At 43.1% G+C, this 115,283-nt stretch overlaps 2 protein-coding genes across 10 annotated transcripts; one reads left to right on the top strand and one right to left on the bottom strand.

The window, feature by feature from the left end:
* The first annotated feature begins 12,748 nt into the window (after positions 1-12,748).
* On the top strand, positions 12,749-33,601 carry POLR1E (RNA polymerase I subunit E). 2 transcript variants are annotated; one of them, XM_068552080.1, is made up of 12 exons: positions 12,749-12,918; positions 13,486-13,589; positions 14,770-14,846; positions 16,896-16,981; positions 20,558-20,616; positions 21,402-21,546; positions 23,582-23,689; positions 24,321-24,417; positions 25,939-26,072; positions 31,115-31,196; positions 31,995-32,106; positions 33,260-33,601. In XM_068552080.1, exons 1-11 carry the CDS (start codon positions 12,843-12,845, stop codon positions 32,062-32,064), a joined length of 1,038 nt encoding a protein of 345 aa, XP_068408181.1. In that variant the 5' UTR covers positions 12,749-12,842; the 3' UTR covers positions 32,065-32,106; positions 33,260-33,601. The 2 variants fall into 2 exon arrangements, with proteins under 2 accessions (XP_068408181.1, XP_068408180.1); XM_068552079.1 differs by having other exon boundaries at positions 31,975-32,106.
* A 1,036-nt stretch (positions 33,602-34,637) lies between these two features.
* On the bottom strand, positions 34,638-107,168 carry FBXO10 (F-box protein 10). Of its 8 annotated transcripts, XR_011075104.1 has the most exons (15): positions 107,080-107,152; positions 103,932-104,024; positions 96,947-97,098; positions 91,068-91,194; positions 73,070-73,660; positions 69,179-70,000; positions 64,506-64,655; positions 61,848-61,984; positions 57,091-57,161; positions 55,278-55,430; positions 53,825-54,094; positions 51,773-52,083; positions 50,468-50,649; positions 47,906-48,290; positions 34,638-35,132 (listed from the first exon to the last, which is right to left on the bottom strand). XR_011075104.1 is itself a non-coding variant. In XM_068552070.1 (14 exons), exons 5-14 carry the CDS (start codon positions 73,652-73,654, stop codon positions 48,116-48,118), a joined length of 2,856 nt encoding a protein of 951 aa, XP_068408171.1. In that variant the 5' UTR covers positions 73,655-73,660; positions 91,068-91,194; positions 96,947-97,098; positions 103,932-104,024; positions 107,080-107,152; the 3' UTR covers positions 46,222-48,115. The 8 variants fall into 8 exon arrangements, 7 of the variants coding, with proteins under 7 accessions (XP_068408171.1, XP_068408172.1, XP_068408176.1 ...); XM_068552070.1 differs by lacking the exon at positions 34,638-35,132 and having other exon boundaries at positions 46,222-48,290; XM_068552071.1 differs by lacking the exons at positions 34,638-35,132; positions 103,932-104,024 and having other exon boundaries at positions 46,222-48,290; positions 107,080-107,117.
* Between the last annotated feature and the right edge of the window lie 8,115 nt (positions 107,169-115,283).

Raw genomic sequence — 115,283 nt, 5'->3', positions numbered from 1 at the left:
TAGATGTTATCTCATATATACAGAGTGGCAAAAATTAAAAAGATTTGTACGTTCAGTACTTAGTAGAGTGTGTGAAAAAAGTCCCATCCTATATCGTTGTTGAGAGTATCACTGCTGTTCTCTGAGGATAACTTGGTATCTTCAAATTTTTAAATTATGCGTTCATTACCTTCTCGCTGGCAATTCCTTTCTAGAAATTCTACTTAAACAAATGTGGAAAAGTATGCACGAGACTTTGATCAAGCTTTATTAGTGGAAGAAAAAAAGAAACAATGTGAATGTGCATCCAAAGAGGATTACAATACATTGATATACACTGTGTATGTATTATGGCTCCTTTATTACTAATGATCCCATATACATTCAAAACAAAACCAGTAAAACCCTGCGTGTGGATGTACACATAAAAGCTTGTAAATGTATGGCTAAGTATGAAAGGATACTATCAAACTGTTTGTAAAAATTGCCTCAGTGAAGGGAAGTTGGGAGGGGGTGATGATAAGGAAATATTTTAAGAGGGTCTTCTTAATTTTTAGCCTTTACATACCTCTGTATTAGTTTAATTTTTATAATGACCTATACTATTTTTGTAGTATATATGAAAACCAGGATTTTTAGGTTGAGTTTTCAACTCATTGACAAAATTATTCCTAAATTAAGCTATAAATTTCCCAATAACAGTATCACTAAGGTACTTTTGGCTTGCACTGTTGGTGGGAATGTAAATTGATACAGCCACTATGGAGAACAGTATGGAGGTTCCTTAAAAAACTAAAAATAGAACAACCATATGACCCAGCAATCCCACTACTGGGCCTATACCCTGAGAAAACCATAATTCAAAAAGAGTCATGTGTCACAATGTTCATTGAAGCTCTGTTTACAATAGCCAGGACATGGAAGCAACCTAAGTGTCCATAGACAGATGAATGGATAAAGAAGATGTGGTACATATATACAATGGAATATTACTCAGCCATAAAGAGAAACGAAATTGAGTTATTTGTAGTGAGGTGGATGGACCTAGAGTCTGTCATACAGAGTGAAGTAAGTCAGAAAGAGAAAAACAAATACCGTATGCTAACACATATATATGGAATCTAAAAAAAAAAAAAAAAAAAGGTTCTGAAGAGCCTAGGGGCAGGACAGGAATAAAGACACAGACATAGAGAATGGACTTGAGGACACGGGGAGGGGGAAGGGTAAGCTGGGATGAAGTGAGAGAGTGGCATGGACTTATATATACTACTAAATGTAAAATAGATAGCTAATGGGAAGCAGCCACATAGCACAGGGAGATCAGCTCAGTACTTTGTGACCACCTAGAGGGGTGGGATAGGGAGGGTGGGAGGGAAACGCAAGAGGGAGGAGATATGGGGATATATGTATATGTATAGCTGATTCACTTTGTTATAAAGCAGAAACTAACACACCATTGTAAAGCAATTATACTCCAATAAAGATGGTAAAAAAAAAAAATAGAAACTAACATACAAACCTAATAGTCAAAAACCAGAATGAATAGAACCATCTCACTTCTCTTAAGCATAATCTTTCCCTAATTTGAGGGGAAATGACAAATAAAGATCACCCTATAGCTAATACAAAATCAAAGCAACAACAACAACAACAACAAAAAAAGATACTTTTGGGGGCTTCCCTGGTGGCGCAGTGGTTGAGAGTCCGCCTGCCAATGCAGGGGACACGGGTTCGAGCCCTGGTCTGGGAAGATCCCACATGCCGCAGAGCAACTGGGCCCGTGAGCCACAACTGCTGAGCCTGTGCGTCTGGAGCCTGTGCTCCGCAGCAGGAGAGGCTGCGACAGTGAGAGGCCCGCGCACCGCGATGAAGAGTGGCCCCCACTTGCCGCAACTAGAGAAAGCCCTCGCACAGAAACGAAGACCCAGCACAGCCAAAAATAAAATAAACAAATAAAATTAAAAATTAAAAAAAAAAAGCTGGAGGAGTAAAAAAGGACTTGTTCTTTAAAAAAAAAAAAAGATACTTTTGGAAACTAGACACTGATTCTAAATTCATAAAAGAGGATAATATTGCAAGAATAGCCAGGAAAAATCTGGGAAAAATTAGCGAGGCAGCCACAGCCCTCACCATTACAAATATATTTCATAATGTTTTATTATGTTAAAAAAAAATGACGGGGTGGGGGAGGAATTTTGGGAAGATGGGAGAGTAGGAAGCACCAAGAGTCTGTTTTCCCACCCAGACAATAATTTCACTGGCAGAATCTGTTTGATGTAACTATTTCAGAACTCTGGACTCTACTGAAGGCTTGTAACTTCCAGGGGAAGGCTTGGATGGTAAATTGCAGTTGATTTGGGTCAAGTCAGCTCTTAGCTCAGTAAGAGCTACCCATCCCCTACCTCTCAGTCACGTGGTAGGCAGCTGTGCACAGGTTCCTGAAGAACCTTGCACCAGCTTGTGGGACCCAAGGTGGGCAAAAAGGACCCCATCCTCCAAATATTGGGGCTCGCTGATTGCAGCTTTTGATCATAGAGGTGCAGATGAAGAGGTAGGCAGCCATTGTTATTGTACCTCACCCACCATTGCTGCAAACTCCCCCAATCACCACCACCTGAGGTGACTTCCAGGGATTTTTGAAGCAAGAACTAACGGAATTGAAGAGAGAGAGAGAGAGTTCTACAATAATAGTTGGAGATTTCATTATCCCATTCTCAATAATGGATAGAACAACCAGACAGAGCTAAGTAAGGAAATAGAGGACTTAACACAATTAACCAACTAGAGCTAATAGACGTATACAAAACACTCTACCCAACAAAAACAGCGTACACATTCTTCTTAAGTGCACCTGGGACATTTTCAAGGATAGACCACATGTTAGGCCACAAATTAAATCTCAATAGATTTTAAAAGATATAACACAAAGTATTTTCTCAATAGATTTACAAAGATATCGTACAAAGTTAGAAATCAGGAAGAGAAGTAAAACTGGAAAATTCACAAATTTGTGGAAATTAAACAACAGACTCTTAAATGACCAATGGCTCAGATTAGAAGTTACAAAGGAAATCAGAAAATACTTAGAGATTATTGGAAATGAAAACACAGCAGACCAAAACTTAAGGGACACAGCAAAACAGTGCTAAGGGGGAAATTTATAGCTATAAATTTTTACATTAAAAACCAAGAAAGATCTCAAATCAACAAACTAATTTTACAATTTAAAAACTGGAAAAAAAAAGAATAAACTAGACTCAAAGATGCAGAAGGAAAAAAATAGTAAAGGTTAGAGCAAATATAAGTAAAATAGAGAATAGAAAAACAATAGAGGGCTTCCCTGGTGGCACAGTGGTTAAGAATTCGCCTGCCAATGCAGGGGAAACGGGTTTGAGCCCTGGTCTGGGAAGATCCCACATGCCGTGGAGCAACAGAGCCCATGCGCCACAACTACTGAGCCTGTGCTCTAGAGCCCACGAGCCACAACTACTGAGCCTGTGTGCCACAACTACTGAAGCCTGCGCCCTAGAGCCCGTGCTCTGCAACAAGAGAAGCCACTGCAATGAGAAGCCCGCGCACCGCAACGAAGAGTAGCCCCCACTCGCTGCAACTAGAGAGAGCCCGCGTGCAGCAACAAAGACCCAACGAGGCCAAAAATAAATAAATAAATAAATAAATTTAAAAAGAAAAACAATAGAGATACTTAATGAAACTGAAAAGTGGTTCTTTGAAAAGATCAACAAAATTGACAAACCATCAGCTAGATGGACTAAGAAAAAAGGAGAGAAGATGCAAATTATTAAAATCAGAAATGAAAATGAGGATATTATTACCAATTCTGTAGAAATAAAAATAATTATAAGAGAGTATTCTGGACAATTATATGTCAACAAATTGGATAACCTAGATGAAATGGACAAATCCCTAGAAACACAAAACCAATCAAGACCAAATCACAAAGAAATAGAAAATCTGACTTTGACTAGTTATAAAAAATAGAGTTGTAACTAGTAAGGAGATTGAATCTGTAATCAAAAAATCTCCTGATGATAAAAGCCCTGGACCTGATGTTTTCACTGGTGAATTCTACCAAACACTTAAAGAATGAATATTAATCTGTCTCAAACTTTTCCAAAAGATTGCAGAGGAGGGAACACTTCCTAACTTATCCTATGAAGCCAGTATTACCCTGATATGAAAGCCAGACAATGACACTACAAGAAAACTACAGATCCATATCCCTTATGAACATTAATGCAAAAATTCACAATAAAATATTATCAAACTAAATTTAGCAGCATATCAAAAGGGTTATACACCATGGCCAAGTCGGATTTACTCCTGGAATGCAAGGATAGTTCAATATGTGAAAATTGATCAGTGTAATACATCACATGATCATCTCAAATGATGCACACAAAGCATTCAACAGAATTCAACATCCTTTTAAAAACACTCAACAAACTAGGGATAGAAGGAAACTACTTCAGCATAATAAAAACCATATATGATAACCCACAGCAAACATACACATTGGTGAAAGACTTGAAGCCTTTCATCTAAGATCAGGAACAAGACACAGATGCCTACTTTCACAACTTCTATTCAACATAATGCTAGAATGTCCAGATAGAGCAATTAGGCAGAAAAAGAAACAAAAGGCATCCAACTTGGAAAGGAAGAGGTAATATTATCTCTGCACATGATATATTCTTATGTGTAGAGAATCCTAAAGATTACACACACACACACACACACACACACACACACACACACAAACTGTTAGAGCTAATAAATTAATTAAGCAAAGTACCAAGATATAAAGTCAACACACAAAAATTAGTTGCATTTCTATACACTAACAATGAACAATCTCAAAAGGAAATTATGAAAATGACATTTACAGTAGCATCTAAAAGAATAAAATACTTAGGAATTAACCAAAAGTAAAAGACTGGTACAAAGAAAATTACAAAATGTTACTGAGGGCTTCCCTGGTGGCGCAGTGGTTGAGAATCTGCCTGCCAATGCAGGGGGCACAGGTTCGAGCCCTGATCTGGGAAGATCCCACATGCCGCGGAGCAACTAGGCCCGCGAGCCACAACTACTGAGCCTGCGCGTCTGGAGCTTGTGCTCCGCAACAAGAGAGGCTGCGATAGTGAGAGGCCCGCACACCGCGATGAAGAGTGGCCCCTGCTTGCCGCAACTACAGAAAGCCCTCGCACAGAAACGAAGACCCAACACAGCCATAAATAAATAAATAAATAAAGGAGTTCCTTTAAAAAAAAAAATGTTACTGAAAGAAGAATTAATGGAAACACATTCCATATTCATAGATTGGAAGATTTAATATTATTAGGATGTCAATGCTACCCAAAGCAATCTATAGATTCAATGCAATCTCTATAAAAACTCTCAATGATGTTTTGCCAAAATAGAAAAACCCATACTAAAATTTATATGAAATCTCAAGGGATCCCAAATAGACGAAACTATCTTGAAAAAGAAGAACAAAGATGGAGGACTCACATTTCCTGATTTCAAAACTTACTAGAAAGCCACAGTAATCAAAACTGTGGTACTATCATAAAGACTAATGTATAGACTAATGGAATGAAACAGGGAGCCCAGAAATAAACCGTTGCATATACATATGGTCAAATGATTTTTGAAAAGGATGCCAAGACAATTTAATGGGGAAAGTTCAGTCTATTCAACAAGTGGTGCTGGGAAAACTGAATATCCACAAGTAAAATAATGAAATTGGACCGTTGCTTAACACCACATACAAAAATTAACTCAAAATGGATCAAAGACCTGAATGTGAGACCCAAAACTATAAAACTCTTAGAAAAAAACATAGGATAAAAGCTTCATGACATTGGATTTGGCAATAATTTCTTGGCTATGTCACTAAAGGCAGAGATAGCAAAAGAAAAACTAGTCAAACTGGACTTTCATGCAAATTTTAAAATATTGTGCATCAAAAGACAAAATCAACTGAGTAAAAAGGCAGCCCATAGAATGGGAGAAAATATTTGCAAATCATATATCTGATAAAGGATTAATATCCAAAATATATAGAGAAGTAAAACTCAACAACCAAAAAAACCAAAAGACATAACTCAAAAATGGGCAAAGGAGTTGAATGTATATCCCTCCAAAGAAGATATACAAATGGCCAATAAGCACATGAAAAGATGCTCAACATCTCTGATCATTAGGGAAATGCAAATCAAAACTACGAAACACCACCTCATACCCATTAGGATGGCTACTATCAAAAAAATTAAAAATAACAAGTGTTGGCAAGAATGTGGAGAAATTGGAATCCTTGTGCACTGTTGGTAGTAATTTAACATTGTACAGCTGCTATGGAAAAAAGTAAGGTGGTTCCTCAAAAAATTAAAAATGGAATTACCATATGATCCAGCAAGTCCACATCTGGATATATACCAAAAATCCTTGAAAGCAGCGTCTCAAAGAGATATTTGTACACCCATGTTCATAGCAGCATTGTTCATAATATCTAAAACATGAGAGCGGCCCACATGTCTATCAATGGATGAGTGGATAAGTAAAATGTGGTTATATTCATACAGTGAAGTATTACTAATATCAGCTAAAGTGGACTTCAGGACAAGGTCTATTATAAGAGATAGAGGAGAATTCTAATGATAAAAGTGTTAATCCATCAAGAAGAGATGGCAAGCCTGAATGACCACCATCCTAATAACAAAGGTTCAAAACAAATAAAGGCAATAAAACTGACAGAACTGAAAAGAGAAGTTGTAGAGACTTAACAGTATCTACCCTCGAGCGTGCTTTTTTCCATTTTTGTGTTCCTCCTAGGAAGTTAATTCCTGAGGGCAGGGATAGTGTATTTTCATTCTTGTATCTTCCAAAGTGCCTTGGATAGCGTTAGAATCAGGATTTTTAAAAGATCCGAAAATATTCTGGAGAAAAATTTGGCAGGGTGTGTTAAGAATCTTTTTTTAAATGTTCATGCTCTTTGATTCATTAATGCAAGTCTTAGGACTCTATCCAAAGGAATCCATCCAAAAAAGCAGTTTTATGCTTTAAAAATTCACTGAAATGTTCCACATAACAGTGAAAAAATTGGGAACAGCTTAAGTGTTCTACTAGAGGATTGGATACATAAACTCTGTGACAACATTCAATGTACTATCATGTGAGATTTGAGAAAATGCTTACAAGATAATGTTAAATTTCTAAAAGGAGGAAACAAAATTGAATACAATATTATACCAGTTATATAAATATACATATGCTCAGAGAAAATGTAGAAAATAATAAAACCATGTTAACAATGTTTGCCTTCAGGTGGGGAAGGGATCATGGGTCAGTATAATTGCATTCTTTTTATTTTTCTGTGTTTTCCTCAATATTGGACAGTAAATATGTATTGGTTTGATAATTTTTTAAAATTCATAAATGTTATTGGGGAAAATTAAAATATCTGAACAGGCTGAATCTAACACAATTAAATTTAACAGGCCTTCATTTAAGGTCTGAATCTTTGTTTTTAAAAAATTCCAGGGATGATGTGACTTAGCAGAAGCGAAGTCAAGAATTTTTGTTTATTGTTAACCCTAAGTAAGTTAACCAAACAGTATAGATGTTTAGAATAAAAGCACTTATTGGTTTCATCAGGAGAGGCATGGCAAGTAGCACAAGGGAGGTGATGGATCCTTTCTGTTCTGTGTTACCCAGTCCAGAGCTAATGTATTGATCTGTGTGGGGTCCCACAGTGTGAGAAGGATACAGAGATATTGTGTGTGTCCAGCAGTAGTAACCAGGATGAGGAGAGACCTAGAAACTTTGGTGTGGGAAATAGCCAAGGGGCTGGGAGGAGTTGCTGAGAAGGAGAGGGGCAGATAAGTGGAAAGCGTGATCAGAGTATTCAGACTTTTGAAGGATTCAGGGCGGAGGAGTTGGTCATGCTCTGTGTGGTCGTAGAGAGCAGAACTGGAACTACAGGGGAAGCTACAAAAGGCAGATTCAGCTTTGTGTAAGGAAAAATCTGTCCAAGGTGAAAAGTCTGCTTTATAAGGAATAAGTCATCCATGTCTATAGGTATGCAAGCAGAGTCTGCATCAGGAATATAAAGGAAGAGGAAGGGGAAGAGAAGGAAGAACAGGAGAGGGAGACAAACACAGAAAAAGAGACAAAGGAATAAAAAAGAGAGGCAGAGAGGCAGAAGATACAGTTTTGAGAGCTCTATGTGAGTTAACAGCAAATGACCTGACCTGCCTTCATGTCTTTGCTAGTGATATCCGGAGACGCCAGCAGATGGAGATATTACCCCAGGAAAGGCGGACTCTGCCTGACCCCACCTGAACTCTCCAATTCCTTACTTTCAAAAAATCGTTTTCCTCCTCTGAAAAATAATGCTAAGAGAGAATTCCAGAAGTCTCCAAATTTCCAAACTAAATTTATAAACAAACATTTTGTGGTAAATCCTGCCTGTGATTACCCCTGACTCTAATTTAGAAGAGATCACTATAGCTTTTGGCATTTTGGTCACTGCCTGAGTAGGGCTCCCTCCATCTTGCCCCATCCCAGTTATGTATGCATGTATGTATATGTATATGGTGTCTGTGTATTTAGAATCATTGTTAAATAGTTAAACAATATAGGGGTATACTACAGTCCACTTCCCAATCACCTTGCCATTAATACTTTCCTTCTCCTGACAGAGTGTCTGTCACTTTGAGTTCTTGCCTGTGGTAATTCTGGGAGCCTTTGCTCTCAAACCATGTGTCATAGTCTTCACTCTTCCACTCAGCTGTAAAGCAGCAAATTCTGAGGGCTTTCACAGACTTTGACTGGTAAAGATGTGCCTTAAAAGGGAAACGTTCTTGTACAACAGTGCTCCACAAACTTGAAGGGTGCATTAGTTATCTAGGGATCTTGTTAAAGTGCAGATTCTGATTCAGAAGATTTGATAGGGCAGGAGATTCTGCAGAGCTAACGAGTTCCCAGGTGATGTTGATGCTCTTGGCCCAAAGATCATACACTTTGAGTAGCAAGGGACATATAATATGTCCCTATATCAGGAGGGGCCAGGACACTTCTCTCAAGAACTATAATTGACTCTTTGTATCCACTTCTGTCTTCTTTGTCACTCGTTAGCTTTTTTAAAAAATATTTTTTTAAATTATTTTTTTAGGCTGCGCTGGGTCTTAGTTGCAGCATGCATGCGGGAATAGTTCAGCCACCAGGGATCGAACCTGGGCCCCCTGCACTGAGAGTGCAGAGTCTTACCCACTGGACCACCAAGGAAGTCCCCTGTCACTTGTTAACTTTGATTTAACTGTTCATGTTTTCATTCAACCAACCAACGTTTACAGAGAATCTGCTATTTGTAAGCTCAATGCTAGTTAAATTTAAGCAACTTTAGTGTCTTTGAGCTCCAGTCCCTATACTAGGCTCCTAGGATTTGTGATGATTCAGACTCATTCCTTGCCTTGTCACTCATTCATTCAACATTTATTGAGGGTCTACTATGTGCCAGGCACTGCTCCAGGAGCTGAGGATATGGCAGTGAACAAAACAAACAAATCTGTTTATTGTTTAACCCCAAATGAGTCTCTCTCCAATGGGGGAGACAGGCAAATAGTTAGACAATTAAGATTTTTTTTTTTCCTTCTTCCTTTTCCCTTCCTGAGCAATTCAATCTGAAAGCCATTTGGTGGGTAGTCTTCCACTCAGAGGGGAAGGGGAGCCTGCAGTGGCCTAGAGCAAGAGTACTGGAGTCCAAGCAGGATGAGAAGTTTATCCATGTGGAAAGGGTGGCCTGATACAGTGTCTGAGCCTAAGCTAGGTGAGACGGGCATCTGGGCAGGGGGCAACCTTGTGAGGGTTGTCAGAGCCTGATCAGACTAAGGAGGGCATCTGGGATGGTTAATTTTTTGTGTCAACTTGATGGGCTCAGTAGTTGTGGCTCACGGGCCCAGTTGCTCTGCGGCATGTGGGATCTTCCCAGACCAGGGCTCGAACCCATGTCCCCTGCATTGGCAGGCAGATTCTCAACCACTGTGCCACCAGGGAAGCCCTAAGGTTAGGATTTTAATCAGTGGATTCAGTAAAGTAGATTGTCCTCCCCAAAGTGGGTGGGCATCATCCAATCTGTTGAGGGCCTTAATAGAACAAAAGGTGGAGGGAAAAGGAATTTGCCCATGTTTTTCTTTCCTCATCTGTGAGCTGGGACATCTCATCTTATCTTCTCTGGCCCTCAGGTCTTGGAGTTACACTGTCAGCATCCCTGGTTCTCAGGCCTTCAGACTACACCACCAGCTTTCCTGCCAGTTTACAGATGGCAGACTGTAGAAACTTTCGGCCTCCATAATCCTGTGAGCCAATTCCTCATAATAATCAGTCTCTCTCTGTGTGTCTCTCTCTGTATCTCTCTCTCTCTCTCTCTCTCTCATTGTTTCTCTGGAGAACCCTAACTAATACAGCATCCATGTAGGGGCTTGGGCTTGGTTCAAGGTGGGAGCCTGAATGGGATAAGAAGAGCCTTCATGTTGGGTGATGGTGATGGGAGATGTGTAACTTACAGGGGAACTGATCAAATAAGTAAATATATTAAAGCTAATTGGAACCAGGTTTCCCACTGTCAGAGAAAGAAGTTATAAATATGGGGGGGAAGAAAACCAGAATGAACTTTGTGGTGATGGACTGGAATTAGAGTTGAACTTATGGTTTCCAATATATATAGATTTAGAAATAAATCACTTTTAGTTGTAAAATTGTGTCTACATATATTCCCTAATTTGGTTAATGCAGGCCTGGGAGGAGTGACATACCAAAAGCAGACCATACCAAACACGTAGATCTTGGTCTCTAAATACCATTCCCTACCAAAAGAAACCAGAACTTGGAGAAATGGGTGATTTCAGGGCTGAGGCAGGGAAAGTACAGGGTCACCTGAAATATCTTGTGCCAGAAAGCAAAGATGTTCAAAAAAACGATATGAAAATGTTAAAAGAAACCAGCTTATGGGGTTCCCACTGGCCCAATCTGGGAAAATTTGAACTTAAAACTAAATGATGATAGTAGCAGATTCTATTCTATTGAGTAAAATAGGAATCCACAAGTCCATACTGATATAAATAAATAAATAAGTAGGAAGCGTGATGAACAGGATACTTTCTAAGTCTATATGTACCTGCCCACAAAATGCTTATTAATTACAAAGGGAAAAGAATAAACTTTACAGTGGAGAAGCCTGGTTAATACCACTTTAATAAAGTGATCAAAGTTACTATAGCCAGTAATGGGACAAATCGAAATTGTCTACCACCTGACATGATACAATGAGAACAGCGTCATATCTGTAATATTCCTGCCAAAGATGCATAAACTGAGACTAATCACTTGAAAACATTAGATAAACCCAGATTGAGGGACATTCTACAAAATAACTGGCCTATAAACTTTAAAATTAAAAATTCAAAGTCAGTGAAGAACTGTTCTGGGTTGAAGAAGACTACAGAGCTATGACAGCTAAATGCAACATGTGATTCTGGACAAGATCTTTTGCTATAAAAACATCACTGGGACAGTCGGTAAACTTAAATGGGGCATGATGATTATATGGTAGTAATGCAGCAATGTTAATTTCCTGATTTTGATGGCTGTATTGTAGCTATTTAGGGATGTTCCTGTCTGTAGGAAATACTATACATGATCTTCAGGGGTGATGGGGCATCAGGTTGGTAACTCATTCAAAAAAGTTCAGGGCAAAAAAAGTTCTTTGCACTGTACTTGCAATGTTTTTGTAAGTTTGAGATTGAGTAATTAGAAAAGAGTGATGTGCTCAGGCAAAGGGGAGCTCAGGTGTTAAGGTTATTCGGATCGTGTTGGAGGTATGTGTCGGGGGAGAGGATGAGTCTCGAAAGAAGGCAATTTGGAGAACAGAGATTAGTCAACTCGGTTCTTTCCCTTCAACAGTATTTGCCTTTGACTGGGCAAAAGGGGCCCTGGCTTGGGTCCATGCTCAAAGGCCCTGCAGGCCCTGCTTTGACCCTCCTTTTGTTCTAATAACTCCCCATGTAGGAGGGAGGGTTGAATCCACAGGGATGAAGGGACATGCCCATCAGATTAGGTTTCCCTTCTAGTTCACCCCAGAATCCTTGAGCCTGCTGGGCCTCTCCCCCTGGTCCATCCTCGGAGGGTTGATTGAGCCACAGTATGCACGTCTAGACCCGAGAACTGATCATGGCGCTGTTTACAGGACTGTGGACCAAGTTTTGGGGCCTAAGGACTGATGTCCAGGTGTGTGGAATGAGGTCCTGGAGAACTGTTGTTCTCCGCGAGTCGCCACATTTAGCTGGAGCTCAAGGATTGCCTATCAGAGAATTCTAAATTTGAACTCGGACTTTCAGATCTTAGTAAGACATATTTACACCGTAGTTGAGATAGACCATACCCTACCTAGACAGTGCTGAGGAAGAAACCCCGCACAACGTTTAGGCAAGACTTTTATGCGCTACTCACCCTAGAGATACCCAGCCTGAAATGCGCAGGCCGAATGCTGGGCCAATCAGGTGCTGCGCCTTGGAGAGGCCGGCGGAGGAGGGAGCGGGACAGGGTGAGGATGGAGACCACGCCTCTCCGCGCGGAGGGGCGGGGCGAAGAGTGGGCGGGGATGGCGCTCCTCCGAGCTCAGGGAAAGAGCGGGGCGGTGCCTGCTGGGGGCGGAGTCTCTATGCGTGCAGGGCGGTGCTCGGCGAGGCCACGCCTCTTCCGGCCCGGAGCGTTGCCTCCGCGTGTGCTTAAACGCGTTACTGGCCCCGGCTGTTTTAGTTACTGGGCTTGGCGTCTGGAGAGGCGAGATGGCGGCGGAGGTGTTGCCGAGTGCCAGGTGGCTGTACTGTGGAGAGCCCGACGAGAGCCAGAGAGCTCTACTGGGTAAAGACTGCGAAGCTGGAGCAGAGTTCCCCGTAACTTCCTCCCCTTCCGCCTCGGTACCGCTACAGCCCTCCACTTCCCACATCCGTCGGGTGCCCGTTCCCAGCTGGGCCAAGATCCCTTATAGTCTCCCCCACTACTTGGCGCTCCGCCAGGGCTCCTCTGTCATCGCACCGTCTTTCTGGTACCACCTCCCACCTGGATGAGGAAATCCCAGTTACCCCCTCTCCAGGGCCGTATGTACCCAGGAGCCCGTCATCTCCTCACCCACCAGGTCTCACACCTGCTCTATTTCCTTCTCTCTACTGGCCAGGAATTCCCTCTGTCTTTCTAGATTTGGCCGAGGTGTTCTCAGTCAGCCCCATTCCCCTAGTTATTCCCTCCTGTCAGAGCCCCTCCCCAGCCCCTCTTGCCACCTGGACCAGGACCTCCTTCAGTCCCCCTTTGGGTCAGGACCTGGGTTCCTTGCCATACCCATTCCTCCAGTCACTCCCTCCCGTTGACAGTCCATTTCCTCCCCACCATACTCTTGTGCTCTCATCTCATTCTTGGGCTGCAATCTTACAGTCCAGTTCTCCAACGGGAAGCTACAGAATCCAGGCAACATGCGCTTTACCTTGTACAAGAGCAATGACTCCACAAACCCCAGAAAGAGGAGTCAGCGGATCCTGGTAAGTGCTGCCGTGGCCCGTTGCCTCCACTCTTCAGGCCTCAGGAGGCCTCCTGGGTGTGGGTGGAGGTAGGAGGGAGTGAGTGGAGAAAAGGGGGGATAGCAACTTTGAGCCCCAGCAGGCTGGGGTATGGGGACAGGTTCCACTGAGTTTCACACTTGTGGTGAAGTGCTAGCCTTTTATTCATTTGTTCATTCAACAAGCATTTATTGAGCCCCACTGTGGCCCTGGGCTGTAAGCTGCTAGGGAAAGAGCTAAGTGAGAGCTGGCACCACTTTGAGGGAGCTCGTACTCCAGAGCAGCGTTTCTCAGCCTCAGCACTATTGACATTTTGACCCAGATAATTCTTTGATGTGGAGGCTCTCCTGTGCAGCACTGGATGTTTAGCAGCTTTCCGGGCCTCTACCCATTAGCTACCAGGAGCACCTCCCAGTTGTGGCAAACAGACTGTCAGACATGCCTAGATATCCCCAGAGGGGTAATTCCCTGGGTTGAGAAGCACTGCTCTAGAGAGGTGAGAACTGGATGTGAGGGACACTCATACAGAAATAGATAAAGCTCAGGGTCCCTGGGAGAGAGAGTACAGAGCAGGGCAGAGTGAGCTCAGTCAGTGAAGTCTCTGCTTGCTAGAATGTCTTCCTGGGGGAGGGTGCATGGGAGCTGAACCCTGAAGGATGGAGGAGGGTTTAACAGCTGAAGTTAGTACTCCAGGTGAAGAGGATAGCCAGGACAAACATGGGGAAGCAGGAAAGCTTGGCTCTGATTGAGGAGTGAATTAACCATTTCCACGGTCCTGAGAGCATATAAGGAGCAGTCATGATAGAGGAGAGCAAAGAGGTTCAAGAAGGGCTTGGACTTTGGGGTTGTCTGCAGAATCATTTTGTTGCATGCCTCTAAGTGCTGAGAGCCCCGGGCCCATCTTCCAAGTCCCCCAAGAACTTCTCAGACCAGCTAGAAGCCAGCACTACCTGGGACTTTTCAAAGGTCCTCTTGCCTTTCCCCCAGGGATACCCCAGATTCACTTAGAGATAGTGGAGCTGGATCATCTCAAAGAGGCTCTCGTTCTAATCCACCTGTGGTTTGGATTCTAAAGCTTCTGCAAACGTGGAAAAGGGAGTCAAGATATTTACTATCTTTCAACATTGGCTGTAATGGAGCTTTCCCCGCCTCTACATTTTAGGCAGCTGAAACAGACAGACTTTCCTATGTGGGAAACAATTTTGGGACTGGAGCCCTGAAATGCAACACTCTCTGCAGGTAGGGACAGGGGAAAGGGATTGTGGGAAGCCGGGGGGGGGGGGGTGGTGGCACTGGCACTGCTCTTCTCTGTCTTTATTTTAGGGGCAGTGGGGGAAATCTAGAGAGATTTACCAAGTTCCTGTGTTCCCAGACCCCGGGGCCCTCACACCAGCATGTAGACATTCCTGAAATTGAAAAGTGACTTACATTTGTTTAATTTCCTGAAAACCTCATTCATTTGTAATCTTAAAAAAAATTTTTTTGTAAATTAATTAATTTATTTTTGGCTGCATTGGGTCTTTTTTTTTTTTTTTTAAAGATATGGCAATTTATTATTTACTTTTTATTTATTTATGGCTGTGTTGGGTCTTCGTTTCTGTGCGAGGGCTTTCTCTAGTTGTGGCAAGCGGGGGCCACTCTTCATCGCGGTGCGCGGGCCTCTCACTATCGCGTCCTCTCTTGTTGCGGAGCACAGGCTCCAGACGCGCAGGCTCAGTAATTGTGGCTCACGGGCCCAGCTGCTCCGCGGCATGTGGGATCTTCCCAGACCAGGGCTCGAACCCGTGTCCCCTGCATTGGCAGGCAGATTCTCAACCACTGCGCCACCAGGGAAGCCCCACATCGGGTCTTTGTTGCTGCACACGAGCTTTCTCTAGTTGCGGTGAGCGGGGACTACTCTTCATTGTGGTGTGCGGACTTCTCATTGCGGTGGCTTCTCTTGTTGCAGAGCATGGGCTCTAGGCACACGGGCTTCAGTAGTTATGGCACGCAGGCTCAGTAGTTGTGGCTCACAGGCTCTAGAGCGCAGGCTCGGTAGTTTTGGCACACGGGCTTAGTTGCTCTGCATCATGTGGGATCTTCCCGGACCAGGGATCGAACCCGTGTCCCCCATTGGCAGGCAGGTTCTTAACCACTGTGCCACCAGGGAAGTCCCCAAAATTGTTTTTAATTGAGATATAATTGACATATAACATTATATTAGTTTCAGGTGTATAACATAATGATTCAATGTATGTATATATTGCAAAATGGCCACTACAGTGTCTAGTTAACATCCACACATAGTTACAAAATTTTTTTCTTGTGATGAGAACTTTTAAGACTTACTCTCTTAACTTTCAAATATACGCTACAGCATTATTTTCTATAGTCACCATGCTGTACATTACATCTCTAGGACTTACTTATTTTATAACTGGAAGTTTGTACCTTTTGACCACCTTCGTTATTTCTGACCACATCATTAACTCGCAGTATTCTTTGCTTATAAACTATCTTGTTCCCAATAGGCAGCTGTCTCCACTAATTTGGAATGTGTGATCAATAGGCCAGAGTTTACCAGAAGTCTGCCTTGGAACTAACTACAAGAAAAGGATTTGGTAGTGTCCAAGGCTCCAGAATTTCTGTCTAGCTCTGGAAAGATTACTGACTTGGGGCAATTCTGCCCTTTACTGACCCCCAGTCTACTCCTCGGTACAGTGAAGATTGTCCAGCCTGAACAGTCTTAAGTGTCAGGGGTTGGCATAATGCAGTGTCCTTGTGAAGGTAGCCATCAGTGAATCACAAACAAGCCCCTTTCAGGGTCCCCCCTGAACCACCCTGATAGAAGTCAGATTAGTGTGTATATGCTTGAAACTTTTAACTTTTATCATCCCTTTACAAAGATTTTCTAGTTTAAACTGGTCTTCTCATAATTACCGAGGTCTTACTTGTCTTTGCCTCCATAGAATTTATACGTGCAGTAAATTGTAGTGTTTAATTCCAGATTCTTATATTCCAGAAGGGTTTCCCACTACAGCAGTGAGCCCAAATGTGATCAGCTACAAGAATCACCTGGTGGCTCCCCGCCCCCCGCTGCCCTCTTCATGAACCCTTTCCTCCTTTCCCTCCCCATGCAGAGAATTGGCTGCTATAGGGGATTATTGTTACTCATGAGCAAGTGATGTCTTCCTCAGGTGTATTGGGGCAGAAAGAAGGTTGAGAACTTTAAAGTGGAAAAAAGGAGGTTGTATAAACAATACCTTTTGAATAATCCATTGTCACTGGTATTATTCCTTCTTTATTCAGGCACTTTGTGGGAATTTTGAACAAGACCTCTGGCCAAATGGAAGTATATGATGCTGAATTGTTCAATATGCAGCCGCTGTTTTCCGGTAGGTCCTAGTCATGAAGGCTCAAAGAAATGCTGAATATTTTAGGTTTGCTGGATGAGTCGGTTTGACTTTTTGATTTGTAAAATACATTTTGTAGCTATTTTTTAAAAGTTCTTTTTTTCCCATTTGAAAAAGTTTTAAAAGTGCTTTTACTCAGCAAATATTTATTGATGACCTACTATGCTCCAGGCACAAGTTAGGGGCTGTGAATATAGCAAAACAGACACAGATCTGTCCCTACAGTGTTTACAGACTTAAGATCAGGAAACTAATCTTAGTTAAAGCAAGTTGAGCACTGATCAGAGCAGAGTATTGGAGGGCATATATGATATTCTTTTCCATCGAGGGCCTTTCTTAATTTTTAGTTGTTCTAGTTGGGGGTAGAGGTTTAAAATTTTTTTTAAAAATTTATTTATTTTATTTATTTATTTTTGGCTGTGTTTGGTCTTTGTTGCTGTGTGCAGGCTTTCTCTAGTTGCGGTGAGCGGGGGCTACTCTTTGTTGAGGTGTGCAGGCTTCTCATTGCGGTGGCTTCTCTTGTTGCGGAGCATGGGCTTCAGTAGTTGTGGCACGCGGGTTCAGTAGTTGTGGCTCACGGGCTCTAGAGCGCAGGCTCAGTAGTTGTGGCACACGGGCTTAGTTGCTCAGCAGCATGTGGGATCTTCCTGGACCAGGGTTCGAACCCGTGTCCCCTGCATTGGCAGGTGGATTCTTAACCACTGCACCACCAGGGAAGCCCTGGAGTAGAGGTTTTAGAATCTCTGGTAGACGATAGAAGTTGCTTACAGGTTAGACAGTAACTTCCAGGTCGATGCAAAGTCTCTACACTTTCTAATTTGGGAAGAGATCCATTTTCTCTCTAATCCACTGGGAGAAGTTACAATACTTCTCCACTTTGGCATTTTAGAATGTTCAGGGCTAGAGTGGGATCTTCCAAAATGATAGATAAGAGGGTCAAACTCAAGGGGCTCCTGTTCCTAAATCTTAAATACTGAGAACCATGGTAGGGGAGGGAGTTAGATAAGGATCCTTAGGATCATTGTGAATCTGCTTCATACCTTCAGAGGCATTAGTTCTAATAACTTCATTTTCTCAAAGCAGTGGTCTCAGCCCTTTTGAGAATCTCATAAGGACCTGGACCTAACTCCTAGAAACATACGGAATTTACAAAAAATGTGAGATTTTGCATATAATTTTAAAGGGATCTTGCATCCCAAAGCCCAGCTGTGAATTTCCTAGGGGTCCATAGTCTCTAGGTTAAGAATTCCCTGCTTTGCAAACAAATATAACTGCACATAAGTTATCCGCCAAATGCTCTTCTATATTCTGAGGAGGCAAAGAAAATTGTTCATTAATTTGTTGATTAAACACGTTTTTGTTTTTACAAGTAAAAAATTTGTAAATATTGGTTAATTCTAACCAGCATATATCAAAATACGCACAACATTTATTGGGTCCTTACTATGCTCTGGGCACTGTTCTAAGCACTTTCAATGCACGACGTCATTTACTTCACATAACAATCCTGTGGGGTAGGTATTATATTCCTTTTGTTTAATCAATGATGAACCTCGCCCAGAGGCTAAATGACTTTGGCAGGATCGTACTGCTGGCGTATATGAGAGACCTGGGATTTAAATGTGGCACGGTCACTCCAGAGCTTGTGCTTCTGTCCACTAGATTATATTGCCCCTTACATGAATGCTCTGTGGGAGATTACAGAGCTTCATGTAAATTATACATACCTCATGTTTATGCCTGCTTTTACGTCTTAAAAAAAATTTTTTTTTTAACTTTTTAAAAAAATTGAAGTATAGTTGATTTACAGTATTTTGTTTCAGGTGTATGGCATATGATATATATATATATTTTTTTTTTTTGGCAGATTATATTCCATTATAGTTTATTACAAGCTATTGGGTACAATTCCCTGTACTGTACAGTACATCCTTGTTGCTTATCTATTTTATGTATAGTAGTTTGTATCTGTTACTTCCATACTCCTTATTTGTACCTCCCCCACACCCTTAGTAACCATAAGTTTGTTTTCTGTGTCTGTGAGTCTCTTTTTGTTTTTTTGTTTTTAATTTATTTTAATTTATTTTTGGCTGCGTTGGCTCTTTGTTGCTGCAAGCAGGGGCTACCCTTGTTGCGGTGCACGGGCTTCTCATTGTGGTGGCTTCTCTTGTTGCAGAGCACGGGCTCTAGGCGCGCAGGCTTCAGTAGTTGTGGCTCACGGGCTCAGTAGTTGTGGCTCGCAGGCTCTAGAGTGCAGGCTCAGTAGTTGTGGCGCACGAGCTTACTTGCTCCACGGCATGTGGGATCTTCCCGGACCAGGGCTGGAACCCGTGTCCCCTGCATTGGCAGGTGGATTCTTAACCACTGAGCCACCAGGGAAGCCCTGTGAGTCTGTTTCTGTTTTGTATATACATTCATTGGTATTTTTAAAAAAATGTTTTGTCTTTCTCTGTCTGACTTATTTCACTACGCGTAGTGACCTCCAGGTCCATCCATTTTGTTGCAAATGGCAAAATTTCATTCTTTTTTTATGGCTGGGTAGTATTCCATTGTGTATATATGTATAATGGCTAGAATAAACCAATATTTACAAGTTCTTTACATATAAAAACAAAAATGTGTTTAATTAAGAAATTAATGAACAATTTTACATACATACACAATGGAATGTCCTCAGGGTGTGGTGGCCGCTATTACCTTGATATGGGGTGTGGTTGGTGTTGGGGGTCTAAAGCCCAAGGAGTGTGTGAGGTGGTCCTTCCTTTCTGATCCATGGCTGTCAACACCCTGTCAGGGGCAGGGGCTGCTCCCCAGCTGCTAGACCCAGTCTCCTTCCAGGGGCTGGTTGGCCCAGATCCTGTACCAAGCTGTGGTGCGGAGTGAGCCCATGCAGACCTTCTCTTCCTTTCAGATCCCTCTCAGGGCGGGGCGGGGGGTGGGGGGGTCCCGACCCTACTACCTGGTTACGTGGAAATCTTTCTCTTTTTTTTTAAATTTAATTTATTTTTTTATACAGCAGGTTCTTATTAGTCATCCATTTTATACACATCAGCACGCTTTGGTTGTATAGGAATTCTTCTGCCGGTTTCTAGTTAGTTTTCCGTGAGAATTGTTCCACATGTAGATGTATTTTTGATGTATTTGTTGGGGGAGGTGAGCTCCAGGTCCCCCTCTTGATCTCTCCTCCTTAGGTCTTTTACAAGGAGGGCAGAACTATATACTGGGAAGAGCGGAGGACTTCGTTTCTAATCCCATCTCTGCATTGCCTGGGGCAAGTCATTTCACCTGGAGGCCTCATGTTTCCTTATTTGTGAAATGAAGGGCTTGGATCCATGACCCCTTCACTTGACTCTAATTTATTCTCCAAATCCTCTAACTGTATACTGAAGCTTCATACTAAATGTTCACAGTATACACTCATGTTAAGCTCTGGGAAGTCCTGTACTAAAGAAATCTGTTTTTCTTAGATTAACTGTTAAACAAATATTAAACACTATTACGGTCTGTAGGCCTTAACAGTTTGCTTTCTTTTCTTTGTTTTTGTTTTGTGTTTTGTAGATGAATCAGTTCAGAGTGAATCGACACTAGAGAGTCACACCAAATCTTTTAGAGAAAAGGTAAGTATGACAGAACTAAGATGTGAGACCTAAAGCGAGTTCCTTCCAGGCCTTGGGTTTCTCCATCAGTAAAATGAGCTGGTTGAACACAGGGGTCTCCCTAGCTGCTCCCAGCTCATTCAGTCTGTGGTTCTCTGGACAGTTCCTACTTGCAGAGGCCTCCTTGGCCTCACAGACTGCAGACCTCCTCTCTGGGGCAGCTATACACAGCTCTGTGCCAGTGTCTGAAACTGGTTCTCTGGGCTGTAGCATAACACTTATTTTCAGGATTTAATCCAAGTTTCAGAAAATATTGGAAGCCTGGAAACTTCACATCAAGACAAAGTAAACTTTAGGATTTTCAATGTAGAAGCTTCCTACAAAGCTCATCTCACCCCAGGATGGCAAACTGATTGAGTCTCCAGTGCTGCCTGGAGGGGAGTGAAGCTGTCTTCAGGCTCAGAGGGAGAGTGAGCGATCTATTAGTAATGTCTGTTTTCGGTGTAGGATTGGAAAACCGGTAAGCCATGTGCCCCAGATTTACCAACCCTAAGTCTAGTCTTTTTATTTTACAGGTGAAAACACTGTTGATTTATAAATAGCTCATTACAGTTTATAAAGCAAGTACTTCAAATCTCTTAATATCTTTTGGTTCTTAAAACAAGCCTATGAGGTAGTTAGGTATGAGTCAACCCAATTTACAGAAGTGGTATTAATGGCTCAGAGAGGCTGTTTACCCGTAGTCACACAGCTAGGAGTAACAGTGCTCAGCCTGTTCCCAGTGACCAAATTTGTCTTTTGCACAGATGGATTCTTGCATTGAAGCCTTTGGTACCACCAAACAGAAGCGGGCTCTGAACTCCAGGAGAATGAACAAAGTTGGCAGTGAATCTTTGAATAGTGCAGTGGCTAAAGCTGCAGAGAGTATAATTGATACAAAGGGTGTGACTGGTAAGCAGCTGGAACTTGGGGTAAGAGGCTGCTGGTAGAAACAGCTTTCCCTTCTCTTGAGATCTTTCACCTGCCCCACAGATGGAAGTGATGGGAGTTAGGGCTGGATTCCTTCCTGCTTCTCCCTGAGGGCCTTCTTAGGAACAGATTGGAAATCATAAGAAACATCTGACATGGCCTGTTCTCAGTGAGCTCACAGTCGAGTAGAGGAGACAGACGTGGGAACGGTTATGTGCCCTCTGTGTCCTTGGTGCCAGGGCTACAGCCTGCAGGGCACAGAGGAGGGAGACGGCCTCAAGTTTCTGTGAGTTACAGGGAGGTTTTAGTCAAAAAGGCTGATGTGATGATGATGAGCTAGCCTCTAGAGACACTTTGAGGTCACTGGATCTTTTTCTTTTCCTAAATTCTTCAGCAGCTTGAGTATTAAATTATATTATTTAAAATGTGTAACGTGTTTATTGTTCAAATGCATTATAAGAACATAAGAGAAAGTTATATATATATGAGAGCAGTTTTTCTATTAAAATGGAATTTTAGTAAGTTTTAGAAAATCTTTCCATACCCGATGATTATATATTTTCCTATGTTGTCTTTCAGTACTTTCACAGTTTAACTTTTTGCATTTACAATTTAATGATGATTTTTTTTTTTGGTCTATGGTATAAACCTAATTTTATATTTTCCAAATGATTAGCCAGTTGTCCCCAACTCCATCCTTTCCTTTTGTAAAAAATGATTTAAAAAATCATCTGTATCATTTTACCATTCTTTTTTTTTTTAATTAATTAATTAATTTATTTATTTATTTTTTGGCTGTGCTGGGTCTTCGTTTCTGTGCAAGGGCTTTCTCTAGTTGCGGCGAGCAGGGGCCACTCTTCATCGCGGTGCGCGGGCCTCTCACTGCCGTGGCCTCTCTTGTTGTGGAGCACAGGCTCCAGACGCGCAGGCTCAGTAGTTGTGGCTCACGGGCCCAGTTGCTACGCGGCATGTGGGATCTTCCCAGACCAAGGCTCGAACCTGTGTCCCCTGCATTGGCAGGCAGATTCTCAACCACTGCGCCACCAGGGAAGCCCCTGCCACATTCTTAATTGTGTTCTCGCTCATCATTCTGACTGGCTATTCTTGTAGCAGCATCAGGTCCTTTTGATTGTAGTAGCCTCACCTTCCAGTTTGTTGTCTGATAGGGCAAATTTATCCTCCATCTTTATTTTTCACAGATGTACTGGTTATTGTAGCATGCTGCTTTATTTATTTATTTATGGCTGTGTTGGGTCTTTGTTGCTTCACGTGGGCTTTCTCTAGTTGTGGTGAGCGGGGGCTACTCTTCCTTGCGGTGAGCGGGCTTCTCATTGCGGTGGCTTCTCTTGTTGCGGAGCACAGGCTCTAGGGCGCGCAGGCTCAGTAGTTGTGGTGCACGGGCTTAGTTGCTCCACGGCATGTGGGATTTTCCTAGACCACGGCTCAAACCCGTGTCCCCTGAATTGGCAGGTGGATTCTTAACCACTGCACCACCAGGGAAGTCCTGTAGCATGCTTTTTTTTTCCAGGTGATCTTAAGAATTATTTTGTCAAGTTCTCTCAAAATCCAATTGGGATTAATATGGGGAGAATCAGCATCTTTATAATATTATGTTTTCCCATCCAGGCACATAGAAACATGTCTCCATTTAGTCAAAGATATACTTTAATGTCTAAGTAAATTTTTCAGTTTTTTTTGTTCAGTTTACTCTCAGCTACTAAAGGACATTTAAAAAGAAAAATAATTCACCCATTTTCCCATCATTCTACAAGACCAACTATTATAATTTTCCTGTTTTCTTCTCTGTTCTTGTCTGTGTACATACTTAATTCTTACATGGTTATTCCTGTGTGATAGTTAGCTTCATAATTTGATTTTTCTTTTTCACTGACAATTTGTGAAGTTCAGATGAGGGGGTTCCAGGCGATGATGATCTTGAGTGCACGGGTTGCAGAGTGTGGGGGAACTTGAAGCCGAGCAGGGTGACACTGACACTGACTCTTCCTTTGTTGAAAAGCCCTGGTCAGTGACGCCATCCACGATGACTTGCAGGATGACTCCCTCTACCTCCCTCCCTGCCACGCTGATGCAGCCAAGCCTGAAGACGTGTATAAATTTGAAGACCGTATCCTTTTTGTGAGAGAAACGCCACCTCATTTCCCAGGTTGGGATATGCTCACAGGAGTGGCATGGCCAGGCTCTCTTGAGGGTGTCAGTGGTCCTGTGATGCTCATAGAAGCTCGCCCCAGACTCTTGCAGTTGCCCCAGCGCTATTGCTGGGAAGTCAGCGAGGCTCCCTCACTAGCTGAGGCACCTGCTGCAGCAGTGGCCTCTCCGGCCTTGGGATTCAAACCCATCCCTCAGCAAAATGCAGAATGCCCACGGTTCAGCCCTGTGGGGGTCACCTTCCGTGAAGAGTCAAAATACGACTTTTAAGTTGGCCAGTGCCCAAAGTCTAGGGCAGACTGATTTTATAAAGAAGGGTTGGAATGTAGAGTTTCCGTACTTGTGGTTCTAGTCAGATGGAAAGTCCCTGCAGTGGCTTTGTGATAAGAGAAGGCAGAAAGCCCAGGCAGGCAATGAGCTCTGGCCTGGGAGCCTGGAGAACTGAGTCCTGAAGCTCTGCCCGGACATACTGTGTGATCTTCCCCTCTCTAAGCCTCAAATTTTCCCATCTGTAAAATGTGGCCGATATAAGATGATCTAGCTAGTTGGATGTTTCCATTTTGGTCAGGTTGTTCTTGACCTACAACTAGTTCTTTCCCCTGCGGAGTATGACGCTCTTCAGAGCCCATCTGAAGCTTTCAGGAATGTCACCTCAGAAGAAATACTGAAGATGATTGAAGAGAACAGGTACCCGACTTGGGCAGATGGAATGTCTGGGGAGTGATGTTGGGATACAACAGTAATCAGACATGAAGCAGACCTTGGGTGTTAGTCAGTGAGGATATACGTCTGTTCAGCATTTGAACATGAACAAGCTAGTGTTTTCTCAAATGGTTGAGCTCCCAGGCCTGTTGTCCCAAGGCTGTGGGTGGCTTTCAAGGGAGAGAATTGGCCTGTGAGTACGTGGAACCTGTGACTGGGCAGAGGGTGGTGAGGCCTTGTAGTCTGGGGCTGGGAAGTGGAGCTGACCTGTGTCGGTCCCACCCCCCCAGCCAATGTTATGCTGTTGCCGATTGTCACTGGTGTGGCCCAAGTGCTGGCCTGGGAGTAGGTGCCAGCTGAAGTGATGGTTTATCTGTGGTGATGTCCTGAGTGAGCTTTTCTAAAGTTAAATTATGTATTTTAAATATAGTATATTTTAAATAATTCAGAGATGATTTCCTCTCCTCCCCCCACCCCCCCACCCCCACTTTTTGGCTTTTAAAACAGTTTTTTTTTTTAATGATGATGAGGTTTTTTTGCTTTTGAGTTTTTTCTTTTAATAATTTTATCTTGAGAAAATAAAAAGTTGTCAACCCTATGTTGGTTCCCCCAATTTTCGTTTGGAAATTTTACTGGTCAATGAAATCCAAAGTCTTGGAAAATACATGTTTTTCCCTCTCTCCAAAGAAGTGGTCTTTACTGGTTCTTCATTGTCTTGATGTGATTGTGGCTCAGGGGCAGGTGCAGGAATGAGTTCTGGGCTGGGAGTCTGGAGAACCGAGTCCCCATCTGCCTGATGGACTGTGTGATCTTCCCCTGTCTGAGCCTCAGTTTTCCTGTATGTAAAATGAGGCCGATAAAAGATGATCTTGAAGAGCCTTTTATCGCTGCGAGTTCATGATCCTGATAGTGGTAGAACAACAGTATGTAAAAATAATAGCCAACATTGATGGAGCTCCTACATGTGCCAAGCACTGCTTCCCTTGTCTCATTTAATCCACAAAAACCCGTAGGACAAGGGTACTATCATTGGCCTTAATTTACAGGTGAAGAAACCAAGGCAGAGATGTTCAGAAGCTTGCCCAAGCCATTGCATGGCAGAATGGGGATTCAAACCCAGATAGTTGAGAGGCTGTGCTCCAGACCACCACATAAGGATTGGGCCCACTATGGCCCGAGTGCTGAGTCTGGCCCACTGCCTGTGAATAAAGTTTTATTGTAACGTATCTTCAGTCATTTATTTATATGTTATCGATGGCTGCCTTTGCATTACAATGGCAGTGACCATGTTGCCCACAAAATGTATAATATTTGTTATCTAGACCTTTACTGTCCCTGCACTAAATCATGCTCCTCCTATTATAAGGAGCTGGTTGGATGGCCCTTCCTCAGCTGTTGACTGTGTACCAGGTGTGAAGGGTGCCTGCTGTTTTCATTGTGAAGGAGTGAATGGCTCCTGACAGAGCTGGTCTTAACACATTCCTCCTTTTCCCTCCCTTGTTTTAGTCACTGCTCCTTTGTCATAGAAGCGTTGAAGTCTTTGCCATCAAGTGAGGAGAGCCGAGACCGCCAGGCCCGGTGCATATGGTTTCTGGACACTCTCATCAGATTTCGAGCACAGAAAGTGATTAAGCGGAAAAGTAAGTCCATGCTAGACATTTTTTTTTTTAAATTGAAGTTTAGTTGATTTATATTGTTAGTTTCAGGTGTACAGCACAGTGATTCAGTTACATATGTATTTATACGTATATATGTTCTTTTTCAGATTCTGTTCCATTATAGGTTATTACAAGATACTGAATAAAGTTCCTTGTGCAAGGAACAACAACAAGGACACTAGGTCCTTGTTGTTTATTTTATATATAGTACTGTGTATCTGTTAGTCCCAAACTCCTAATTTATCCCTCCCTCCCCCCCTTCCCCTTTGGTAACCATAAGTTTGTTTTCTATGTCTGTGAGTCTATTTCTGTTTGGTAAATAAGTTCATTTGTATCATGTTTTTAGATTCCACATATAAGTGATATCATATGGTATTTGTCTTTCTCTGTCTGACTTCACTTAGTATGGGAATCTCTAGGTCCATCCATGTTGCTACAAATGGCATTATTTCATTCTATTTTATGGCTGAATAATATTCCATTGTATATATGTATACCACATCTTCTTTATCCATTCATCTGTTGATGGACACTTAGGTTGCTTCCATGTCTTGGCTATTGTAAATAGTGCTATGAACTTTGGGGTGCACATATCATGATAGACATTTTATTCTAGTTAGTTTCAGTCTGTTATTTGTCTATAATTCTTAGACTAGCTCTAGTGAGAGAGGAAATGGACATGTCTTTCCATGTCTTTATTTATAACTGTGTAACAGTGGGATTCTGATTGGTACTGCTGACATGCTGAGAGAACTTACCAAGCCCTTTCCTTGGAAAATAGGGTCGGGTTGGATTATACGATTGCTCAGAGCTAACATTCACTACTTCTGTGTTAGGCAAAGTTGAATATCCAGTCAAATCAAATGAACGTTTTAAGGGACAGTTAGACAAAAATGGGGGAAGAAAAATTGGCCTTGCTTGTGAAGGCTTGTGGCACGTTGTTGTGTCAGCTATTTCTGACTGGGACACAAGTCAGTTTCTGCTAGTAACCCATGCCACCGATCGCCAGGGCATGGGTGGCTGCCACACACTCACATCCACCCAGAGTCAGAAACCCAGAGGGAGACACCTGTGGTTTTAGGCATAAGGTGCTTGCAGTCGTGTTCCTGTGATTGGGCACCCAAGGGTCTGTACAGACACACCTCGTTCTATTGTGCTTCACTTTATCGTCCTTCATAGATATTGTGTTTTTTACAAATTGAAGGTTTGTGGCAACCCTGTGTTGAGCAAGTCTGTTGGCGCTGTTTTTCCAAGAGTATCTGTTCACTTTTGTGTCTCTCTGTCAGGTTTCAGTAATTCTCACAATATTTTAAACTTTTTCATTGTTATATTTATTATGATGGTCTGTGGTCAGTGATCTTTGATGTCACTACTATGACTCGCTGAAGGTTCAGATGATGGTTAGCATTTTTTAGCAGTAAAGTATTTTTTAATTAAGATATGGACTTTTTTTATCAGATGGTTTTTATTCTTCAATTTGTTAATGTGGTGTATCACATTGATTGATTTGCGTATATTGAAGAATCCTTGCATCCCTGGGATAAATCCCACTTGATCGTGGTGTATGATCCTTTTAATGTGTTGTTGGATTCTGTTTGCTAGTATTTTATTGAGGATTTTTGCATCTATATTCATCAGTGATATTGGTCTGTAATTTTCTTTTTTTGTAGTGTCTTTGTCTGGTTTTGGTATCAGGGTGATGGTGGCCTCATAGAATGAGTTTGGGAGTGTTCCTTCCTCTGCAATTTTTTGGAAGCGTTTGAGAAGGATGGGTGTTAGCTCTTCTCTAAATGTTTGATAGAATTCACCTGTGAAGCCATCTGGTCCTCGACTTTTGTTTGTTGGAAGATTTTTAATCACAGTTTCAATTTCATTACTTGTGATTTGTCTGTTCATATTTTCTATTTCTTCCTGGTTCAGTCTTGGAACGTTATACTTTTCTAAGAATTTGTCCATTTCTTCTAGGTTATCCATTTTATTGGCATAGAGTTGCTTATAGTAGTCTCTTAGGATGCTTTTGTATTTCTGTAGTGTCTATTGTAACTTCTCCTTTTTCATTTCTAATTTTATTGATTTGAGTCCTCTCCCTCTGTTTCTTGATGAGTTTGGCTAATGGTTTTATCAATTTTGTTTATCTTCTCAAAGAACCAGCTTTTAGTTTTATTGATCTTTGCTATTGTTTTCTTTGTTTCTATTTCATTTATTTCTTCTCTGATCTTTATGATTTCTTTCCTTCTGCTAACTTTGGGTTTTGTTTGTTCTTCTTTCTCTAGTTCCTTTAGGTGTAAGGTTAGATTGTTTGAGATTTTTCTTGTTTCTTGAGGTAGGCTTGTATTGCTATAAACTTCCCTCTTAGAACTGCTTTTGCTGCATCCCATAGGTTTTGGATCGTCGTGTTTTCACTGTCATATGTCTGTAGGTATTTTTTTTTTTTTTTTTTTTTTTTTTTGGCCACGTGGTGTGGCTTGCGGTATCTTAGTTCCCTGATGAGGGATTGAACCCGGGCCCCGGCAGTGAAAGCGCCGAGTCCTAACCACTGGACTGCCAGGGAATTCCCTGTAGGTATTTTTTGATTTCCTCTTTGATTTCTTCATGATCTCTTGGTTATTTAGTAACGTATTGTTTAGCCTCCATGTGTTTGTGTTTTTTACATTTTTTTCCCTGTAATTGATTTCTAATCTCATAGCGTGGTCAGAAAAGATGCTTGATATGATTTCAATTTTCTTAAATTTACTGAGGCTTGATTTGTGACCCAAGATGTGATCTATCCTGAAGAATGTTCCGTTGGCACTTGAGAGGAAAGTGTAATCTGCTGTTTTTGGATGGAATGTCCTATAAATATCAAATCTGTCTGGCCTATTGTGTCATTTAAAGCTTCTGTTTCCTTCGTAATTTTCTGTTTGGATGATCTGTCCATTGGTGTAAGTGAGGTGTTAAAGTCCCCCACTATTATTGTGTTACTGTTGATTTCCTCTTGTATAGCTGTTAGCAGTTGCCTTATGTATTGAGGTGCTCCTATGTTGGGTGCCTATATATTTATAATTGTTATATCTTCTTCTTGGATTGATCCCTTGATCATTATGTAGTGTCCTTCCTTGTCTCTTGTAACATTCTTTATTTTAAAGTCTATTTTATCTGATATGAGTATTGCTACTCCAGCTTTCTTTTTGTTTCCATTTGCGTAGAATATCTTTTTCCACCCCCTCACTCTCAGTCTGTATGTGTCCCTAGGTCTGAAGTGGGTCTCTAGACAGCATATATATGTATCTTGGTTTTGTATCCATTCAGCGAGCCTGTGTCTTTTGGTTGGAGCATTTAATCCATTCATGTTTAAGGTAATTATCGATATGTCTGTTCCTATTACCATTTTCTTAATTGTTTTGGGTTTGTTTTTGTAGGTCCTCTTCTTCTCTTGTGTTTCCCACTTAGAGAAGTTCCTTTAGCTGTTGTAGAGCTGGTTTGATGGTGCTGAATTCTCTTAGCTTTTGCTTGTCTGTAAAGCTTTTGATTTCTCCATCGAATCTGAATGAGATCCTTGCCGGGTAGAGTAATCTTGGTTGTAGGTTCTTCCCTTTCATCACTTTAAATATGTCATGCCACTCCCTTCTGGCTTGTAGAGTTTCTGCTGAGAAATCAGCTCTTAACCTTATAGGAGTTCCCTTGTATGTTGTCATTTTTCCCTTGCTGCTTTCAATAATTTTTGTCTTTAATTTTTGCCAATTTGATTACTATGTGTCTCAGTGTGTTTCTCCTTGGGTGTATCCTGTATGGGACTCTCTGCGCTTCCTGGACTTGGGTGGCTATTTCCTTTCCCATGTTAGGGAAGTTTTCAACTGTAATCTCTTCAAATATTTTCTCGGGTCCTTTCTCTCTTCTCCTTCTGGGACCCCTGTAATGCAAATGTTGTTGCGTTTAATGTTGTCCCAGAGTTCTCTTCGGCTTTCTTCATTTCTTTTCATTCTTTTTTCTTTATTCTGTTCTGCAGCAGTGAATTCCACCATTCTGTCTTCCAGGTCACTTATCCGTTCTTCTGCCTCAGTTATTCTGCTATTGATTCCTTCTAGTGTATGTTTCATTTCAGTTATTGTATTGTTCATCTCTGTTTGTTTGTTCTTTAATTCTTCTAGGTCTTTGTTAAACATTTCTTGTATCTTCTTGATCTTTGCCTCCATTCATTTTCTGAGGTCCTGGATCATCTTCACTATCATTAGTCTGAATTCTTTTTCTAGAAGGTTGCCTATCTCCACTTTATTTCGTTGTTTTTCTGGGGTTTTATCTTGTTCCTTCATCTGGTACATAGCCCTCTGCCTTTTCATCTTGTCTGTCTTTATGTGAAAGTGGTTTTTGTTCCACAGGCTGCAGGATTGTAGTTCTTCTTGGTTCTGCTGTCTGCCCTCTGGTGGATTAGGCTATCTAAGAGGCTTGTGCGAGTTTCCTCTGGACATTGTTTCTTAATGTTCATTTTTAATTAATTAATTATTGGACACTTTTTTTTAGACCTTATACTGTTGCATACTTAATAGACTACAGTATACTATAAACATAACTTATACGCACTGGGAAACCAAAAAGTTCACGTGACTCGCTTTATTGCGGTGGTCTGGAACCAAACCTGCATTGTCTCTGAGCTATGCCTGTATTCATGTTTTTCACTATTTGCTTAATTCTTATTTTCACATTCCAGTCTCCCTTTCTTTCCCTCTCCCTGGGCTTTCTCCACAATCTGTTTTGCTTTCTAACATCTTTTGAACTCTGTATCTTTAGGCCTCATTGGAGTCTGCTTTTCTTTCCTGTCACCACCCTGTCATGAACATCTCTTGTGCATGTATGGTCTGCAGGCTGAAGCACACTTGAGCACATGTTCATTTGAAAGTGGCTGTTCTGTTTCACAAGCCCCTTCTTCTCTTCCCACATGCCTCTGTTTATTCCAGTGGCCCAACTGTTGTCCTCTCTTCCCAGCTCGTAGGTGAGGTGTGTCCTGAGAGTTTTGAAAGAAAACGATCAGACTCTATTTTGTCTTGTAGGTGCCCTGGGACCTGGAATTCCCCACATCATTAACACCAAACTGCTGAAGCAGTTTACCTGCTTGATCTACAACAATGGCAGGTCAGGGGGCTTGATTTCTTGGCTTCTGCCTGTAAAGGAGAAAGCAGGACAGGGAGGGTGGTGAGAGTGGGGAGGGGGCTTGGATTGCAGTCTGTGTCCACAGAGACACTGTGCTGAAGAGGGCACTGCCATTTGGAGGGCTCCTGGGGTCAAGTGAGTTTAGGCAACACTGTAGTACAGACTCTATCCCTTTGGGAGAAGCTCACATTAAAGGCTCTGGGAAGTCCTGTAACAAAGACTTCACGTCACACTCTTCTTCCAAGGACCTCTGCCTAATGTCCACGGAACTACTGTTGTATAGAGAGGCAGTGTTGCAGGAAAGGGCAGGCCAGTGGGATGACTTTGAGGAAAGCACCCCAAGCAGCACACCTGGGCTTCCTTCCTGCCACTTGCTTGCAGTGTGTGTCCTGCTCTGAGTGTGCTTGGAAGTATCATCGGCAGCTGAGTTTGGGATGACTGTTTTCCCAGCAGCCCTGCTGAGCAGGCCGGGAAGATGGGGAGGGTCCTCGCCAGTGCGAGGCTCTGACTGTGCCTGGGGAAGGTGTGGCCTTCTCTGTCCCCTTGGAGGGACACTGGCATTGGCTCACTGCTCCACTGTGCATGAAGGCTTGGGCACCACAACGGGACAAGGGATGTTGCTCTAATTCCTTTTCTTCTCCCCGGGATGAGAAGACATTTTGAATGCATAAGGGAACAGGCTTGGATGTTTTTCCTTTGCTTTTGGAGAAATCATCTCGGAGTTTAATTTTGCCTCTCTTTTATTGCCACTGATTTGCAGTTTGCGGAACTTAATTTCAGACTCTATGAAGGCAAAGATCACCGCCTATGTGATCATACTGGCTTTGCACATAAACAGCTTCCAGATTGACCTGACAGTGTTACAGAGGGACTTGAAGCTCAGTGAGAAAAGGTGAGCACAAAAGAAGAAAAAGCTCCCTTAGGGCGCCTTGATGTAGTTCTGGTACTGCTGGAAAGCATGAGGCACTGTCGAGGGACCTGGGGACAGTTTTCAGATGAATGAATAATTGATTGAATGGATGGGCAATCAGACATTACCGCGTGCCTTCGCTTTGCTAGGCACAGTACCAAATCTGTCATAATATCTCAGTGATGTCGCTAAGAAACAGTGGAAGAATCTTTGGTTCAGAGAAGTCAGTGACTTTCCCAGGGTCACACAGCCAAGAAGGGGAATAGTTGGGCTTCAAACCTGAGCCTTCCACCCCTGTGTAACTGAGCAACCTCCAGTCTCCAAACTGCTCTGTCTGGGAAGAGGGACTCTGTATGGTCCCGATGGGGTAACCTAGGGGTGGAAGTTATATAAGAGAACCCCAATTTCAGCTTAGCATAAAGCACTTTTCTCAGAGTCAGATGGAAGGAGCTGCCAGGGGGTTGTCCAAGGCAAGGCAGAGCTGCAGTTTGGCAGGGATGTCACACTTGGGCTTCTCTGACCTGACTGGTAGGGTTGGCAGAGGTGGCAACCTTTAAGGCCCTTTCTAGCCCTGCTAGAAGGGATTCAGACTGAGTAGGGAGGAGAGCCTCCCAGGATGCTGAACTGTGGGGTATATTGGCCTTTGTCAGTGATTTAGGAGCATCTGACCTCCAAGGACCCTGATGGTGTTTCAGGAGAGCCTAGGAAAACACCCTTATCTGGACTCTTCTAGCAATCCAGAGAGGGATTATTCTGAGGGCTCCACAGATGGCATTCTCATGATTAGTGAGTTTGAACATACAAGAGAAACAGATACCTGAAGTCTGTAAAATTCTAGCAAGTGCTCAATCCTTGCTACAAGAAGTAAACGGTTATCAGTAGGATCTAGATAACCTGGTTTTCCATCATTTATATAGATATTTTCTAATGGCAACACATTAAAATGGGACTCTGATGGCTCTCGGGGGGATCTTGTCTGCCTCTCTGCTGGGAGCTTTGCCCCTTGTGGCTATCTTGGGAATTCTGTCTTCATGGCCTGGAGCACGAATGTGCTGCCCCCTCCTGCCAAGCCTCCCTGAGCGTTCACATTGAGGAGACTCTCCATTTGTTTTATGTGTTTGTGTTTGTTCCTTAGGATGATGGAGATAGCGAAAGCCATGAGGCTGAAGATCTCTAAAAGAAGGGTTTCTCTGGCAGTGGGCAGGGAGGAGGATCACAAACTGGGCACCCTGTCCATCCCACTGCCCCCAGCCCAGGCCTTGGACCGTCAGTCAAAGCGGAGGAAAATCACCTAGAGGTGTGCTTTCCAGACAGAGCATTTTGGCCACATCATAGCCACTCCTTGTATCCATTTGCATTTTTATTTGTAAAGAAAGAGGGATAAAGAAGCCGTGCTTTGGCACGGGTATGAAGCCAGAAGCCAGCATCTCAGTTGTGCTGGTCTCAAGCAGAAATATAAAGTGCTGGCCCTATGGGACTCCACCTCCCTCCTTTGGTGTTGCTGTGGTTGTAAATGGCAGATGGTTCGTGTGTGGGATGTGGGAGGCTGGGCCTGGGGTAGGCCGAGGCAAAAGATCTCACAGGCTGAACCTTGGACCACATCTGACGGATAAAGGTTAATAAAGAGAAATGTGAAGTGCTGTGGAAGGCCCAGTGGAGGAGTACGTGGTGAGGACAAAGCCCAGTAGGGCTGGAAGAGGAGGCTTCAGGTCACCAATGTGATGGGCTTGCCAAAACAGACTAATTTAGTTCCGGACTGCTGAAACAGAGCAGAGCCAAATCAGAGGAAATGATTAACCCACTTGCTCTGCCTGGCTCAGGCCACACAGAGGGCAGGAGTCAGCACTGAAAGCCACGTTTTTGAGGGGAGTGAATCAGTCAGAGTTCAATGCAGAAAACAAATGGTCCTAGATATTCTTGAGAAAGGAGTTTAATACATGGATATAAAGTACTATAAAATTGTTAAAGGGTTGCAGGAGCGGGAATCAGGAGGTTGCTACTGGAACTGCTGAGTTCAAGAACACAGCTGGGGTGGCCAGCCAGGCATGAAGAAGCCACTTGAATTCATGAAGCTACTTGAATTCAGCTGCTTCTTGAACTCATGAAGCTGGCAATTTGACACTGAAATTCTAGTTCAGCCACCCATGCTATCAGTACCCATGCTCTACCTCCTTGCTTGTCAGCACAAACAGCCAAAAGATTAAGAGGCTGGCTTCCATCTTGCTTCCTTCTTCTCTGAGTACATATATAGGAACTTAATTTGCAACTAGAATCCTAGCAGCAAGGGAGTCTTGGAAATAGGTTTCAGCCTCTAGTTACAGGAAGCCATACCAGAAGCCAATGGGAAGGGATGCTGACTGCCACCAACCTTATCTGCCAGGGGGAGATGGAGAAGTCAGTGTCCAGAGGGGTGCTGTGAGGAACGGGACTATGACATGGAGAGACTTAGGTATGTGGCTAATGCTCAGACTCAGCTCTATTTTTTTAAAAGAGAAGGTGACTATTTAAAAAAATTGTTTTTAAACATCTGTGTTTTTTATTTATTATTATTATTTTTTTAATTTAATTTATTTTTGGCTGCGTTGGGTCTTCGTTGCTGTGTGCGGGCTTTTTCTAGTTGCAGCAAGAGAGGCCTACTCTTCGTTGCAGTGCGTGGACTTCTCATTGCGGTGGCTTCTCTTGGTGTGGAGCACAGGCTCTAGGTGTGCGGGCTTCAGTAGTTGCAGCACGCGGGCTCAGTAGTTGTGGCTCACGGGCTCTAGAGCGCAGGCTCAGTAGTTGTGGCACACAGGCTTAGTTGCTCCGCGGCATGTGGGATCTTCCCAGACCAGGGATCGAAGCAGTGTCCCCTGCATTGGCAGGTGTATTCTTAACCACTGTGCCACCAGGGAAGTCCCCCAGACTTAGCTCTTCAAGGTTCTTCTGAGGCAGTGGGAGCAGCTGAGGTGTGTGGTGCTCGTGCTGGGGGCCAGGGGCAGTGGAGGAAGGAAGACAGAATCCAGCTCTCTCTGAAAATGAGAAAGGAGGAAGTTTACACAGCAGCTGGGACATCTGTTAGGGAATACATGGTAAAAATGGGCCTTGGATGACTCATTCAGGACAGGTGATCCTTATATTTCTTTGAGCACTGGGATGTGGTTATCAGAGCCACTTCTATGGCAAGGCCAGGCTTAAAGTGCACATTTTCCATGCTGTTGTCTGGCTTGTCCCCATTTGTATCTGATCCTGGGTAGCGGGCACTTGTAGCATACTTGATCTCCCTCCAGCAGAGATGTGAGCAGGAAATCTAAATGCCTCTTGTTTTTCTTTACCTAAGCTGTTGTGAAAATCAGTTATGTGACTCTGCATCAGAAAAAAAATAATATCCTGATCTGTCTCTGGGAAAAGAATTCCTAGTGTGCTTATGGCTTAAAATGTGTTTTCATGCATACTTTTTAGATTCTGATGGTTTTGACACCTTGAGGCCTAATTTCCAGCAGTGATTAGATCACAGCACGTGACCTGGCCTCTGAAGAGCCTCTGTCCTAGTGGGGAAGCAGCTTTCTTTAGTCACTCACAAAGAGGAGTGATATTGATGGGGAAAAGCCTAGGATGGTAAATATACAATTGATCCTTGAACAACATGAATTTGAACTGCCTGGGTCCACTTATACATGGATTTTTTTCAATAGTAAACACTAGAGTACCATGCAAGTGGTTAGTTGAACCCACAGATGTGGAACGGATATGGAGGGCTGACATAAATTATATGTGGATTTTTCAACTGCATGGAGGGTCAGTGCCCCTAACCCTTTGCATTGTTCAGGGGTCAGCTGTATACTTGTCCCGGGTGACAACAGGTATACTTCACTAATTGTAGGTGATGCAGTCCCAGAGGTTGACTGAAACGCAAGTTTCTGTTATCAAGGGGTTTGGGGTCAGAAGGCTCAAAAGAGGGTCCTTTTCAACAAGTCTCGTGAGAGGGTGCCTAACACAGTGCCTGGCATATAAGCGCCAGTGTCTGTGGAATGAATCATAGTGCATGAGCTGCACCTTCTTTCCTTGGCAGAGCTATTAGGCAGTAAACATTTGTAGAATAATGGGATCGTGCTAGGTTTTTCCTAGCTCTAAAACCCCATTTATTTACTGATATTCACAGAGGATTCCTTGATCCAACCAAGTTATTTGCCATAATGTTGCTTGATGACCTCTTTGAAGAAAAAGGGACTGTGGGCTAGATGCTTGTACCTTTAATAAGATTTGCAGTTTGTGGAGTAACTTATGGGTGTTAACAGAATGAAGTCTGTTCCCTGGAGGGAAGTTTCTGTGGCCCTGACCTGCTGGACATTTAACAGTGATGAAGTCAAAGAAGGTGTATTTAACATACCTGCAGAGGACCCAACCTGGAAATAGCTAATTAGGTAAAAATTTTTAAAGTGCCTTCCTTTAAGAAGACAGATCAACAGACTTTTTCAATGCAGAGGATTCAGTGCCACCATGGGGATAACACAGGTGGGTAGGTGGGTAGGAGAGCATGGAGGAAGGGCACATAACTAAGATTTGAAGAGATCAAGGAAAGTGTTCCATGGAATGATGATGAAGTAGGATCCTGAAGTATGGGTAGGATTTAGCCAGGGAGACAGATTTTTGGCTCAATTAAGGAAAAAATAATCAGATGGAGTAGATTCTCTTGGGTGGGTCTGGCCTGTGTGGGAGAGCAAGCCCTGCACAGTCAACCAATGCAGGCTACTCAGAGCAGTCTCCTTCCAGATGCTTCCCCAACCACGGAAGAGCTAGGGTAGGATAGGTGTTGCGTGTTCCTCCCACTTCTGCCTCCAAATGACGTGGCGGAAGATGGGCACTGTATGTGTGTATGTCCCAGCTGTTCCTATTACAGAAGCCCTAGGTAACAGCCTTACTCATACATCTTCTGTATACAAGCTCTTAACATTTGATAGGGAACTTTCAACTCCTGGCCTTGACAGGCATCACCACTCAGAACTCAGTTCCTTCTGGGGAGAGCAATCGAGATGGCGGAGTAGTAGGATGTGAAGCTCACCACCTCCTTTCACAAATACATCAAAAATACATCTAGGGCTTCCCTGGTGGCGCAGTGGTTGAGAATCTGCCTGCCAATGCAGGGGACAGGGGTTCGAGCCCTGGTCTGGGAAGATCCCACATGCCGCGGAGCAACTAGGCCCGTGAGCCACAATTACTGAGCCTGCGCGTCTGGAGCCTGTGCTCCGCAACGAGAGAGGCCGCGATAGTGAGAGGCCCGTGCACCGCGATGAAGAGTGTCCCCCACTTGCTGCAACTAGAGAAAGCCCTCGCACAGAAATGAAGACCCTACACAGCCATAAATAAATAAGTTAATTTTAAAAAATACATCTACATGTGGAAAGGTTCTCACAGAATATCCACTGAATGCTGGCAGAAGACCTCATACCTCTGAAAGACCAAGAAAATCTATGTAAGTGGGTAGGACAAAAAGGAAAAAAGTGAGAAAGGAATCAGGATGGGACCTGGGCCCCTGGGAGGGAGCTGTAAAAGAGGAAAGGTTCCTGCACCCTCGGAAGTTCCTTCGCTGGCGGAGAGATCAGCCATTATAAGAGGGAGCTTCAGAGCCTTGGAGTAGAGCACAGCAACCAGTTTGCAGCAGCTAGAATGGAGACAGACCTGCACAGACGGTCAGTGCCACTGCTTTGCACTTCCCAGCCTGAGATGCGTGTCCACTGGTGCGGGCAGGGGCTGGATGAAGAAGCTCGGGCTTTGGAGATCAGACCTGGGGAGAGGACTGGGGTGGGCTGTGCGGAAACAGCCTGAAGGGGTTGGAGTCTGGTGCAACCACACCTGAGGCTGTACGAGGAGGAAGCCTGGGCCGCCTTAGAGGCCAGGCACCATTGTGTGGGCAGTGTGCAAGGGGAGGGGCAGAACCTGCCATTACAGCCTTTTCCCCTGCACAAGCTCTCAGGCAGCGGAACACTTCCTACACTCACTGCAGGAGCCGTCTCAAGCTGCTGACTCTGCCCTTCCGGGGAGCAGAGTTGCGAGCTGCCTCTGCTCCCATGGCGTGCTCCAGGGCCATGCATGAGCTGCCACTGCCACTGAGATTCCCACAACTGGGCACCAGCCGCCACATCTGCACACCCCATTAAGGGGATAATGGCCAGCAAGTGCTGAGGAAAGAGGCGATAGGCAGCCATACTAAGAACAGCCCTCGAACCAAAAATGTTAAACCCACACAAGCTACACAAGGATGCTCCCACATATAAAGAGCCTTCTAAGACCACAGTAGATAATTGTTTCTCCTAAACTCACAGAATAAGAGAAATATAAGTAAAATGAAGAAGCAGAGGAGCCACTCCCAGTTAAAAGACCAAGAGAATGCCCCTGAAAGAACAATGAAACAGACCTCTTTAGTCTAACAAACAGACACCAATTTCAAAAAGACACTGATTTCAAAAAGGAGATAATAAAAATATTGAAGGAATTAAGAAAGGCTATCGACAAAAATGCAAGAGCACTGTAAAAAGGAACTGGAAACTATACAGAGGAACCAAGAAAAATTAGAAAACTCATTTGCTGAGACAAAAACTGAACTAAAGGCAATGAATAGAATAAATAATGCAGAACGAACAAGTAACCCGGAAGACAGAATAATGGAAATCACCCAATCAGGACAGCAGACAGGAAGCCAAATGAATAAAAAATGAAAGCAATATAAGAGACCTATGGGATAATACAAAGCATGCCAATCTAGGCATAATAGGGAATCCAGGAGGGGGAGAAAGAGTAAAGGGGATTGGAAATGTATTTGAAGAAATTATGGCTGAAAACTTGCTAAACCTAAAGAAGGAAACACATCCAGGTACAGGAAGCACAGAGGGTCCAAAACAAAGTAAACCCAAACAGACCTACACCAAGACATTTTATAATAAAAACGGCAAAAATTAAAGAGAGGATTCTAAAGGCAGCAGGAGAAAAAGAGTTAATTACAAGGGAAGCCCCATAAGGCTATCAGCTGATTTCTCTACAGAAACGTTTCAGGCCAGAAGGGAGTGGCAAGATATATTCAAAGTCCTGAAAGGGAAAAATCTGCAACCTAGGGTACTTTACCCAGCAAGATTATCATTTAGAATAGGAGAGAGAAAGAATTTCTGAGACAAGCAAAAATGAAAAGAATACAGCAATACTAAACCTATCCTAAAGAAAATATTGAAATCTTCTCTAAATAGAAAAGAATATATAGGAAAGAGAAAATCACAATTGGAGAGCAAATCACCTACAAATAAGCCAGTACACAGATTTTTAAAAAATCAAAAAATTTCTGTGAACGTGATGATACCACAATGAACAGCAAAAGGATGAACATGAAGATGTAAAAGAGGACATCAAAATCATAAACTGTGGTGGAGGAGGTCAGAAAATGTAGATTTTTTTTCCATTTCCTAGAATGTGTTTGAGCCTCTATGACTACTAGTCTAAGGCAAGGAGATAGAAGATGGGGTTAACATACTTGAAAAACAGGGTAACCACAAATCAAAAACATACGATAGATTCACAAAAACCAAAAAGAAGAGAACATAAGTATAATACAAAAGAAGATCATCAAACCACAAAAGGAAAAACAAAAAGAAAGGTACAAAGAGGAAATATAAAATCAACAGGAAACCAAGGTTAAAATGGCAATAAATACATATCTATCAATAATTATTTATTAGTGGACTAACTACTCCAATCAGAAGACACAGAGTGGCAGATTGGATTAAAAAAACAAGAGCTTACAATATGCTACCTAGAGGAGACCCACTTTAGGGCAAAGGACACACATAGATTGAAAGTGAAGAGATGGAAAAATATTTCATGCAAATGGAAATGAAAAGAAAGTGGGGGTCGCAATACTCATATCTGACAAAATATACTTTAAAACAGAAGCCGTAAAGAAAGATAAAGAAGGACACTATATAATGATAAAAGGATCAATACAAGAAGAGGATTTTACAGTCATCAACATATATGCACCTAATATAGAAGCACCCAAATACATAAATACTAACAGACATAAAGGCAGAAATTGACAATCATACAATAATAGTAGGAGACTTTAGCACCACACTCACACCAATGGACAGGTTTTCTAGACAGAAAATCAGTAAGGCAACAGAGATCCTAAATGATACAACAGAACAGTTAGACCTAATTGATATTTTCAGGACATTACACCCCCCAAAAATCAAATACACATTCTTTTCAAATGCACATGGAACATTCTCTAGGATTGACCACATATTAGGGCACAAAACTAGCCTCAACAAATTTAAGAGTATAGAAATTATCTCAAGCATCTTTGTGACCATAAGAGCATGAAACTAGAAATCAACCACAGAAAAAGAAATAAGAAACAATTACATGGAGACTAAACAACATACTACTAAAAAAAACAATGGGTCAATGATGAAATCAAAGAGGAAATTTAAAAATAACTTGAGACAAATGGCAATGAGAACACAACCATACAAAATCTATGGGATGCAGCAAAAGCAGTTCTTAGAGGGAAGTTCATAGCGATACAGGCCTTCCTCAAAAAAAAACCAAGAAAAGTCTCAAACAACCTAACCTACCACTTAAAAAGAAATTAGAAAAAGAAGAACAAACAAAACCTAAAGTCAGCAGAAGGAAGGAAACAAGATCAGAGAGGAAATAGAGAATCTCAAAAATTATATTAAAATATCAATAAAGCCAAGAGTTGGTTTTTTGAAAGGGTAAACAAGATTGACAAACTCCTGTCCAGGTTCATCAAGAAGAAAAGAGAGAGAACCCAAATAAAAATAAGAAGTGAAAAAGGAGAGATAATAACCAATACTGCAGAAATACAAAAAACCATAAGGGAATACTATGAACAATTATATGCCAACAAATTCTACAACCTAGAATAAATGGACAAGTTTCTAGAAACATACAGCCCACCAAAAATGAACCAAGAAGAAACAGATAATTTGAACAGACTGATCACCAGAGGTGAAATAGAATCTGTAATTTAAAAACTCCCTACAAACAAAAGTCCAGGACCAGATGGCTTCACAGGCGAATTCTACCAAACATGCAAAGAAGAACTTATACTGATCCTTCTCAAACTCTTCCAAAAAATTGAAGAGGAAGGAACACTCCTGAAGACATTTTATGAAGCCACCATCAGCCTGATACCAAAACCTGACAAAGACACCACCAAAAAAGAAAATTACAGGCCAATATCTTTGATGAATATAGACGCAAAAATTCTCAACAAAATATTAGCTAACAGAATCCAACAACACATTAAAAAGATCATACACCATAACCACATGGGAGTCATCCCAAGTTCACAAGAATGGTTCAACATATGCAAATCAGTCAATGTGATACACCACATAAACACAAGACAAAACCCACAATCATCTCAAAAGATGCAGAAAAAGCATTTGACAAAATTCAATATCCATTCATGATAAAAACTCTCACCAAAGTGGGTATAGAGGGAACATATCTCAGCATAATAAAACCTATTTATGACAGACCCATAGCCAATATAATACTCAACAGTGAAAAGCTGAAAGCCTTCCCACTAAAATCTGGAACAAAACAAGGATGCCTACTCTCACCACTTCTCTTCAACATAGTATTGGAAGTCCTAGCCACAGCAATCAGACAGGAAAAAGAAAAGGTATCCAAATTGGAAGAGAAGCGGTAAAACTGTCACTCTTCGCAGATGACACGATACTCTCTCTATACAAAGAACCCTAAAGTCTCCACACAAAAACTATTAGAATAAATGAATTCAGCAAGGTAGCAGGATACAAGATTAATATACAGAAATCGATTGCATTTCTTTACACTAACTATGAAATATCAGAAAGGGAATGTAAAAAAACTATACCTTTCAAAATCTCACCCCCCCAAAATAAAATACTTAGGAATAAACCTGACTAAGGAGGTGAAAGACTTATATGCTGAGGACTATAAAACATTAATTAAGTAAACTGAAGAAGATTCAAAGAAATGGAAAGATATCCAATGCTCTTAGAGGAATGAATATTGTTAAAATGGCCATACTACCCAAAGCAATCTACAGATTTAATGTGATCCCTATCAAATTACCCATGACATTTTTCACAGAACTAGAATAATCCTAAAATTTATATGGAATCATAAAAGACCCAGAATTGCCAAAGCAATGATGATGTAAAAGAACAAAGCAGGAGGCATAACCCTCCCAGAGTTCAGACAATACTACAAAGCTACAGTAATCCAAACAGCGTGGTACTGGCACAAAAACAGCCATATGGATCAATGGAACAGAGTAAAGACCCCAGGGATAAACTCACACCGCTATAGTCAATTAATCTTAGATAAAGAAGGAAAGAATATACAATGGGAAAAAGTCTTTTCAGCAAGTGGTGTTGGGAAAGTTGGACAGCCGCATGTAAATCAGTGAAGTTAGAACACACTCACCATACATAGAAATAAACTCCAAATGGCTTAAAGACTTAGACATAAGACTTGACACCATAAAATTCCTAGAAGAGAACATAGGCAAAACATTCTCTGACATAAATCGTACCAATGTTTTCTTAGGTCAGTCTCCCAAGGCAACAGAAATAAAAACAAAAATAGACAAATGGGACCTAATCAAACTTATAGGCTTTTGCACAGCACAGGAAGCCATAAACAAAATGAAAAGACAACCTACAGAATGGGAGAAAATATTTGCAAATGATGCAACCAGCAAGGGCTTAATTTCCAAAATACAAACAGCTCATACAACTCAACAACAGAAAAACAACCCAATCGAAAAATGTGCAGAAGACCTAAAGAGACATTTCTCCAAAGAAGAAATACAAATGGCCAATAGGCATGTGAAAAGATGCTCAACATCTCTAATTACTAGAGAAACGCAAATCAAAACTGCAACAAGGTACCACCTCACACTGGTCAGAATGGCCATCATTAAAAACTAGAAACAAATGCTGGAGAGGATGTGGAGAAAAGGGAACCCTCCTACACTATTGGTGGAAATGTAAGTTGGTACAGCCACTATGGAAAACAGTATTCCATTCCTCAGAAAACTAAAAATAGAATTACCATATGATCCAACAGTCCCACTCCTGGGCATATATCCAGACAAAACTCTAATCCAAAAAGATACATGCAGCCCTATGTTCATAGCAGCACTATTCACAACAGCCAAGATATGGAAACAATCTAAATGTCCATTGACAGATGAATGGATAAAGAAGATGCAGTACATATATACAATGGAGTACTACTCAGTCATAAAAGAGAACGAAATAATGGTCATTTGCAGCAACATGGATGGACCTAGAGATTATCATACTAAGTGAAGTCAGACAGAGAAAGACAAATACCATATGATATCACTTATAATGTAGAATCTAAAATATGACAAAATGAACCTATCTACAAAACAGAAACAGACTCACAGACATAGAGAACAGACTTGTGGTTGCCAAGGGGGAGGGGGCTGGGGGAGGGACAGAGCGGGAGGTTGGGGTTAGCCGGTGTAAGCTATTATATGTGGAATGGATAAACAACAACGTCCTACTGTACAGCACAGAGAACTATATGCAGTATCCTATGATAAACCATAATGGAAAAGAATATAAAAAAGAATGTATATATATATGTATAACTGAATCACTGCTGTACAGCAGAAATTAACACAACATTGTAAATCAACTATACTTTAGTTAAAAAAACAAAGAACTCAATTCCTTCTGTAAAAAAGGGGCAATAGCCTTACCAAGTCAGTGCTTAATATACTATTGATGGGATATAAGATGATTTTAGTGGCATGGGGGTGTATCAGGATACATGAGGTTATGCTGACTTGGCTAAACTGCAGTAACAAATTTCCCCCAAATGTTTGGTTTCAACAAAGGTTTAGTTGCTTGTGATACTGTGAATATTTTCATTTTAACAGTTTATTTTAGTGTTTATTAAAACCACTAGCTTTTCATTTATAGTAGTGAAGTAATGTAAACATTTCTTTTTAGTTAAGTTCCTGGATAGGGTCCTGGAATGGAAAAAGGACACTAGGTAATGACTAAGGAAATATGAATAAACTGTGGACTTTCTACTGGCTCATTAATTTTGACAAATGTACCATACTAATGTAAGGTGTTAATAACAGGGAAGCTCGGCAGGAAGGGTAGTAAGGGAACTCTCTACCGCCTATCTCCTCACTTTTTCTGTAAATCTAAAACTTCTAGACAGTCTTCAATAAGGGGTGCTGGGAAAACTGGATAGCTACATGTAAAAGAATGAAATTAGAACATTTTTTTGTGTATGGTTTTAGAAAAACTCTAATGGATTAAAGACCTAAACGTTAAGACCTGAAACCATGAAACTCCTAGAAGAAAACACAGGCAAAACACACTTTGACATAAATCGTGCAATATTTTTTGGAGCTGTCTCCTAAGGCAAAGGAAACAAAAGCAAAAATAAACAAATGGGACCCAATTAAACTTAAAAGCTTTTGCACAGCAAAGGAAACCATACACAAAACAAAAAGACAACCTACTGAATGGGAGAAAGTATTTGCAAGTGATATGACCAATAAAGGGTTAATATCCAAAATGTATAAAAAGCTCATACAACTCAACATCAAAAAAATAAACAACCTGATTAAAAAATGGTCAGAAAACCTAAAAAGACATTTTTCCAAAGAAGATACAGATAGTTAACAGGCACATGAAGAGATGCTCAACATCGCTAGTCATCAGAGAAATGCAAATCAAAACCACAATGAAATATCACCTCACACCTGTCAGAATGGCTATCATCACCACAAATAACAAATGTCGGTGAGAACATGGAGAAAAGGGAACCTTTGTGCACTGTTAGTGGGAATGTATACTGGGGCAGCCACTATGGAAGACAGTATGGTGTTTACTCAAAAGACTAAAAATAGAACTACCATATGATCCAGCAATTCTACTCCTGGGTATATATCTGAAGAAAATGAAAACGCTAATTTGAAAAGATACATGCACCCCGATGTTCGCAGCAGCATTATTCATAATAGCCAAGATATGGAAACAACCTAAGTATCCATCAACAGATGAATGGATAAAGAAGATGTGGTATATATATATACACAATGGAATACTACTCAGCCATAAAAGATAATGAAATTTTGCCATTTGCAACAAGGATGCACTTGGATGCTGATTCACTTTGTTATAAAGCAGAAACTAACACACCATTGTAAAGCAATTATACTCCAATAAAGATGTTAAAAAAAAAAAGATGCACTTGGAGGGTATTGTGCTTAGTGAAATAAGTCAGAGAAAGGCAAATGCTGTATGATATCACATGTGGAATCTAAAAAATAAACTAGTGAATATAACAGAACAACATACTCTCATATGTAGAGAACAAATTAGTGGTTACCAGTGGGAGGGGGAAGGGGAGAGGGGCAAGGTTAGGGTAGGGGACTAAGAGGTATAAACTACTATGTATAACATAAATAAGCTACAAGGATATATTGTACAGCACAGGGAATATAGCCAATATTTTATAAATGGAGTATAACCTTTAAAAATTGTGAATCACTGTGCTGTACACCTAAAACATACATTATACATCAACTATACCTGTTAATAAAAAGACTTAAGAGAAAAAATTCTAAAATATAAAGTCTTTTTAATTAAAAGAGGATTTAAAGAAAAATATTAAGTACTAGCTTTCTCCTCAAGTGACATGTGGATATGGCAAACACTGTAAGATGCTAAGTGACTGAAGCTGGGAAAAATGTGGTCATGGATCTCAGGTCATCCACACCAGGGACCTCACTGTTACTCTTCACACAGCCCAAGGGGCAGGCAGGACTGCAACTACAGTCCCTGACTGACACGTGAGGACACAGACTTTGGAACTTGGAATCAGGTGGGAACAAGCTGGATGGACAAGATGGCCCTGGTCTCCTGTCTCCCTCAGTGGAAGCAGTGGTGCCTCGGGGGGGCGGAGTGGTGAGAGGCCTACATCCAGTGCTCAGGAACCCTAGCACATACCCAGACCAAGGAAAGTACCCCGAAAAGTGCCTCCTTTAAAATACAGAACTTTATTTTGGTTGCTGAGATTTTCATAAGCACTTGGTTCACAGAAAAGTCATTCGTTACAAAATAATAAAAGGCAGCATTTTGTACAGCGACTCACACTGGGGCCATAGATAAGTGCAAAGGATAGCACTGGGGATGGGAGGGGCCCACGCTCTTGTGCCCGAAGTCCTCAGGGGGTAGCCAGTGCTCCTGGCTCCCCCTAGCCCAACCTACTCCACCCGGGAGAGCAGCACTGGGGGCCTGGCAGAACCAGCCTGGGAAGCCATCTGTGAGGTGCACGACAGTGACGCTACCAGGCTGGTGAGGCACCACATGAAGGGCCGGGTGGGCAGGGGACTGTTCAGGCTGAGCCAGGCCTGCGTCGGGCCCCCTTCCTAGAGCAGTGGGTCTGAGCCTGCCTGGCTCTGGAACCTTAACACATTCACAGTTGGGTGCAGCACAGCCCTTTGGGAGCCAGCCTTCCTCTCCTCACTCAGGCTGCTAACCCTACCCCCTGGGCTGGGGACTGGGGACACAGGTGGTGACCCTAATGGAGCTAGCTTACAGGCAGGTCAGTAGGACAGGGATGGGCCCAGGTAACTCCTAAGCAAGGCAGAATATACCCTGTGGGGGCAGAGAAAGGGCAGAGGAGGCTCAGAGAGGGCAGAGCACTGCCATCCGGGTGGCAGTGTCGAGCCTGGAAGAATGGGTGGGACCTAGGCATGTGTAGCTGGCGAGGAGGGTGCACCCAGAAGAGGGGAGAGCATGAGCCAAGGCACAGAGTGGGAAACCTTGGTAGGGTTAGTAAAGGCAGGTGGTCATCCATGAGAATGTGGACACAGACGAGGGCCCTAGGCACCTCGGTCTCCGCCAGTCTTGCGCCCAGGAGGGGCGGCTGGTTTGGGTGTGCTTGTGGGATTCGAATCCTCCCTGTGCAGCAAGCGCTGAGCCAATGTCCTCCTGAATCTGGGAGCAACTTGAAGGTAGAGCAGTCAGGTGCACCCCTGCACCACCCAGCCCAGCACGCGTCTGCACACCTAAGCCACTTGAAGGAAGCCTTCTCCACACGCCCCTTCCTGTTTTCAGCATGCCCCTGTCATCCCTGGGGCAGCCTTTCAAGAGGGGCTCCTTATCCCAAGCCCCTTCCTCCCTCACAGGTCCATGTTCAAGAGAACTGTGTCCTTACGGAAACCAAACCCAACTCCTCCAGCCTCCCCAGGCAGCAGGGTGGGTGTGGCAGTGTCCCCAGAGGGTCAAAAGTGAGGTCTAGGAAAGGGGAAAATCTGGGGCTCTTTCCATCTCACTAGAATCACTTCTCTCCCTTAGAAGTAAATCCGTTCTTCCCTGAGAAGATTCTGGGTTTGGTGTATATAAAACGCAGTTCCCTGTAACTCAAACAGAAAACCCTGACCAAGGTTTTCATTATCGATTTCCCCAACTTTTCATAATCTCTGTAAGAGCTCGAGGAACTAGAAACCCACCAACTTTGGTTCCCCTTTTCTCCTCGAAAAATAATTCCAGGGAATTCCCTGGCGGTCCAGTGGTTAGGACACTGCACTTTCACTGCTGAGGGCCTGGGTTCAATCCCTGGTCGGGGAACTAAGATCCCATAAGCCACATGGCGCAGCCAAAAAAAACAACCAACCAACAAAAAATCCAAGTTCTTTCCTGCTGAGGGTTGTGGAGCCAAAGGGTTTTGAAGGTACCTTGTTCTTAGTCCACAGAAGACTTGGGAGCTTGTTTTTCAGGGCGGTGATAAGGAGACCAGGAGCCTTCACAAGCACTAATTCTTCCATCCCAAAGGCCACAACCTCTCAGCTTGGCTGGGCAGGGCCCGAGCCTGAGAGCAGGGTATGTGCTTCCTTCTCAGAGTCTGAGGACAGCCCCCAGCTGCCCCACTCCGTGGCTCTCCATTCTTACAGGATGGTGCAGAAGATGCTGCGTTTGCTGTGGTAACCACCTTCCACATGGGCTGTGATCCTGGTTGCCATGGCTGTCACCTTCTGCCCACTGTGGGCAGCAGAGGGGCCTCGGAGAGAGTTTTCAAGGTGAGGCCGTGCTGGTGGGTTCGCCAGGCGCCACGTATCAGACCTGGAGGTGCAAAATGAGAGTGAACCCTTTGGGAGTCTAGAGCATTTGCTGAATGCCCTGCACAAACTTACTTTTGGCTTTGTTTAAATCTGGGTATAGGTTGCATCTCCCTAGTCAAGTGATAGCAAAAGGAGGTGGAACATGTGCAAAACTAATTCTAGTTCTAGCTCTACCTTCACATCTACACGTAACCTTGGATAGGTTCCCTCTTGTCCTCTATTTCCCCATCTTTAAACAAGGATCTAGATAAGACCAGTGGCTTGCTTTTCTTTCATTCCCCCAGCCCCATTTTTTTCCCCACCTGTATGACTGTAAATGTCATGCAAGCTTTATTCATAGTCACCAAAAAATTAGAAACCACCTAAATACGCTTCAGCTGATGAACAGATAAACCGTGTGGTACGTCCATACAACAGAACACCACTCAGCAACAAAAAGAATGAATGACAGATGCCACAGGTCAATCTGGGATACACTGGGCTAAGTGTTAAGAAGCCAGACTCAAAAGACTGCACACTGTGTTATTTCTTTTATATGACATTCTGGAAAGTGCAGATCTATATGGGACAGAAGTTGGTGGATTTCCAGTCCCTCGAGCTCTTGTGGAGATTACGAAGGGTTGGGGAAAATCAAATGGTAGTGATGTTTTGATTAGGGCTTTCTGTCCTAAGTTACAAGGAACCTGTCCTGAGTTACAAGGGATCGCCTCTTACACACATCAAATCCTAAGTTGCTTAAGCCAGCAACATTGGCTTTTACATATTTTTATGATAATAATATTACGAGTGGGACTGTAAAGATATGGGTAGAGTCAGAGGCTGGCTACTGTTGGGTGAGTAAAAGGCTGGGGCTATGTTCAAAGATCTGCAAGCATTTGCGTTTGGCAGCAGAGCGAGCTCCTGAGAAGAAGCGATGAAAAGAGAGGAAATTAGGAGCGGACAGTGCACAGGGGACAATGCCAGGCCAACAGGTCTGGGCTGTACCCTGGGGTCTCCAAAGCTGGAGGAGGAAGTGGACCCCAGGGAGTCTACAATATGATCTGCTGGGATTTGGGAAGACAATATTAGAATTTCTACTTATATCATACTTTATAAGTTATGACTATATAAATAAACATACTGAGGGGGTTTCCTCAAAAAATATTTGTTACTGAGAAAGTGTATAATAAAAAAACAGAGTAGAGATCATTACTATAGAAAAAGAGGCTCCATCCAGGGTTTCTGACCATGCATGTGACGTGGCCAGAGCTGATTTAGAAAGGTTACTCTGGCAGGATGCAGAGGACAGCCTGCAGGTCGGGGGTAGCCCAAGCGCAGGGGGACCAGGCAGGAAGCTGCTGCAACAGGACAGAAGGATTAACAGTGCAGGAGTGATACCAACAACAATGGTATCAATAATAATTACTAATTATTATTATTTTTGCAACCAGTATGGCAAGGTATCAACCAACCGGAACGAAGTCCATCCATAAACAACTGAAACAGCAGTAATGGGAACAGGAGCCATGGGTCAGGGTGAGGGGTGCTGACCCGAACAAGGGTGGCAGCAGTTGGGAAGAGGAGGTGCCAGGTACAAGAACACTTTAGAAGCAGAATCAAGAGAACCTGGTAGCTGACTGAACTTCAGTGTCAGGGAGAAGGAGAGGCAGAGGTTTTGCTGCTGGAACAGAATGGATGGTGATGTCATCAAAATGGGGAACAGGGAAGGACAAGGGTTTGGGGAAGGTGAGTGTGAAGCAACTGTACACTGAGGCAGAAATACCAGAAACAAGGGGCAACAGCGGCCACAGCAATGAACACTTATATGATACCTCAGATATGCTGCTAGGTCACATGATCTTATTTAAACTGGTGCTACAAAGCAGACATTATTAACTGGATTTTACTAAGGCTCAGAGATGTTGAGTAACTTGCCCAAGGTCACACAGCCAGTAACTGGCAGAGGTGAGATTTGAAACCACATACCCCTGACTATTTTAAAGCTTATTCCCTCCTAGGGAGTCAGGCTCAGGTCCTCAGCCCAGGACTGACACAAAACCCAAGCACAGGCCTTTACCTGACCAGAGCCGAAAGCTAGCAGGACTAGGGAACAAGGGCAGCTGCAGTCTCTAAGCCTGGCTTCCCCAGTGACCTCATTGTGGTTCTAGAAGATTGGTTTAGGCAACCCCATGCACTTACTTTTTCTTGAAGACCAAGAACTTGTTGTTCTGCATGATGCATTCTTGGTTGTTTGAGATCTGCTGAAAGATGGTCTTGTTGGTCTTGCCCTGGAAGACGGTGTTCTCCTGCAGCAGAGCCTTGGCACGGCCCTGCACGGCAATGCCGTAGGCCCGGAATGAATGGATCCGGTTCTTTATTACCTGGGAGAGGCAGCCAGAGCTTGTCACACCTCAGGGACTCCTAGACTGGTAGGGGAGCCAGGTAAGTGAATCACCAGTTATAAAACTGAGGGGTAAGAGCATGCTAGGTAGGTCAGCATTGAGCCATGCGAGCTCAGGGAAAGGCTATCGAGACCAGCCCAGAGAGAACCAGGAAAGGCTTTCTGGAGGAGGTGATGGGTAAGCGGTAGGAGTTCATCAGGTACAGAGCAGAGGAGAGTTGTTCCAGGAAGAAGGAACAATATGCAAAGACCTAGCAGATGGGGTGTGAGCCACTGGCAACCCAACTGAGGCAACAGCGAGCCCTCCTCCCCTCCTCTGCTCCCACAGTGCTCGGATGCAAAGCCAAGGGATTCCTTACTCCTTGCTGAAGTCACTGATTCATGGAGTCACAAAGCCGAAAAAAGGCTTTGCGACTGTAACTTCACAAGGGCAGGGATTGGGTTTGTCTGGCTCAACACTGAAACCCTAGCACCCAGCTCAGTGCTTTGCATAAAAACGGAGCTCGGAGCTCAAGGTCCTGTGGGGAAGAAAAACAGGCAAAGGAACAGACACAGAGCACTGTGGGAAGTGCCCTGTGAAGGGTGGGCATAAGCACCTCAGAAGTACAAAAAAAGGGCACCTCAAACAGCCTGGGGGGTCAGGAAGGGCTTCCAGAAGAAAGGGAGAGCCAAGCTGTAGGACTTGGTAGGTAGGAAAAGGGGAGAGAAGGCTACTCCAGGTATACAGGGAACAGTGGGTGCCAAGGCCCCGAGGCAAGACTTCTCTCCATTAACCACCTACTGCATACCAGGTCCTGTGCGAGATTATTCTGTTAGGAGAAGAGAGCTAAAATAGCCCAGATCTTGAGCTGAAGACCACGAAGATACCTCGGGTGGCACCCCCGCCCCAGCTTCCTGCCAGTACCCCCTGTTCATCCTTCAGGGCCCAGTTCCCGCGTCCCCTCCAGCGTGAAGTCCCCCTGCATCTCCCAGGCTGGGTTTTGGCAGCACCCTTGCAGAGTGCTGAGGGTTTAAGGTTCTGCTTCTCAGCAGAGAGGGCACAAGGGCTCTCCTAGGGCCATGCCCTACATAGGCACACACATCACACACACACACATACACACCTTCGTGTCGGACGTGGGCAGCAGCTGCAGCCCGCTACCCCGGTTGCCAATGATGTCGTTTTCAATGACAGTGCTGTCACCCTTGGTGATGATGCCATGGCCTCTGTTGTCATAGATACCATTGCCTCGGAACTCCACTTTGCACTGGGCCTCGACCTTGACCCCACTCTGGTGATTGCAGGAGATGCTGTTGTTGGCCACACGGGTGAGCTGGCTGCTCTGGGCCACAGTGATGCCTCTGTCCCCGTTAGCATGGATCACGTTGGTGATGACATGCAACACCTCACTACTCTGGACATAGAGTCCTGAAGCTGTGGGTAGAGGGGTTGGGAGCAGAGAAAGCACAGGGTGGTCCCAGGGTCACTGCTGACAATACCACTAGGAAAAGCCTTCCCAGAATTGTGCACCCAGGAGAGGGGGAGGGGGAGGAGAGGCAGCAACATGCAGAACCAGCCCTTGGGGATTGCATCTTCCAAGCTGAATGACAGAGCAGGAGGAAACCCAGGACCAGCAAGGAAACTCTGTTCCTTCTGCACCAAGTCCTCATTGAAGTGGCCAGGGAAACATGATGTGAGGAGATTCCTTAGGCTCAGCTGGTCACCTGGCCCAGGCTCTCGTCCTGTGCTGGCATGCCTCCTACAACAGCCTCATCCTACCGCCATCTGCACCACCTGTGACAGGAGGCCACTACCTGCTCAAGGCTGCCCATCCACCTCTAGACAGACAGATCCACCTGCTAGAAAGCTGTTGTTTGTTTTGCTTCCCATTCTGGGCTAGAATCTGCCTCCCTACTATTCTGGGAAGTTTTCTTATTTCTTAAGAAATAAGAAATTTCTTAGCGACACTATGTGTTTGTAGAAAAAAAGCACAAAACCAGCAGGCTTAGAGCCGCGTGGGGAGAGGCAGCATGGCAGGTGGACCCGGGGTGAGGAGGCGTTCTCCCCAGTGCTAAGAGGCACCGGCAGCACCGGGAGGAGGCTGTGGGAGGATGCCCACTGTGGGGTCATGCGGGAGCAGTCTGAGCTGTGAGCTTGCAAGCCCGAACCTTTTGGTGCCAACTGCCTGTTGCTTCTCCTGGCTTGGTTGAGAACAGCAAAAATAAATCAAGTATTTGTGAATTTATGTGGCTTTGCTTGTCCTACTGGACAGCATGGCCATGTAGAGGAAACCCTGAACTGGGAGGGGACAGAACTCATTTTCCGGATAAGTGGGCTGGGGCCACGGGCTACCCATCTCCCTGCCTCTGCCACTCCCAGGGGGATGAGCTTACTAGGGCCCAGGGACCTCTTTTTAACAAGGCTTCCTCCATCAGCCCCCCAGAGTAATTCTGATAATCAGCCAGGTTTGGGAGCTGTGGAGTTGGATGAACTTCACAATAATTTTTTTTCCAATTCAATAAACATCAAACACCTACTATCCTTTTTTTAATCAAGTTTAAGATAACATGGATTTTAAATACTCTTATTTTCTGTGTTCTCTAAGAAAGAAAACCACTGCCAATTAAACCATGATATGCCATCAGCTGTAAGGTGCATCTCATCAGAGATGTTAAAATGTGAAAAATGTGTCTCAGAATTGATTGGAAACGTGTCTGCCAGGTGTGGGATTGGTACTGAGGGGAGGGGGCACCAACAGGAGTGGGATTCAGTTCCTTGCCTCAAGTTCACAGCCTGTCAGAGTTGATGAAACAGCCACAGAAACAAATACAATCCCAGCCCCCCTAACAAGTGCCACTGGGGCTGGGGGAGAGGACAGGTCAAAGGAGAGAAGGACAGAGGGTGAGGGTGAATTTGCAGTGGGCTCCGAGGTCTGAGTTATTTGGGACGTGTGGATGGGAGAAAGGGAATTTCAGGCAAGAGAAACAGCAAGAGAAAGGCAGGGTGGGGTGGGTGGGAACAGAAAAGAATGGATGCACGTCAGGGGCACGTGAAGTCCAGGGCGCTGGGGTACCGGGTAAGTGGCTGAAGGAAGTGGCTGATGAGGCTGGAAGGGACTTAGGGCAGGCAGAGCACGGGAGGCCCTGGAGCAGGGGCTGTGGGGAGGGGCACTCACCTCCGTTGTGATTAACAGTGTTAGACTCGACCAGAGCTGCGGTGATGGGCCGGCGCAGCAGGTCGTCATCCTTCTCCAGCTCCGTCTCCCAGAGGGTGGCGTCCCCGTCCTCACCGAAGTTCTCCTGGGCCCCGTGGCCTCCAGGGGACTCCCCGGAGCCATCCTTCTGGCTGAACACTGCCACTCCATACAGGCCATTGTAGCTGATGTGGTTGCTGGTGACGTGGGGCAGGCTGGACGACATCATCCACACACCACAGCCCTTATTAGCTGGGACAGTGAAAGGAGCTGGTCACTGAGGCTGAGTGATGGGCGAGGCAGCACCCTGTGCCTCCCCGAGAGGGGAAGCAGGAAAGGCGCTGGCCTGGAGACAGAGTCCCTGATTTGCAAATGGCCTCGGACAAGTCACTTTAGGGCCTGGCTGCAGGCTTCTCCTTCATACAAGAGGGGTAATAACAGGTCAGTCTCACAACTGCAATCATTCCATGGGGTGTAAAAGGGCTCTGGGAACTGTCAAGGCCCCACTTCCAGATGAGAAGCACACAAGCCCATGGTGACACTGTCAAAGGGGCCCTCAGAGCTCATCCAGCCCAACTCCTCCCTGCACAGAGATGGAGGTGGCCTCAGTTTGAGTTCCAGCCCTACCACTTCCTAGCTGTGTGACACTGAGCAGGTTATTGAACCTCTCTGTGCCTCAGTTTCCTCACCTTTAAAACGGGGTTACAGGAATTCCCTGGAGGTCCAGTGGTTAGGACTCCACGCTTCCACTGCAGGGGGGCATGGGTTCAATCCCTGGTTGGGGAACTAAGATCCTGTAAGCCACGCAGTGTGGCCAAAAAATTAATTAAAAAATAAAATAAAATAAAATGGGTTTAATAACTGTACCTACCTCAGAAGGTAGTCATGAGGATTAAATGTGCTAATGCATATAAAGGGCTCAGCAAGAGTCCAGCACCTGAATGTAGGTTAGTATAATTATTATTATTATTAGAGATGCAGTCCAGAAAGATGGAAGCTTTGCCCAAAGTCACAGAATGAGTGAGAACACTTTTCCTTCTACGATTACCCTATTTCTCCCATTATATTTTTAGTTCTCTGGATCAAAAGAAAGGATAAGAGAAGTTAGATGTCTATGTGTGAGGAATTAAATGGCCCTGGCCTTACGCAAGATCTACTCCTGCCTTTTGCTGTTTTAAGTGGGGGATAAAGCCCTCTGCTTTGCTGACCCCATAGGGTCAATCTGCATTAGAAGGTGATTTATGAGAGCCTCGTGCCTTCTGTGAGGGTCTATGTGGCTGTGACCCGAGATGGATGCTATTCTTTAAGATGAGGTCTCTGAGGCCCAGGGAAAGGCGGCAACTTTCTCAGGACTCACAGGCTGGAGATGGAACCTGGGCTGCCTGCCTCCAGGCTGGGCTGGGCTCCAAACCCCTCCCCAGGAATGCGCCCTCACCGTAGATGGTGTTTCCTTCTAGCAGGCCTTTGCCTTCATCCCCGACAACAACACCATCGGAATAGCCAAAGCAGATGAGGTTGCTCCTGAGGATGGGGACCCCTCCTCGGCGGATGTCCACACCTCCCCACTGATTCTCTCGGATGACATTTTCTATGGGAAGAGGCAGAAAAGAGGGTCAAGAGTCACCTACAGTGCTGGCAACGAGGACTTGGACAGCTGATAGAAAGGCAAGTCTGGACAAGGACACCTAGGCCTTCCCGTCAGCAGTCAGCACCCCAAACCTTGTCTGGTGTTTGACTTTCTAGGGACTTGTCTACTGTCTGCTTTCCTCAAGGGCAAGGTTCGTGTCTGTCTTGTGGTCTCCTATATCCCCAGCATCCACTGTACCCAGCGGCCTGGAGGATTGATGACTAAGAACAGACTGGCTTTAGAGTCCCTGGACCAAGGCCAGGCAGGACTGTCTGTCCTGGGGGGCCGTCCTTGGGAGGGCTGAAGCAGAATCCAGCCATTCCCCCACACGCCTGGGAAGGCGCTAGCCTGTCCTTCTCAGCCTCAGCTCTGGACTGACCACAGCCTTCCTCTCCTCTCCCCTCCACCATGTCTCTGGGAGTGAGTGGGCTGAAGAGCCACAAGTTAGAAGGGGTGTCCTGGGGCACTGCTGCCCCAGCATGGTGGCAGGGCAGACTCTCAGCCTCCTGCGACAGGACTGCAATGGCGCATGAGACCCTGTGAGGCTGGCCCCTCCCTGCCTGCCTCTGGGACCCCATCTCATACTCCTTGCCCCTTGCTCACCACACTGCAGTCAAATGAGCAACCTCTGTGCTCCTCAGGCATGCAAAGTCTGTTCCCACAGGTAGCCCTGTGTGGAATCCTCGTTCTTTTCCTGGGCTCCTTCCCATCATCCAGCTTCTGGCTTACATGTCACCTTCTCAGAAAGGCCTGCCCTGACCATACAATACTAAATACCCACACAGTTCCTCTATCACCTTATTTTAATTATCTGTAAAGCACTTATCACCCTCAGATATGACTTTCCTTGGGAAAAAAAATGCTTTTGTTTTTTTCCCCTCCTAAAATGTCAGTTCCTGACGGCAGAAATCATGTTTTGTTCACTGCTGTATCCCCAGCTCCTGCATACAGCGTGTGCTCAAAAAACGTCCGATAAATGAAGGAAGGCTGGATCCAGTCAGAGGGATTCACTGGCCCAATATTTACTGAATCTCCTTAATGTCCTAGGTGTGGCTATGCTCTGTGTTGAGGCTACACTGACGTACCAGACAGACTTGATCCTTGCCTTTTAGGACACAGCAAAGGAGACGGACATTAAACAGATCACAAGAAATTAAGGAAAATGTCCTGCAGAGCAGGCCTACTGGGTAGAGTGAGTGTAGATGTATAATGGGAGGTCAGGGCAGACTTCCCCCAGGAAGTGACACTTAGGCTGAGACTCAAAGAATGAGCAGGAGTTGGCCAGGCAGAGGGGAAATGGGGATGGACTGCCAGAGCAGGCACAAGCCCGTAAAAGCCAAGAGGAGGGATTCAGACAGTTTGTGTGGCATGAATGTTTCTGACAGTGTTATGTCAGAAACAGCCATCCATTCAGATCCTGTAAGCACCAGGCCTGGCAAAGAGCAGACCCTCTCTCCCTGCCTGATAAGCATGGCCAGTGCGTGGAGCCGGCATCCCCAAGTGCTAGCCACTATCAAGGAGGCCAGTCTGTCGAGGTGAAGGACTGGGTGGGTGGGAAGCCTGGAACGTTGGCTTGGCTGTGGTCACCGGGGGCTGCGGCTCCAGGCAGTCCCACTCCTACCTGTGATGAGGCCTCTGCCATTCTCATTCACAGCTATGCCGGCTGCACTGCCCTTGAAAATGTGGTTCCGGCTAGAATGGAAGGAGAAGACAAAAGGTGAGACCAGACCAATGTCATGTATCAAAGACAAAGCCCATCCAAGGTGCCTGCCTTCTTCTGTGGGCTTCCCAGATGACTCAGGTCCACAGGGGGATGAAGCACCTCCTCAAGCCCCAGAAGCCAGGCAGTTAGCAATCTTCAGTTACCACTGACACCAAACAACCTACACCTATGCCACAGAAGCACATATCATTATATCCATGTCTCTGCAGCCTCTCTGGACTGTTATCCACATATAAACACCATTTTATTATTTTATTTTATTTTTTATTGATGTACAGTTGCTGTACCATATTATCTAAGTTGCAGGTGTACAATATAGTGATTCATGATTTTTAGAGGTTATACTCCATTTATAGATATTATAAAATATTGGCTATATTCCCTGTGTTACACAATATACCCTTGTAGCTTATTTTATACCTAATAGTTTGTACCTCTTACTCCCCCACCTCTATATTGCCCCTCCCCCCTCCCCACTGGTAACCACTAGCTTGTTCTCTACATCTGTGAGTCTGCCTCTTTTTTTGTTATATTCACTAGTTTGTTGCATTTTTTTAGAGTCCACATATAAGTGATATCATACAGTATTTGTCTTTCTCTATTTCACTTAGCATAATGCCCTCCAAGTCCATCCATGTTGCTGCAAATGCAAAATTTCATTCTTTTTTGTGGCTGAGTAGTATTCCATTGTGTTTATATACCACATCTTCTTTATCCACTCCTCTGCTGATGGACACTTAGGCTGCTTCCATATCTTGGCTATTGTGAATGATGCTACTATGAACACTGGAGTGCATGTATCTTTTTGAGTTAGTGTTTTTGTTTTTGGATATATACCTAGGAATGGAATTGCTGGGTCATACGGTAGTTCTATTTTTAGTTTTTGGAGAAACCTCTGTACTGTTTTCCACAGTGGCTGCCCCAATTTACATTCCACCAACAGTGTACAAGGGTTCCCTTTTTTCCACATTCTTGCCAATACTTGTTATTCGTATAAACGCCATTTTAAACAAATGTCATCATGGTGAACGATCACAGGTAAAGTCTTGGTAGTGTCAAGAATTTCTAGGAGGCTGTGTTAAGCTTGTTTGGGAGTGATTTATGTCCCTGAATCAGATTCTGCCTGTAACAAGCCTACCGTCTTCTGTTTGTATCCAGCAGCTACTCTAGCTTATTTTCTGTTAACTCAGTTGCCTATCCACTGAATGAAAACATAAAATAATGACATGCCTTTTAAGAAGAAAACCAGATTTTAAAAAGCGGGTTTTAAGAACATCAGACAACACATATGTGAAACCCCATGGGCTGGGCTACACACAGCCCTACTACCATGGCAAGGCCTCATAAATGAGTTCCTTAGAACCAGACACCTGAGCATGTTAAAGGACGTGCATTTCTCTCCGGTCTCTCTACCTTGGTTTCTTGCCTGTAAATACAGAGCCAGTCACACCCAGACCCTAGCAGAACTGGGTTATTCCTGGAGCATACACATTTGCTGTTTGTTACTTTTACTACCAGGAATGCTGTGTTCTCCTTCCATACTGGAGGGGCACCGGCCCCCTCTCTTAGGAGGTGCCCTCCTACTTCCTACCATGCATGCAGTGGAAGGATTTAGATCCAAATATTCACCTGGCTCTTCAGAGCCTAACACAGGGCCTGGCTCCTCACAGAACCCCAGTGATTAGTAGTTGGCTGATAAGTCTTCCCATCTCCTAGGGCAGGGTCCAAATGGTTTACTTCCTTCGGGGGAAGTCAAATGCCAACTGCATCTGCATTATGTGTTTGGAGTAGAACAAGGTTAAAAACATCCTTATGTTTTTATTAAGACAGATCTGAAGTATCTGCTTTGATGTGATTACAATTTAATCAGCTGATGGTTACTCTGGGCTTCTAGAATTCAGGGTCAGAGGCAGTCCCTGGGCAAGGCACGCCTCATCCATATTTCTGAAAGCTGTGCCATAGCAGCAAATGCATGAGTGGTATACTTTTAATACAAATCTCACTTACCTTCAGAAAGGATCCATGGCCACTTGGAGAAACATGTATGTGTGTGTACATAGGGTGGGCAGAACAAAGATAAAAGAGGTATCAGAAAACAGTAGGAAAAGGGGACAGATCATTGTTCCAAGAACCAAGGATGGGATATTAATGACAGATGAGCCAGTCTGAGTCCTGTGCTTCCTTGCAGCCAAGGCAAAAAAAGAGAAACACCATAGGTTATATAACTCACCAGCAAAAAAATATGCTGTGGTTTGCCTTATCTAGGCCACTTCAGGGATCTCGAAATTCATTCTGTACCCTCCCACAGATCCCTATCCGCCATCACAAAGAAACATAAAGGAAAAAAGCACAACCTAGTCTCTCAAAGCGACTGTTTTAAAAACCCAAGACACTGATCTGGTTGTAATATTCCTTGCTCAAAACCCTTCAACAGTTCACCAGCACCCGCAAGTTCTGGGTGTATGGCTGCTGTAACAAATTACCACAAACTTAGTGGCTTAGAAACAACACAAATTCATTATCTTCCAGTTTAGGAGGCCAGAAGTCCAAAATGGATCTGATGGGGCTAAATCAAGGTGCCAGCAGACGTGTATTCCTTCTGGAGGCTCTAGGGAAGAATCTATTTCTTGTCTTTTCCAGCTTCTAGAGGCTGCCCATATTTCCTGGCCTGTGGCCTCATCACTCTGACCTCTGCTTCTGTTGATACATTTCCTTCTCTCTGACTCTGACTCTCCTGCTTCCCTCTTCTAAGGACCCTTGTGATCACACTGGGCCCACCTGCATAACCCAGGATACTCTCCCCATCTCAACGTACTTAGTCACATCTGCAAAGTCTCTTCTGCCTTGTAAGACAGCATATGCACAGGTTCCAAGCATTAGGAAATGGATACATCTGGAGGGCCATTATTCTACCCACCACACTTGGTATTCGAGGTCCTCCATGCTCCAGCATCAACCCCACTTTGTAGGCTGATCATCTACTCAACCCCCCCCCGGGCATCACATGCCCAGACATAACACCATATTTTTTACACCATTTCCCCCGGACATACCCCAAATTTCACTGCCCCAGGCCCAGAATGCCTTTTCTATGGCCATAAAATCCACCTCATCCTTCAAGCACAACTCAAATGTCAGCGCCCCACGTGCCCTGCCCTGACTTGCTCAGCTGAAATTGTGGCTGGGCTCCTTCTGCACCTGCATGAAGACCTATAAAGCATATGCTTTGGTGAGTCTTCCCTCATGGCTCCTGTCTCCAGAATGAGACTGCATGCTCCACAGAGCAAAGACTATTTGTACACACTTTTTATACTGCTGTCCCTTTACATGGAATAAACCCTCAAATGTGTGTTAAATGAATGACATGCATACATGCAAACCCATACTCTTATCTTAAGGCAATAATGCAAAAGATGGAAAAAGAGCTCTGTGATCACTGTTTTCAGTAAGCTGTCTATAACAGTGAAAAAATAGATGCCTAGCAGTAATAGGTCCCGCAAGCCATGCGGCGTGGCCAAAAAAAAAAAAAAAAAATCCAGAGGAACAGTAATAGGACTGGTTCAAAAATGAGGGAATATCAAAACAATGGAACAGTTCTGAAACTGTCCAAAGTGATAAATACAGAGGTCCTGCAACAGCATGGAAAAGTACACATGGAATAATGCAGGGAAAAACTCTCAGAATACATTTGCTAAACATTAATGCCAGTGATTTTTGTAAACTGCAGACATAACTATGTGGGTCTTCTACTCAAAACCTTAACGTTCAAGCTGCAGTGACCAAAGGACCCAAGATTATCACGGACAGTCCCAACTTAAGATGTTTTATACTAATGTCACAACTTGTGTCAGACTTTTTCTCAAGCGCCAGTGGGCCGTGTGCTACCCCTGAATCTGCTGCACTCTGCTGCTTTACTCATGCTGCTTCCTTTACTAGGAATGTCCACTCCCCAACTCCATGAGAGTCCAAGCTCTACCCATATTTCAAAGTCTAACTCCAATGCCGCCTCCCAAATGAGGCCTCCCACAGCCCCCTAGTCAGAATGATTCCCCCTCTCTTGGTACCACTTTGATAGTATTTAACACAGTCTGCACCATATGATAGATGGGAAGGCAAATCCATGGCCCCTCCCACCTACAGCTTACACCACTGATTGATCACGGCATGCTTTCATGCTGAGGTCAGATGTAGCCTCCAGATCTTAATACAGCATCCCAGGTAGCCACAATCAACTGACCAGAGTTGTCAGGTGAGTTGAAATCTCTATGCCATTCCTATCTTAGCATTATTTCTGAGCACACATGTCCTCCAGACTAAAGTAAGCTCCTAGGGAGCGGAGTCTGCCCTTGTTTACCTTTGTTATCATTATTAGAAGTGCTCAGTTATGTTTGCTGAATAGAATGGCCCCACCTAGTTAACTGGAAGGAAACACAGACACAAAAGCACAGAACACAGATGCAATACCACAAAAGGTTGTGTGACTGAGGTGGGATTATGGGTGAAGTCTGTCTCTTCCCTGCTTGCATCTGTACAGTTGTTTCCATAAACAAAAATGGTTTCAAATGAAGCAAAGACAGAGAGTAGGGAAACACAGAGATCAGAGAGGAAAGAGGGACCATGGGTGAGCAGGATGGTCTGGGTACAGTGGCACATACCTCACGACTGGATTTCCGTGGTACAGGATGTAAATGCCAGCCTCCTTGTTTGAAAAGATTTGATTGTTCCGGATGATGCCTTTCCCATTGCCAAGGACAACAATGCCAGAGCGAAGGCCGTGGTGGATCTGGTTACACTGAAAGTGAACATGAGACACCAAAGAAGGCAGCTCAGACACGCCACTGAGAAGCAGAGTGCTCACTGCTGCCCCACAGCAGGGCCAGGATGAACCAGCAGAGAAAACTACATTGCTGGAAGATCCCTAGCACAAAACAAAGTGAATGGGCTTCCCTGGTGGCGCGGTGGTTAAGAATCCACCTGCCAACGCAGGGGACATGGGTTCGAGCCCTGGTCAGGGAAGATCCCACATGCCGCGGAGCAACTAAGCCCATGCACCACAACTACTGATCCTGTGCTCTAGAGCCCGCGAGCCACAACTACTGAGCCTGTGTGCCACAACTACTAAAGCCTGTGCACCTAGAGCCTGTGCTCCACAAGAGAGGCCACCACAGTGAGAAGCCTGTGCACCGCAATGAAGAGTAGCCCCAGCTTGTCGCAACTAGAGAAAGCCCGTGCGCAGCAACAAAGACCCAATGTAGCCAAAAAGTAAAAAAATAAAAACAAATAAATACAATTTTTTAAAAAAGAAACAACAACAACAAAACAAAGTGAATGGACGTGGCCCTGCCCTCTCTGCACAGGTGCACACATTGACACCTATGAGGGAGACTCCCAAGAGAGGAGTCTTCCCCACCCAGACTCTTGGGATGTAGTTATGCTGGCACTTACTGCTGAGGGCTCCTGCCCTTCATCTGCAATGCACACTACTGAAAATTTCTGAGCCTCCAAAGAGTCCCCAAAACACACGATCATTGGCTAGGCCATGTCACCCCAGGGCCCAGGGCGCCCACCTCTCAGGAAGGGGGCAGTGCCCCAGTACATGGGAACTCTAAGCGCAGTCCCAAGGGGCCACCCGGGGAAGGAGTGGGTCATTGGCTTCTAGTCTTCCCTTCTCATTCGGGGGGGACCTGTGGAAGGTACAGCCCCAGGGACCTTAGGTTCCCATGAGGCATGAGGTCACCAGAAGGTGTACGAGCTACAAGGACCCTTGGAGATTTTCATACCGTGCAAACAGGGAAACAGGCCCAGGGTCATATAGTATGTTTGTGGCAGGGCCGGATCTGAAACCTAGTTTTTCTGTTTCTCAGTCAGTTAGTTGCTTTTGGACAGTGATGAAAATTTTAGGTTATAATAAATTATAATAAAATTGTTTCACTCTTAATTGCTAATTTACAGCCTAAATACAATCCTATATTTAAACCAGAAAGCTAGCTGTTTCTCTTCCAAAATGATTTCACGGAAACAAAGTTCTAGTTTGCTTTAAAGTGTTTCATGCTGCAAGCTCTCCTATTCTTACTCACTTTTCAGATTTTCCCCTGAAGGATTTGGCAGACTCACCAGGGTAACCGCTGCCTACAGAAGTCCCTCACAGGGTTGAAAAGCACAAGGAGAGAGGTGTAAGCAATGGTATTTCTATCCTGCACTGTTTCACAAAGGCAGGTAATACTCCCTTCCCCCTCCACCTGCTAAACTGTCCTGTCCCCCCATCCCTGGGAAGGCAAACTCCTCTCATCTCTCTGGCAACAGTGGCAATAATTTCCTAAGCCAAGGCCATGCATCAAATATCAGTTGTATGGCAGAAAGAGTGAGAGGAAGGGGCTGGCAGAGGACACTGGCCAGGCATGTCTCTTGAAGTACAGTTAAGAACTTGCCTTTCTCTGCATTTGCAAGGGCAGTCTAGATATACTGGGTTAAGAACATCCACCCTGAGTCAGACTGCCTGGATTCAAAGGCCAGCTCTAGCACTAGACGTGTGATTTAGGGCAAGGTCCCTAGCGTCTTTGTGCCTCCGTGTCTTCACCTATGAAATGGGAATAATAATAATTCTATCTCACAGGGTTGTGTAAGAGTTAAACCATGATTAAATAAATATATACCAAGTGCTTAGAACAGTATCTGGCATATAATAAGCACTATGTATAGGATGGATATTATTTTTCCAAGCCCATAAAAAGTCCACTATGTTTCTCAATTTCTGGGAAACCTGTCTCTCAGAGAAGTCCGGAGCAAAACTATGGGGCAGGTCTTTCACGTCACTGGTCTCATATTCTAGGATTTTAAGTGGTTTTCACACTGGCTAAGATCAAACTCACTATGGCCTCACGATATCCACGAAACAAGTAATCTTCAGACTAAATATCCTATGTGTCCTTTTAATAGTAAAGAATGAACTAATTTGGTGTTTTATTTTTGATCCAAGTGTCTTTCATGGCAGACATATCTTTATTCTTACCGAACTCAAAGCCCACAAGAGCATATCAGGGCTGAGGGAGGGAAGGCCCTGTGAATTTCCCTGTCTATCCAGTCCTCCTCCTTGCTGGGGAGACTGCAGGGACGTACGTGACTTATGCAAAGTCACTCTCAATACATGGAGAAAGAGACCCAGAGTCACAAGGACACACAGAGAAAAGGGCAGGAACTACCTGCAAACAGGAAGCAACAGGAATTCAAGATGGCAACATTTGCTTAAACATCCTCAGAAAAGGTTTCTGAGCACCAAGAGCCATCCTGAAAGGGCAAGAAGATGGAGGAAGTACCAGAATGAGAGGGTTGGACTTTTTCCGGATGTCTACGCCAGCCTCTGCGTTGTCGTAAATGTTGTTGCCAGCGATCAGGCCTCCGCCCTCCAAGCGAAGAAAGATGCCTGACGCTCTGCAGTGGTGAATGTGGTTCCTGAGCATGATGATCTAAGCAGAGAAGAGAGAGCCATTCATTTTCCTGTCACAAAGGTATTTTAAAAAACTGCTTGGGGAATACCTGAGTCTTCCTTCCCGTCTGGTCCGTGCAGTTCTACCTGATACCACACCAGCCACTCTCCGCCATGTGCTCGTGAGGACTGAGCCATTTCCGTGTCCTTCCTGGCTTTGCCCTACAGGCACTGCACCAACCTCACGCCAGTTCTTTACTAAAACCTGGATGGAAGCTTGGCCCTGAGCTCCACATTCACAGCCTCTGAGCAGGATAAATAACTGGATGATGGCATGGAAAGGATGCTTAGAGAAGGTGTGATTTAGTGGTCTGCAAACTCTACATGCAGTGCAGTTACATGAAGATTTCCAGGGGTCCAAGGGCATAGCTACTTTGAATGGAATCGAGTGCCAGATCCACCACTTCCACATGTGCCTTTGCTGAACTTCACCTGCCTGAGGAAGCACCTGAGGGTAAAGTACCTCGTAGGCTGTCCTCTCCCACCTTCCCTTTTGCTTTCCACTTTTAAGACAAATACCCATTCTTGCCCGCTTTGCATCTCTCTTGCTGTATTATTATACTGGGGTGGAAAAACCAATGGAACTCCAAGCTAAGAGACAATTACAAGTGTTGGTATAAGATAAAGAAGCCTCTTTAAAACAAGGTACCATAACTCAGTAAACAGCTTATTACGGGGATGCACTGCTACTTACATTCTCTTTTTAGCAATTCTGAAAATCTAGAATACATATTGTTTTAAACAACTATGTATTAAAAATGAAATGCACTACGTTAAGGTAAATTGTGTACTAACAATAAACACTGTATTACATTAGGATAAAACTCTGGGAGGGGTAAAGTATAATGGAAGTACAATTTCAAGAAGCTTTCTGCTTAGGATGGGGAAAGTTGGAAAGAGCATTGCTCCCACACTTACAACAAGAAAATACAAAAACATAACCTTTCTTGAATCCATCAGCGAGCTGAGGTTGCAGGACAACCAACTAGCCTGGAATCTAAGGGAAACAGGCACCTTCAAGGACATGAGACGTGAGTACTTGTTTGTCTGAAAAGACACAGATGCCATACTGGCCAGTAAGAAGAGTTCAGCTAACCGTTTCCATGAATTGTTAAAGGCCAGTTGTGAACCAGTGAGAGCACAGAAGCCCCGGGAGCAGCTGCATCTATTCACTTCTCCATGGACCTCGCCAGGTGCTCATGGACAAAGACTGAGGGCAGGACGAGAGACGGGAGACAGCCTCCCTCCTGGTGGGCACTTGGGGGAAAGTACAGCCACTGTGGGAAAAGTACCACCACTGTGGGAAAAGCACTAAGCCCCTCCTGGATTTTTCTCCCCTAACTGTCCCAAAGAACAAGCCTTAAGCAGCTGGGGGAAGGGCAGCAAACCCAGTGGCTCTCAAGGGAGGGAACAGAAAAACAATAAACCCTTTACCCCTCAGGGAGGTGGGAGGAAAATATCTTGGGCCTCGATCATTAGAGCCCCCCTAGTGCTGGGGGGTGAGGCAGGACCACTGAAAAGGGCCTAGTGCCAAGGTCCTAAATCCACCGACACAGCACCTTCCTGAGACTAAGGATAAATGCCAACACGAGAGGCTCCCTACCACCCACTGTGCCACCAGGCTGCCAGCCAGAGCCATGGCAGTGGCCTGCTGCTGGGAGGGGCAAGAGCACGGAGGAGCAGATGCAAAGGGAAGACCTAAAACAGAAAAGCCCACTGGCAAACCAGCCAAAGAAATGCAGGAGGAATCGGGAGCCTGTGGTTCACTGAAGGTAATAGTAAAAACAAAATCCAAGCGTCACAGAAGAGGCATGCCCATTCCCACACATAAACACCATTTACCTCTGTCTCCACCGTCTATACAAGATACCTCACTTCCAACTAAAAATTATCAGATACCCAAAGAAGCAAGAAAAAAAAATCATGGTCAGTGATACTTTTATTCATTCCCTCTGCCAGCCTCTACCCTCTCGGGAATGTTCTGGAGGGCAGAGGTAGGGCGGCTGCCCTCTGGCCACTGGATCAAGGCCTTGCTCCTGGCCACAGGGACCAGCTGAGTAAGCCGGCACTCCTGTCCACAGCTCCCCACTTGTATTAATGCCATTTGATATATGTGTTCCCGAAGCTGCATACTCATGAGACACCATGGGTTGTTTTAGTCAAAAGCCAGCCAAAATCAGCTTTTCAGGTTCCTTTTTGGAGACTCACTAGGAGTAGTTGGCTGCACAATTCCTGCCACAAGTTCCCTGGGGGCAACAGTTCCAGAGGGCTACAACGAAAGCTGTTTAACTTTTTGTCTCTCCTTGTCCATGACTCCAATTACCACCTGCTCCCAAGTCTGCACGTCAGGGCACATCTCTCTTCAAAGCTCCAGCCCTACGTAACCAGATGGCACCTCTGCCTGATGTCACTGATGCTCCAAAGTCAAGGTGCCCAGAACCGCACTCAGCATCTTTCTCTCCACATCCTAACCTTCTCAGCTTCTCAGTTCCTGCCTTTGCCTCAGCCACTCGCACCAGAAATCTAGGCTGCATAACCTCGACCACTCCCCTCCCGAGGTTCTCCTCGCCACCTCTCTGGACTGCCCTGTTCCTCCTCTCCATGTATGGACCCTAATCATCCACTGCCCGCACTGATTGTGTCTCCAGTCTTGTTCCCCTCCACTCCACTCCACATAAAGCTGACAGAAGCTTTCCAAATGCGGATCTGACCACAATTCTCTGCTTAAAATCTTGCAGTGTGTTCCCACTGCCCTCAAGACAACTCCCATCTCTCTGACGAGACACCTGCCCCTGAGCTGACTGACTCCTGCTGACTAGCCCTCACCTCACGCTCTGGCTGTTGAGGTTACTCGCGACTCCCTGAGTGTCCTGTGTCCTCTCTATGTCTGGGCCTTCCCGCATGCCTCCTTTGCCTCACAGCTTCACCCTGCCAACTCCTAGTCTTCCTAGACAGCTTGGCCAGGCACCATTCCTCTGGGAAAGATTTTTTTTTAAAGTCTTAAAAAAAAACACCAAACACATTTATGGAGTACTTGTTATGCACGAGACACACTGCTAAGCACTTTATATATATATATGCATATATATGACCTCAGTCAATCCTCACCACACCTTGGAGCAGGTAGTATCATTAGTCCAAAGGGCATATAGCTAATAAGGGGCAGAGCCAGAATTTGACTCAGAAGCCACACTCTTAATAACTATGCAAGGAGGAAAGCCCTCCTTGAGGGCTCACCCCAGATCCTTTCATCGTGGTCCCCCTGAGAGCAAAGCTGTCACCCACCCCTTTTATTTGACCTTTACCTTTTATTCTCTGTTCATAGCACAGTTTTATATTGTGTTTTCAGGGTAACACCATGTGAAATCCTGTTTGGAAATGGGTAAAATACAATTAAGATGCAACTGCTGTTAACCATTCTAGAAGCCTTCAAAGACCTGCAAGACTCACATGTGACATCTGTACAATGCCCTTCAGTTTTCTAAGTGCTTTTGCCAATATTATGGCACTGGGTCCTCACAAACCCCCAGTCGAAGAGGTGGGGCAGTATTTCCATTTCACACGAGAGGAAGGTAACGTTCACAGTGAATTAGAGGAGAGGTGAGACTCAAACCTAGGAGCTATGTCACGCTTCCTTCTAAAAGGCCATGTCTTTCCTTTTAGAAGCCTTTCCCATCCTGAGCTGCTACTGTCCTGTGGTGCCTGAGGGGGTTGCAGGTACGAGGCGCTGATGGCATGCAGAGCAGGATGACCCATTCTTAGCATGAAGTCCATACATCTCAACGGGGCTTTCTAGGCCCTGGGCAAGGTGGATTCTGCTTACCTCCCCTGCTCATTTTCCAACGGTCCCCACCACACTGCTGAACTTGGCCTCACATCCAGGCCCCAGCACAGGATGTCTGCTGCCCGAACCCTCACTGTGCACCTCCTTTTCACCACACGCAGCCCATTTTCTTTGGTTCTCTTCTCCTCATCCTACTCAGCTTCGACATCTCCTCGTCTGGGAAGCCTTCTCAACTACCCGCACAGTTTGGATCACAGGCAGCGATCACGTCTCCCAAAATTATCTTGCATCCAGGCTAAAGAGCCCTTGTTCCTTCTACTAGGAGTTGGGTGACATATTTGAGAAGCAGCATAACATATCAGCATAGTGAAAGGAGGTGGAAGACCTGGGTTCTAGTCCCCATTCTGTTCGGCCTCTAACCTGCTATGTGATCCTGAGTGAGTCACCTTCCTCCCTAGGCCTATTTCCTCTTCTGTAAAATGGGAAGAATAGTTTCTGCCTCATCCAAATCAGATGATGGACATGAGGCAAGTGTGTGTTATAAGCTTAAAAGATGATTTTTTTAAAAAATGCATGCTAGCACCATCCAAGCCCTCCTGCGTACAGCCACTGAAGCCCTCTCACCACTCAAAAATCACGTTCCTTGTGACCCAGCGAGGCCTCATGGGTCTGTACAGTAAGTCTTATGACAGCACCTTGTTATTATGTATACATCGCACCTTGCTATTATGTATACATCGCACCGCGTAAGTCAGGTTCCGGAAGATGTTTCCTTCCATCTTGGCTCGGCCATAAGAGCAAACGAAGACGCCTCCCTTCCCATCCCGGAACAGGCACTTACGGATGAGGCAGCCCTGCACAGAGCTGGCCAGCGCCATGGCCTCCCTGTCCTTCTGCAGCTCCTGGTGTAGTGAGTTCAGCACCAGGCAGCTGGGCAGCTGGATGGATGCTCCCGGCAGTGGTGGGCCCAAAAAGGAGCCCCCCAGGACCGGCCGTGGGCCCTGCACTTGGTAGGACAGTCTGTACGTGAGCTGGTCCTCATCCTCATCCTCACCGCTGGGACTCAGGCCTCCATCGCTGCTGTCTGGGGTCCGGGCCACCCTTTCCCCATCACTGCCCACCTCTGCCTCCTGTGAGCCAGCCTTGGGGGAGCCAGTTGCTGGGCTGGTAGGACTCTGGCTACCCTCAATGACAATGCCACAGGTTCTTGGGCTCCAGGCCTGGTCCCTGCTTTCCAGGTCCAAGGACATTAAAGAGTCAGAGTCCTCTGTCGGGAGCACGCCAGGAGAGGACCTGATAAGCCCTAAGAGATGCGTGTAGGCCCAGTTGTTTTCTGAGGACGGGTGGCCCTCAACAGTCACAGAGTTGTTTTCACTGCCCACGAATTCACAGTTTTCCAGGACACACAGGGGCACATTGTGCAGAAAGACATGGGTGTTTTTGAAGGTGCAAAACTTCACTTGGCAGGTGCCCGGGCCATGGACCTGGATGTGTCCATTCTCAAAGTTGCAGTTGTCAAACTGGACGTGACCTGAAGTTGTCTGGGGAACGAAAGAGAGAAAATGGGTGTAACAGGGATAAGATCTGTTCTGCTAGTCAGAGCTCTAACTGTTCTGTAAGGGGGTGGCACCTGGAAAGGCCATCTGTCCTGCTGGTCATGTTCCCTTCCCCACAGGGCAAGGGTCTTGCTAGCCCCAGGAGGAACCAGGAGCTGCTGTGCATCAGAAGGAAGATCATTTGGAGCTGCCTGCCCTTCCCTCCTTCCAATCCCGAAGGGCAGGGGACAAGAGTGGAAACGGATAACGGCAGAAAAGTTCACTTTCTGGAGCAGGGCCTTTCCCCAAACCCTCAAATCTCAAGTAAATTCCACCAGTGCTCATGAAGCGCTTAGTGAGAATAAAGAGTTGGGGGCGGGGTGGGTAACATGGAGAAGGGGAAGATGCTGAATGCTCAGAGGGATGCTGGGTGAAATGGAATCGATACGTTAATACTGGAGATGAACCAGGAGACCGTCGCTCAAGGGAGAAACGATGGAGGAGAGCTTTGGATTCTCACAAACACAGGAACTGGCTGGGATGTGAGCCCAACTTTACCAAGCCCTCTGATGGGTGAGGGTCCCACGTGGTGTCTCAGTTACACGGAGACTGTGTCCCACCAGGCGGTGTTCCTCCGGTCTCTCCTTCCAAAGCACTATCCCTTCATTCGAATCCTCCCTCGGCCCTGCGAGCCTGCCTCCACCTGAGCCTGCAGCCCTGAGGTTCACCACATAGGCCAGCCTGGAGTGTGGACTCAGGACAGAGCTGGGCAAAGCTGGAGGGCTGACAGAGGCCAGGGTGGGCCAGGAGGGGCTGAGCTCTGCTAGGGCTGGGCCAGCAGTGGGAGGCCCAGACACAGGTGCTGGGAAAGTCTGCGTGGGAACTGGTGCTGGTGCAGAACTATGGCAGGAGACAGCAGGCCACGTCCCTAAAGAGGGGAACAAGGTGTACTGCCGTGACCAGGTGAGTGCCCTGAGCAGTGGCTAAGAGTGCAGGCTCTGGGGTCCAGCTGCAGGGCCCAGCTCCCAGCTCTGCCTCTTCCAGGTGTGTTATCTTGGATAAACACATCACTTCTCTAAGCCTCAGTTTCTCTGTCTGCAACACGGGGCTCACGAACTAACAAAGCACCAGGCACGGAGCCAGGCACAAAGTTGGCACGTGAGGAAAGCCAGCTGTTATCATCTGGGGTCAAGGGACGTGGAGAGCAGAGAGTTCTCTGGGGTGGGGGTACTGCTCGGCCCTACAGAATAGCCCACCTGAGACCCTCAGCCCTCCAGGCCTGACGGAGAAGCCCAGCCACTCCGCACTCCTGAAGAAGAACTGCTTCTGGATTCCACGCCAAGCTCCATGAGATGTACCTGAACCATAAAATGAGGTAGTAGTGTCTCATGATCCCATTTAGTAATCCTTGGACAATTTTACATTCTCTAGCAGTGACCTCCCTTGACAGCTTGTCCCAGAACTTAACTCCCCTTAACGTCTCTAGTTCTTCCCTATGGCTAACCTAACTTTTTCTTGCTGAAATTTAAGTCTATTTTCTCTTACTTGGTCCTCTCTGTAGAAAAACCCCGGCTCTCTAGAGACGCAGAGCCATCGCTAGGGTTCTCCTCAGAAGTCATAAAAAACGGCTGTGAAGTCACCCTGGCCTTTGCATTTTTCAGGCAAGGTCATCCTAGCCCCTTGTCCTGCTTTTAGTTAAAAGACAAGCATGGACTGAGCACTAATATATGCCAAGCACTAAGCCAGATGGTGGGCTGGGCTACAAAGAAGTCTACGGCCAGGACCCACCCCTTGAGGATCTGCAGCTGCACTTGTGAGGGGGAAGTGGAGGCTGAAGAATAAATGACTATGAAATGTGGAAGGTCTGGAAACGAACCGCTCTTCCAGATCTGCAGATGAGCACAGAAGGACCCCATCAGTTCTTCTGAAATGTTCTAAGTAGCAAACAGCCTTTTAAGCTTCCAGGGAATGCAGAACAATGTAATTTCAAAAGTGGTTAGACTCAAAGGCCTGGATTTGAGTTCCAACCTCACTAATTATCCACTTGAGAAAGTTACTCAGCATCTCTGAGCCTCAGTGTCCCTCATCTGCAAAATGGGGACACACCTACTCTGTCTACCACAACTGTTTGTTGTGGGGATCAAATGAGGCCACAGATGGAAAGTCATCTATCTAATGATTACAGGCTTTGGACCCTACCTCTGTCCCTTACAAAGTCTGAGACCCTTGTTGAGGCTCCATTTGCTCATCAATAAAGCCAGCTGACACTACCCATCTTAATCATGGCTGTAAAGCACGTGGCTGGCACACGGTAAGTGCATCATAAGTGATTGGTGGCATAATGATCATTACGAATGTGAGAGACAACTTGGTTGTTATTGGTAGAATAGTGGTAATATAATTTTTGTTGACTAGGTACAAAATCCATGTATCACAATCAGATTCTAGGCAATGCAGCTCCTGGCAGTCTACAGCTATTAGCTCTAGACTGCTCTGCCAGAAGCTACCAACATCCCAACACATGCTTGTCTTTGAAAACAACTGCTCTGTTCCTAGAAGGAATGTGTTTTACTGATATTTCCTGATCCTCTCTCCAGTCACCCTTGGCAAAAGCCTGACCTTCCTTGACCCTCCGCAGAGTGGGGCTAATGTGCTGAAGGTCACTGGCCTGCAGAGCCCCCCTCTTTGGCCATCTCTCTGGGAACGCTGCCTGTTCTCTGCTTCCTGTCACCATGTGGCATGTGGCATGTGGCACGCTCCCGGAGCCTGGATGCTCTACCTGTGGCCCCAGTTGGTCCAGGTTGGAAAGGAAGAAGCACAAAGCAATTTTGGCCTCCAGTGCAAGGCTCATTTTTTTAAGTACAGCTTTTTCAGGAATAAAGCAGAATGTTGATCTCTACTGATCCCTGTGCCTCTTTCTCAACTGGTGCAGAACTCAGAGGAGTGTGTTATAGGACTAATGACTGAACTCTCTCTCTTTTAATTCCAGCAAAAAAAGGGTTACAAACCCACTGAAAAGAGGCCAAGGCCCAGGGTCAGGCCGGGAGAGGCTATCCATCTGAGGTAGACACCCACCTTAAACATGAAGGGTGAGAACCAGGCTGGCATGAAGACGAGGTTGCACAGGCGTGTGGTTGAGCACTGCTGGTCAATGCTGGCTAGCAGGGCCACTTCGCCCAACTTCCCGTGGCCTACGATCTCCACGGGCACCTTCAGGATAATTTCACCTTGCTCTTCGTGCAGACCTGGGAACAGCAGGATTCGGTCAAATAGGCTGGACATGGCCAGGGCACTGCCTAGGCTGTGAAACTCATGGCCTGGCCCAACACTCAGTGTACGACGTGTCCTCCTCCGGCGAAATAGAGAAAAGCAGACAGAGGTCTCCAAGATCGCGGCATTCTTGGTCCACATCTTGGAGGCAAGGTAATGCTGCTTGAAGGCCTCCCTCCAAGACTCAGGTTCCACATCAGGCTGGTTGGGCCAGTTGGGGTGGCGGCACTCGGTGTAGCCCAGATACAGCTGCCGCCAGCGAGTCCTATCAAGACTGAGAATCAGTTCATACCAGGCCCTGCACACTAGGCTGCAACGGCCCAGGTCGGGAAGGGGCAGGTAGGCTAAGATCATGCGCCACAGCTCCAGGGGGAGGATGCCAGCCTCCATGGTCACCTGGGAGACAGACAGAACAAAAGAGGTTTTTGTCTACGCTGCTTACAGTCCCCCTTCTTAAAATATCCCCTGCCTTCTGACCCCAGGGGTGAACAGGCACCTAGGCCCAGCCAATCACAGGACTCCACCCACTGAGTCAGAATCCTTCCCTGGGATTTTTCTACCTGCAATCAGCAGGGAAAACTTTCTTTTCTCTTAAAGACACTATAAGGATATGTATGACCCTGGAACTGCTGGCAGCCACGTTCCCTACCTTATGGATAAAACCTTGCGTTACCAAAGCCAAGGAGAAACGAGGAGATGAAAGATGAAAATTGAAAAAGAGAAAGAAACATAGTGAGTATGTGTGTATGTGTCCTGGTGGTATGATTCCAGATTCCTGAAGATGCCCTGGAATCTTCAGTTTTCCTTCAAGTCTGTGAGGTACCTCAATGGCCTTCTAATAAATTCTCTTTCTGCTTAAGCTGGTTTGATTTCAATTTCTGTAACTTGTAGCTAAAAGAGTTTGGACTAATACAGAGGGAACCCACCTTTGGCTGTTACTGTCCTAGAGCTGTCTCTCCTCATCACGGATCAAATCCTCATGGGAGGGAACCTCAGGAAAACTGCTGCTGAGGTTTGGGTCCTGGCTCTGCCACTGGTTACTAATGTAACCCTAGTGTCCCAAGCATCTACTGGGCTAGCTGTCCAACCATCTGCTCCCATGATTTTTGGGGGGAAAGTATCCATCCCCCCACCAACAGTTTATACCACTTGCTTACAGAGGTAGGGCTTTCCGCAGCCGTGTGTGTGGAATAACACTACCCAGACCCCTGGCTGCAAATGACTAGACTCTGGATGGCTCCACTGGGCCACTGAGATCTTTAGGGGAATGTGAGTTGCAATTCTAGAATCAGATTGACTTCTTTCCTGAATGGAGGGGAATGAATGGCTTGTTTCCTAAGCTATAAACTCAGGAATAGTTGTTGGTGACCATTTTCTCTGGGGGCAGGGGAGGGTGGAAGCAGAAGAAGCTGGTCTGCATTGAGAGGAGGATGAATGAGAGACACAGAAAAAAGCAGAGAAAAGGGCAGAAACAAGGGGCATCCCAGTGTCACAGCTCCAGTACTGCACTGCAGGTCACACTGCAGGTCACAGCTCCAGTCTACTCTCAAAGCTCAGCTCCATCCTTGCCTTTTGAATCCCTTCAGCTACCTCTGTACTCTTCTAGTAAATTCTCCTTTTTGCCTAAGCTGGCTTCACTGCATTTCTGTTGTGTACACCTAGTTTAAGCTCTCTCATTTATCAGTGTCAGTTTCCCCACCTAAAAAACAAGGCGGCTGAATTAGATGACCTAGAGCAACTTCCAAGTCTGAACCCTGTAAGGTCTCTAGACAACTAGAAACTAAAACTGGAAACAGGGCCAACTCCATCACTGACTTTAATAATCAAGTTGTCCACCTCTCCAGGGCCTTAGTTTTCCCCTCAATTTTATAAAAATGATGATCAAACTTGTCAGCCATTATTCCCAAGAAGGCTAAAAACACAGATGTGTGATTACCTCTGATAGAAATTCTGAGCCTCCTCCAGACAGGTATGGCTTTAACTCTATAGGATTAGTATCAGAGCCCAGGTATGCAGGTTCTTCCATCATGATCACCCAGTGAGACTTTATGAAGTTCTCAGCAGCACTGGAGAAGAGCTGGCTCTGGACTGGTAAGCATGATGTAGAGAGGAAAGAAAGGCTGGGCTCCTGATACTGCAACTCCCCCAGGCGAACACAATTTTACTCATGGTGGTTTCTGTGACACCCGTGTCTCCTGTTCCTCATCCCTTCTTTAGCCACACCTTCCCAGCCTTTTAAGGAGAAGAATGTTCTTCTATCCCTTCTCTAACCATTCTCTAGCTAAGTGATCACATTCATTCCCTTGATTTCAACTACCAGTGTAAATTCAGGACCTCAAAATCTGAATTTCCAGCCCCAGCTGTCTCTTTCAAGCTCCATACATGAACACCCAATTGCTGGCCAGACATTTCTACCTGAATGTTCCACAGACACTAAAAACTCAGCATCGTATCCAAAATGGAACCTCACCTTCCAATTTAGACCATGACAGAATCCCTAGAACTGGATTCTCCCGCCTGCCACAAGCGAGGCAACAGAATACATGCTCTCAGGCACTGAATAGCAAGCCACACAGGACTGTGATCTTAGAGAGCAAGGAAACAGGAGGAGAGTGCATGACTGCTCCAGCTGTCATCTTGGGGCACCTTCTCATTGTGGGGTAGGGAGATGGAGCCCAGGCAGAGTGATAGTCTACTGAGCAGGCCAATTTGAGTTATGGGCTGAAGTGGCTGAAATCTGCGAGGCAGGGTACCTAGAGGGAGTGAGTGACACAGAGTGAGGGTGGGTTTGGTGGGCAGTTTCTTGGCTGAAAGCTGGACCACACGTGCACAGGGTGGGACTTCCACAGATCTAGTGGAAAATTGCCTTCTCTGGGGTAGGTGGTGATACTAGAGATCAGGCAGAGCTGGGAGATCATGGAATTCCACCCAGCATATGGAGCATTCATAATGAGACTCAGAAAGGATGTGCCATGGGAATAAATTCAAATCGGAAGAATAAAGTCAAGGTTCATAGGATCAAAGGGTTCTGCCAGTAACTTATGCCTGCTAGAATGAAATTTAACAGTCCTAAAAAAAAAAAAAAAAAGGACAACATAATCTAGACTCCCTCAACGTGTCAGCTACAAGATACTGTGATGTTGGCATAAGAAAACTAGAGAGTCCTAAGACCCAGTTCCATCCACCAGTGGGCAGGAACCAGTCCCTGCCACCAGGAAGCCAGCACAAGCCCTTGGACCCTCATCCACCAGGGGGCAGACACCAGAAGCAAGAGGAGCTACAATTCTGCAGCCTGACGAATGGAGGCCACAAACACAGAAAGTTAGACAAAACAAGATGGCAGAGGAATATGTCCCAGACGAAGGAACAAGATAAAACTCCAGAAGGACAACTAAGGGAAGTGGAGCTAGGCAATCTGCCTAAAAAAGAATTCAGAGTAATGATAGTAGAGGTGATCCAAGATCTCGGAAAAAGAATGGAGGCACAGATTGAGAAGATACATGAAATGTTTAACAAAGAGTTAGAAGTTTTAAAGAACAGAGATGAACAATATAATTACTGAAATGAAAAATACAGTAGAAGGAATCAATAGCAGAATAAATGAGGCAGAAGAACAAATAAGTGAGCTGGAAGACAGACTGGTGGAAATCACTGCTGCAGAACATAATAAAGAAAAAAGAATGAAAAGAAATGAGGACAGTCTGAGAGACCTCTGGGACAACATTAAATGCACCAACATTCACATTATAGGGATCCCAGAAGGAGCAGAGAGAGAGAAAGGGCCTGAGAAAATATTTGAAAAGATAATAGTTGAAAACTTCCTTAACATGAGAAAGGAAACACTCAAGTCCAGGATGCACAGAGAATCCCATAGGGGATAAACCCAAGGAGGAAAATGCCAAGATACATACTATTCAAATTGACAAAAATTAAAGACAAAGATAAAATATTAAAAGCAACAAGAGAAAAAGCAACAAATAAAATACAAGGGAATCCCCATAAGGTTATCAGCTGATTTTTCAGCAGAAACTCTGCAGGCCAGAAAGGAGTGGCACGATATATTGAAAGTGATGAAAGGGGAAAACCTACAACCAAGAATACTCTACCCAGCAAGGCTCCCATTCAGATTCTAGGGAGAAATCAAAAGCTTTACAGACAAGCAAAAGCTAAGAGAATTCAGCACCACCAGACCAGCTTTACAACAAATGCTAAAGGAACTTCTCTAGATGGAAAAGAAAAGGCCACAACTAGAACCAAGAAAATTACGAATGGGAAAGCTCACCAGTAAAGGGAAACATACAGTTAAGGTAGGTAATCATCCACACACAAATATGATACTTAAACCAATAATTGTGAGAGGAGGAGAATACAAATGCAGGATATTTAAAACACATTTGAAACTAAGAGATCAGCAACCTAAAACAATCATGCATATATATAGACTGCTATACCAAAACCATGGTAACCGCAAACCAAAAATCTACAATAGATACACACACAAAAGAAAGCAATCCAAACACAACACTAAAGATAGTCATCAAATCACAAGAGAACAAAAGAGGAAGGGAAGAAAAAAGAACCACAAAAACAAATCCCAAACAATTATCAAAATGGCAATAAGAACATACATATTGATGATTACCTTAAATGTAAATGGATTAAATGCTCCAACCAAAAGACATAGACTGGTTGAACAGATACAAAAACAAGACCTGTATATATGCTGTCTACAAGAGACCCACTTCAGATATAGGGACACATACAGACAAAGTGAGGGGATGGAAAATGGTATTCCATGCAAATGGAAATCAAAAGAAAGCTGGAGTAGCAATACTCATGTCAGACAAAATAGACTTTAAAATAAAGGCTGTTACAACAGACAAAGAAGGAGGTTACATAATGATCAAGGGATCAATCCAAGAAGATATAACAACTGTAAATATATATGCACCCAACATAGGGGGACCTCAACATATAAGGCAAATGCTAACAGCCATAAAAGGAAAAATTGACAGTAACACAATAATAGTAGGGGACTTTAACACCCCACTTACATCAATGGACAGATCATCCAGAAAGAAAATCAATAAGGAAACACAGGCCTTAAATGATACATTAGATCACATGGACTTAATTGATATTTACAGAACATTCCATCCAAAAGCAGCAGGATACACATTCTACTTAAGTGCACACAGAACATTCTCCAGGAGAGATCACATGCTGGGCCATAAAGCAAGCCTTAGTAAATTTAAGAAAATTGAAATCATATCAGACATCTTTTCCGATCACAACACTATGAGATTAGAAATCAACTACAAGAAAAAAACAGTAAAAAAAGCAAACACGTGGAGGCTAAACAATATGTTACTAAACAATCAATGGATCACTGAAGAAATCAAAGAGGAAATAAAATATACCTAGAGACATATGAAAACGAAAACACAACAATCCAAAACCTATGGGACGCAGCAAAAGCAGTTCAAATAGGGAAGGTTACAGCAATACAATCTCCCTCAGGAAACAAGAAAAATCTCAAATAAACAACCTAACCTTACACCTAAAGTAACTAGAGAAAGAATAACAAACAAAACCCAAAGTTAGTAGAAGGAAAGAAACCATAAAGATCAGAGCAGAAATAAATGAAATAGAGGTGAAGAAAACAGTAGAAAAGATCAAGCTGGTTCTTTGAAAAGATAAGCAAAATTAATAAACCTTTAGCTAGACTCATCAAGAAAAAAAGGTAGAGAGCTCAAATCAATAACATTAGAATGAAAAAGGAGACGTTACAACCGACACCACAGAAATACAAAGGATCATAAGAGACTACTACAAGCAACTATATGCCAATAAAATGGACAACCTGGAAGAAATGGACAAATTCTTAGAAAGGTACAATCTTCCAATAATGAACCAGGAAGAAATAGAAAATATGAACAGACCAATCACAAGTACTGATATTGAAACTGTGATTAAAAAACTTCCAACAAACAAAAGTCCAGGACCAGATGGTTTCACAGGTGAAGTCTATCAAACATTTAGAGAAGAGTTAACAACTATCCTTCTGCAACTATTCCAAAAAGCTGCAGAGGAAGGAACACTCCCAAACTCATTCTATGAGGCCACCATCACTCAGATACCAAAACCAGACAAATATAGCGCAAAAAAAGGCCAATATCACTGATGAACATAGATGCAAAAATCTTTAACAAAATACTAGCAAACCGAATTCAACAATACATTAAAAGGATCATACACCATGATCAAGTGGGGTTTATCCCAGGGGTGCAAGGATTTTTCAATATCTGCAAATCAATCAGTGTGATACACCACATTAACAAATTGAAGAATAAAAACCATATGATCATCTCAATAGATGCAGAAAAACCTTTTGATAAAATTCAACACGGATTTATGATAAAAACTCTCCAGAAAGTGGGTATAGAGGGAACTTATCTCAACATGATAAAGGCCATCTACGACAAACCCACAGCTAACGTGGTACTCAACAGTGAAAAGCTGAAAGCATTTCCTCTAAGATCAGGAACAAGGTAAGGATGTACACTCTTGCCAATTTTATTCAAGATAGTTCTGGAAATCCTAGCCATGGCAATCAGAGAAGAAAAAGAAATAAAAGGAATCCAAATTGGAAAAGAATAAGTAAAACGGTCACTGTTTGCAGATGACATGATACTATACATAGAAAATCCTAAATATGTTACCAGAAAACTATTAGAGCTCATCAATAAATTCGGTAAAGTTGCAGGATACAAAACTAATGCACAGAAATCTCTTGCATTTCTATACACTGACAACAAAAGATGAGAAAGAGAAATTAAGGAAACAATCCTATTTACCACTGCATCAAAAAGAATAAAATACCTAGGAATAAACCTACCTAAGGAGGCAAAAGACCTGTACTCTGAATTCTATAAGATGCTGATGAAAGAATTAGAAGATGACACAAACAGATGGAAAGATATACCATGTTCTTGGATTGGAAGAATCAATATTGTCAAAACGACTCTACTACCCAAGGCAATCTACAGATTCAATGCAATCCCTATCAAATTACCAATGGCATTTTTCACAGAACTAGAACAAAAAAATTTTTTAATTTGTATGGAAACACAGAAGACCCCAAACAGCCAAAGCAATCCTCAGAAAGAAAAATGGAGCTGGAGGAATCAGGTTCCCTGACTTCAGACTATACTACAAAGCTACAGTAATCAAGACAGTACAGTACTGGCACAAAAACAGAAATATAGATCAATGGAACAGTATAAAAAGCCCAGAAATAAATTCATGCACCTATGGTCAATTAATCTACGACAACGGAGAAAAGACAGTCTCTTCAATAAATGGTGCTGGGAAAATTGGACAGCTACATGTAAAAGAATGAAATTAGAACATTCTCTAACACCATACAGAAAAACAAACTCAAAATGGATTAAAGACCTAAATGTAAGACTGGATACTATGAAACTCTTAGAGGAAAACATAGGCAGAACACTGTTTGATGTAAACTGCAGCAATATCTTTTTGGATCCACCTTCTAGAGTAATGAAAATAAAAACAAAAATAAACAAATGGGACCTAATTAAACTTTACAGCTTTGCACAGCAAAGGAAACCATAAACAAAATGAAAAGACAACCCACAGAATGGGAGAAAATATTTGCAAATGATACAACCAACAAGGGATTCATCTCCAAAATATACAAACAGCTCAGGCAGCTCAATATAAAAAACAAACAAACAAACAAATCAAAAAATGGGCAGAAGATCTTAATGGACATTTCTCCAAAGAGGACATACAGATGGCCAAAAAGCACATGAAAAGATGTTCAACATTGCTAATTATTAGAGAAATACAAATCAAAACTACAATGAGGTAGCACCTCACACTGGTCAGAATGGCCATCACTGAAAAGTCTACAAACAATAAATGCTGGAAAGGGTGTGGAGAAAAGCGAACCCTCTTACACTGTTGGTGGGAATGTAAATTGGTACAACCGCTATGAAGAAGAGTATGGGGGTTCCTTAAAAAACTAAAAATAGAACTACCATATAATCCAGCAAGCCCACTCCTGGGCATATATCTAGAGAAAACCTAATTCAAAAAGATACATGCACCCCAATGTTCACTGCAGCACTATTTACAATAGCCAAGACATGGAAGCAACCTAAATGTCCATCGACAGAGGAACAGATAAAGGAGATGTGGTACATATATACAATGGAATATTACTTGGCCATAAAAAAGAATGAAATAATGCCATTTGCAGCAACATGGATGGACCTAGAGATTACCATACTAAGTGAAGTAAGTCAGACAGAGAAAGACAAATATCATATGATATCACTTATATGTGGAATCTAAAAAAAATGATACAAATGAACTTATTTACAAAACAGAAAGACTCACAGACTTCAGAAACAAACTTATGGTTACCAAAGGGGAAAGGTGGTGGGGGGGAGGGATAAATGTATATATACATTCTGTATATACACATTACTATATACAAAATAGATAATCAGCAAGGACCTGCTGAATAGCACTGGGAACTCAACTCAATATCCTGTAATAACCTATATGGGAAAAGAATCTGACAAAGAATGGACATATGCACATGTATAACTGAATCACTTTGCTGTACACCTGAAACTAATACAACATTGTAAATCAACTATATACTCCAATACAAAATAAAAATGAAACTAAAAAAAAAAAACAAAACTAGAGAGTCCAGAAATAGATTTGTACGTATACTGGTCAACTGATTTCTGACAAAACATCAATGCAATTCAGTGGATGGAGAAAAGCCTTTTCATCAAATGGTGCTGGAAAAATGATATCCGTATGGAAAAAAAGAGAACTTTTGCCTCATACCTCACACCATACATGAAAAAGTAACTCAAGATTGATTATAGACATACACATAAAAACTAAATCTATAATGCTCCTAGAAGAAAATATAGGAAAATACATTTGCAACCTTGGGGTAGGAAAAGATTTCTGAGAACACAAAAGGCATTAATCATTAAAAAAAACCTAGTAAATTGGCCTATCAAAATTAAAATTTTCTGTTTATCAAAAGACATCATTAGGAAAAGAGAATGATAGAACAGGGAAAAATATTTGCAATACAACATATACAGGACAAAGGGCTTGAATCCAGGATATATTAAGAAATCCTACAACTCAGTAATAACAAAACCCAATAAAAAATAGGCAAAGATTTGAACAGAAACTTCAAAAAGAAAAATGAACAGCCGATAAACTCATGAAGAGATGCTCAACATCATTAGTATTCATTATTACTCAATTTGTATTAAAACCATGATGAGATAAATGTGTGTTTCACACACACTAAAATGGCTAAAGTTAAGAACACTGAAAGCATCAAAGATGTGAAGTAACCAGAATTCTCATACATTGTTGGTAGGAGTATTAAATACTAGAAGCACTTTAGGAAACTGGCGATTTCTTCTGCAGTTAAAACATATACCTATCCCGGGACTTCCCTGGTGGTCCAGTGGTTAAGAATCCTTCTTGCAATGCAGGGGACACAGGTTTGATCCCTGGTCGGGGAACTAAGATCCCACATGCCGTGGGGCAACTAAGCCCACGCACCACAACTACAGAGCCCATGCGCTCTGGAGCCTGCAAGCCACAACTAGAGAGAAGCCCACACACCGCAACGAAAGATCCTGTGTGCCGCAACGAAGACCCAACACAGCCAAAAAATAAATATTAAAAAACCAAACAAACCAAAAAAACCACATACCTATCCTGTGACCTAGAAATTCCACTCCTAGATATTTACCCAAGATAAGTGAAAATGTATATCTACGAAAGGACTGATATAAGAATGTTTACAGCAGCTTTATTCCTAATAGTAAAACAAACAGACAGAAAACTAGAAACAACCCAAATGTCCATCAACAGAAGAGTGGATAAACAAATAATGGTGTATTCATACAATGGAATACTATTCAGCAATAAAAAGGGATGAACTGCTGATAACACACAACATGGATGAATTGCAAAAAGAATGTGCTAGGCAAAAGAAATTAGTCACAAAAGACTACATATTGTATGATTCCATTTAGGTGAAGTTCAAAAACAGATAAAATCATCTATGGTGATAAAAATCAGAACAGTGCTTGCCAGTGGGGTAGGGATTGACTTGCGGGGGTCAAGAGGAAACTTTGGGAGTAAAGGAAAAGCTTTATAGCTTCACTGGTATGTGAGTTATATAGGTGCATACATGTAAAAAACCTCACTGGACTGTATGCTTCCGTTCTGTGCATTTTATTGTGTGTAAACTTTGTCTCGAATTTAGGGAAACCTCCTTAATTTCTCTTCTATCTCCTTCCCTCCCTCTCTCTCCCAGATAGCCTCTCAAGCCCTATGTTTCTGCCTCCTTAAGTACTCTCAAATTAGTCTTTGCTCTCTACCCTCTCTGTCACTGTGTTATTTCTGGCTTCACCATCTTTAGTCTGGATTACTACAGTAGAGTCTTAACCGGTCTCCCTGGAACCACTCCTGCCTCCATCCAATCCATCTGACATTCAGCTGCCAGAGGAATCTTTCTAAAATATGAATCTGGTCTGGTCACTTAGTGTGAAATTCCTCAGTGGCCCCCCCATGGCTTCTAGGATAAAGTCTAGTACAGAAGACAGGTCATGAGCTTGTTTATTTCTCTGGCCTCATCCCTGACATTCTTCCCACCCTACCCTCACTCTCCCAGTAATATCTCTACAGAGGGCTTTTCCTCATCCTCTCTCCTTAGATATGAAGTGCCTCTCTGGCTTCCAATGGCAACCTGAGAACAGCTCTATCACAGCCTATTTAAAATGTAAAACAAGACAGAGGACACAAAGCAAATGTGTAGGTTAGCGAATTGATTTATAAGGCAAACATCCTGTTAACCACCTCCTAGGTCAAAAAAACAATTTTGCCAGCCACTCCAGAAGCCTCTCCATGGGCCCCATCCCAATCCTGCCCCCAGAGTAAACATTTTCCTCCTGACTCTGTAGTAATCCCTTCCTTAGGTTTCTTTGTGGTTTTATCACCTAAGCATGCATCCTTAGACAGTATAGTTTTAGTTTTGTCCTTAGGTTTTTAGCTTGATAAGTGTTTGATTCTCATTCCATCTACAGGTTCCCCTTCCATTCTTTTCTTTTCTTTACTACCTATCTGTTGAAGAACTTGAACCATTTGACCGAAGTTTCTCAGTCTGGACTTTGCCGACCACGTATGTTCTCACGGGAGAGTTCACTTTGTTGCCCCGTCAGCTGATTTCCTGGGTATTGGCAGCTGGATCAGGGGCTAGACTAGACTCAGGCTCCATCCCCTTAGCAAGTCTACAAGTGGTGGTGCATCTTTTTATCAGGAGATGTCCACAAGTCTGGCTGTTGCTTTTTTGATGTCAGTGCCCACTGACGCCCAATGCCTAGACCCATTCATTTCCCTGGAGGTAAAAAAAAACAGTGAAATTCCAACTGGATCATCTGGTTTTGATTTATTTGCTGAAATAACTTTCAGCAAATAGGAGAGTCTTCTCTTCATCCATCATTTGGTTACCCAGAGGTACAGTCCACTTAGGAAAGGCCAGCTTGACTCTTTCATTTCCCAGGTTTCAAGATGATGAATTTGTCCCGTTACACTTTGAAGGTAACCAATTTGGGTTTGTGTGTGCATGTGTTTAAACTATTATTATAAACACATGGATTTAAACATATTTTATGGCTTTCAAGTCTTTGAATTTGCTATTCTTCCTGAAGCTCAAATTGAGCCAGCTTTGGCCTCGATTTAGTTCCTCAGTGCTTCTGGCACAACCTCAGTAATCTTTGATCGTTTCCTTGCTATGTGGTACTTCAAGATGTTCCTGGCTCACTTTTTACATTTCTTGCCCAGACATGGTATCAGACAATTCTCTAAGAAAGAATTTGTGTTTATTTTAAATTGAAATTTTTACTGAGATAATTGTGGGTCTGTATGAAATTGTAAGAAATAATAGAGATCTCTTGTATGCTTTGCCCAGTTACCCGCAGTGGTAACATTTTGCAAAACTACAGCATAATAACACAACCAGCATAGTGACACTGATACAATCCACCACCTTATTCAGATTTCCTGTTTTACTTATACTCGTTTTTGTGTGTCTATATTACATTCTGTACAATTTTTATCACCTGTGTAGGTTCATGTATCCACTATCCATAGTCAAGACACTAACAGTTCCAACACCACAAGGACCCCTCATACTACCCTTTTATAATCACACCTACCACCCTTCTGACTCCTCTTCCCATCCCTAATCCCTGACAACCATTAACCTGTCCTCCATTCTAAAATTGTGTCACTTAAAAATGTCATATAAATGGAATCTTACAGTGTGTAAGGATGGGACTGGCTTTTTTCTCTCAGCATTATTCCTTGGAGATGCATTCAAGTCTGTGTATCACTAGTTTGTTCCTTTAGAATGCTTAGTAGCATTCCACAGTGTTGATGCACCAGTGTACATTTGCAGAATTTTGACAAATGCATTCACACATCTAATCCAAACCCCACCAATATAGAATATTACCGTCACCCCAGAAAGTTCACTCATGACTTTTCTTAGTCAATCCCTAACCCCAATCTCAAGAGGCAACCACTGTTGTGATTTTTCTACCACAGATTAGTTTTGCCTGTTCTAGAATTTCATATTAATGGAATCAAGCAGTAAGTATTCTTTTGTGTAAGGCTTCTTTCACTCAGAAGAATATTTTGGAGACTCATCCATTTTGCTGCATGTATCAGTAGCTCATCCCTTTTTACTGTTGAGTAGTAGTTCATTATATATTAATATATCACAGTTTTTAAAAAAATCGATCCTCCTATTGGTAGAAAGCAAAACTGTTTCTATTTTGATGCTATTATGAATAATGTTGCTGTGAATATTCTTATACAAGTGCTTTGTGGACATATGTTTTAATTTTTTTTGAGTAAATGCTTACAAGTGAAATTGCTGGGTTCTTTTTCCAAAGAACATTTTACACTCTCACCATGAATGTATAAGAAACACCATTGCTCCACAACTTCACTAACATTTACTGTTGTCGGTCTTGTATCATTCTGGTGGATATGTAATGGTACCTCATTAAATAAAATTTTTTTATTGAACTATAGTTGATTTACAATATAGTGTTACAGATTCAGATTCTTTTCCATTATAGGTTATTACAAGATACAGTACTGAATATAGTTCCCTGTGCTATACAGTAGATCCTTGTTGTTTATCTATATTATATATAATGGCATGTATCTGTTAATCCCATGCTCCTAAATTTATCCCTCCCCTTCCCCTTTCCCCTTTGGTAAGCATAAGTTTGTTTTCTATGTCTTTGAGTCTGATTCTGTTTTATAAATAAGTTGATTTGTATTATTTTTAGATTTCACATATAAATGATATCATGTAATATTTGTCTTTCTCTGACTTATTTCACTCAGTGTGATAATCTCTAGGCCCATCCATGTTGCTGCAAATGGCAATATTTCATTCTCTTTTCTGGCTGAGAAATATTCCATTGTATATACATACCACATCTTCTTTATCCATTCATCTGTTGATGGACACTTAGGTTGCTTCCATGTCTTGGCTATTGTGAATAATGCTGCTATGAACATAGGGATGCATGTATCTTTTTTGAAATCGGTATCTCATTTTGGTTTTAATTTGCATTTCCCTCATGACTAATGATGTTGAACACTTTCATGTGCTTATTGGCCTTTCATATATCTCTTTTGAAGTGTTCAAATCTTTTGTCTATTTTTTTAAAAATGGGGTTGTCTTTTTTATTATTCAATTATAGGACTTCTTTATATATCCTTTGCCAGATAAATGTTCTGTGAATATTTTCTTCTACTCTGTAGCTTGTCGTTTCACTTTCTTAATAGTATCTTTTGATGAGAAGTTTTTAATTTTGATGAAGCTGAACATCTTTTTTTTTTTTTAAATGATTATTGGTTTCTTTTACCTGAGAAGCCTTTGTTAATCCCCACATAATGAAGATATCCTCCTATATTTTCTTCTAAAAGCTTTGTGGTTTTAACTTTTGCATTTTGACCTATGATCCAATCATGAATTAATTTTTGTTATGGTATGAGGTGGAGGTTGAAGTTAATTTTCTTATGTGAATATCCAGTTATTCCAGCACCATTTGTTAAAAAGAATCTCCTTTCTCAATTGGCTTGCTTTGGTGCCTTTGTCAAAAATCAAATGACAGTAGCGTGGATCTATTTCTGGGTGATTTATTCTGTTTCACTGAACTATTTGTCAATCCTTATGCCAGCACCACACTGCAATTTTACACTTTTCCTTTGATAAATTGGGCTTTTAGTGTCAAGTCCAAAAACTCTTTACCTAGCTCTAGATCCTAAATATTTTCTCCTGTTTTTCTTTTTTTTTTTCCTAAAAGTTTTATAGTTTTACCCTTCACGTTTAAGTCTATGATCCATTTTGAGTTAATTTTTGATTTAGGTATAAGATTTAGTTTGAAGTTCATTTTTTTTGGACCTATGGTCGTCCAACTGTTCCTGCACCATTTGTTGAAAGGGCTATCCTTTCTCCATTGAATTGCTTTTCTACTTCTGTCAAAAATCAGTTGAGCTTATTGTTCTGGTTTCTTTTAGTGGAAGCAATATTTCAAGACCACAATCTGGGTATTAGAGATGCTTATTTCTACTAGGTTTGGTCATGGTTTCTAAGCCTTTTCAGCAGACTTCTGTCTCCTCCACCAGAATGTGGGTTTCTTTGGCAAGGACTGGATACCTTGCTCTCTGAAGACCCAATACCTGGTGTTGACCCCCTTCTCTACTCCAATTATTCAGAGCAACAGAAAAGAAAATCACTCTAAGCAACAGAGTGCCTAGATTACTCCAACACCAGGTCCACATGTCTCAGGTACTATGAGAGTGGGATTCTGCCTTTTCTGAGGCTCTAAGTTCTTTCAGGAAATGCTGCCAATAAGTAAACCAAAGGAGACAAGTACATGATTTATTATTACCTACAGGTGACTTGACTGGAGTCACTGGGAGAAAAAACAGGTCAGCAGTACCTCTGGTAAGATTAAGTTAACCCTTTCATATTCAACTCTCATATAACTCATTCTTTCCCTCACAACTTCTTATCTTTGCACTCCACATTCCTCCCAAACATCTTCCAGACCTTCCGCAGCTCTGCCTCTAATTGCCCCTTTCCTAATCTGACTGCTGCTCTTCTCATTACAGTGTCATTTGCAGGAGGGAGGAGCTCTGATGCCAGGACTCTGAGTGGGTTGAATGCAGTTCAGTTTCAGGTGGGCCTCTCCTCCAACTAGGTTCTTGGCTCACTTATGAGGTAATTTAATTTAAAATGTTATTTTGCCTGTCCATCAGGTCTTGGTGACCTGTACATGATTCTCTGAGTTCAGTGACTTCATACGTCACATTTCTTCTAACCCTGACCCTTTACACAGTCCCTTCCTGAAACCTCAGATTTAGCTTCCTCCTTCCACATAACAGATGCCTCCTGATTACCCTGTGCCCCACACAGTTCACATTTATCTTTGTAAATTTTTTATCTCCCTATTAAGAGGAGTTCATTTACAATATTTTTCTCTGTCCTTGCTTCACTTCTTTTTTCCTTATTATATTGCTACTTCAATTCAAAACCACCAGAAGAACACTGTTATCACCATTTTAACAAGTTCCTATATAAAAGAATACAAACTGTCAACCACCCAAATATTTCTGCCCAGAGGGTGATCCTATCCCAGGAAGGACCACTTGCTGCATGTGGAAGGAGTATCTTTCAGTCATGATTAAGAACTCTGACCTACTTCTTAAGACTCCTTGCTGTCCTCATCCCCACCTCTCACTTTCCAATTTATTAGCATCTTTGATTATAACTGTATGCTGTTCTTCCAGGGGCACCATCTAATGTGTACTTTCCAACGTGCCTTATCCACAATGTTCTTTCCTTCTAGAAGGGACAACTCTGACAGGTGTTCAAGAGTGAATCAGAGAATCCTAAAGAAACCCAATCTCGACAGCCTTCCAGGTGACAGGCTTCCCTATGGCGTCATGCAAGTCTGCCCAGGAGGGCCCTCTCTGGGACCCAATGCTAACGGTCACTACTCCAATTCTCAGGAGGATGTAGAGACCCAAATCACAGTTACTCAAACTACGACCACCAAGCCCGATTACTGCATCCAACCCCACTGCTGACTTGAACCTATTTCACTATCTATTAGCGTTCAACCCAGTCAACCCGCTGAATGCTCCATGTGACATCCCACAGTACCCAGCACTGCCAACTCCTGTCCCAGATGAGTTGCCACAGCAGCCCATCAATAAGGAATACACTGGGCCACCAAAACTGAGCTATAGAGAATACAGCAAGAACCAAACACACCATCTAATACCTAGCACAAAGCATGACTTTAAGTAAATGAATAAACAGAAGTGAATTGCCATCATGCCTCTACCCCAATTTTTTGGTGAATAATTAGTTCTTGCAAACTTATATAAATTTACTATATAAACACAGCTTCAAGGGCCCTCCCTCCCCCCACAAAATTCCTGCATCTACACAGAAATTCATACATAGAAATTCTTAAAGTTTCATTGTGAATTAAAAAAATTAGAGAATTAAAAATCCCTTTTATTTCTTGTTCCTTTGTCTTGCAAACATAGCCCTTACAGAGTGTGAGGGATTCCAGGATGAGAAAGAAGTGACAGGAAATGGACACAGCTAATAACAACCCGAGAGAGAAAGTATTAAGCATAATTGCAGCTTACAGAGCTCAAGAGGAAAGAAAATATTTAAACCAGGCTTGGTGGGACTTCCCAGAGGTTCTTAAAACATGGCTCTTGACCATTCCTCCTCAGAATCACCCAGGGCCTGTTCCTAGCTCCACTTCAGATCTCCAGAATCAGAATCTCTGGGGTGGGAATGTAAATTGGTGCAGCCACTATGGAGAAGAGCATGGGGGTTCCTTCAAAAACTAAAAACAGTACCACCATATGATCCTGCAATCCCATTCCTGGGCATATATCTGGAGAAAACCCTAACGTGAAAAGATACATGCACCCCTATGTTGATAGCAGCACTATTTACAACAGCCAAGACATAGAAGTAACCTAAATGTCCATTGACAGATGAATGGATAAAGAAGATGTGGTATATATATATAATGGAATATTACTCAGCCATAAAAAGAATGAAATAATGCCATTTGCAGCATCATGGATGGACCTAGAGATTATCATATTAAGTGAAGTCAGACAGAGAAAGACAAATATCATATGATATCACTTATACGTGGAATCTAAAAAAATGATACAAATGCACTTAGTTACAAAACAGAAACAGACTCAAAGAAAACAAACTTTTGGTTACCAAAGGGGACAGTGGGGGGATGTGGAGATAAATTAGGAGTTTGGGATTAACATAACACATTACTATATATAAAAGAGGTAAACAACAAGGACCTACTGTATAGCACTGGGAACTATCCTCAATATCTTGTAATAACCTATAATGGAAAAGAATCTGAAGAAGTACATATATCTGAAGAAGTGTGTATGTGTGTGTATATATATATATATATATATATATATATATATATATATATACCTGAATCACTTTGCTGTACACCCAAAACTAATAATAATAATACAACATTGTAACTTAACTATACTTCAATAAAAAAAAAAATTAAATAAAATATAAGGAAAAAAAAAGAATCTCTGGAATGGAACCAATTACCTGCAACTTTTCCAAGATCCCTGGTGACTGTAATGAAAAGGGCCCCCTTTCCACACTTTGATGCAGCACTCCCAATAAAGCGCTCTCCTCAGCTTCAAACCTTTCGGTGAGTGGCTCTCCCAGTATCCTGCGGAGTCAGAAGACCTAGGATTAAGTGGTATGCAAGCCTGAGCAAGTCACTTAACCTCCCTGGGCCTGGTTTCCTCATAAGTAAATTGGGGAGCTTGATACCACCCCAAAGGATTGCTGTGTGGATTAAAAGATCTAATGCATACTGTGTTGATAATTAGTTCTCTTTACCAACTATTTCCAGTTTCCCCTCCTTTTGGCACATGACAGGATTGCACTCTCGGTCCTTCCTGCGGTTGGTTGGGTAGGGTCACATGACCAGTACTAATCAATGAGTTTTGAGAAGGGATGTGTGTCAGTTCTTAACTGGAGCACTTCACTGCCTGTGCAAGATCATCCAGAGCTCTCTTCTTTCCAGCACAGCAAATGGCAACATTTGAGATGATGGCTACTCTGGTAGCCTGGCTCCTTGAGTGATTAGGAAAAGCAGAGTCTCCCTGCCAACCCAAAATGGATACCATGCATGAAACATAATCCTGTGTGGTGGGTTAAGGAACTGAGAATTTGGGGACTGTTTATTACTACAGCATAACCTAGCCCTTCCTGACTGATAAGAGCATGTGAAACTCTAAAGAGTGCTATTATGAAGCTCCTGGAGACCACCCATTCCATGGCTTGTCTGCAGTGATTCAATATCATATTTCCCAATACTGAGCTGAAATCTAGATCCTAGTCCCTTCCTCAGTTGGTCTCTGTTCTATCCCCCTGGGGTCACTGGAGTTCTGCTCTCTTATATATGCTGCATATTTGGTATAAGCATTAGATGACAAACTCAGAAGCTTGTACTCTACTGCAGGTTCCTCAAGAGGGAGTGGCCTGATTAGAGCTGCATTTTAAGGAGATCCATCCAGGAGAGTAATGTTGGGTGGAACACTGAGGGAAGAAACTTACAACTTTGCAAATATTAAATGACAGTTTCTTTCCCTCAGGATGATGTGAGGGTCTCTGGAGGATTTGGGGCAAATGTGCCTGACACAGAAACTACTAGGGCTTCAGTTTTCTTGGGATTCCAAGAAGCTCACCCCACAGTGGGAAGCAAAGGGTGTTGGATCTGGCCTCTTGAAGGAAGGAGGATTTCCCAGCAGGGGATTTTTCCATCCTTCAGCAGTTGTCTTCCTCCAAAATTTCCCATGTCCCCAACACTAGGCAACACCCCAAGGCTAAATCGAGACTGAGGCTAACAGTTCTCCCCTCAAGAGCCCTCTGAACTTAGAGAGGATTTCCTTTCATGAAAACGCCCTGTTCTCTGTTGTTCCATTTGGCATTATTTACTATATCTTTACAACACTAATCCATGGGGATCCACAGAGCAACAGGGATTTCCATAACCAGGTAACACTTTAAAAAAATGTATTCCCACATGATCATCTCAATAGACACAGACAAAGCATTGGACAAAATTCAACATCCATTCATGATAAAAACTCTCACCAAAGTGAGTATAGAGGGAATATATCTCAACATAATAAAAGCTATTTATGATAAACCCGCAGACAACATAATACTCAACAGTGAAAAGCTGAAAGCCTTCCTACTAAATTCAGGAACAAGACAAGAATACCCACTCTCACCACTTCTATTCAACATAGTACTGGAAGTCCTAGCCACAGAAATCAGACAAGAAAAAGAAATAAAAGGTACCCAAATTAGAAAAGAAGAGGTGAAACTGTCACTATTTGCAGATGACATGATACTCTCTCTACACAAAGTCTCCACACAAAAACTATTAGAATAAATGAATTCAGCAAGGTAGCAGGATATAAGACTAATATACAGAAATCTGCTGTATTTCTTTACACTAACAATGAAATATCAGAAAGAGAAAGTAAAAAAGTGACCCTGTCTAAAATCATGTCAAAAAACAAACAAACAAACAAAACCAAAAAACCAAAAACAAAACTTAGGAATAAATTTAACCAAGGAGGTGAAAGACCTATATGCTGAAACCTATAAAACACTGATAAAGGAAACTGAAGATGATTCAAAGAAATGGAAAGATATCCAATGCTCTTGGATTGAAAGAATGAATTGTTAAAATGGCCATACTACCCAAAGCAATCTACAGATTTAATGCAATCCCTATCAAAATACCTATGACATTTTTCACAGAACTAGAACAAATAATCCTAAAATTTATATGGAACCACAAAAGACCCAGAATTGTCAAAGCAATCCTGAGAAAAAAGAACAAAGCTGAAAGTATAACCCTTCCAGACTTCAGACTATACTACAAAGCTACAGTAGTCAAAACAGTGTGGTACGGGCACAAAAACAGACATATAGACCAATGGAACAGACTAGAGAGCCCAGAAATTAGAGCACCCAGAAATAAACCCACACACCTATAGTCAATTAATTTACAACAAAGAAGGCAAGAATATACAGTGGAGAATAGACAGTCTCTTCAACAAGTGGTGTTGGGAAAGCTGGATAGCTATATGTAAACTCAATGAAATTAGAATGCTCTCTCACACCATATACAAAAATAAACTCAAAATGGTTTAAAGGCCTATAGGTAAGACATGACACCACAAAACTCCCAGAAGAGAACATAGGCAAAACATTGTCTGACATAAATCATAGCAATGTTTTCTTAGGTCTCGCAAGGCAAAAGAAATAAAAGCAAAATTTAGCTTTTGCACAGCAAAAAAAAACCATCAACTAAATGAAACGACAATCTACAGAATGGGAGAAAATATTTGCAAACAATGCGACCAATAAGGGGTTAATATCCAAGATACATAAACAGCTCATACAACTAAATATCAAAAAAAAACCCAATCAAAAAATGGGCAAAAGACCTAAACAGACATTTCTCCAAAGAAGACATGTGCCAACAGGCACATGAAAAGATGCCACACATCGCTAATTATTAGAGAAATGCAATCAAAACCACAATGATGTATCACCTCACACAGTCAGAATGGCTATCACCAAAAAGTCTACAAATAAAAAATGCTGGAGAGGGTGTGGAGAAAAGGGAACCCTCCTACACTGTTGGTGGGAATATAAATTGGTACAATCACTATGGAGAACAGTATGGAGGTTCCTTAAAAAACTAAAAATAGAGCTACCATATGATCCAGCAATCCCACTCCTTGGTATATATCCAGAGAAAACTCTAATTCGAAAAGATACATGCACCCCAATGTTCACAGCAGCACTATTTACAATTGCCAAGATAAGGAAGCTACCCAAGTGCCCATCTAGACGAATGGTTTAAGATGTGGTATATATACACAATGGAATATTACTCAGCCATTTGCAGCAACATGGATGGACCTAGAGAATATTATACAATACTTAGTGAAGTAAGTCAGACAAAGACAAATATATGATACCACTTATATGTGGAATCTAAAAAAATAATACAAATGAATCTATACACAAAATAGAAATAGACTCACACAGAAAACAAATTCATGGTCAACAAAGGGCAGGGGGGAGTAAATTAGGCGTATGGGGTTAACAGACAAAAACTATTATACTATACATAAAGTAGATAAGCAACAGGAATTTACTGTATAACACAGAGAACTGTATTCAGTATCTTGCAATAACATAATGGAAAATCTAAAAAATAAATATATATAACTAAATCACTCTGTATACCTGAAACTAACACAATATTGTAAATCAACTATACTTCAATTTAAAAAAATGTATTCAAGTTTTGCCCTTCTTTTTGCCACTGGGGCATCTGAGCTATGGAATTAAAAGTAACAAATATCCCCCAAGGCCTGTGCCTGTAAAGAAACAACAGTGGGAACTTGTTTGGATGGGAGGGAGCAGGTCCTGAGGTAGACCTCAAGCTGCTCCTTTTTTAATGTGTTCCCAAGAGTGTGAGAACTCAGGGTTTCTGTGTGGCCTCTACCTAACCGCACAGTGGAGGGATCCACATGCCTCTGGGCCACCTGGTGTCCTCAGCCTCAGTGGGGAGGGCAGAGGCCACCCTCTTGGGAGGTGAGTCCCATGAAACTTGGCTCTCGACAAGCAGACTCTACTGCTTCCCAGCCCCGTGACTTGAGGCAAATCCTTTAACCTTAAGTGAGGTTAAAGTGAGCCTATTTCCTCATCTGTAAAGAGGTTAAAGTGAGCCTATTTCCTCATCTGTAAAGAGGCTAATGATGGCTATCTCACTACCTCTCATGAGGATTTTGAGAATTTCCAAAGGAAAAAAATCATTTATTCAACAAATATTCGTCGATTGTCTACTACTATGCTAGGCACTGTTCCAAGTACTGACAAGCAGTAAATAAGACAAGACCCTCAGGGACAGGCAATACATTTAAAAAATAACAACATAAATGCTAAGAAGAGAAATAAAGCAGGCTAAGGCGTGTATGTGTCCATGCACACATGTGCTATTTTATTTTTTTAATATTTATTTTATTTATTTATTTTGGCGGCACCGGGTCTTAGTTGCAGCACATAGGATCTTCCTTGTGGCATCTGGACTCTTAGTTGCAGCATGCAGACTTCTTAGTTGCGGCATGCATGTGGGATCTAGCAACCCAACCAGGGATGGAACCCAGGCCCCCTGCATTGGGAGCACGGAGTCTTAGCCACTGGACCACCAAGGAAGCCCCCCACATGTGCTATTTTAGATAGGGTTGTCAAGGAAGGTCTTTGAGGAAATGACATTTGAACAGAGACCTGAATGACATTTAAAGCCATGGGGTAAGATCACTAGAGAGAGTGAAGATGACCAAGGCCTTGCCGGCCTAACATCTAAAGGGCATGAAATAGAAAAGGACTTGATAAAGGAGAGATTGGGATTGAACACCCTGAGAAAACTGTACAGAACTCTGGTCAACATGAGGCACCGGAACCAAAGCATTGCTGTGCTTTGTTCTGCTGTCTAGGCTGCCACTGATTCTGAGAGCGTGGCTGCTGTGCCCATTTAGGTCACTGAGCATTACGATGGGTCGGTAAGTTAGGGTCAGGAATAAAACCTCTAGTGACATCTCTGCAGCTCACTAACGCTTTTGTGTGAGTGGATGTGTGGGGTGGGTGAAGGGGACGTGAGGAAGTACCGAGTTACAGCACAGGGACTACCCCTGTGAGAAGTGAGACAGCACATGCAGACGTAGGGCGGCCAGGTGACACATGGCCTGAACACCTGCTGTGAAGAAATTCACTGTGACAAACTAGACATTCTCTGCCCTCAAGGAGCTTACATGTTATATAATACTTTTATTTACTGTCTGTCTCCCCTGAGTAAAATGTAAGCTCCTTGAGGGCAGAAACTCTGTATCACTGCTTTGTATTATGCCTAGAACTATGCCTGACCCACAGTAGGTGCTCAAATAAACACTTAATGAATGAATGATCACCATCATCATTATCTGGTATATTAGAACAGCTGAGACTACTGAATAGTCTCAGCTATAGAATCCATACTGCGAGATAGATCCTTGTGGAATAAAAAAAAAAAAGTAAATAAAACCCAAGTATGTAGTCAACACTTGCTATGTATAGGACTGCGTGGCAGGCACTGCGAGGAGTCAGGAATCAGATAAAGACCCCATCCTCAAGTCTGGTAGGAGACAAAGATATCACTCCCAACGCACCACCCCCAGCCCCGCAGAAAACCCCCCAATACAGGGAAAAAGTGCTCAATGCCATAAAAGAGGGAAAGCCCGTGTGTACATAAAAATGTGTGTGAATAAAAATGTGACCCTTAGCTAGTGGAATCAGCCAGTTATAACAGAAGGCAACAAAAACATCAGGAGCTACTGTTTACTTACCACGACTGTCTGAAGGGAACAGCATTAAGCACTTTTCATGCGTTATTTCCTTTTATTCTCTCAACATCTCTTCAAAGCCTTACAACTCAGAATGTTGTTTCCAGGACCTAAGAACTGGTTAGAAACGCCAACTCCTGGGCATCATTCCATACCTACTGGATCAGAATTGGCACTTTAACAATTTCACCAGAGAATCCATAGGTATCGTATGTTTAAGAAGCACTGATTTAAAGTATGTGTCTTCATTTTACAGATAAAAAAACTAACTGAGAGAACTTAGGTGACAAACTGCTTACCCCAAATCACTCTGCTAGACTGCAGCAGAGCCCCCTTTTGAAGCCAGATCTGACCCCAAAGTCTGGGTTTTTAACCATTAAGCCAAGCTTCACGGAAGAGCTGGCATCTGAGCTGGACTCTGAGATATGGGTAAAATTGGGGCATCCAGAGAATGCATGAAGGGGGACTGTGGGCAGAGGAAACAAACAGTGTCAGCCAAGCCTCCAGGCAGGAAACTTCCAGCTGGGCTGAGGACACAGTAAGGAGAAGCTCCGTCTGGCCGAAGCTCTGAGAGCCTGGAGGGGTCAGGGAGAAAGATCAGCTGGATCAGTTCACGCAGTTTTTGTTAACTTGGGGGGCAGTGAGGAGCTGCCTCGAGACCCAGCACAGATGGCCCTACCCCATACTGACATGAGTCAGACAAAAGGGACACAAACGGCTTCTAGTTGGGGCTCTGCCTCTCTCACTGGGTAATCTTGAAGGCAGGGACTTAACAACTCTGCGTTCATGTCCCACCTTTGTATAATAAAAAAGAATGCACTTACTTCCTACCTAGGGGAGGCCACATCAGTATCAAAGTGGTGGGAACTTTGCTTTTAATAAAAAAGGGGCGGGGGGAAAAGCCAGGACAGTTCAGAACTCTATTTAATATTTTCAAGGGAAAAAAAAGATATTTTCCTCCCACATTATGAGACATACTAAACACCAGTGCAAATAACTATTATACAAACTGCATTCGTGGAGGAACTGTAATGGGTTAATGATTTTAGATTTTTCTTCAAATCAAAGTACATTTCCTAACGTTTTGTGGATTTTAGTTGGAAAGTACACAGAGATTAAAAATACGGTGAACCATGAAAGAGTCCCATACACATACCTACACCTACACACACTATTGGAAAATGAAACAAAACTTAAAGCTTTGAAGACGACAAAAATCTCATCTGGGTTTTTTTATCATTTCTTCAAATCTCAGTTCTCTTCAGCCTGAGAAATAAACACTGTTTCTTATTTTCAGCTCTGAAATTTGATGACACAGACCAGAATGCTGTGTTCTGATGCACGTATAGTGCTTTCTGATTGTGGCTGGGAGCTGTAAGGACCCTTTCTCCCTCCTTCAACGCACTGCCCATTCATTCTCACCTAGGAGAGTGCCCTGGGTCAGGAAACCCAAAACCTGGGTTTTAGTCCTGATTCTAATTCACTGGGTGACCTTGAGGGGGCAAGGAAAGGTGTGTTGAGGGCTTATTAAATACCAGGTGTTTTTTGTATGTCATCTCAATAAGCACTTCTAACAACCAGAGAGGTGGTAGTCTTCTTATGCCCAATTCCAGGAATACATGGTTAACCCGTTTTTTATTTAGTTAGTAAGCAGCACAGCTGCTGTTCCTAGCCTGGACTGAGTCCAAAGCCCCTGCTCTTTCCACTACAACAGCCTGCCTCCTAGTTTCCTGCTTCCTAGTTTCCTTTCTGAGGTTCTGGGGTTCCTAACTTGTGACATGATAGTCAAGGACCTTCTATCCTCACCATTACACATAAACTCACAGATCATTAAATAAGAATGAATTTACTCCTGCAATTGTTACGCAGTAGAGTATCACACAGTGTCTGAGTTGGATGTGACACAGCAGTACTCTGTTAGGAAGCCTGGCCCAAAGATTTAGGACCTCAAGCCAGATTTTGGGAAAATCAAGGCACCTGTGCCCAGCAGCAGACCTGTGGCCAGCAGGGAGCTGTGCAGCAGCAATGAGGAATGAATACAGACCTTAAGCCGGCCCCAACCAACCCGAACCAACTACCCCAGATAGTCCCACCAGGCCAAGCGCTCGCTGGGTGTACAGGATTCTTTATTGTAACTGAGCTAACAACGTTTGTAGCTGCCGACCACCTGATGGCAAAGAGCGTGAGTTTTCTTTTCAGAACTGTAGCACTGGAAGGGCACTGGAAGCAACAGAAATCCACCCATGTGGGCACTGCCCCCAAGTTCTGAATGTCTGCTCTAGTGAGTCTTCTGACTGCAAGTGCAAATAAGGGAGAGCTTATCATAAGAGTATATATGTGGTATTAAGGGTATAGGATTTTATGGAAATACAAGAATAAAACCATAGTAGGTCTGGGTTTCCCAGAGTCTAGAAAGGTCTGGATCAATGGCAGCCCCAAGGCCCTCAGTAGCCGAAGTCTGGGTCTTCACTCATCGCATGATTCAGTCACTCTCCAAGGGTCTGCCCCATTCTCTTTTTGCCTGGAGGCTACACAAAATTTTCTCTACCTCATTGCTTCTGCTTCCTCCTAAGATCAGTTAGCCAAGACTCCTCAAAAGCTTGACTCTACCTCATGGCTTCTTTCTAAATACCATTTCAGCTTCGATTTCTATAGCTAAGTGTCCAACTGTAGTCCCCAGTTCAAATTTCTAAGAGAACATGCATCTTTCTTTCCACTAGGTCACATCAGAGGTCCCTGGTGAGACTATGAATTGGCTGTTCTTGGGTCTGATGTCCATCTCTGGTTCAGTAAGTTCTGACCAGGGGGCAGGGATAGAGCAAGATTTTATGGTAGAAACATGGATGTCTGGGGCTGCCCCTGCATGAACAGGAGTTGTGGATGTAGAAATTTCTCTTAGAAAAGGCTGGGGGAATAGCAAGCACCACGGCTGACATGTTGAAAACATCTTCACATACTAGAGAGCCCCACACCTCTGCTGCTGTGGACCACCAAGATGTCCTCAGCCAACAATGCTGAAGTGCCAAGTGGTTGGTGGGTGAAGGAGGTGGTTGTCTGACCGGCTTCCTCCTTCCCTGTCAGTGGGCTCATGAACAGGTAATGTCCTCCCCTTTTTTTTCTTGTACAGATTAACTGAGTTAATTCCAACTGCAACCTCTCTAACCCTCTTCTTTCTTTGTATCTCTCCTTCAGCCATTACTCAGTGTAGGGATGGTTGGTAGCTGTAACTTTTGTCTGCCTGGCACACCTTCCCTCTTTTGGTTTCTTAGAAGAACCCCACTCCCACTTCATTTAGTCCTGGTGGGGCTGTCATTCAGAGTGCCTCAGTCCTCCATCCACCAAGGATGGATACTTGACCCAAAGTAGGTGATCAGAATATCCCCTCCCCCTTGCCAGAGATGGGGACAACTCAGAAGAGTCTGAGGAATGAAGCCAAATTAAGACAAGCAAGGTTGAGTGATTGAGAGAGACAGAGAGAGAACCCTAAAAATATTTTTTGAGCCCCTGGATCCAGCTATGCAGTTTTATAAGCCAATAGATTTTCTTTTTAAAGTTAAGAGTGCCTAAGCTGGTCACTTGCAACCAAGAGTCCTGACAAATATACACAAAGTTTTCTCAAGGAAATTCTTTGCTCTCTCACTTTTTTCCTCCCTCATCTCATTTGTTCCATTTGTGGGTGCTTAAATGACTCTAATCAAAGCTGACACATTGTATTACAAGTCTACCACTAAGCATCAAGGGGAAAAGACAGTTCAGGTGGTCTAACGTCCCGGAACTATCCAAAAGAAGAGTAGGGCTATTTATCACTTTCATAATTTATCAACTTTGGTTAAGTTAAAATTTCAATGGTAACCATTAAAGAAGAGCTAGTGCATAATGTCCAAACTAGAAGGAAAAAAAGCAAATGATTAAAAATAGTGCCCCCCCCACCGCAAAAAAAAGGGAAAAAAGAGCTAAAATGAAATGGAGTTCTAGCAGGACAAACACACTGAAAGCATAAAATATGAAGACAAACTTAAACCTAAATACATCTGTGGTTATATTAAATGAATATGGGCTAAATATTCCAGTTAAGAGACAAAGGCTATAAAAAACCAAAACCCAATTATATGTTATTTATAAGAGACATATCCAAAACACATATATACAGAAACGATGAAACTAAAAGGATGGAAAAAGATATACCCTGCATAGATTAACCAAAAAAGATGGTGTAGCTATACCGATATCAGATAAAATAGAGTTTAAGGCTAAAAAAATTCTTTTACTAGAAATAAAAAGGGCAACTTCATAATGATAAAAGGTTAGCACACTAGGAGTATAACAACTTTGTATTTGTATGCACTTGATAATTGGGCTCAAAGATATAAAGCAAAAAATTAAAAAGGGGAAATAGACAAATTCATAATCACAGTTGTGTATTTTAACACATTTCTCTCTATAATAGCTAGAATAGGCAAAAAATCAGTAAGGATGAAGATTTGAATATAATTAATAAACCTGATCTACTGGCATTACATAGAACCATTACATAAAATCCACTAATTTTAGAATTCATATTATTTTCAAGCACACATGTAACACTTACAAAAACTCACCATAAACAGAACCCTAACAGAAATATCAACAAATTTAAAAGATTAAGATTATACAGAACAAGCTGACTACAATCAATTAATAAAAGATAACTAGAAAATACTCATATGTTTGGAAATTAAGAAACACATTTCTAAGATACCTATGAGTCAAAGGGGAAATCACAATGGGAACTAGAAAATATTTAGAAATAAATGATTAAAACAGTACATATCAAAACTCGTGAGCTCTTGCTAAACGGTATTTGGAGGAAAATGTTTAACCTTAAATGGAAAGAATAAAAATAAAAAGTATAAAAGTTAATGAGCTAAGCATCCATTTCAAAAAGTTAGAAGAAAAACCAAAATATATACAAGGAAAGTAAATTTTTTTTTTTTAAAGAGCAGAACTTAAAGAAATAGAAAACAAACTTACTACGGAAAAAACTTACGAAGACAAAAGTTGGTTCTTGAAAGGAACCTCTACTGAAGCTCAAGAAGAAAAAAAAGAAAGCATAAAAATGAAGTCAGAATGAAAAGGGAATATTGCTACAGATGTTGCAGACATTAAAAGAATAATAAGGAAATATTATAAACAACTTTATATAAATTTTAAACCTTAAAAGAGACAAATTCCTAGAAAAATATTACTTACTAAACTAACTTAAGAAGAAATTGAAAAAATTGTCCTAGAACCATTAAAAAGGTTGAGTCTATGGTTAAAAATAACATAAGAAAATAAACTTCCAGACCCAGGTGGCTTCATCACTGAGTTCTCTCCAACATTCAAGGGACAAAGGAGGGGAAACTAATATGGATGGTGGAGGTGGAAGAAGATGGGCATTAGTTTGATCTCTGGACTAACCACAGCAGCAGGGATTGTAGTTTGTCCCACTAACCTTCCTCTTGTAAGTTTCCCCAGAAATTGTGACCAACCAGAATCCTGGAGAAGTTGTATCTGGATGGAGTGAATTTAACATAGAAGGGAATGTATCAGATGGATTATAGAGAAAACCATTGGTGTCCCACCCAGATCCTCTTTACTGGCTAGCACATCCATTCTCCAGATAGAAGTGTCAGCTGATAACAACACACAGAGGTCCCTTCTCCAGAAAACTGCCACCTCACCTAGTTCTCTTCCTCTCCTCTTCCCATCCTGCTTCCCTCATTCTCTTCCTGAGCACTTCTCCCAGTATACCATTTGAGCATGAGTCCCCACTTCAGGTCCTGCTTCTACAGAATAGGGTCTAAGATATCAATATTTAAGAGGATGAAAAGAGAGTCACAGAGTAACAGGTACTTTTAAAACATATAACTGACAAGGAACCACTAACCAAAATTTATAAAGAACTCCGATAAATCAATAAGAAAACTGAAAAACAGGGAAAAGACTTAATAGGCAGTTCACAAAACAGGCCATCTGATTAACCAACAAAAAAGTGCTCATCAGTTGTAACCAAGGAAAGAAAATTAAAACCACAGAGATATCATTATACACCCATGAGAATGGTTTAAAAAATGTAAACCAACAATACCAAGTCATTTGCAAGGATAAGAAACAATTAGAACTCTCATATATTGCTGGTAGGAAAGTAAATTGGTACAATCACTTAGAAAACTGTTTGGCATTATCTAGCAAAGCAATTCCACTTCAACATATATAAACTCGTTCACGTACACAATAGAAAATGTGTAAGGATGTTCTTGGCTGCACTGTTCTTGTGTTGCTTATAGTTTCTGAATACCAAGTATCTGTCACCTATAGGATGAATAACTACATTGTGACATTCATAACATAAAACACTGTTAGCGATAAAAATAAGTGTGGTCAACACATGGATTCAGCTCACAAACAAGTTGAGCAAAAGAAGCAAACACAAAACGCACACAGTATGATTCTACACGTATGAAGTTAAAAAACTAGTAAAAATGAACTGTATTGTTTGGGAATGCAAACATAGGTGACAAAACTACAAAGAAAAGCAAAGAAATGACTATCACAAAAGTCAAAATAGTGGTTTCTTCTGGGGAGGCGCTTATGATTTGGAAAGGGTACTGAGTACTGGCAATGTTCTATTTCTTGACATAGGCGGTAGTTACATGTGTATTTTCCTTAGAATTGTAAAGCCATTTATGGGCTTTACTCACTTGCATTCTTGTTGTATCTCATATTTTTAAAAGTTTAAAACAAAGACAACAAAATAAACATACTGATTATTTTTTGGTTCTTAGGCAAGTTGAGGGAACTGAAAATCCTTCATTTTTAAATTAAAAACTTGCACCCCCAAATCCCTAACAGGATATATGTCAAGTAAATTTTCAATAATGCCTACTTCTCTTAGGACTATAGGTGGACAGAGTCTCTCGGGAACAGATACATGCTTTCCCAAGAGTCACCAGAGGATTCCTCTTACCTACGGAAAGTGAGGTGAGTAGGCACCCAAAGTCCTGGAGTAGATATCTTGGTTAAAGGTTAGCATTCCTGAGTATCCTCAGTAGGCAGAATCCTGGAGAGGAGTAGAAGCAATGTGCCAAAAAGCCTTGGGTTAGGGTTAGGCAGAGAAGGGATTCAGCCTCCAAACCCTGATAAAAGGTTTGAATATAGGGAAATCTATTGGGTGATCTGGGGTGACCCTGACCAAGGCTGCTAGTAAGAAAGGGCCCTATGTGCCGCCCAAACAGGGGAGACTGGAGGAACCCAGCCTGGTGACAAGCTCCACACGTGGCCCAGAGTGCGGTGCTTTGGGAGAATGGCTAATCACATCAGCATAACCTGAAAAAGCTCTAAACTTGGAAGCCAAGCATGGGATCAAGCTGGCAGGAACGTGGTCCAATAAAGGCACTGAGCAGCAGTGACCACACATCCTTAGACCGTGCAGGGCAGCTCTTCAACTGTGATATGATACAGCTGTGTCAGAAATAACAATGTGGGTGGATGGCTCAGACTCTGCATTTCTCTCCCCTCTGGAGAGTGGAAGTAAGACTGACTTCTCTGGAGTGTTTGAGCCCCCGTGGGGCTTGGAAGTGGGAGACATCGGAATTCTCACTAAAAAGGGCATTAAGGGACTTGTGAGGTTATTTGGAAAAATAAAGAAATATGTGACTGCTTAGATACCAACTGGTGAAATGAGACACACAGGTTAAACATCCAAAATGAAACAGACAAAATCTTAACCAAATGTCTCTGCTTATCTACCTTCATGTACACAATATCATGTGTATGAGTAGGAAACTAATACATCACTAAGCTGACAGAAAGAGTAAAGAGAGAAATAAGGAAACATCTCAGACAAAGCCCATGATAGGTGACTTAAGAGAAGGTTCATTCATTAAGGCAAACTGAAAGAACAAAATGCTTCTTGTACTGTCTATTATCACTATGTGACTGACATACATAAAAGGAATTTGTTTCTTTTACATCTTCCCTGAAAAGCTTCTCAGTATGTGATGTCTTCTTGGTTGCCCAGGACAGGATCCTTCCCACCTCTGAAAGCTCTTGCTGGCTTGCAATCTACATCTTTATCAGAGCCCCACTGATTTGTCCCTTGCATGTGGTAATGCCTTTGGATCATCCCTCCAAAGGTTCTGAGATACCTAAACCAGGGTCTATACGTGTTTTTATCTCTGTTTCTACTTATTCCCACTCCTCTTGGCCCTGCCACTGATGCATGATTGTTAAAGGAAACAGGCAGGGAGGGAGGAAAGAATAGTATGACTGCACTGTAACTGAAAAAAAAAAAACAAGAGAACCACCACCAGAAAACAAACCCATAGGGAACTGCGGACTTCTTGACCATGTATTACTTAACAGCTACTTGTGCTATCATAAAAATACAATTCATCTGATAACCATGGAAACCAAAATGAAGGCACTGTGGTGAGGGTGGATCTTTTCAGAAATCTAAAAACAGTAAGAGGCCTGAAATCAGAAAAAGAAATCCAAGCGCTGCAGGCCAGAGGAAATCCTTTACTAAAAGCCCTGACAAAGCAGCATTTTCTCCAGTCTCTAAAATCTCACCAGGCTTCAACAAGGGCTCTGGGACTGCTGTGACTGATCATGAAACAATTCAGGCCTCTCTGTGTGCTTCGCTGTCCCTTGGGGCCAGCTGCTATGAAGAAGGCTCACTGGGAGCTGGAACTTATTATTTTAAATTGTACCAAAAACCAGCAGAGGAATGTGTGTGTGTGTATTTCCTCTCCAGCTCCTAGCAGGTATACAAGCACAAAGTGCTCCATAAATACCTGTTGAATAAATGAAGAATCAGGCTAGAACTCACGGAAAGCACAGTGTCTGGTAAACAGTGTGTGTTCTTTCCACCACCCAGTGCCAACATTCTGTTGGGTCCTGAGAAAATCAAAGTCCTATCCTCAATTCTGGGCCCAGTTTCTCCATTTGCCTAAGGAGACAGCTGGATTAGATGGTTTCTCAGGCATCTTCCAGCTCTGACAGTCAATCACTGTATTGTGCTTTTTTTGGTGGCAGCACATGCCTGGCACTTTTCTTTCCCCTCAGAGGGAATCTGATACCCGTCTGCTCCAGTAATGTTCCCATCCTGCCTGACTCATTTGGTAGAAACAACGGGTTCACAGGCCAGTTGTAAATGAGAAGGCAAAGGGGGCCCAGACAGAAAAAAGGGGAAAGGGTTCCACTTGGCCCCTTTCTTAGGAAATCAAAACAGCACTTTTTAGGACTAAATATACAGAAACGGATGTGTGATTATTCTAAACATCCCTCACGTGAATGTCTCTCTAGCTTATTAATACTTGTATTAATAGCACTAATTACTGAGCATTTCTCTGCCGGACACTGTGCTAAGTAAGTCCTATTACACTCAATCCTCACAACAATCTCATGAGCTGTTAAGGTTACTATCTTCTTTTAACAGATGAGGGTTCTATCTGGCTCGAGAACGCACAGTAAGTGGCAAAACTAGGATCTGAACCCAGGTGTAACTGACTCCTGAGTTCTGGCTCTTCAAATGGCTTTTCCATCTGTTCTTCACTGTAGTCCTGTGAGCAAGGGAGGTCAGGGGTTATCACCTTTACTTTAAAAATGGAGAAACCGAGTCTCGGTAGAGGATTGCGATTTGCACAAAATACAGAAGACACTTAAAAGGTGCCCGGCCTCAGACACTCGCTCCTGCGTTCCTAGGTGAGGGTTCTTCCCATCTCGAGTCTGCTTCTTCCTCTTCCACTTCACTAACACACTCGCGAAACCTCAAGGCTGAAGGCAACTGCAGAATCCACCTTCCCGGCCCGATCGTTTCACAGGAGGGGAAACCAAGGCACAGCTGTTCTCCGGCGCAGCTGAGCCTCCAGGTGCCAGCAGAGTGCGGGAGCGCGGGGCCCAGGGCGGCCTGAGGGCACCCTTCCCGGTCCCGCCGGGGCCAGGTGCTCAGCCTCCGGCAGGACCAAGCCGGGCCTCCTCGGCCGCGCGCCTCGCAAAGCGCCCCAGGTCCCCGGGAGGCAGCCCCGGGCCGCTCCCCGCTCCGGGGCCTGGGCATCCCGGGGACGCGGGCAGAACCACTTTGCCCGCTGCCTCCGCGGGCTGTCCCCCCTTACCTCGCCGGGAGCTGTCCGGGACACTCGCCCACAGAAGTGCCGGCCGCGGGCGTCGGGGCCGCAGCAAATACGGCAGCGCGCGGCCACGGGTTGCCGGTCACGCCTTGAGCCCCGCCCGGGGGCGGTATTTGCTGGGCCGTTGCGGGCGGCGCTGTCACGTGACGCGCAGGGCGGGGGATGCCGGGAGCGGCGGTCGCGCGGCAGGGCTGGGCTTCCGGACCACCGCCGCGGAAAGGAGGCCTGCGGAGTCTGCGCCGGGAGGGTCGGGAAGGGAGACGCTAGGAGGGGCGGATGAGTCTTCAGATGCTGCGAAGTCGAGTTTGCGGAAGGACAATTAAGGCTTGTACTGCGTGGCCCCACAGGGGCAGAAATAGAGTCACTGGGTGGAAATGGCAGGGAGGCAGCTGGGGTCGATATAAAGAAGATTCTTCCAATCACCAGTTATCTATCAGTGTAATGGGATGTTCCAGGAGGTAGTGAGCAGCTTTGTAGGTGTGCACATGGGGACTGGGTTCATGCATTCAACAAACTGACCGCTGGCTATGGTCCAAACAATATGCTGGGAGTATATATTAAATAATTTTATGTATAGCACAATACCTGCCACATAGTAAATGTTATCTAAGTGTTGTTGTTGCTGCTGTTACTATTATGGGCACAGAGGTGAACGAAGCTGATATGGTTTCTGTCCTCAATTTTTGATTGAAGGTAGACATTAATCAGATAGCACTTAAATAAATATGTATTTTAATTTGTGGTAAGTGCATTGAAGGAACCCAGATTTAAAACTAGGGGGCAAGGGAGGGTGGTCAGGGAAGACCTTTCAGAGAAAGGAGTTTGCCAGCTGGAAGAGAGGCAGGGAAAGCTGGTGTGAAAGCTCTTGGGTGGGGTGGGGCAGAGGAGAGTAGATTGCTCTTTGGGTAAATGGAAGATGTCCAGTTTGTCTGAAGCTTATTGTGTTGACAGAAAACAGTGTAAGTGAAATTAAAGGCAGGTAGGGACCAGATCATTCAACGTTTAGGTCACAATAAGGATTTTTAAATTTTATATAAAAGGAAGCCATTGAAAGGGTGGAGGGTGTAAGTGATTTGACACCTTTTTTTTTTCTTTTTGAAGTATGATATTTGGAAAAAAAAGTATGCCAGCTACTATGTGGAGAATAGACAGAAGAAAGAGTGGAAGCAAGTAGATTGGTTAAGACTTGGACTGGAGTAATGGTAGTGATGGTAGTGAAGATGGAGAGAAATAGATTTGAGATATTTTTTTGAGGTAGTCAACCTGGCTTGATGTGGGAAATTAGGGGGATTCCCCAGTGTTCTAGCTTAACCTGACTGGGCCCATGAAAGTGCTATTTAGTGAACTTTTGTAAGGGGAACATATTGGGGAGGAGGGTGGAAGATCAAGAACTCAGTGTTTGACTTGTTAAATTTTAAATGCCTGTGTGCCATCCAAATGAAGAGATCAAAATGCATTTGGATACAGACCTCTGGATTTTAGAAGAGAATGTAAGCCTCAGAAATCTAACTTAAGACTGCTGTGAAAAAGAAATCATTGCACCAGATTGAGGTTTGTAATAGCTGATCTCTGTGATCCCATTGACCGATCTCAGTCCTTAGTTCTGCAGAATGTATTCTATAAAAATATATTACATCTATTATTACCATATGATGAATTTAGTATTATTACTAAACTCAGGTGAGGCCCAAGTTACTATGCAGCTTCTCTTTTATAAATGGAAAAAAACACAAAGAAACACACACCCTAAGGCCAACAGTTTATTTTAAGCAAAGACAAAGCTGTACACACAGTAGCTAGATACAAATAGTAGACCACTCTGACTTAGGTCAGATCAGATCAGAACAGGGGAGGTTCACGCTACAATGAGCATGGTGATTTATCTCATTATGTATGACTGGCAAAGCTATAACATGTTTAATCCTTTGAAGAGTGTCCCATTGTATGAAACTGGTAGTCCAGATGTCTCAAAAAGCAATCAAAAGCCCGAGTTTCTGGATTTGTGTCAGCCAACATTATTGTTTTGGCATTTCTATAAAACAGCTAAGCCTTTCAAGGGAGTACAACAGCCGCTTTCTATAAGAGCATGCTGTCTGTCTTTCTCATTAGTGGTGCAAACATCACTTGTCACATAGAAAATTTGTTTTTAAATGTAAGTACTTAACTATAAGAACGTCATTGGTAAACCACAGTTGAGTCCCCTCTTCTTTCTGCCCTCATCTCACCTGTGCTTGCCTCTATCCTACCACTTGACGTCTACTGATTTCTCTCCTCCATTAGACTGGAGAGGACCTGCTCATCTTTGCATTCTGATACATAGTTGGTATTTATTATAAAATGAGTAAGTACACATACAGCATCTCCTCAGCTATGTGAACTTTACTTACCTTGTTTTATGGAAAAGGGAGGCTCAGAGTGATTTGCCCAGGGTCAACATAGTAGACATGTGTCATTCCTTTTTGGCTGCCCAGTACCTGAACTCCCTTCCCACATTTGGGAATTCCCCATCTTATGAGAGCTTGTTGGGAATCAGAGCATGCCTTTCACTACAGAAGCTGAAATTCATATTTTTTTTTCTCTACTTCTCCACGTGACCCTGACACTACAAATTAAATATTCCTCGGACTTTGAATTGGGAGCCAGAGACACAGCAAAGTTGTATCTTGGAGTAATTCTCTTTGGTGTCCATGGCAAATGCAGCAAGATGAAGTTCTTTGAGCAATACTGGCTGCTATCATAGTCCAGGGAACTGTGGCCTTGGTAATAAGTAGTGGCATCTAATCTTCAGCAGAGATGGTGTCCTCACTGCGCCAGTTGTATGGAGTGACCAGGTGACAAAGGGTAATATTCCAGTTGCCTAGTCTCCAGGCCTCCTGGTGATGCTAAACTACCTATAATCCTTTTAATGAATTACTTTTCTCCTTAAATCTACTAAAACTGGATTTTGGTGTTTACAAGTTAAAAATCTGACTCATATAGTCACATAACTAATAGCAGAGCTGAGGACTTTGAACTAATTCTAGTGTTCCTTCCTAACATAAATCTGTATTCTCCAACAACCCACATTTTCTACATTACATATCGATGTCTCTAAATCACCCTTTGTTCACCAAATTTATCTTTTAATGTCAGCTGATTAATGAATATTTCAAGCAATTGTATGGTGAGGCAGCTGCCAGTGGAACATTCAGTTTCAGATGTAGCATTATCAATGTACAGTTGTTTATGTAATATTGAATTTTTTTTGTATTTTTCTCCGTTATAGGCAGAAGATGGAAAATGAAAATACTACTACTAATGTGACTGAGAAAAAGCTGAAAATAATCAGACATGCTTAAAGCAGATCTTTAGCCTTAGCAGAATGCTTATTGGACTAAAGCCAGCTGTGTTTCTGAAGAAAACAATTTAAGAACCTTTTATAACTCTGAAAATATTTCATAAGATACCGTGTTTAAAAGACAAAGTGTATAAGTGATTGTGTAATGTTTTTACCTCTCAGTAACAAGTCTGTTCAACTTTTATACATGTGATTTCTATGTTTTTGTGAACTTGCACAAAAGCAGGCAAATGACACCACATAAGCATAGCTGTAAAACTGAGCGCACAGAAGTAGCAACTGTTCATGGTCTCCTGGGTGACATCTATAATAGAGTAGGGAAGAGACCTGGTGCTTTATTTCTAATTTATTATTGTAGCCTTTAAAAAATAAGGTTACTAAGGCTTTGTTGTGTAGTATATTTTGGAGTTGTAGTATATATACTAGCCAGCAGATGTCAGGATGGGATCGCTTTCTTAAGACTGAAGTATGAAAACAATAAATAACAGGAGTTCCTGAAAGAACTGAAGGTCTTCTTGTTCTTCTGTGCACAACACACTTAAGTCACACTTGCCTCCTTCTTCCTTAAACATATATGCTTTAACACTTTTTCAAAGCCCACTACCCCCCCGCCTTTCATGTGGACAGTTCCTATTCATCCAAATCTTACTTCGTCACTTCCTCAGGGAGCCCTCCCTGCTTCTTCCCCAACCCAACAGGCCAGGCTCCTTTATTCCATGTTCTCACAGCTACCTTTACTTCACTCTCCTAGCAGTTTATATAATATAATGACATAATTATTGATGAACTTAGGTAATGTGCGACTCCCTTGCTATCTTGTAAGCCTCTTAAGGATTGGTACAATGACTGCATTCTTCTCTTCTGTATCCCTCACCTACCACAGTGCCTGGCCCTCTGTAGTCACTAAATAAATAAATATCTGTGACTGTGCACACCTCCGCCAGGTAGATTGGGAATATTTTTTCAGAGGCCTGCACAACGGGTAGTGTCCGAAAGCCAATCTTTCTGCCTTCAATTCAGCCCCTTCTTTGTAAAGATATTATGTGGGGCAGAAAAATGTGGGATAATACTTGTATTCAAGAGGAAAAGACAGTGACAAAAACTTTTCCCTCACAGTGGCAATCCCTTTCCTGCTGTAGGGTATCCATTTTCTGCTTCTTACACATTTCCAGTGAAGAAGTGCCCCTTCTGTGACCTTGCCCATCTTGGTCACAGCAGTTGTTAGTGAGTTCAAGAAGGAATCTTCCCTCTTGGCTTCCAAACCTTTATCCTATTGTGCCTTCTAGGACCATAACTTTCTTCGACATAACAACCCTTTTAGTTTTTAAAAAACAGCTCTCAAACTCCTACTATAGGTCTTTTCAAGGCTAACCACCTCTAATTCTTTCAATCATCTCTCTAGCAGCATGGTTTCCAGACACCTTCAGTACTCTGCCAAACTCCACTCTGCCAAGGGGGCTACTCCTGAGGCATCTGTCAGACCTGGAGACCTTAGTGTTGTAATTTTACTGATGCAACCTAAAAAATTGCTTTCATCTTTAATTTTGCTTGATCTTATTCCTAAACCAGTCCAGAATTTCAGAATTTGAAAAGACCTTAATTTAAGGTCTGGTTACCCAAAGCAGATCCTGGGCCAATTAAGTCACCTGGATGCTTTACAAAATAAGAGTTCTGTGCTCCATCCATAGCAATTCTGATTCAGTAGGTCTTTGTTTAAAAGCTTCTTGTGTGGTTTGCAGCTTGTTTTGGAAAAGCCCTCTGCACATGCAGCCTGACACTGCCAGTGTTCTTTTCCCTATTATACTTGAACTTCTCCTTTGGCAGGTATCTGTGTATGAAAATGCTCCCAACTGTCCCTAGTATGCATTCTTTAATTCCCAAGTACATGACACCTAGCACCCATTTACTCTTAAAATTTTGTGTGAAAAGAACATCAGTTACCCATAAACATGAAGACATATTTACCTTAAGTCCTTTTCCTACCAAGAAACAAGTATTAAAAATATGCTATTTTACCATCTTATTTACACATGGAATTGGGAAGAAGGAAATAAATGATAGTCTGAGTCTATAGTATCTAGCAGTTTCTAGGCTCCCCCCAGTTCTTCTCTGCTATTCTGTGTAAACTCAAGGAAGGTGAGATAATTAAGAGTGATCTAAGTTCAATACACTTAAGAAAACAGGCTGAAAAAAATTAAGTGCTTTCTGTCAGATCAGGAATAAATAAGCACCTTGCAACTTAGGGAACAACAATGTAAAAAATACAAATTCTTTTTATGGTGATGAACTTGTTTATTTTTAATAATTTATTTTATTTTATTTTTGGCTGCGTTGGGTCTTTGTTGCTGCAGGCAGGCTTTTCTCTAGTTGTGGTGAGCGGGGGCTGCTCTTCATTGCTGTGCGCAGGCTTCTCATTGCAGTGGCTTCTCTTGTTGGGAGCATGGGCTCTAGGCGCGCGGGCTTCAGTAATTGTGGCTCCCGGGCTCAGTAGTTGTGGCTCGTGGGCTCTAGAGCACAGGCTCAGTAGTTGTGGCACACGGGCTTAGTTGCTCCACGGCATGTGGGATCTTCCCAGACCAGGGCTCAAACATGTAATCCCTGCATTGGCAGGCGGATTCTTAACCACTGTGCCACCAGGGAAGCCCTATGGTGATGAATTTCTAAACAGTAGTAGAAAGCTTGCTAACAGGGAGGGTTAGGTTAAAGAGGGAAAAGTAGATGTTAAACTAAATGCCTTTCTCTTCAACTTCTTTAACAGCATCATTGTTTCAGTAAGCTAACAACAGTATTTTACTAAGAATGATTTTTTTTTTGATTTAATAGGTTTGAGATTTTACTTACACTTTTACTTTTATGTTCAGTAAAGAATCCTTGTCGTTTCATATGCTTGTGACCAGTGAAAACAATGGATATTACAAAAATTGAGTATGAAATTCTATAATTGATGTAAAGATTCAATAGTAAGCTTATTAAATTTTACTCAAAAGTACACTGAAAACATATAAATGCTGAATTTTACTAATGATGTTAAGATGAGCAATTTATGTGATCATCTCCTGGCTTTAATTCTTATCTACCACATTTCTAAAAACTTTTTTTGCAATATCTTTATTATTTTAAGTAACCTCTATATTGCTTCCCTTCTATCAGCTCAAATAATCAGAGACAATGCAATTTGAATTTGGGGAAGAAAAGCATCAGACAACCTCCCATTGCCGTACGTATCACACCCAGCAGTGGTCTTCATTATGTTTCGCATTGTCCCATAAAAATTAGTCTTCAGTCTCTTGGTATCATGAACATATCTGCACTTAGCTACTTTCTTTCCTCCTAAATAAACATATAACTTGGGGGAGGGTAAATTGTGGTAGTAGGTTAGACGTGGTCCTTGTCAGATTACTCCATATATGCTTAGCTGTGAAACCAATAAACTTTGATCTTGTGCTAACAGCCTGAAGGGCCACAAGTTGGAGATTACGTCTCTCTTTGGAAAACAGAATGAATGGATTCTGTTTTTCAGGATAGGAACTTTTCTCTCCAATGAAAGTGAAGGAAAGGTATTTTGGGCATAACAGGTCTTCAGGGCTACCTCCCACTCCTACAGCTGCCCTCAGCAGGACTGACCCTTCTGTTTTCTTCCTGGCCATCAGCTCCCTCCTGCTTTTTCCTCCTTATCCAAGCTTAGATGCCTTGTGCATTATTTCAGTCACTCCCTGACCCTGTCAGATCACCTTATCCACGTGGCAAGCCCCACCCCCCGAAGAATCCAACCCTCCACCTTCTCTGAGCTTAGGCAGCAGAGCAGTGCTAGAGAAAAAGCCCACATCCAAGCACTGCAAATTCATGATCACCTATCTTAACTGGGGTTCTAATACCATCTGACCTTTTTCTAGTCAGCTTACTCTCACACTTCCCACAACTAGTTAAAAAAACTTCTCCACTCTACTTCCATTCTATTATTCAATGAATACTGAGTGCCTAGTAGGTGCCAGGCACTCTTCTAGGTACTGGGATACTACAGTGAACATAGTAAGACAAAACCCCTGCCCTCATCAAGCATATATTTAGCGAAAGGAGACAATTAACAAAATAAATAAGGAAAAAATATATTAAATAAGTGCCAGGAAGAAAAATAAAGAAGGGGGGTATAGAGTGCCGAAGAGCTTGTAATAAAAAAAAAAAATGTTGAAATATAATGTAACTATAGAAAAATGCAAATATCCTAAGTCTACAACTTGCTGGGTTTTCACAAATTGACACATAACCTTTAAAGGAGTTGGTAAAGGCCTCAATGGAAAAATGCCATTTAAGTGAAGACCCAAGGAGAGGGAGTGAGGCACTTGGAAATCTAAAGGAACAGAGCATCCTAGGCAAAGGAAACAGCCAGTGCAAAGACCCTGAGGCAGTAGCATGTCTCATTTGTTTGAGGAAGCAAGGAGGCCAGTATGGCCAGAGTGCAGTGAGGGAGAGGAGAATCATAAAAGATAAGATCAGAGAAGTAATGAGGCCCAGACTGTACAGAACTTTGTGGGCAACCAGAAATGCTTTGGCTTTTACTCTGAATAAGACAGGAAGCCACTGAAGGTTTTTCAGCTGTAGTGACATGTTCTGGCTTAAATTTTCAGAGAACCATTGATTGCTGTGTTGAGGACAGACTGCAGAGGGGCAAGGGTGGAAGCAGGGAGTCTAGTTAGGAGGCTGTTGTAATAATTCAGAAAAGTGATGATGGTGGATTGGACCAGGGTGGTGCCAATGAAGTTGGTGAGAAGAGGTCAGATTCTGATTCTAACTCAAGGGCCAGCAGGGTTTTCTGAAGGATTGGTATGGGACGTGAAAGAGAGGAGTTAAGGAT

This window comes from Eschrichtius robustus, chromosome 10, assembly GCF_028021215.1.
Source record: "Eschrichtius robustus isolate mEscRob2 chromosome 10, mEscRob2.pri, whole genome shotgun sequence".
NCBI lineage: Eukaryota > Metazoa > Chordata > Mammalia > Artiodactyla > Eschrichtiidae > Eschrichtius > Eschrichtius robustus.
The sequence above is the reverse complement of the archived record's forward strand: the minus strand, read 5'-3'. Positions and strand labels throughout refer to the sequence as shown.

Bases quoted from the DNA above. Each gene is read 5' to 3' on its own strand.
- POLR1E (XM_068552079.1), top strand. From the start codon at position 12,843: ATGGCGGCGGAGGTGTTGCCGAGTGCCAGGTGGCTGTACTGTGGAGAG. The intron at 26,073-31,114 runs GTAAGTCCATGC...TTTGTCTTGTAG, and splicing joins GAAAGTGATTAAGCGGAAAA to GTGCCCTGGGACCTGGAATT. The intron at 31,197-31,974 runs GTCAGGGGGCTT...ACTGATTTGCAG, and splicing joins TTGATCTACAACAATGGCAG to TTTGCGGAACTTAATTTCAG.
- FBXO10 (XM_068552075.1), bottom strand. From the start codon at position 73,654: ATGGAGGCTGGCATCCTCCCCCTGGAGCTGTGGCGCATGATCTTAGCC. The intron at 55,431-57,090 runs GTAGGAGTGGGA...CTCTTCCCATAG, and splicing joins TGGCAGAGGCCTCATCACAG to AAAATGTCATCCGAGAGAAT. The intron at 50,650-51,772 runs GTGTGTATGTGT...TGCCTCTCCCAG, and splicing joins TGCCCACGTCCGACACGAAG to GTAATAAAGAACCGGATCCA.